Genomic DNA, 121,358 nt, shown 5'->3' with positions numbered 1-121,358 from the left:
AATAAAAACAAATGAGGTAATATTATGGGAAGAAAATTTCCCAGAAAAAGTAAAAAAAAATGTAGAAAAGAGAAAAAAACAGCTGAATTTTTAAAGTCAAAATATTATTGGAATAAAGAAATAATATTACCGGATGAACATTTCCAGGAAGAAAGCTTAAATAACTAAAAAAAAAGAAATATAAATGGGAAATAATTATAACAAATAGCTGTTATAAATAAAAACAATAATGTAAAAATATTATTGGAATAAAGTCATAATATTACGGGAAGACCATGTCCAGAAAGAAAATTAAAATATTTTGAGAAAAAAAATTTAAATGGAAAAAAAGCTGTAATTTTCGAATTCAGTCAAAAAAGAAAAAAATTCTAAAAATCTAACAACAATAGTAGACTTATAAGGATTAAGTCAAAATATTATTGTAATAAAGTTAGAATATTACGGGAAGAAAATAATTCAAATAATTCAAAAATAACAATGCTTTAAATAAAAAATAATACAAATAGTTAAAATTAAAATGACTTTTTAAAAAGTGTAAAAAAAAAAAAAGTAATCCGAAATATAAAGAAATAAAAGTAAAAACTGAATTCCATAAAAGCAAAAACATGCTAGGTTAAATTTGTCTATATGTGCCCTGTGATTGGCTGGCCACCAGTCCAGGGTGTACCCCACCTCTCGCCCGAAGACAGCTGGGATAGGCTCCAGCACCCCCCGTCACCCTCGTGTGGAAAAGCCAAAGAAAATGAATGAATGAATGAATTCAGTGGGACGCTGCAAAGACGTCAGCCTCCCTCTGGACTCTGGGCTCCTCCTCTGGTGGACAGAGGCAGTATCTGTTTCAATGCTGCTTGACTGCCAATGAAAGTACGAGAGAAAATATTTTTAAATGTTTTTTTTTCTGCCTTTTAACCTCATATTGGTACATGTTTGTATATTTCTTAGGTAACCTTTTAAGTGTATTGTGTAAGTTTTTTTGTAAAATACTCCTAATTAATATCAAAGATGTGTCATGCTATATATACAGTATATTCAATTATTCATTGTTACTGTATTACTTTTTTTGAAATCCATAAATTCCATATATTAACTTAAAATTATTAAAATGTATTGATTGTCTCATTATTTTTGCTATTTCGACTTTCATTGCCATTTTTATAAATTATTAACAGTATTTCCGTAGTTTGTTTTGATATGAATTCATAGAAGAAATACAGTAAGAAGATTAATATTGTAATATTTACCACCCTATTATGGCTATAAATTAGCTTTAATGGCTACAAATAATTTGGTGGAAATATGCCAATTTATGCTGCCATTTAGGGGAAGCCATACTGGAATGGTCACATGTCTAAGTGTTTTCTGACCGGGCCACACAAAACATTTGTCTGAGACTCTTCCCCCATCTACTGGTAGGAATTGAGTAAAGCAAATTCAACCCTCTGAGAGGTTTATCATTCGAATTGATGGACTCAACTCCAGCACTTCCTTTATTAGGTAGGTACAACCTCACTATTTGGATTGTTTGAAATATCACATGTGTACCGTCGTGTATCAGTTCTACCACTTTTTTTTACTTCACTGCATTATACTATTTATAATATTTCTGCTACTTTATTTACAGTACAGTGCCTACTTCAAATAAACAGTATCAGCAGTTGGTGTCCAGATCTTTTTTTTTTTTTGATTCTGTATTGCAGCGGTGGAAATTAGGTTTGGAAAAAAGGTATAATATTATCAGAATAAAGTCAAAATATTTTAGGAAATATATTTTTTTGAATAATTCTACAAAAAAAACTGTAGAAATGGGTGCAATTTTAATTGGATATTACAATAAGAAAATTTCGAGGAAGAATAAATAAAAAATACAATAATAAATAATAATAAATATTATTATTATTATTTATTATTGAAATATTTTTAAAAAGTAGAAAAGGAAAATTTAGCTTTAATTTTACAAGAATAAAGTCATAATATTATGGAAGGAACATTCCAATAAAAAAAGTTTAAATAGTTGGAATAAAAACAGTAGAAAAGGGAAAAGGATAAAGTCTAAATATTATTAAATATTTATATACTATTATATAATATATAATATTTTATAATAATATAGTTATAACGTTACGGCAAGAACATTTCCAGGAAGAAAGTTTAAATAAGTTTTAAAAAAAGAAGTAGAAATGGGGGGGAAGCTGTAATTAAAAAAAAAAAAGTAATAATATTATTGGAATAAAGTCATAATATTACAGGAGGAACATTTCCAGTAAGAAGATTTAAATAATTTTTTTAAAAGCAGTAAAAATGGGAAAAAATAGCTGTCATAAAAGAAAAAAAGAAATAAATAGAAATGGGACAAATAGCTGTTAAAATATTATTGGAATAAAGTCATAATATTAGGGGAAGACCATGTACAGGAAGAAAATTAAAATATTCTGAGAAAAAAAACATTGAAATGGAAAAAAAGCTGTAATTTTCAAATTCAGTCAAAAAAAAAAATCTAATAACAATAGTAGACTTATTAGGATTAAGTCAAAATATTATTGTAAAATTTAAAAGAAGATTAAAAAAAAGAAATTTCCAAGAAGAAAATTTTAATAATTTGGAGAAAAAAACAGCTGAAGTCAAAATATATTGTGAAAAACGGACATTTTGCCCATACGAAAATGGTCTGTGTTTATGATTACATGTACCAAAAAACAATTGCTACTTTCGGTTTCCACTTTCGTTGTGTCATCCAGCGATGGTTCTTCTCATCAAAATGCCCCCAAATCCCCCAAAATAATAAATGAATGTTGGTAGCTCATGCTAAACGTGACTGTTTTTGCCTTTCCTACAGCTATTTATATTTATGATGCCAGACTTTGTTTTTTTTTTTTAATCGTTTCCCATTTCTTTCTTTGGAAAGCGGCCAAGGCCATTATTTCATAATCTCAGCGGGTGTTGCAAATTGTGTTGCATAGCAACTAATCATCCTTTTTGTCTAATCGTAGTACTATTTCTGCACTGTTGTCTAGATGTTATATACCTGAGGGAAGGCATTGAGTGTTTTTTATGTGATCTCATACTGGAGTACATTATTATCACACAGGATTTAATCACTGGTATTGTGTAGTACTAGTTACACTATACAAGTACAAGTTTTTCTGGCTTTTGTTGCTGCATATTTTCTTGATAGATGATATGCAGAAGATAAAATATATAGAATATATTTTTTGTTAAAGGTATTACTTAACAACATATCATTCAACAAGTCAGAACGCATCCGGGTCTGGTGGTCTGGTGCAACAACAATAAATATATATATATATATATATATACAAAAGTACAAGATACCAATACAAATGTAAAATATATATATTAAAAATAAAACTATATAAAAATGACAGTGTAGTGGCATGTTGGCCACACAGTCAGGAGATCGAATAGATCAAAATATTCATTGGGGAGCTGCAATGACGTCAGCCTCCCTGTGGGCTGTGGCTTCCTCTGGTGGACGGAGGCAGCATTGCAGCAGCATCCATTTTATATGCATTTGTTTTTATTGTTTTTTATTATTATTTTAAACTCGTATTGCTACACGTTTGGGTATTTCTTAAGTAAACCTTTCAAGGGTTAAAAGTTAAGAGTTTCCAGACAAATATTAATATTACTACTCATAATATCAACATTTCAACTTTTTCTGCTTAAATTACACAGATTTGCTCTTTTTTCACCCAGTTTTTCCATCTTTTTGGTATTGTAGTAGATTTTCTTTTTACAATGTACCGAGGACAACAAAAATTGAGCTGTGGTTTTATTAGTTAGTATTAGTTTTATTAGCATTTATTACCATTTGAAGATGGGTAAACGATATGTGTATTTGATATATGCAATGTGAGGTTTGTCCAGTAGATGGTGCGATTATCCTTTTATAATGGACATTTTTATTGGAAAAAAAGGAAAGTGCTGCGGTACACACAAAATGTATTCAGTGACATATTAGCATTTATGCTAATCATAAGCAGGCTAATTAATAGCGAAATTCCCCTACCTTGAATATGAATTCATTTTTATCCAATATTTATCATACAATTAATATAGAAATGATATAGAAGAAATCACTATCACTATTTAAACTGTCACTTTTAATAACTATCACGTTGAAACTATCACTTTTTAAACTGTATTGGGATAGTCACGTGACTGTCACGTGCCAACCTCTCCAAAATGTTTCGTTTCCGTCACTTCCGGACTTAATGACTTCAAATCAGCACAGCTGTGTAAGGACTACTTTCCGGCATTGAAAGTCTTCGTGACCCAGGTAAGCAGTTGACGTTATTTGAAGTGTTGTAGCTATACTTTTTTGTATTAATGCTGCACTGATTTCAGAAATAGTTCGTACTAATTGTGAGAAATGCTATGGAAAGATGTCTAAGTTGAGTGTTTTTTTTTGCTAGACCGGATGTGCCTTATTGTGAAGGGAACTCAACAGGATGTTATGTGTGTGTGCGTTGTTTAGACCAAACTCAAAACTTTGAGGTTTACGTTTCTGCTGCATTGTGGCGTTCACTTAAAACACTTAAAACTGCATCGAATTAAATATCTTTGTAGTATTTACTATATTATCGTCTATGTGAAAAGGAAAAAATGTGAGAATTTTCTCTCTTGGCCTGACTATAATCTATGTTAGTGATGTAACACACTGTTTACGTAACAACAAAACAACATGGACTCTTCTGTACAGGGTAGCGATGTAAAAAGTGTCTCCTTAGTGGTTTTTTTTGTCCTAATATATTCCCAATGTCCCCCGCCTCTCACCCGAAGACAGCTGGGATAGGCTCCAGCACCTCACGTGACCCTCGTGAGGATAAGCGGTAGAAAATGTATGAATGAATGATAATGTGTCAATGAAAAGAGTGGCTGCTGCATGGTTGTTTCATTGTCTCGCCACCAGATAGCAGCATTCTGCGCTGTAATATCTCATTGCTTCATTTATCCCAACAGTTCAGTTTCATAGCTTCAGTCTTCAGTCGTCTTTCACCAAGTGAAAGGTTCTGCACTACTCTATGTTTTTAAGATGAGTCACCGATCAATACGTAGTGGTCTCAAGCGGCAGTTATCGTCTTCTTCGCTTCTTGCTCCCTGGATGCAAGTCAAACGGAGGCTGACATTGCTGCAGGCACAAACACGTATAGACCGGCGGCCTCTGACACTGAAGTGGCTTTTTGTTTTATTGCTTTTTTTTTTTTAAATGTGTCAATCAACAGGGAAGCATGCACTGAAACATGTGTCTGTCAAGTATAAACAAGACAAAATAACACTGGTCAACCTTTGGGACTCGGTGCAGATAATTATCGAAGGAAAAAAAAGTAAAATAATAAAAAACAAAACATAATGATACTAATCAGGTTTATTGCGGTGTCTCAGCATTTTACAATGTCCAATTTCTTAACTTTTCACTTTCCTTTTCTTTGATGCATTGTCATAGCCAATATTTTTTTACTTTAAAAATTCAGCTGGTTTTTTTTTTTTCCTTTTCTACATTTATTATTCCAACTATTTAAACTCTTTTCTGGGAATTTTTTTTTCCCATAATTTAATGACTTTATTCCAATATTATTCTGACTTTTTTGTTTCTATTACAGCTACTTTTTTTGTACCATTTCTACCATTTTTGGGAGACATCACGATGCTTTCTACATTCAGCCTGAGATGGCAGCAAAGTCAGGATGTCGGCTGAGCGACTCCGTCTTCCGCAGCTTTACTCTGTCAGATCACCTTGATGTAAATGTGCAGATAATCAATAAGCGACATTGGATTTGGTAACAATAGGCTCAGGAAATTGGCCCTTTAAGGCACACCAGGGAATCGTGTTCGCTCACTGGAGCTCGATTGCTGCCAGAGATTCATTTGAAGGTTTTGACCGAGGAAAAAAAAAACATATGTGTTTTTTAGATTCTACTGCGCCATTACGCTAAAGCTCTCTGCCTTTTACGTGGAGGAGGGCGTTGACTTTGACTCACCTTTCTAATTTGACTTGTTTTCATTTGTGAGGCAGTATCAGGGGTGTTTATTCTCAACGCTCATTCTAAAGGGCAAAAAGGACGGCAGTCACTCAGGACCCACTTGGCTAATGAAGACAGATTAGTCAAGGAATGACACACACACATAAACACTGTATTGACTGTGTGTTTTTCTAATATTATTATTATTATTATTATTGAAGGAGAAAAAGTCATCAAGTGTACCAAGAAAGCTGTCAGGCGATGATGCTATTTGTCGTGGGTATGCTGGAGCCTATCCCAGCTGTCTTCGGGTTAGAGCAGGGGTCTCAAACACGTGGCCCGCGGGCCAAATGTGGCCCGCAGGACACTAGTTTGAGGCCCCTGCCTTGATATGAAAGTTTAATGTTAGTTTGATATGGATGCTGTATGGTATCATGTACCCGGAAAAAATTATTACGTTTGATTAATGTTCATGTTAAAGGTTAAATAACTGTTAATAGTTATCCTCCCTATCCGTGTGGAAGTGGTAAGTTTTTGGCTATTTAAGTTTAAAGGAAATAACTTGAAGGCTACTGTTTAGGTCGCTAGCTCTCTAGTTTGCGAGTTAGCATGTGTCTCAAGACCCTGCAGTTGCGCAATATGTTGTAAATCAGGGGTCTCAAACACACGGCCCGTGGGCCAAATGTGGCCCGTAGGACACTAGTTTGAGGCCCCCGCCTTGATATGAAAGTTTAATGTTAGTGCGGCCCGCGCAAGTTTGATATGGATGCTGTATGGTATCATGTACCCAGAAAAAATTATTACGTTTGATTAATGTTCATGTTAAAGGTTAAATAACTGTTAATAGTTATCCTCCCTATCCGTGTGGAAGTGGTAAGTTTTTGGCTATGTAATTTTAAGGGAAACAACTTGAAGGCTACCGTTTAGGTCGCTAGCTCTCTAGTTTGAGAGTTAGCATGTGTCTCAAAAATTCACTTATCATGGTCAGGTTTGGAACCAATTAACCATGATAAATGAGGGATTACGGTATGTACTGTTAAGCGTACTTAAATGTGTTCGCACATTTCAATTCCGGCGTCTTGTACATATGCCGGTTCGGTGGTGGAACCATCCCTATCGGTCTCTTCACCGAGTCAAGAAATATAGTGAAATTTGTCACCGTCAAGGGACGTACTTTCCAAGTGCACTCAATGAAAATGGCTTCCCATGTTAGTTTATTAATGATTTACCAATCACAATGACCCAGAAAATAGGCACCAACGGCCCCTGGGTGTGTGTGTGTGTCTGGGCCATGACACGTATCATTTCTCAAGAATGGCTCTGGCACACGGGTCGATTCGTTTGAAAGATGTGACACATGAGTAAAGCAGTATTATGTGTGTGTATGTGTGTAGTAGAGAGGGATGAGTATTCTATGAACCTACACTCCTTGTGAGATTATAATTATATCGTCATGTATTAGCGAATGTAGTCATGTATGTGTAGTACCAGAAACCCTCTTTAAGGATTAGCCGACGATGACGATATACACAAAATAATAGAAATGCTAATGATGCATTCATTAATGCTACATTTCCCTTCACATCCATTGTTTCATTGTCTTGCTGATGGGTTTTGGATCAGAACCCAAGTTGGTTTCAGGTTCTCCTTCGGGATTTTTTTTTTTTTGGTAGACTTGAAACCCCCGTCCATCACACTACTACCACCACATTTTACTGTTGGTAATGGTTTTATTTCATTTGAACATGCATCAGATTACAATTGAATGCATCCCATAATCAGTTCCCAGTTCCACATGTCCAAAAGGAGTAGGAAGAAGCAAAGCTTGTTAAATCCTACCCCTTCATCTGGTACTTTTACAATCAGTAACTGTTACATTTGTTCACTTCCTGCTTTCCCAATATATATTTTTTTCTTTTTTTTTCTTGTCCCTTACCGAAGTAGGAGGTGATATGAGCATCCAATGACATAATGGGTACCATAGTAAGTGTCAATATAGTGATATATACAGCACATTTGTTCACTTCCTGCTTTCCTAATTTATTTATTTTTTGTTTTTTATTTAATTTAATTTTATTTTATTTTACATTTGTTCATTTCCTGCTTTCCTAATTTAATTTTTTTTGTTTTTTATTTAATTTAATTTTATTTTATTTTACATTTGTTCACTTCCTGCTTTCCTAATTTAAGTTTTTGTTTTTATTTATTATTTATTATTTTTTTAAATAATGTACCTCGTACCGAAGTACAAGGTGATATGACCATCCAATGACATAATGGGTACCATAGTAAGTGTCAATATATATATATATATATATATATATATATATATATATATATATATATATATATATATATATATATAATATAATATATATATAATATAATATATATATATATATATAATATAATATATACATCCTTGTATTTATCAACTGTTACATTTGTTCACTTCCTGCTTTCCTAATTTAAGTTTTTTTATATTTTTTATTTTTTGTAATTTTATTTTATTTCATTTTTGTCCCGTACCAAAGTACTCGGTGATATGAGCATCCAATGCCATAATGGGTACCATAGTACGTGTCAATATAGTGATATATATATAGCACATCATGACTGGTTCAAGACTCTTCATCCTTGTATTTAGCAAACATCAACTACATCAACTGTACTGAGTAATCCTGAGTATTTTCAGCAAAGGGTGCTACTGCTCCTGGTGTCGGGAGTAAAGGTAATGAGAGCTTGTTGTGATATACAGGCCTGTTTTCTGAGTGTAATGATAGATGATTGCCTGCTGTTTCCCTCTCAAGGGAAGAATCTTGGATAATCCCCAAACTGAAGCCCATTGGTTGTTTACTGTCAGTACTCTGACTGTATTTATGGTGTACATTAGTTTTATGTCATACCTGTAACGGATGAGCGTGGCTTTGATGTACCTTTTATCAGACCCAACAGAGCCTTTTAGGGAAATGGAAGTTAGGGGTCGGAGTTGATTGCTGTCAGTGAGGAACTGGCACCCATTCAGTGTTGGCCGAGTCTTTGTCAAAAATTGCAAGGCAAGGCGAGTTTATTTCTAGGCAAGGTAATTTAAAGTGCTTTACAGAAAAAAAGGGTAAAATCACTTCAGGAAATCATTCCATAAAACAAAATAAAGTAAAAACAAATTAGAATCAAAGAGCGCAGATAAAATACTTACTTTCAGTTGTCAAACGCCTGGATTTCAACATCGCCAACGTTGAGAATTGTCGCACATCTTCCGGATGACTTTTCGAGATTTTGGTTGGATAAAACTGAAATACATCCTGACCGTGTGGCTTTAACATGTCAGCGATTACTTTGGCGCAAGACTATGAAAAGAAACCTGACTACTTGCCAAATATGTTCATCTTTCCTGGTTCTAGTCAGGGCTCGAGCAGCAGCATTCTGGATGTACTGCTTATTTAGAGAGCCCGGTGAGAAGGCAGTTTAGCCTGCTATGGAGACAAAGGCACTATTCCAGGGGTCTCAAACTCAATTCACTGGAGCTAGGGTCTATAGTCACATTTATACTCTTTTTATTTACAACATATTGCGCAACTGCAGGGTCTTGAGACACATGCTAACTCGCAAACTAGAGAGCTAGCGACCTAAACGGTAGCCTTCAAGTTATTTCCTTTAAACTTAAATAGCCAAAAACTTACCACTTCCACACGGATAGGGAGAATAACTATTAACAGTTATTTAACCTTTAACATGAACATTAATCAAACGTAATAATTTTTCCTGGGTACATGATACCATACAGCATCCATATCAAACTTGCGCGGGGCGCACTAACATTAAACTTTCATGTCAAGGCGGGGGCCTCAAACTAGTGTCCTGCGGGCCACACTTGGCCCGTGGGCTGCATGTTTGAGAACCATGCACTATTCCCTTGATATTGGCAATGTTTTTTAGGTGGTAAAAACCTGATGTTTTTGATTGATTTCCGCAGAATTTCTAACCTCGTGATTAGGTTTTAGGCTGCACGGCGGTCTAGTAGTTAGCGCGCAGACCTCACAGCTACGAGACCCGAGTTCAATCCCGAGTTTGCATGTTCTCTTCGTTCATGCGTGTGTTTTCTCCGGGTATTCCGGTTTCCTTCCGTTTATTCATCATTTTTTAGTTAACGAGCTGAATAATAATCACAAAATGAATGAATGAATAATGTTGTACTATACCACAAACTATGGTACTTTTTGGGATTGTAGCACATCCACAAAGACCACAATAAGGCTGTAGAGATCCTGAACTACGTACTCTTTGACATGCAAGCCAACTGTTATTTGTATCCCGCCTTTAAATAAAGAAGAATCAAACCACGGTGAGATGCTCGGTGTTATTTTGAACGGAAGCCGCTTGATGGTTTAGTAGGTTTCTAATGGGGCGTTTACATGCGAGCATGTGGGCGCTAGGTCTTTTGTCTCCAGTGTGTGTGAACTGGAGTGTGTGTTCAGTCAGAGTGGGTGGTATGGCTGCTGAAAAATGCATGTTGAATAATTGATTGTGTACTTAAAGCATGAATGTGTGAGGGAAAAAAAGGGCGAGAGGCTGGACCCATGTTAACTAGAAGTGGGCCGTACTTCCAATGCTGGTATTCACACAAGAAAATACATTGATACCGATACTTTATACTGGAAATTCATCATGACCCTTGAAGGATTTTGTCATTTCACCTTTTAACACAAACAGAAAATTTCCACAAAACAGGGCCGCATCAGGTTTTCCAAAAAAAAAAAAAAACAACGCATTTATTAAAAACAGAAAAATATACAAACTTTTTCAGTGCTTTGGTTCCGATTTTCTACAATAAAAGCTCTGATAAAACATTCCACTGTTATCAAATATCTTAATTTTTATTTTTCTGCACAAATTAAGATGAAAAATAAATAAACAAATCAAGAATAAAGAAAATCAATCAGTAATAAATAAATATAATAATAATAATAAAACGGCAAATAATAAAAACTTAAGAAACCACATCTAGTTGGTGGGTAGACAAATTATTTTTTTCAGATTAAAATGAACAAAGCATTATTAGAGCCCTGTAGACATGACAAAACACGACTATAGTCACATTTATACTCTTTTTATTTACAACATATTGCGCAACTGCAGGGTCTTGAGACACATGTTAACTCGCAAACTAGAGAGCTAGCGACCTAAACGGTAGCCTTCGAGTTATTTCCTTTCAACTTAAATAGCCAAAAACTTACCACTTCCACACGGATAGGGAGGATAACTATTAACAGTTATTTAACCTTTAACATGAACATTAATCAAACGTAATAATTTTTTCTGGGTACATGATACCATACAGCATCCATATCAAACTTGCGCGGGCCGCACTAACATTAAACTTTCATATCAAGGCGGGGGCCTCAAACTAGTGTCCTGCGAGCCACATTTGGCCCGCGGGCCACGTGTTTGAGACCCCTGATGAAGAGTCTTGAACCAGTCATGATGTGCTATATATATATATATATATATATCACTATATTAAACTATATTAGGAAAGCAAGAAGTGAACAAATGTAACAGTTAGTGATTGTAAAAGTACCAGATGGAGGGGTAGGATTTAATAAGCTTTGCTTCTTCCTACTCCTTTTGGACATGTGGAACTGGGAACTGATTATGGGATGCATTCAATTGTAATCTGATGCGTGTTCAAATGAAATAAAACCATTATCAAATTTCAAGACTGGACGAAGGAAAAACTGGGAATACGGAGTTATTCCGACAAGTGAAAGAAAAACTCAAGTAAGTCGGTATCACGTGATGTTGGTGTTTACGCTTTACTGGGCATGCCCCATTGACTATTCTGGTTGATTATAGCGGCGCATGTAGACAAGAGATTGGAATATAGACTGTATTCGGAGAACAATTCTTATTTATATGTAATCGCTCGGGAGCACGGTGGTCGAGTGGTTAGCGCGCAGACCTTTCAGCTTCCTTTACATGTATTAGCATTGTTTTCGGAAAGATTCCATTCGGAAAGAGAAAAACTCCAAATGTAAACGTGGCTAGTGAAGCATAAAGTCATAAACATAAAAATTGTGTTTTGGGCAAAAATTTGTGAATTTCCGAACCCGGAATATCGCCGACAGATACCCGGCTTGGTATTGATATTCGTATAGATCCGTTATACCCCTAGAAGTCAGACATATTTTTTGCCAACGTGCACTACATTTTGAGTATCTGATTATAAGATGAATTCAATTTGCGCTACAGGGAGGGCAGAGGTCATTTTTAATACGCTAACAACATCCCTCGAGGAAAAAAAAAAAGATTCCGACAACCTTGCCGCTTTGACCGTTCTTTACGGCAGTAATCCATTAATCAGACCGCTCGCTGGTAACTGCCTTTTGAATAAAGGCTAAATGGCAACCCGCAATGCAAATGATGGCGGCTGCGTCGGGAAACGATGCCTTCTGCTATTATCTCATGTCACCGTCACACGCCCAAGCATCGGTTTGCAAGTCTGCACGCGGTGACAGGAAGTAAAAATAGCTGCGGGAAGATGAAAGAGGACAAAAATGGATCACAAGAGACGTGCCTCAAAAAGCCTGAAATAGAACGAAAAGGAAACTGTAATGATCACAGGCTCCTTGTCATGCCGTTTTTCCGACGGTGACGTTGATACCTTTCAAGAGTAATAACAACACTTCGTCCATCACTAGCAACCGACCGCGGTACACAGTCGTGTTTTTTTTCTCAGAGAACGCCACCTTTTATGAGATTATTACACAAGTAATAATATGTAATATGTGCACCGAATGCTGCATCTGAAATCAAATCTTTGGTGCATCAGCGTCCGTGTCGTTACAACGCGGAGTAAAACAACAAGCTCATTAGCTATTCCCGGCACGGCAGCCACAGGCACTTTTCTGTGTGAAATCATCACCGATTACCAGCTTTGTTTCCACAGCTGTCTGCTTTTTTTTTTTTTTTTTTTAAACATATTCTTTGGTCCTGTTCGGCAAGACATACCGATTCAACTCCGGGATCAACCTTAGAGGTGGTCAGTAGCCCGTGTTCCAATAAAAGTGAAAAATACACAACAATTTTGTGCAAAACAACTCGATTAATCGAGATTAAATGGATTACTTTTCGGATAAAAAGTGATAAATAAACTACTTTTGAGGGCCACACAGCTAGGAGACTCGTGTTCGATTCCACACTCGGCTATTTCTGTGTGGAGTTTGCATGTTCTCCCCGGGTTTTCTCCGGGTACTCCGGGTACTACCTCCTTCCACATTCCAAAAACATGCTAGATTAATTAGCCACTCCAAATTGTCCATAGGAATGAATGTGAGTGTGAATGGTTGTTTGTCTATATGTGCCCTGTGATTGGCTGGCCACCAGTCCAGGGTGTACCCCGCCTCTCGCCCGAAGACAGCCGGTGACGACCCTCGTGAGGATAAGCAGTAGAAAATGAATAAACATTATTCCAACAGTAAAATATGGTGGTGGTAGTGTGATGGTCTGGGACTGTTTTGCTGCATCAGCGCCTGGAAGACTCACTGTGATAAATGGAACCATGAATTATTGTTAATATGCGAATATGGGCTGCATGGCGGACGAGTGGTTAGCGCACAGACCTCACAGCTAGGAGACCAGGGTTCAATTGCACCCTCGGCCATCTCTGTGTGGAGTTTGCATGAATGATTAACGATTAATAACATAAGTTTGAACGCCCAATCCCAAAGTCGCATTTATACGTCCTTTTTTTTTTGTCTGTTTTGGTCAAGTAGTTTATAAAATAACTTACCCGCAAAAAATGCGACTTGCAAATTGTGCGAATCATGTATGTTTTTTTTCTACCTAATGATGCATTTTTAGCCTTGTGCGACTTATACTCCGGGGCGTCTTATAGTCCAGAAAATACGGTAATTACATTACTTTTGGAAATAATTAAGGAATTTTCGGATTAACTAATCGCATGATAATAATAATAATAATAATCACATAATCATTATTATTGTTATTTTTTTTTTAGCATTATACAGTACAGGGTATGCGCAATTCAATAATCAATTAAAAATGCATGTATTTCCTACTTTTATTTGGAGTTATGTGTATTATTTCGTGCATAGCGATTGTGCGATTGTGATTAATCGTGTGAAAGTGAGGATTTACAGATAACTAGTGTTCCTCACCCTCAGATTTTAGAGTGGGTTCTACGGAGGAAACTTAGGAAATTGTAAGGGTTCCCGAAGTCGCATTTATACGTATGTTTTTTTTTGGTCTGTTTTAGTAGTTTATAAAATAAATTACCCACAAAAAATGCGACTTGCGAATTGTGAGAATTATGTATGTTTTTTTTTTCTACCTAATTATGCATTTTTAGCCTTGTGTGACTTATACTCCGGGGCATCTTATAGTCCAGAAAATACGGTAATTACATTACTTTTGGAAATAATGAAGGAATTTTCGGAATAACTAATCGCATGATTAATCACATAATTATTATTATTGTTTTTATAATTATTATTATTTTATTTTTCATTATATTATTATATATATATGTATTATTTTTTATAATAATTATTATTATTATATTATTTTTTAGCATTATACAGTACAGGGTATGTGCAATTCAATTATCAATTAAAAATGCATGTATTTCCTACTTTTATTTGGAGTTATTATGTGTTATTGTGTGTTATTATGTGTTATGTATTATTCCGCGCATTGCGGTGCGATTGTGATTAATCCTGTAAAAGTGACTAGTGTTCCTCACCCTCAGATTTTAGAGTGGGTTCTACAGAGGAAATTACGTAGGGTTGTATTTAAAATCAGTACATTTACGGAACCAAGCACATAAAAAAAATGTCAAGTGGAGTAGTATTTTAGGGGGTAAAAACATCATAAAAGGTATTCTATGTGCTCCACTTGGTCAATGGGTTCTTGTGCGTTAAACTCTTTGGCTATCTGCTCCAATTTACTCATTTTTTTCCCCCACTCCCAATTCTACAGACTAACATCTCACCATCCACTATATTCTCTTCTATTCCACCTCCTACTCGGGCGTTTTATTGGACCTCACAGTATCTGCAGCAAGCACGCTCTCCCTGCAAAGGGGTTTCCCAGCTCAGGCATTCCCTCGCTCTCTTATCTCTCTTTTGCTGCTGATGCAGCGTGACCAGGATTATGCTTTTAACCACGTCCAAGATGGCTGCTCCCTCCCCTTCATTTCTCTGCCTTTTTTCCCCCGTGCTGTGGATGCTAAAAAGGGAGAGTGAAGGAATTTAAAAATAAATGACCCTGGAGGAAGAACAGTGTTCTTTCCCAAGCTGCGTGTGCAAAGAGATGCATCGGATTTTATCATGCGGTTTTATAAAAACATTGGATGGAATCGGTCTGTCATTTTAGTACCGGTGCTTATTGTATCACTGTCACCGTCACCGACCCGTCCCCATTTAAAAGGCAGTGATGCAATGACTATGTCACTAAAAATGTATTGTTTCAGCAGTCACTGCTAAATGGAGGCCCGGCTAAAGCTTGGTAAAAATAAATAATTCACCACAGTCCCAGTACATATAAAATGTCTCTTCATAATTTAGCTTGAACCTGACAGGACTAACCCAGAATCCAAGAATCCCCCCCGTCCCCTCTATGTGGTAGCCATTGTGTGTTCATTTTACAGTATGAGAAGACGCTTTAAACTGAGTTTATTTCACTACTGTAACAACAATAAAATGTGCTTTTGCAAAGCACAACAAAATACATCTTGAATGTTTAAACATTGATGAAAGAACCGGGTTTGAAGCTTTTAGAGAAAGGTTCTGGATGCATGCATCAACAAGTCCTACATAAGAGCTCTTGTTGACTTTTTCTACACACCGCTTTAAAAAGAACAACAAAAAAAAAAACTTAGTGGCCGCACAGTGAACTCACTGTTAAATAATCCAAAGGGCAACGAGGGGATGATAACTCTGAGATGAAAACAAAAGTGAAAGAGACAGAAGGAGCTTTCCCCACGAAATAGTTACACTAAAAGCACAATATGAAAGTAGAATTTTTTTTAATTTATTTACACTCGAGGCCTGAAAAAGAACAGCAAAATCACAATATATACAATGAACCAACAAAATGTCAAAAAACTTAAGCAACAATGGGAAAAATTCCCAGTAATTTTACCAGAATTAAGTTGAAATAGTCATATTTTTTCAAGAAAGTTGAAATATAAAAAAAATTCCTGAAAATGAACAGAAAAATCACAATATATTAGATTCAATGTAAAAGCTCAGTGGATGACGGAACATTCTAAAAATACAATGAACCAATAAAATGCCAAGAAAAAATTAAGCAACAATGGGGAAAATTCCCAGTAATTTTACCAGAATGAAGTTGAAATAGTCATAATTTTTCAAGAAAGTTGAAATATAAAAAAAATTCCTGAAAATGAACAGAAAAATCACAATATATTAGATTCAATGTAAAAGCTCAGTGGATGACGGAACATTCTAAAAATACAATGAACCAATAAAATGCCAAGAAAAAATTAAGCAACAATGGGGAAAATTCCCAGTAATTTTACCAGAATGAAGTTGAAATAGTCATAATTTTTCAAGAAAGTTGAAATATAAAAAAAACTCTTGAAAAAGAACAGAAAAGTCACAATATATTAGATTCAATGTATGATTCAATAATCTGCAGTATTCAAAGTGCAAGGGATTACTGTAACTTGTAACAACAAAAGGGACGGCAACAATCTGGCGCAGGTTTGTTTTTTTTCTTTTGAGCCTCCCTGATTGCACCTGCTCCCCTGACACGGACACGTGAAAAGCTGCTATGCTACACTGACTTCCTCCAATTTCACACAGCATCGTATCTACTGCATCTTCCTTCACCAGGCTTCTGTGTCATGCACTGAATGTTCACTACAGCCGCGCTCAAGATTCATCTCTTTTGAGGGTGCAGCTCTTTCTTTGAAACGAGTAAATAATACATTATTATCCTGCGAGTATCCTCCTGCTATGAGGTAGCGCAAAACCTAATATCTTCCTTTTTATTTCTGCCATCCAAAAGCCTCTGTTGCCTTTCAAAATATTTTCAGACCTTGATCAAGTGGACGGCAAATTGCACACATTATGAATTAAAGGAATGCAGGAGCAATGTTCAAGTCCCTAACCTAGTCCGTTTTGTAAATGATGACCTCCTTTGCAGCCTCTCGTGAGCATTCCGATTAATATTGCTCATGTAATGACTTTTATTGTGTAGGAGACCGCTGGCAGGTAATACTTGGCACAATGAGCTCACCGGTCATTACGGTGACTCCTTAGCAATAAGTCAAAACTATTGCATGAAGAGTTTTTTTCCCTACTTAGTCCCGGCTCTTAGGAGTCTTTTTCACCTCACGGACGTGTAAAAATGCAAGCGCAGCATAAAAGGTGCCGTAGCGTGACGCAGACTCATAACTCAAACTCGAAAAGTGCAGACTTCAATCTGTCATTAAATGTTGAAAATCGGTGGAGTAAAACCACTTTTATGATCAAAGATGTGTCTTCACGTTATTTGCCATTTGTAAGCATGTTGAAAGCAAAAGTAAACACGCAACAGAATATGCATGAACAACCATTTGGTTGCAGAGAATGAGTGCCATGATCATTTCTAATGGAGGGGTATGGGACTTAACTGACTGAGCAGTATTTTTACGCACATTTACGTACATTTTTTGCCTTTCTGGAATAGATTAAATAGATTTACTTTGATTTCATATGGCAACAATTTATTCAGTTAGCATACGTTTTGGTTAGAGTCGAACCTTCTACTCAAACTAATGATGTAAACCAAGGTTCATCAAAACACAAAGGTGGTTTCTGTGCTGTGTCTTTGTCAACAATCATGTTGACATTTTTGCTCCTCTGGAAGAGATTAATTCGATTTACTAGTTGGCATACGTTTTGGTTAGAGTCGAACCTTCTACTCAAACTAATGATGCAAACCAAGGTTCATCAAAACACAAAGGTGGTTTCCGTGTTGCGTCTTTATCAACAATCATGTTGACATTTTTGCTCCTCTGGAAGAGATTAATTCGATTTACTAGTTAGCATACGTTTTGGTTAGAGTCGAAGCTTCTACTCAGACTAATGATGCAATCCAAGGTTAATCAAAACACAAAGGTGGTTTCCGTGTTGTGTCTTTGTAAACAATCACATTGTCATTTTTGCTTTTCTGGAAGAGATTAATTTGATTTACTTTATTTATTATGGACACAATTTATTCAGTTAGCATATGTTTTGGTTAGAGTCGAAGCTTCTAATCAGACTAATGATGCAAACCAAGGTTAATCAAAACACAAAGGTGGTTTCCGTGTTGCGTCTTTGTCAACAATCATGTTGACATTTTTGCCCCTCTGGAAGAGATTAATTCAAATTACTTATTGCAACAATTTATTTAGTTAGCATACGTTTTGGTTAGAGTCGAACCTTCTACTCAGACTAATGGTGCAAACCAAGGTTCATCAAAACACAAAGGTGGTTTCCGTGTTGTTGTCTTTGTCTACAATCATGTTGACTTTTTTGCTCCTCTGGAAGAGATTAATTCGATTTACTAGTTAGCATACGTTTTGGTTAGAGTCAAACCTTCTACTAAGACTAACGATGCAAACCAAGGTTAATCAAAACACAAAGGTGGTTTCCGTGTTGCGTCTTTGTCAACAATCATGTTGACATTTTTGCCCCTCTGGAAGAGATTAATTCAAATTACTTATTGCAACAATTTATTTAGTTAGCATACGTTTTGGTTAGAGTCGAAGCTTCTAATCAGACTAATGATGCAAACCAAGGTCCATCAAAATACAAAGTTGGTTTCTGTGTTGTCTTTGTCAACAATCACGTTGTCATTTTTGCCTTTCTGGAAGAGATTTACTCAAATTATTTTATTTCTTTTTGCAACAATTTATTTAGTTAGCATAAGTTTTGGTTAGAGTCAAAACTTCTATTCGGACTAATGATGCAAACCAAGGTTAATCAAAATACAAAGGTGGTTTCTGTGTTGTGTCTTTGTCAACAATCCCTTTGTCATTTTTGCCTCTCTGAAAGAGATTTACTTTTTTATGTTTTATGGCAACAATTTATTAAGTTAGCATGTTTTTGGAATGTGGGAGGAAACCGGAGTAACTGGAGAAAACCCACATTGAACCCGGGTCTCCTAGCTGTGAGGTCTGCACACTAACCACTCGACCGCCGTGCAGCCTCACTTCATAATAGACACGGAACATTGGTTACAGTATTAATTAATTTTTTTCGCTCGCCTTGGTCAAGATGGTTATCAGCCTACCGTTCATTAAACGACCCATACGTAATTTAGTTCATTTACTGCTTGTGGACAAGGATGACCAATCTTAAGGGTACGGGTGCCTTTTGGAAGCAGCGTTAAATAACGTCACTTTGACCAAGATGAAAGGATAAGCACAACAGAATCCAACAGAGATGGATGACGACTGGAACTGCTGAGCTCCAGCATTCACAGTGAGGCATCATCCACTCCGCTCCAACGAAGCAATCAAAGTCAAGAAGATAAATGAGGGAGAAACTGCCAGGGGAGAGTCAGCCATTGATCCAATGGAGAAACAAATCTGTCTTCCTTTATGTTAGCAGGGATCAGAAAAAAATATCTCAGCAGTCACCTGTGACTGGTTGTCTATTATTGTCAATTCTCAATACCGACTGCCTTTTCATATGGTTACTTTTCCAATTTTTCCTAATCCATGCTTTATATTGGTGATGGTAATGGTTTTATTTCATTTGAACATGCGTCGGATTACAATTGAATGCATCCCATAATCAGTTCCCAGTTCCACATGTCCAAAAGGAGTAGGAAGAAGCAAAGCTTATTAAATCCTACCCCTCCATCTGGTACTTTTACAATCAGTAATTGTTACATTTGTGCACTTCTTGCTTTCATAATATAATTTTTTAATAAAAAAAAAAATATTTTATGAATTTGTATTTCTTTAGTTTTATTTGATTTTTTATTTTTTGTCCCGTACCGAAGTACTCAGTGATATGAGCATCCAATGCCATAATGGGTACCATAGTAAGTGTCAATATAGTGATATATATAGCACATCATGACTGGTTCAAGACTCTTCATCCTTGTATTTAGCAAACATCAACTGCTTGTATTGATTCCACATACTGAAATGCTATGGCTAGCATAACGTAGTCCTAGCATAGAAGTGTTTCAAATGTACTTCTTCCCTGAGATCATATTTCTCCTCTCTTGTAGAGAAGTACTGGATGACATTTTTAGCTAATTGGTTATTTTTTAGCCTTTTGCATTATTTTAGCTGTTTGAAGATGAACTATATCAGCAAGTTGAAGTATTTGTGATTTTAGAAATAAGGAGTTAGTATGTTCTCTGTAGGCTGCATTATGAATTATCCATACTGACCTTTTTTTTGCGAGTGAAGATTGCTTTTATAGTTATTAGCCCATATTTCCACACAATAAGTAAGATATGGTAGAACCAGAGAGCAATAAAGAGTGTGGAGTGATTTCTGATTGAGAACACATTTTTGCTTTGTTCAATATTGAAATATTTCCGGCCACCTTATGTTGTATATTTGTAATATGAGGTTTATAGCTCATATTTTCATCTATTGTGATCCCCAGAAATGAATTTGCGTTCACTTTTTCAATGTCTACACCGTCTATTTGTATTTGCTGGTATGTGTCCTTTCTGCTGTTAGCAAACAGCATGATTTTAGTTTTATTTAGGTTCAAGGACAATCTATTATCATCAAACTATCTTTTTATTGTGACCATTTCTTCTCTGACATTTCTAATGATTTCATCTGTACTCCCTCCAGAACGAAAAGCAGTGGTATCATCCGCAAATAATACCAGCTTTAAGTCTTTTGTAGTTGAACAGTTTTGGCCCCAGTATTGACCCCTGGGGAACTCCGCATGTAACATTCTTTTTCATCATGTGTTATCTGGGAAGAGCGAAAAAGGGGAAAAAAATGAGTATAGATGAAGACTATATTTACCTATAAACAATGAACGACTGTATATTGGATGGCAGTAATACCATATTGAAACACAGTATTTTTCTAGTAGACTCCCTCACACAGTCACACCGTCCATGCAAACATCCTAGCTTCCCTCAGTAAAGTACTCCCTCTCAGTGGCTCTCAGACATAAGTACCTCTTGTTCCCCTGAGCTTATAGCCCTTAAGTGGACACAGTCACTGGTTTCCCCTCACCGCTAAGTCCGTGGGAATCCCTTTTTTTAAAAAAAAAAAAGAAGACATTTGAAGGATTAAGTTGCCTCTTGTTATAATTATGATGAATCTTGAAGAGATTGACTCTTCCTTCGAAAGGTACGTTTTACTGGCGCCCTTGACTGGTGAATGAGTCTGCTCCGAGACAAATGCAACTAAATCTACAATAAGCGGCCGTCGGAATATTTCCGGATAAAGTCGCCGCGGTTAATTGGTTCCAGACATGGACACGATAAAGGAACAATAGTAATACATGCAATATTTTTTATAGTTTGAGCACAGAAACCTGTTTATGACTTTATGAATGTTTTTTTTTACCATTATTAGAGCCCTCTAGGCATGAGATAGCACCCCTATAATTCAATTTACACTCATTCATTTTCTGCTTATCCTCACAAGGGTAAGGGCATGGTGGGGGGGGGGGTGGAGTTTATCCCAGCTGGTGGCCAGCCAATCACAGGACACATATAGACAAACAGCCATTCACACTCACATTCATACCTATGGACAATTTGGTGTGGCTAATTAACCTAGCATGTTTTGGAATGTGGGAGGAAACCGGAGTACCCGGATAAAAAAAACGCATGCACGGGGAGAACATGCAAACTCCACACAGAGATGGCCGAGGGTGGGATTGAACTCGGGTCTCCTAGCTGTGAGGTCTGCGCACTAACCACTCGACCGCTGTGCAGCCTTCAGCCAAATGCATTATGGGAAAATTAAAATAGTTTGTTTTTTTTAACTCGTATATTTCTTAGCTACCCTTAGAGTGTAACGCTGCTGTGTGATGAATATAGTGTTCTTAGTAAGATGACATTGTGAGTCAGACTGTTATACAAATATAGATTTGCTATGCCACTTATCCTCTCTTGGGTCGCGGGGGTGTGCTGGAGGCGGGGTTCACCCTGGACTGGTGGCCAGCCAATCACAGGGCACATATAGACAAACAACCATTCACACTCACATTCATACCTATGGACAATTTGGAGTGGCCAATTAACCTAGCATGTTTTTGGAATGTGGGAGGAAACCGGAGTACCCGGATAAAAAAACCCACGTATGCACGGGGAGAACATGCAAACTCCACACAGAGATGGCAGAGGATGGAATCGAACTCAGGTTGCTGTGTGATGAATATAGTGTTACAGATATAGATTTTCTATGCCACTTATCCTCTCTAGGGTCGCGGGGGTGTGCTGGAGGCGGGGTTCACCCTGGACAGGTTGCCAGCCTGGTCTGCGCGCTAACCACTACCAGCCTAAAACAGTATCATCATCATTCAATCATTATACTATTAATTAATATCAATCATTTACTATTTTAATACAAGAAAGTAGAGCAAGATGTCAAATAGATCCCCAATTTGTTTGAAGCTTGTCAATTTTATGGAATTGACCTTCCTGTAGTTTATGCATCTGAACCCTGGTCTCCTAGCTGTGAGGCCAGCGCGCTAACCACTCGACCGCTGTGCAGCCTTCAGCCAAATGCATTATGGGAAAATTAAAATAGTTTGTTTTTTTTAACTCGTATATTTCTTAGCTACCCTTAGAGTGTAAAGTTGCTGTGTGATGAATATAGTGTTCTTAATAAGATGACATTGTGAGTCAGACTGTTATACAAATCCTCTCTAGGGTCGCGGGGGTGTGTGCTGGAGGCGGGGTTCACCCTGGACTGGTCGCGAGCCTGGTCTACGCGCTAATAATACTATTAATTAATATCAATCATTTACTATTTTAATACAAGAAAGTAGAGCTTGTCAATTTCTGGAATTGACCTTCCTGTACTTTATGCATCATCCTCCACTTCACAACATGTAATAAGTGTGTTTATTTCTGCAATAACTATACTTCTTTAAATGTGTTAAATGTCCTCCAACTTAGAAAAACTGCATCAGTCACAATAGATTATTATACCTACAGCAGGATTTATGAAAGGTGCAAGGTTCACAGATGGGCTTATTAGAGAGTTAATTGCTTTGTCACTTCCCACAGCTGTGTGTTCCATTTTTAAACAACGTGTACGCAAGAATGTTGGAAAAACAAATCATTGCTTTCATTGCACAACCAATTATTATATCTCACTTACAACAAATATAAACATAACATTGGTATTTGTTTTTTTTCACAAAGACGTTGTTAGGTACTGAAGATCAATCTACGTTTATGTGTGTTTATGTGTGTGTGTGTACATTCCACAGTACACACACAGTACTTTATATCACCCTGTCTTTGAATCTGAGGATGGGCTGAGATTTAAAGCTTAGCTGCAGGAACCGTTTGGTTCAAGCTCTTTTGGGGGGGATTTGAGAAGAGAAGGCAGACAGACACTTTGTACACGCAGTATCAGTTCATCAACCTCCAACCCACACATGCAGTTCTACAAAGGGGGGGGGGGGGGTTTCAGAACCACGGAACAGAGAGTTACTCATGCATTGGGAGAATGTGATTTACATATTGGGAGGCTTCGGATGCTGATCCTGTTCAGGATCACAGCTGGAGTCCATCTGTCCGTTCACGTAAACAGATTGACGTCACCTGTCATCTGTAGATTGACACAATGATTCGTCATTTCGCATATATGGAATATTCCAATCTCTTGTCTATACTCTTATACTAAATGCTCTTGTCTAAATAAAATAAAATACAAAATAAAATAAAATACATTTATCAGAAATCCATGAATTTGCTGGGTTGTGAATGCTCTCATTTATCGCCGGTTCCCAAAATAATTTTTGTAAAATAATTTTTATGTTTTTAATTCTGTTAAACCCCTCAAAAAAACTCTTTCAAAATTCACATTTTATTAGAATTTTAATGATCAACTTATTAACAAAGATAGGACACAAGGAATTAACTGACTTGCGCATATTTCATTCATTTCTGATTGTGGCTTATCCTAGCGCAGTTAGGCTGGAGCTTTTTTGTATCCACCAGTAAAATATGCTGGTGGTAGTGTGACTTTCTGGGGCTGTTTTGCTGCTTCAGGACAGTATGTTTTTAGTTGGGAACTGATATTTTCCTGAAACGTACATATGTTCTACTGCTGCTCACTAAAGAATGGAAAAAGGCAGAATTTTTTTTTTCATGACAGAAAATTATGCTTGAAATGTAGCTTTTCCCACAAAAAATGTTTTTAGTTGGGAACTAATATTTTCCTGAAACGTAAGTATGTTCTACTTCTGATTACTAAAGAACGGAGAAAGGCAGAAACAAACTTTTTTTTCTGATGAAAGAAAATTATGCTTGAAATGTATCTTTTCCCACAAAAAAAATGTTTTTAGTTGGGGACTGATATTTTCCTGAAATGAACGTATGTTCTACTTCTGATTACTAAAGAACAGAGAAAGGCGGAAACAAACTTTTTTTTCTGATGAAAGAAAATTATGCTTGAAATGTAGCTTTTCCCACAAAAAAAAAAAAAAAGTTTTTAGTTGGGAACTGATATTTTCCTGAAATGTATGTATGTTCTACTTTTGATTACGAAAGAATGGAGAAAGGCAGAAACAAACTTTTTTTTTTCATGAGAGAAAACTATGCTTGAAATGTAGCTTTTCCCACAAAAAAAATGTTTTTAGTTGGGAACTGATATTTTCCTGAAACGTAAGTATGTTCTACTGCTGATTACTAAAGAACGGAGAAAGGCAGAAACAAACTTTTTTTTTCATGAGAGAAAATTTTCCCACAAAAAAAAATGTTTTTAGTTGGGCACAAGACACAAGATTGGTTGTAGTGTTCAAGACCATACAGATCAAATCTTCATAGGAAATAAATGAATGAATGAATTTTGTATTTATGATAAAAACCTTAATCCTGAACAACAACTTTAAACTAGCTCTTTTAAGACACAAACTATTAGCCTTTGGAGTGTGAATGAGTTTAAATTAGGGTATCAAATATAACTGATGATTATAAAAAATAATTAGCAATCATAGTGAGGGATGATCCAATCGGAAAGTAACAATCTGGCACAAAAGTACTGCGACAATAACTTCATACGCTGTTAGAAGCTAAAACATTGCCAAGAATAAAGGATGACACAATCGCTAGGAGGAATTTGGGTTCGTCCTTGACTTAACGGGAAGGCAGGGGAACTGCAGATTGGACACATTAACATATGTTCTACTTTAATGAGAAGGACAGATGGTGGGTCATTGTTTGGGGTTTTATCTCTTGTGACTTTGCAGCAAATGGGAAATTACTGACCAGGAGGGATGGAGGGAAGAGAAGACTTGAGATGAAAATGCGACACGAGAAAACTTTGGGCCAGTCAAGTAGGAAGCAAGTGCAGAGAAAATGTCAATTGATCCAAGATCCTACTCGGTTAATCTTTTCAGTTAATCTTCTTTCAGTTAATCTACTGTCAATATATGTGTTATACATATCACTATATTGACAGTTACTATGGTACCCATTATGTCATTGGATGCTCATATCACCTCGTACTTCGGTACGTGACAAAACAAAACCAAAAAAAAACTTTAATTATATTTGGAAAGCAGGAAGTGAACAAATATAACAGTTACTGATTGTAAAAGTACCAGATGGAGGGGTAGGATTTAATAAGCTTTGCTTCTTCCTACTCCTTTTGGACATGTGGAACTGGGAACTGATTATGGGATGCACTCAATTGTAATCTGATGCATGTTCAAATGAAATAAAACCATTACCATTACATCTCACACCAACAGTAAAATATGGTGGTAGTAGTGTGATGGACGGGGGTTTCAAGTCTACCCAAAAAAAAATCCCGAAGGAGAACCTGAAACCAACTTGGGTTCTGATCCAAAACCCATCAGCAAGACAACTGAAACAATGGATGTGAAGGGAAATGTAGCATTAATGAACGCATCATTAGCATTAGCATGTTTACATTCGATGATCCAATTCAAGAAACAATACAAGCAGTTGATGTTTGCTAAATACAAGGATGAAGAGTCTTGAACCAGTCATGATGTGCTATATATATATCACTATATTGACTATATTAAACTATATTAGGAAAGCAGGAAGTGAACAAATGTAACAGTTACTGATTGTAAAAGTACCAGATGGAGGGGTAGGATTTAATAAGCTTTGCTTCTTCCTACTCCTTTCGGACATGTGGAACTGGGAACTGATTATGTGATGCGTTCAATTGTAATCTGATGCATGTTCAAATGAAATAAAACCATTTTTATTAAATTAAAAAAATGTAATTAAAAAAATTAAATTATATTAGAAAGCATATGAAATAAAACCATAGAAAAAAAATTAAAATTAATTTTTTTTATTAAATACATTTTTTTTAAAATTATATTAGAAAACAACCGGTTTCCTCCCGACCACCTAAGTCAGCCAATCCAAGGAACGTCGACTTAAACGGCTTCAGCTGTAGCTCGCATTTATAGGATAATCCACCATCGTAATGTTATGCCCGGCTGTGAAATTGAGTGTATGAAATAAGCAATTTACAGTAGTAATGGTCCCATTGTTCCGTCGACAATGATTCCCTTGTCCGCTCGTTCTAATTCCGTTTGGTCACACAACTGCTGTCTTAAATGAGATTGTGTTTCCGTTCTCATCCGATGTCGCTCGCTCATCCCTTGGTGACATACTGAGAACCGTTTGTAAAAGCAGTCAATGTAACTCCAACGGCATCTTTGGTCTCATTATGGGTTGTTGGGTCTCTAAATTTAGATGCTTTGAAGCTGCTTAGGTACGGACTGTTGACTGCGGTCCTGACGGCTAAAAAGGTAACGGTTATTGCTCCCTGACAATGAAGAGCAATTTGGACTCCGCTGACTGTGTTGCTTATTTTTTTTTATTCCTAGCAACATACATAAGCTTCTCTACGCCATGAGGACTAACATGCTGTTTTCATGTGCAAGCACCTGCTGTCGGTTAGCGCTCACATGCGATGCCGGTGACAAGGATTTGGGTAATGGTCCAGCAACAACCCCGCGGACATAAGCTGTCGGAAACCCACAGAGAAAATGAGACTGACAACAGTACCCGGGACTCCTGCAGACATTTAAATGGGAAACGGAGAGGGAGGGGGCTGACCAACAAGACCCAGGCACAGATAACGTACAGCTGGGGTGTCCTATAGTCTATGGAATAATCATTATTACATGTATCAGCATTTAAGCACTGTGGTCTTCTTGTTGTTATGCAGAAAAGACTGAGCGACGACGACAGCTTCAAGGACCCCCCCCCCCCCCCCCCCAATTTCGGAAGTTAATCTCATCAATTATTGTGATGATATTATTATGGCAGGGGTCTCAAACTCAATTTACTTGGGGGGGCCACTGGAGCTAGGGTCTGGGCGAGACTGGGCCGCATCAGGTTTTAAAAAAAAAACACATTTATTAAAAACAGAAAAATGAATAAACTTTGCTTTGGTTTCGATTTTCTACAAGAAAAGCTCTGATAAAACATTCCACTTTTCTCAAATATCTTAATTTTTATTTTTCTGCACAAAATAAGATGAAAAATAAATAAACAAATCAAGAATAAAGAAAATCAATCAGTAATAAATAAATATAATAATAATAATAATAAAACGGCAAATAATAAAAACTTAAGAAACCACATATAGTTGGTGGGTAGACAAATTATTTTTTTTCAGATTTAAAATGAACAAAGCATTATTAGAGCCCTGTAGACATGACAAAACATGACTATAGTCACATTTATACTCTTTTTATTTACAACATATTGCGCAACTGCAGGGTCTTGAGACACATGCTAACTCGCAAACTAGAGCGCTAGCGACCTAAACGGTAGCCTCCAAGTTATTTCCTTTAAACTTAAATAGCCAAAAAATTACCACTTCCACACGGATAGGGAGGTTAACTATTAAGTTATTTAACCTTTAACATGAACATTAATCGAACGTAATAATTTTTTCCGGGTACATGATACCATACAGCATCCATAACAAACTAACATTAAACTTTCATATCAAGGCGGGGGCCTCAAACTGGTGTCCTACATTTGGCCTGCGGGCCGCGTGTTTGAGACCCCTGTATTACGGAGAAAGAAACGCTACAGGTGGAGTTTTACCGCCACAAAACAAATCTGAGGTGGCTTAGCCTGTCGGATTTCGTAAATGTTATCTTTCTTCCGCCATTTTATTTCCAACAGCCATTGGAAGCTCATTGCTCATTATGCACATCATTGCTGGGAGTGCATCGGTGGGGGGGGGGCATTATAGAAAAGCAATTTAGACAATGCACATGTTTATGTGAGTGTGTTTGTGGCACGCTGGTACAGTTTTGTCACCGAGGCGGACGGGGGGACTTCAGAGGTTTCAGGTTTCTGTATGCTTCCTCCAGTGTTAAGTGTCTCCATGAGGGCTTATTTGCGTAAGTGCATCACCCGGAGAGCTGTGATGTCATATAGAGGATATGGATGAAAGTTAGTGGGTGTCATTTTTATTGGCCTTGCAGTGTCAAGGGCAGACGGAATGAATGTTTGCATTTCAGCAACGCTTATCTCTATTGGTAGCTGAAACTCTTGTATCACACATCACCCTATTCAATAGTAAAAAAAAAAACAACAACAATGAGACAAATCACATACAGGCCGTGAACGTTACCTGGTAACTGATCTAATTGTGCTCCATTCTCGCAGCTTGGCCATTGATTGAATGAACACCAATGGTGGAGATTGATTTAATTAGGCATCTCAGGCCTGTGAAGCAGGCTTGCATGTAAATAAGTGTTTTGCATTTCTCCACAGTCAGGAGATAGGTAAGTCCTGGGTTCGAATCTCTGCTCGCAGAACCAGCTGGGATAGGGATAGTCCAAATCAAACAATGCACAACGATGAGCCAATTCAAGAAACAATACAAGCAGTTGATGTTTGCTAAATACAAGGATGAAGAGTCTTGAACCAGTCATGATGTGCTATATATATCACTATATTGACACTTACTATGGTACCCATTATGGCATTGGATGCTCATATCACTGAGTACTTTGGTATGAGGTACATTATTAAAAAAAAAAAAAAACAACAAAAAACCTTAAACTGTATTATGGAAATGTGATGCATTCAATTGTAATCTGATGCATGTTCAAATGAAATAAAACCATTACCATTGCCATTACAATTGAATGCATCCCATAATCAGTTCCCAGTTCCACAAAGGAGTAGGAAGAAGCAAAGCTTATTAAATCCTACCCCTCCATCTGGTACTTTTATGATCAGTAACTGTTACATTTGTTCACTTCCTGCTTTCCATAATACAGTTTAAGGTTTTTTGTTTTGGGGTTTTTTTTTTTTGGGGGGGGGGGGGGGTAATAATGTACCTTGTACCAAAGTACGCAGTGATATGAGCATCCAATGCCATAATGTGTACCATAGTAAGTGTCAATATAGTGATATATATAGCACATCATGACTGGTTCAAGACTCTTCATCCTTGGATTTAGCAAACATCAACTGCTTGTATTGTTTCTTGAATTGGCTCATCGTTGTGCATTGTTTGATTTCCTTACTAAATCCATTCCATAGTTTGATTCCACATACTGAAATGCTATGGCTAGCATAACGTAGTCCTAGCATAGAAGTGTTTCAAATGTACTTCTTCCCTGAGATCATATTTCTCCTCTCTTGTAGAGAAGTATTGGATGACATGTTTAGCTAATTGCTTATTTTTAGCCTTATTCATTATTTTAGCTGTTTGAAAATGAACTATATCAGCAAGTTGAAGTAGTTGTGATTTTAGAAATCACCACCAAGTCATGCTAGTCCTGACTCTCTCGGGCCCCCATCTGCTCCAACAATTCACTTTCTCTGAAAAAGATCTCAGGATCATGTTTTGTCCCAAACCTAGTCAAATACGTCAGCCATGATTAGCGCTAGCAAACACAGAAGGCACTCTCTGTACTGTTGTTGATGTTGTAGTAGTGAGACCAGTGATGTTGTTTGGTCTAGAGACAGTTCCACTGAGGAACGGACAGGAAGCAGAACCGGTGGAAGCAGAGATGAGGATTGGGAGTGACCACGATGGATAGGATCCGGAACAAGTACATCAGAGGGATATTACATGTGTTAGGCCTTGGAGATAAAGTCAGAGAGGCCAGACTGAGATGGTTCAGAGGATGCGGCCAGGTAGGAGGCGTCGAGGAAGACCAAAGACGAGGTTTATACATGTAATGAAGTTGGACATGAGGGTAGTATTTTTTCCGTCTAGGCCCCATGAGGCGGTTATTGCGTTGTGATGATCACAGCTTTATTCAAATCGTCTGCATTCACTACAAGAGAGTGAGAGCGTAGCTGGGTGACGCTGAGGTGAAGGTGCATGAACAGGGCGCCCTCAGAGAGGGCGAGCCAAGCGGCGAAGGACACGTCTCGAAGCTTGCAGCCCTCCTGTCATATTGGCAGACCTTGTGTATGAATATGGACCCAGCCCTGTCAAGATGGAGGAGATAACTCACTAGGGAGTGTGGAAGTGGGGGACAGCTCGGAAGTAAAGGCAAGGCCACATGAAGGAGAAATGTCATTCATATCCATGCTTTGTAATATGCTCTTCCCCATCACGATGTCTCGGCATGGCCGCTCATTAAAGATCTATTGATTTAGCTATTTTGAGGACACTGCTGGTTCTTTTTCCTGGTTGGTGCACATGACGCAGATTGTGTAGTCCTAGCATTGATAGTTGAATTCTAAGAAAATTCCAAGAAAAAATAGAACATGCAAACGCTACACAGAGATAGCAGAGAGTGAAATCGAACACGGGTCTCCTAGCTGAGTGTCCTGCGCGATAACCGTGCAGCACTGACAATTACGTAAATTATGTAAAACAAAAATGTTTGTGTTGTTTATGTTGGGGTATGGCTGCTTAGATATTTGGGCTAAATATATATGTTAAGGGGCTGCATGGTGGTCAAGTGGTTAGCGCACAGACCTCACAGCTAGGAGACCCGAGTTCAATTCCACCCTGGTGGGTTTTCTCCGGGTACTCCGGTTTCCTCCCACATTCCAAAAACATGCTAGGTTAATTAGCCACTCCAAATTGTCCATAGGTATGAATGTGAGTGTGAATGGTTGTTTGTCTATATGTGCCCTGTGATTGGCTGGCCACCAGGCCAGGGTGTACCCCGCCTCTCGCTTGAAGACAGCTGGGATAGGCTCCAGCACCACCGCGACCCTTGTGAGGATAAGCAGTAGAAAATGAATGAATGACACTATTTTTGAATAAACTTTGGAATGATTAATAACTGTCATGATTAATCACGCCATTAGTCTTAATATTTCCAATAATCAATCTATAATCATTTCAAATAGAAGTGAAAAACACAAAATACATGACCTACTGTTATTAATCGTGTTAACTACACCGTTAAGAGAAATATTTGCAAATTGCAATTCCCAATTTGCAAACTCCACACAAAGATGGCCGAGGGTGGAATTGAACCTGAGTCTCCTCCATAATATTATGTGTTTCATTAATATGAATGACAACAAACATCAGTTTGTCAATGAAATCATTGTAGGGGTTAAGTTTGCAAGATGGCTGCACAGCGCATGAGTGGTTAGCACACAGGCCACACATCTAGGAGACCTGAGTTCGATTCCATCCTCTGCCATCTCTGTGTGGAGTTCTCCCCTTGTGCATGCATGGGTTTTCTGTCACATTCCAAAAACATGCTAGGTTAATTGGCGACTCCAAATTGCCCATAGGTATGAATGTGAGTGTGAATGGTTGTTTGTCTATATGTGCCCTGTGATTGGCTGGCCACCAGTTCAGGGTGAACCCCGCCTCCAGCACACCCCCGCGACCCGAGAGAGAATAAGTGGCATAGCAAATCTATATCTTTATAACAGTATGACTCACAATGTCATCTTACTAAGAACACTATATTCATCACACAGCAACTTTACACTCTAAGGGTAGCTAAGAAATATACGAGTTAAGGAAAATAAAACCATTTTAATTTTCCCATAATGCATTTGGCTGAAGGCTGGTTAGTGCGCAAACCTCACAGCAAGGAGAGCTGGGTTCAATTCCACCCTCGCCCATCTCTGTGTGGAGTTTGCATGTTCTCCCCGTGCATGCATGGGTTTTCTCCGGGTACTCCGGTTTCCTCCCACATTCCAAAAACATGCTAGGTTAATTAGCGACTCCAACTAAGGAAAAACTGGCAATACGGAGTTATTCCAACAAGTGAAAGAAAAACTGGAGGAAGTCAGTATCACGTGATGTGGGTGTTTACGTTTTACTGGGCATGCCCCATTGACTATTCTGGTTGATTATAGCGGCGCATGTAGACACGCGATTGGAATATTCCTTTCCATGTATACCATTGCTTTCGGAAAGGTCATTCGGAAAGAGAAAAACTGATCGTGGATCATCTTACATTATCATTAATTCTTGGTGAGTAGCTATGCTAGGCATATTGTTCCATTTTACAGTTCGCCAAGGATCCTCGAAGAAACACATGAACACATCATGAACTCGAAGACAGCTGATACTTGGTCTCACACACACACACACACACACATATAAATACACACTATTGGACAAAGGGCGTGAAAATGGATTCAAGATGAACTCCCCATGCACCCAAGCTGATCTTGTGTCTTGCAGTAATCCATTAATCCTTTTTTTTCAGGTTTTAATTGTGTTGGTGCTTTGGGACATGGGGGCAAGTAGATCATGTCAGACTGGTTTATCATTTGGAAATTTGATTTGCCTAATTAAACGCTGTAGCATTCTTTATTCCTTGTAAATTGCTGATAGAGGACACATTGGCGAGAAACAGAAACATGCTCTATCGTCATTTCACATGGGAACCGGCGACAATGTGGAGTGGGGTGGCTTTCTTGGGTGGGTTTTCTACTGCTTTTCCTCACGGGGGTGCTGGAGCCTATCCCAGCTGTCTTCGGGCCGGCCAGAGGCGGGGCACACCCTGGACTGGTGGCCAGCCAATCACAGGGCACTTATAGACGAACAACCATTCACACTCACATTCATACCTATGGACAATTTGGAGTGGCTAATTAACCTAGCATGTTTTTGGAATGTGGGAGGAAACCGGAGTACCCGGAGAAAACCCACGCATGCACGGGGAGAACATGCCAACGCCACACAGAGATGGCCGAGGGTGGAATCGAACTCAGGTCTCCAAGCTGTGAGGCTCTCGCGCTAATCACTCGCACACCATGCAGCGTAAAAACATCTTATTTTCCCTTATTAAGTCTACTATATTGAGTAATGTGAGTATAAAGTTCACTATAGGGGTGTTACTTCATGTCTAGAGGGCTCTAAAATTCATTAATTCATTCATTTTCTACTGCTTATCCTCACGAGGGTCGCGGGGGTGCTGGAGCCTATCCCAGCTGTCTTGGGGCGAGAGGCAGGGTACACCCTGGACTGGTGGCCGGCCAATCACAGGGCACATATAGACAAACAACCATTCACACTCACATTCATACCTAAGGACAATTTGGAGTGGCTAATTAACCTAGCATGTTTTTGGAATGTGGAAATTGGAATTTGTTGGAATTGTATTTATCTTACTATCTTCTTTGTAGATGAATCATTTGGTGATACAATTTTTTTGTAGTACATAATCAAGTATGTATGTATGCTGTCACTGAATGATGTGCGGTGATGAACGTGTCTTACAAAGTCAGCTTTTAGTCACATGATGTTGGAGCTTTGATCCTTTGTGTCATTAAAAAAAACAAACATTTGAGCTTGTTTACTGACTTAATTCTGCTTGCTACCTTAGATACAGATTAACAGAGGCTGCAAGAGAAGGTAAGCTTGTATTATGTTGATACTAGCAAATACATTCAAGTGTAATGCGGTGATAGGATGGTAGAAAGTATCAAATTTTGTATTTTTCGTCATTATGCAATAATTAATCGCAGTTAATTGCTTCTAAGGTAGACCCTAGTGAATTTCTGTAATTTATAAATGGAATATTTTCATAGTTGGAGCATAGAAATGATCTTGTGAATATGAGTTTTAATATTATTAGAGCCCTCTACACATGAAATAACACCCCTATAGTCACATTTATACTCTTATTACCCAATATAGCAGACAGAAAGTATACCATAGATGCTAGGGGAGTGTACCCCGCCTCTCGTCCAAAGACAGCTGGGATAGGCTCCAGCAACCCGGAAACCCTCGTGAGGATAAGTGGTAGAAAATGAATTAATTGATTAATTAATTTTAGAGCCCTCTAGACACGAAGTAACACTCCTATAGTGAACTTTATACTCATATTACCCAATATAGTAAACATAATAAGAGAAAATAAGATGTTTTTACGCTGCATGGAGGACGAGTGATTAGCGCGAGGGCCTCACAGCTAGGAGACCAGGGTTCAATTCCACCCTCGGGCATTTCTGTGTGGAGTTTGCATGTTCTCCCCGTGCATGCGTGGGTTTTCTCCGGGTATTCCGGTTTCCTCCCACCTTCCAAAAACATGCTAGGTTAATTAGCGACTCCAAATTGTCCATAGGTATGAATGTGAGTGTGAATGGTTGTTTGTCTATATGTGCCCTGTGATTGGCTGCCGACCATTATGATGCTTTAGTCACGGTTGCACTCCATTTTGTTTCGGCACAGGCGTCCCCACCATGGCCAAAGACGCGTTGGCAGAGGCAGGCTGTTATTTCGATGAACTCAACAAGCTACGTGCGCTGGAGCCAGACGTCAGTCAAAAGACGTCGGAGCTCAAAGAAGACTGCAAAGATTTCGTGGACAAAATCGTGCAGTTTCTGAAGATAGTCAGCGGTCTAATGGAGTTGGTGGACAAGCTGGCAAACGAGACGGAGAGAGAAAAACTGAAGGCCCTCGGGACGAGGAACCTGCTGAAGTTTGTGGCGAAGCAAAGGGAAGCCCAACAGCAGCAGTTGCAGGTTCTTATTGTCGAGAAAATGATGCAACTGGAGCGATATCGCGTTGAGTACGAAACCTTGTCCAAAGTGGAATCGGAACAAAACGAGTTCATCAATCAGTACATTCTGCAGAAGTGACGATGAGACCACGAGGACGTGCCAACTGAAGACCCAGATAGGAAAAAGCCAACTCAAGTTCTTCGGAGGTGATCTTGACTGATCTCACCATCCTTCGCATCACCTCCTGAGATTTTTTTGGGCCTTAACTAGGACTCTTCCATGTTCCTCACTAGGTTCCTCAAGAGTGGAACTGCTGAAATCTCTGACCTAGTTTATTGTATCCTGCCCCTAAACCATGATGTTGAATCATCTCCAGACAAAGTTCATGTAGGTCAAGGGTCTGTGATCTTACCAAACAAATTTTGTCTTCAAATAATTAGTGCCCCGAGTTCAATCCCATCCTCGGCCAAATTGCAGTCCATGAACAATCAGCAACATGATTGGCAGACGTGTTAGCACCCAATCGTATTAGCATTGATTGCAGTCCGTCCAAATAAAATCGAAATCCAAAATTTAGAGGTATTGTATTACTTTGCGTACATGTCGTACGTGTACTGTCGTCGCTTGCAATATTGTGGTTCGATTGTAGCTACCTTGCTATATTGTGTTTTTTTTTTAATTACCACTGTTTCATGGTAGACTATGGTATATTATTACTCAGTGATATGTAGTATTATGGTCACAATAATGACACAATAATTGAAATATTACCAGTACATTACATTACCTGATCACTGCATGAAGAGTGAATGAAGTTATCCTCCCGTATCGTGTGGAAGTGGTAAGATTTGGGTTTATACATTTTGAAGAAACTGGTTAGCACACAGGCTGCACGGCAGGCGAGTGGTTAGGCCACACAGCTATGAGACCTGAGTTCCATTCCACCTTCGGCAATCTCTCTGTGTGGAGTTTGCATGTTCTCCCCGTGCATGCGTGGGTTTTCTCCGGGTCCTCTGGTTTCCTTCAAAAACATGCTAGGCTAATTGCTGACTCCAAATTGTCCACAGGTATGAATGTGAGTGTGAATGGTTGTTTGTCTCTATGTGCCCTGTGATTACCTGAACACTGCATGAAGAGTGAATAAAGTTATCCTCCGGTATCGTGTGGAAGTGGTAAGATTTGGGTTCTTAGATTTTGGAGAAACTGGTTAGCACACAGGCTGCACGGTAATTTTCTGATTTCAACAATCTTGAAAATTATCAGGGGTGCCCAACTTTTTCATACCGCTGTTTATCCGGGGGTTGGGAATGTCGCCAGAGCTAGCGATAAAGTTGCCAAGTTGGTCAGTAGGCAGTCAACATTACTGATGCCTAGTAACCACAATACCACATATAAATTATTATTACAATATTTGTTGACTAATAATAGGCCATGGTCAACCACGAAAACAGCCATCGTGTGTATGCATTCATTTTTTAAAAATCGCGATACTTCACTTTTTTTTGTACAGTATTAATAATTCAGGGGAGTGCATAAGTAACCGTGAAACGTCCCACGAGGACGGCCAGTAAATTCAAATTCACCCCTTTCCCAACTTCTCAGTGTCCTCCCCCATCACCCACACACGGCGTCTGTGTACCAGCTACTGTACCTTCTAAGATGATGTTTTTCTCCTCTTTTGCACTTGTGCTTTCTCTCTCAGGAATGAAATCTTTTCATGTGGGTGAGTGTGGTGGAAGAAACCCAGAAGGGCAGTGAGGGGGGTGGGGGGGGGTTGTTATGCACCGCATCTGCAGATTCTTAAAAGATTCTGTGCATAGTGCTGAGGTGTTAGCGCTACTTCTGTGCACAAGCCTCCTACATCAATTATTAACCCCGTGCATGTGCACTTCTGAATGAAAGGCAACACAATCAAAGTCAAACGTAATGGTAATGGTAATGGTAATGGTTTGATTTCATTTGAACATACATCAGATTACAATTGAATGCATCACATAATCAGTTCCCAGTTCCACATGTCCAAAAGGAGTAGGAAGAAGCAAAGCTTATTAAATCCTACCCCTCCATCTGGTACTTTTACAATCGGTAATTGTTACATTTGTTCACTTCCTGCTTTCCTAATTTAATTTAATTTAAACTTTGTAAAAAGTATATTAAAATAAACAGTAAAAATGAAAAATTAACAGTAATTTTACAAGAATAAAGTCAAAATATGAAGAATAAAAATTTGCAATTTAACAAGGAAGGTTACGATAACGTCCTAACATTATGAATAAAAACATTATTTGAGTATCTTGAAATTAAATAGATACGTTTCTGGAAAATGTCAGTTCCCAACTAAAAAGGTATTTCAAGCCTAATTTTCACTTGTGTTTTGCAACTGTGACAGCACAAATAGCTAACTTTAGCACACGTTTTACATCAGAAAAAACATTTATTTACAAATATAACACCATGAACTATGTATAATTTTCACATTTAACCGATGTGTGTGTGTGTGTGTGTGTGTGCATGTGTTAAAATTCAATACAACCTTCTGCATGCTACACTCCTCCACTGTTTCTACCTTTTTCCGTTCTTTACTAATCAGCAGTAGAACATAGGTAAGTTTCGGGAAAATGTCAGTTCCCAACTAAAAATGTATTTCAAGCATAACTTTCACTTATGTTTTGCATTTGTGACAGCGCAAAAAGCTAACTTTAGCACAAGTTTTACATCAGAAAAAGCATTTATTTACAAATATAACACCACGAATATGTACAATTTTCACATTTAACTGAAGTGTGTGTGTGAGCATGTGTTAAAATTCCATAGAACCTTCTACATGCTACACTCCTCCACACTCTAATTTCCCTCTTCCCAGTCATGTGTGCCTCTTCAATTCTTTCATTCATTCTATTCCATCACCTTGTGGCCATTTTTATGGCTTAAAATTGCCCTGAATTGTTGCAACATCACCTCTTTTTGCCTCTCATGCAAAAAAAATGTAAAAATATGGGCGTTTGGGTTTATAAAAATGTATAACTTTGGTATTGAATTTTGTTATAACATAGTACATTCCTGATCAAAATGTAATCAAAGTTAAATATAACTTCCATTATTTCACTGACACACTTTCATCTCCAAAGGTGTCCATCGCTATTTGTGTTGACCCACACAATGTTCTCACCTCAAGGCTCCCGCAGCAGTTGTCATATGACGCTGAGCTTTAGTCCAAATGGAAATTTCGAGCTACTTTTCTAAACGTCTACATGTGCTTTTGTCAGTGTGTCATTGTGTAAAGAATACACCCGAGCGTCCGTCCCGTGTGTGCGCTTGCGTTTGCCGAGGAGCTGATGAATGGCTCTGATTAGCGGTGAGGGTAACTTTGCAGCATCCCACAGGATTACACGGCATCGCCAGCATTAGGGAAACAACCACTGAGGCAGAAAATCACTTTCAGATAGTGACACACACACACACACACACACACACACACATTGTGAATACTGTAATTTACTGCACTACAACCTGCAATGTGTGTGTGTGTAGCATTTTATTATCTTACAGTGCTAGCAAGACAGACATGGGCTAAATATTACTGCTTTCACGCTCCTGGAAAGACTTTCTTCCGAAAAACATTCCGATCATATGCAGTAGATCCCCACCCGTTCTCGGTTTGAAATTTTAGGGAGTGATTTGGTGGCGCTATCTGCAGGGGAGAAAGAGTACTGCAGCAATTGGTGTCACGCAAGTCAATTCACTCAACATTTTATAGCAGGAAGATGTTTGAACAAGACACGATGTTGTTGATACGACCTGTACTTCGGTCTCAATGTGTAAAACCTCATTTCAAATGGTTTTAATAACTGATACCGCATAGTAATATTATAGGGTTTAGAGTAGATATCTTAATTTATAAATCGGTCTGGCGTATAAGTCGTAAGAACGGCCAACCTATGCAAAAAAGTGTGACTTATACTTCGGAAAATACGGTTTATATTTTCATTTATAAGTCGCTCTGGAGTATAAGTCGCAAGAACAGCAACTTATGAAAAAAAGTGCGACTTATAGTCCGGAAAATACGGGAATGTACTTTGCGTACATGTCATACGTGTACTGTCGTCACTTGCAATATTGTGGTTCGATTGTAGCTACCTTGCTATATTGCGTTTTTTTAATTACCACTGTTTCATGGTAGACTATGGTATATTATTACTCAGTGATATGTAGTATTATAGTCACTAGTGAGCAGTAATGACGCAAAACATTGAGACATTACCTTAAATTACATTACCTGAACACTGCATGAAGAGTAAATAAAGTTATCCTCCCGTATCGTGTGGAAGTGGTCAGATTTGGGTTCTTACATTTTGGAGAAACTGGTTAGCACACAGGCTGCACAGCAGGCAAGTGGTTAGGCCACACAGCTATGAGACCTGAGTTCCATTCCACCTTCGGCAATCTCTCTGTGTGGAGTTTGCATGTTCTCCCCATGCATGCGTGGGTTTTCTCCGGGTCCTCTGGTTTCCTTCAAAAACATGCTAGACTAATTGCCGACTCCAAATTGTCCATAGGTATGAATGTGAGTGTGAATGGTTGTTTGTCTATATGTGCCCTGTGATTACCTGAACACTGCATGAAGAGTGAATAAAGTTATCCTCCCGTATCGTGTGGAAGTGGTAAGATTTGAGTTCTTAGATTTTGAAGAAACTGGTTAGCGCGCAGGCCACACAGCTAGGAGACCTGAGTTCGATTCCACCCTCTGCAATCTCTCTGTGTGAAGTTCGCATGTTCTCCCCGTGGGTTTTCTCCGGGTACTCCGGTTTCCTCCCACATTCCAAAATCATGCTAGGTTAATTAGCGACTCCAAATTGTCCATAGGTATGAATGTGAGTGTGAATGGTTGTTTGTCTATATGTGCCCTGTGATTGGCTGGCCACCAGTCCAGGGTGTACCCCACCTCTTGCCCGAAGACAGCTAGGATAGCTCCAGCACCCTCCCAACTGAATGTCCACTGAATGTATCACACCGACCCTGGAGAAAGGTAGCATACGTGTCCTGAAGCGTGGAGCCACTCCCGAGTTACTGTGCACACATGCAAAATATCCATTTATCAGGCATTTGATTAACATAAGTGGTGGGCTGCTGACTGGGGTGTTTCTTGGTCCTGGCATGTTTGTCTGTGTACTGTTCACATGAATACAAGAGGCAAGCATTCAGCAGAGGGTGGAATTGAACTTGGGTCTCCTGGCTGTGAGGAGGATTCCACCCTTGGCCATCTCTGTGTGGAGTTTGCATGTTCTCCCCGTGCATGCGTGGGTTTTCTCCGGGTACTCCGGTTTCCTCCCACATACCAAAAACATGCTAGGTTAATTAGCCACTCCAAATTGTCCATAGGTATGAATGTGAGTGTGAATGGTTGTTTGTCTATATGTGCCCTGTGAGTGGCTGGCCACCAGTCCTGGGTGTACCCCGCCTCTCACCCGAAGACAGCTGGGATAGGCTCCAGCACCCCTCACGACCCTCGTGAGGATAAGTGGTAGAAAATGAATTAATTAATTTTAGAGCCTCTAGACATGAAGTAACACCCCTATAGTAAACTTTATACTCACGTTACCCAATATAGTAGACATAATAAGAGAAAATAAGATGTTTTTACGCTGCATGGCGAACGAGTGATTAGCGCGAGGGCCTCACAGCAAGGAGACCCGAGTTTGATTCCACCCTCGGCCATCTCTGTGTGGAGTTTGCATGTTCTCTCCGGGTTTTCTCCGGGCATTACGGTTTCCTCCCACATTCCAAAAACAAATCGTGAGGATAAGCGGTAGAAAATGAATTAATGAATGAATTAATTAATTAATCTCCAATATTTTTGCACAAAACAAGAAAACATGCATATTTTTGTGAAAATAAACATAGAAGAGAACCGAATACGGACTTTTCCACCAAACGATGCTACATGGGAGCTATATGTGAACGCCATCTGGGGGTTGCTATAATATGCTGTGATGTATCAACCTTGCATTCCAGTGCACAGATATGGAGTATGATGAATTAAACAGTTAAAAAGAAGGTAAAAAAAAAAAAAAAGGGAGGTGTATTTTATTTTCCCCTGACGTTATGTCACATTGCCTGGCATGTGCGGCAAACCCACCCAGCAGGAAGGCTGCACACACAATGATGCTTTTCCACCAGCAGGAGGGATTTTTATTTATTTTTATTTAATTTTATTATTTTTTTTTTTTACCTTCTTTTTAACTGTTTAATTCATCATACTCCATATCTTTGCACTGGAATGCAAGGTTGATACATCACAGCATATTTCGCAACCCCCGGATGGCGTTCACATATACCTCCCATGTAGCATCGTTTGGTGGAAAAGTCCGTATTCGGTTCTCTTCTATGTTTATTTTCACAAAAAATATGCATGTTTTCTTGTTTTGTGCAAAAATATTGGAGATTAATTAATTAATTAATTCATCTTCTACCGCTTATCCTCACGATTTGTTTTTGGAATGTGGGAGGAAACCGGAATACCCAGAGAAATTATTATTTATTATTTTTATTTATTTATTTTTTTTTTTACCTTCTTTTTAACTGTTTAATTCATCATACGCCATATCTTTGCACTGTAATGCAAGGTAGATACATCACAGCATATTATAGCAACCCCCCAGATGGCGTTCACATATACCTCCCATGTAGCATCGTTTGGTGGAAAAGTCCGTATTCGGTTCTCTTCTATGTTTATTTTCACAAAAAATATGCATGTTTTCTTGTTTTGTGCAAAAAATATTGGAGATTAATTAATTAATTAATTAATTCATTCATCTTCTACCGCTTATCCTCACGATTTGTTTTTGGAATGTGGGAGGAAACCGGAATACCAGGAGAAATTATTATTTATTTTTATTTTATTTATTTATATATTTTTTTACAAACGACTGTATTGCCTGTTGCCACCATCACTGACTGGCATCCCCCCCCGCATCCACACGCTTTACAATTAAGCGCCATAAATCAGGCGTCACCGCTGGCGTGAGATGTCTGGAGGCACGCGCACGCACGCACGCGCACGCCATGTCGCCACCACCACCACCGCCGCCGCCGTCGTCGTCCAGCCGCCGCAGCCGAGCGGACGGAATGGCTCGAAAGGAGACAAGACGGATTCTTTCCGGACGGATTAGTCACTGCGCGTCTTGCTGCAGTGCCGTCTTTTCCAGGTGTGTGTGCGTGTGCGTGTGAGTGTGTGTGAGTGCGAATCCTCGGGTAAGTCTTGATGTCACATGTGCTTCACATCGGAAGGAGACGGGGGGGCATCTGCAAGCTGGATTTTTTTTTTTTTTGTGGAGGATGCTGCGGCAAGTGATCCACAGAGGGCTCAAGGCTTCCTTCTACTGGCTGGGCTTGTTCGTTAGCAGACACCCCGTGTTCTTCCTCACCGTGCCCGCCGTCCTCACCATCATCTTCGGCTCCACGGTGCTCAGCCGATTCAAACCGGAGACCGACCTCGAGTTACTGGTGGCCCCGACTCACAGCCTGGCTAAAATAGAACGGAGTCTAGCCAACAGCTTGTTCCACATCGACCAATCCAAACACAAGCTCTACTCGGACCTGCACACCCCGGGAAGATACGGGAGGCTCATCCTGCTCGCCAAGTCCGGCGGGAACATCCTGGAGTTGGCGGATCAGGTGCTGCGAGTTCACAAGCAGGTGTTGGATTTGCGGGTGGGCTACAAAGGATTCAACTACACCTTCGCCCACCTCTGCGTCCTCAGCCACGGGGACAAGCGATGCCGGCTGGATGATATCGTCACCGTCTTCGAGGACATCAGACAGGCGGTGCTGGCTAACAGCACTTTCCACAAGGTGCCCGTCGGATACCCCAACACCACCTTAAAGGTGAGTTGAGGCCCGCCGTTAACCTAACCTAACCACCCCCCCTCAAAAAAAAAAAATATATATATATATACATATAGAACCCCCCTCCATGGCGCAGAATACAATATTCTTATCCATTATTTCTGAATGAATGCAGTATTTCCTCAATGGGGGCTCTTTTTAAACAGATATGGCAACCCTGACATCTGCAATAGTATTTCCAGGTTTCTAAATTGTACCAGTGCAGGTGTTCAGCTACACACACACACACACACACATAGGGATATCCTCCTTTTTTATGCAGTGGTTCCCTCTTGCCATCTCCTGGCAACACATGCAGCATGACATGGCTACAGCTAAAAGCTAACAGATGCTTTTGTTGTCATACATTTGATGCTGCAACACATTATTTATTTGCATGGGAATTTTTTTTTCTCGTAAGAATTTACAATAGGTACCGTGGTAATTGAACATGCATCCGATTACAATTGAATGCATCACATAATCAGTTCCCAGTTCCACATGTCCAAAAAGGAGTAGGAAGAAGCATAAATTCATTCATTTTCTACCGCTTTTTCCTCACAAGGTGTTGGAGCCTATCCCAGCTGTCTTTGGGCGAGAGGCGGGGGAAAACCCTGGACTGGTGGCCAGCCAATCACAGGGCACATATAGACGAACAACCATTCACACTCACATTCATACCTATGGACCTAATGTTATTTTTCCTCATAATATTATGATGTTATTCTAGTTAAATTGCTGCTGTTTTCTTTTTAGAATACAACCATTTTATCTAAATATTTTGAAATTATACTCATTTAAAAATAGCATATTTCTTTAATATTTAAACTTTAATGTTATTTTTCCTCTTATTGTAAAAGTAAGGCCAGATTATAACTTTTTCCATGTAATATTTTGACTTCATTTTTATAATATTTCTGGGTTTTTTTTCAAATTTTTGTTTATATTTTTAGAGTGGAAAAAACAGCCAATGAAAATGAAGCCACAGGCTGGATTTATCTTATTTTTTGTGTTTTTTTTTTCCTCTTCATGGCACATTTTTCTACTGATGCGACTTGTATTCTGGGAAATATGATCATACATTCAGTTTCTGATGTTATTCTAGTAAAATTGCTGCTTTTTTTCTTTTTGAGAATACAACAATTTTATCTAAATATTTTGTAATTATCCTCATTTAAAAATAGAATATTTCTTTAATATTTCAACTTTAATGTTATTTTTCTCTTATTGTAAAATTAAGGCTAGATTATAACTTTTAACCAATTAACTATGTAATATTTTGACTTTATTTTTGTCATATTTCTGTTGTTTTTTTCTAATTTTAGTTTATATTTTTAGAGTGGAAATAACAGCCAATGAAAATTGGATTCATCTTCTTTTTTTGTGTTTTTTTTTTTCCCCTCTTCATGGCACATTTTTCTACTGATGCGACTTATACTCTGGGAAATATGATCATAAATTCAGTTAGCCTGCATGTATCGGCCCCACCGAACCTTTCTCTCTTGACCCAATAGTCGCCCAAAGAGTTGACCCCCGTCTGCTGTGAAACAATAGAAATGAAGTATAGCATTTTGTCTAACAACAGAGAGCTTTTGCCGACATGCTCAATGTAAATATAATCAGGAAACACAATGACGCAACCACAATGAAAGCGCTGGTCTGTGGTTTCATCCCGCTCGCACACCACAAGCAACCATCTTGCCTCGCCGCCCGTCTTTTGGTTAATTAAAGCTCGCTGATTGCTTGCTCAAGTGCCAGAATTGTCACAGCAACGACGTGAACATACGGCAATAATCATATGTGATTATGTGTTGGTAGCCATTGGAGTATTTTCCATTCCCATGTCAGGCAAACATGGCTTCATCAACATGGATTACAGTTGACAAGAAGACTAAAATGATTAGAGCCCTCTAGACGTGATATAACAACCCTATAGTCACCATATCACTCGCATTACCCAATATGGTAGAAATAATAAGAATAAATAAGACTTGTGTTTGTGTGTGTTCCTATAAATGTATGTGAATGGCGGACAGGAAGTGGCGTTGGGGGTTCAGAGTTGAGTTTCATCTTTTTAGTAAAGACTTTTAAGAGGGATTATTGTGCCTGTTCTGAGGTAATAACTGTTATGTTGATCTTTAAATGCGTCTTTCAAATGCCTTAAAACCTTAAAATAAATAAAATAAAAATAAAATAATAATAATAATGTAATAAAATATATAATATAATATATATATTATAATATATAATATATACAATATAATACAAATAATAATAATGCCTTAAAACAACTAAAAACCCACCTCTTTAAATCTGTTTTTAATGTCTAACTTTTTCTGCCTGTTCTGAGGTAATAACTATTACGTTGATCTTCGAATACGTCTTTTAAATGCCTTATAACCTTAAAATAATAATAAAAATAATAATATAATAAAATATATAATATTTATAATACATACATATATATTATAATATATATATTATAATAAATACAATATAATAAAAATAATAATAATGCCTTAAAACAACTAAAAACCCACCTCTTTAAATCTGTTTTTAATGTCAAACTTTTTCTGCCTGCTCTGAGGTAATAACTGTTACGTTGATCTTTAAATGCGTCTTTCAAATGCCTTAAAACCTTAAAATAATAATAATAATAATAATATAATAAAATATATTATAATATATACATATATATAATATAATAAAAATAATAAAAAATAAATAAAATAAATAAAAATAAAATAAAAATGATATAAAAATAAAAATGCCTTATAACCTTAAAATAAATAATAAATAATAAATGATAAATATCTCTTGCAGGATGGCCGGGTGTCCTTCATTGGCCACCAGTTGGGAGGCGTGTCCTTCCTGCCCAATAGCCGGGATCAGCAGGTCAAGTTCGCACGTGCCGTCCAGATTACGTACTACCTCCGCAACAATGGACCAGCGGTACAGGATGCCATCGCAGAGCGCTGGGAGAACGAATTCTGCGCCCTGGTCAATCGACTCTCGACTGCCGAAGCTACCCACGGACCCGACCAACTCCACATCCAGTCCCTCACCTCCTTCAGCCTGTGGCGGGACTTTCATCAGACCGGCGTGCTAGCCAAAGGGGAGGTGTTGGTTAGCCTGGTGTTGGTGCTACTGGCAGCCACCATTTCCAGCTCCATGCGGGACTGTTTGAGGGGGAAACCCTTCCTGGGCCTCCTGGGGGTACTGACCATCTGCATTGCCAACGTGACGGCCGCAGGGATCTTTTTCATATCAGATGGGAAGTTCAATTCCACGCTGCTGGGGATTCCATTCTTCGCCATGGGTGAGTGTTTTTCTTTATCATGCGTGCCAACTGTACTCACCATGAAAGGTTTTTTAATGTACTATTTTCCAATAATATCAGTAGCAACGTTTACATGAGTTTTTCTCTTTCCGAATGACCTTTCCGAAAGCAATGGTATCCATGGAAAGGAATATTCCAATCGCGTGTCTACATGCGCCGCTATAATCAACCAGAATAGTCAATGGGGCATGCCCAGTAAAACGTAAACACCAACATCACGTGATACGGACTTCCTCCAGTTTTTCTTTCCCTTGTTGGAATAACTCCGTATTGCCAGTTTTTCCTTCGTCCAGTCTTTGAATTTAGTTTGAATCAAAAACAAACTTTCCTTAGCAGTCCAGTGCCGATTGCTCGCCTCCATTTTTAAAACCGAAGACCGTCTGGAGCTGCGTGTTACGTCATATCTGAGCATGCGCTGAAAGAACACACCCGGGATAAATTGAAACAGGAAAAGATCAAATTCAGGAACTAGGGAATTAATTCAGGAATTAGTCAGGAACTGATGTTTTCCTGAAACGTACCTATGCTCTATTGCTGATCAATTAAGAACGGAAAAAGGCAGAAACAAACTTTTTTTTTTCCTGATGAAAGAAAATTATGCTTGAAATGTAGCTTTTCCCAGACAAAAAATTTTTTTTAGTTGGGAACTGATATTTTCCTGAAAGAATGCACCCAGGAAAAATTTAAACGGGAAAAGATCAAATTCAGGAATTAGGGAATTAATTCAGGAATTAGTCAGGAACTGATGTTTTCCTGAAACGTACCTATTCTCAATGGGGCATGCCCAGTAAAGCGTAAACACCAACATCACATGATACCGACTTCCTCCAATTTTTCTTTCACTTGTTGGAATAACTCCGTATTGCCAGTTTTTCCTTCGTCCAGCCTTGAAATTCAGTTTGAATCAAAAACAAACTTTCCTTGGCAGTCCAGTGCCGATTGCTCGCCTCCATTTTTAAAACCGAAGACCGTCTGGAGCTGCGTGTTACGTCATATTTGAGCATGCGCTGAAAGAACGCACGCGGGATAAATTTAAACGGGAAAAGTTAAAATCCAGGAACTAGGGAATTAATTCAGGAATTAGTCAGGAACTGATGTTTTCCTGAAACGTACCTATGCTCTACTGCTGATCAATTAAGAACGGAAAAAGGCAGATACAAACTTTTTTTTTCCTGATGAAAGAAAATTATGCTTGAAATGTAGCTTTACCCAGACAAATTTTTTTTTAGTTGGGAACTGATATTTTCCTGAAAAAACATTGAAAAATGTTCTCTGTAGGCGGCATTATGAATTATCCTTACTGGCCTTTTTTGCAGTACATTTAGCGAGTGAAGATTGCTTTTATAGTTATTAAGTAAAAGGCAAATAAAGTAAAGAAACAAAATTGTACATATTTTACTTCACTTTTACTTTTGTTTCTTGTTTTGTTTCTTACTTTTTGTTTTCTATTTTGTTTCTTTACTTTATTTGCCTTTTACTTAATAACTATAAAAGCAATCTTCACTCGCTAAATGTACTGCAAAAAAGGCCAGTAAGGATAATTCATAATTATTAATTATAATAATTCATAATTTTACTTTATTTGCCTTTTATTTCAAATGTGTCAGATCATTTTGCCTGACACAACTAAAAAAATTTTTAGTTGGGAACTGATATTTTCCTGAAAAAACGTTGAAAAATGTTCTCTGTAGAAAAAACAAAACAAAAGAAGAAACAAAATTGTACATATTTTACTTTACTTTTACTTTATTTGCCTTTTACTTAATAACTATAAAAGCAATCTTCACTTGCTAAATGTACTGCAAAAAAGGCCAGTAAGGATAATTCATAATGCCGCCTACAGAGAACATTTTTCAACGTTTTTTCAGGAAAATATCAGTTCCCAACTAAAAAATTTTTTAGTTGTGTCAGGCAAAATGATCTGACACATTTGAAGGTTAAATAAAAGGCAAATAAAAGTTGCCTTTTATTTAACCTTCAAATGTGTCAGATCATTTTGCCTGACCCTCTTTCTCTCTTTTTTTTGTTGAACTGATAATTTGCTGAAACTTACCTATGTTCTACTGATGATTACTGAAGAACAGGAAAATTCGATATATCAATCTAACCTGAGGACACAATATTCTGTGTGTCTTAAAAATCTGTAAAAATCATCCAAAATGGCCGAGGATGAGATGAGAGCGACTGCTTTTGAAAAATGTCTGGGATTGAATGAGTTAAGTGTCTTACGAGGACCGATTACATCCCAGTCATTTCTGTGACTCGACTATGAGTGTGCATGCAGTCGTTCCGTGTCCTGGATCGCCTCTTCCAATCAAAGCCAAAGCATGCTGGGATGCAGCGATTCCAAATGAAAAATCCGATGTGATGTTTAGGGAACAAAAACACGGGAGTTAGAATAAGATACATAAATAAGTAAAAGGTGAGAGGAGGAAACGAAGAGGGAGACGGGCAAAGAGATGGCGAGGGCTTGATTAAGTCTGTAATTTCATGTGACAGAACCTCTGAGACGGCAGATGTCCACCCTCCTCCCTGGAGGCCCTGACTGAGACTCCTATCACTGCATCAATGTCACAACTGAGAACTGAAACGGATACCGACTTTTTTTTTTTTTTTTACTCGAGGACCCCCCCATCCCCCACCCATAATTCCCCCCGCTCCCCACACACACACTTCTAAATGAGCAAACCTCATTATCTGAAACTTTGGCATTGTTTAACATGAAGATACAACAGTACCCCCTCCTCTTGCCACTTATTGAGGATACGCAGCATTGAAAATTCATGGTTGGATGGATGGAATTACAAGAGTTACCTTTATTGCAAATGTTGATATGAAATTGTAGAAGAATGTCAATGTCAAGCTAGCAGGAGGGTTAAAAAATGGGCATTTTTATGGGCAGATCCTAACTCATTCATTCATTCATTTTCTACTGCTTATCCTCATGAGGGTCGTGGGGGTGCTGGAGCCTATCCCAGCTGTTTTCACAGGGAGAACATGCAGACTCCACACAGAAATACCCGAGGGTGGAATTGAACCCTGGTCTCCTAGCTGTGAGGCCCTCGAGCTAATCACTCGTCCGCCATGCAGCGTAAAAACATCTTATTTTCTCTTATTATGTCTACTATATTGGGTAATATGAGTATAAAGTTCTCTATAGGGGTGTTACTTCATGTCGAGAGGGCTCTAAAATTCATTAATTAATTCATTTATTCATTTTCTACCGCTTATCCTCACTAGGGTCACCGGGTTGCTGGAGCCTATCCCAGCTGTCTTTGGACGAGAGGCGGGGTACACCCTGGACTGGTGGCCAGCCAATCACAGGGCACATATAGACAAACAACCATTCACACTCACATTCATACCTATGGACAATTTGGAGTGGCTAATTAACCTAGCATGTTTTTGGAATGCGGGAGGAAACCGGAGTACCCGGAGAAAACTCACGCGCTCACAGGGAGAACATGCAAACTCCACACAGAAATGGCCGAGGGTGGAATTGAACCCTGGTCTCCTAGCTGTGAGGTCTGCGTGCTAACCACTCGACCACCGTGCAACCCAGATTCTACTATTAAATGAAATATTCAAAATAAGAATTACATTTGGGAATCACTTGAGTTCTTAATACTTGCCCGTCCCCATGAAAATATCAGGACAAGGACTCACCCGTCAATACAATGCGGTGTACGGTGACGCTGAGTCATTCAGTCACACTCTGTGACAATTTCTGCTGATGTGGAGAAAAGCCTTGTGGGAATTCCTGCCTGTTTTTATCCCCCAGTTTGGATGACTGATGATCAATCCATGGATGTTATTGCCGTGAGTGGCTGTTTGGTGACAGTCGTATGTCAGCCTCAGGGTCGTTATTCAGGATTGAGAGTTCCAGTCATAAACTAAGCCTGCTCATCAATTAATATGACCCCTTGATATATGGTATACTCCTTGAAGTACTTTGCCTTGCAGATTCCATTATATAACCTCCTAATGCGAACAGCACAAATGATATGAATCTTGGTGGTAGGAAGACACACCACTTTATGCGCTTTTTTGGGTGCTTCTGGGGCCCCTGGTGAGTGTGTGTGAAGTTTCCAATGTTTTTTTTGACCAGAAAAGTGCATTAGAAGCAAGTTGAAAAAATGAAAAAAAAAACCACATACTAACCCCTTACGTTTTTTTTCAAAAATCACTAAATTCAAACTCTGGCATTTTATGCCATTTTTGGGTACTTCTCGGGCCCCTGTTGAGTGTGTGAGAGGTTTCCCCAGTTTCTTTGACCAGAAAAGTGCATTTTCAGCAAGATGAAAAAAAACGACATACTAACCCCTTACGTTTTTTTTCAAAAATCAATGCCCTCAAACACTGGCGTTTTATGCACTTTTTTAGGTGCTTCTGGGCCCCCTGGTGAGTGTGTGTGAGGTTTCTGGTGTTTTTTTGACCAGAAAAGTGCATTTTCAGCAAGTTGAAAAAATGAAAAAAAACGACTTTTTTTTTCAAAAATCAACACGCTCAAATACTGGCGTTTTACGCGCTTTTTGGGTGCCTCTGGGCCCCCTGGTGAGTGTGTGTGTGAGGTTTCCACTGTTTTTTTGACCAGAAAAGTGCATTTTCAGCAAGTTGAAAAAATGAAAAAAACGACATACTAACCCCTTACGTTTTTTTTCAAAAATCAACGCCCTCAAACGCTGCCGTTTTATGCCATTTTTGGGTGCTTCTGGGCCCCCTGGTGAGTGTGTGAGGTTTCTGGTGTTTTTTTGACCAGAAAAGTGCATTTTCAGCAAGTTGAAAAAATGAAAAAAAATGACATACTAACCCCTTACGTTTTTTTTTCAAAAATCAACGCCCTGAAATACTGGCGTTTTATGCGCTTTTTGGGTGCTTCTGGGCCCCCTGGTGAGTGTGTGTGAGGTTTCTGGTGGTTTTTTGACCAGAAAAGTGCATTTTCATAAGTTAAAAAAATGAAAAAAAACGACTTACTAACCCCTTACGTTTTTTTTTTTCAAAAATCAACGCCCTGAAATACTGGCGTTTTATGCGCTTTTTGGGTGCCTCTGGGCCCCCTGGTGAGTGTGTGTGAGGTTTCTGGTGTTTTTTTGACCAGAAAAGTGCATTTTCAGCAAGTTGAAAAAATGAAAAAAAACGACATACGAACCCCTTACGTTTTTTTTCAAAAATCAACGCCCTCAAACACCGGCGTTTTATGCACTTTTTGGGTGCTTCTGTGGCCCCTGGTGAGTGTGTGTGAGGTTTCTGGTGTTTTTTTGACCAGAAAAGTGCATTTTCAGCAAGTTGAAAAAATGAAAAAAAAACGACATACTAACCTCTTCCGTTTTTTGTGTAAAATCAACGCCCTCAAACACTGGCGTTTTATGTGCTTTTTGGGTGCTTCTGGGCTCCCTGGTGAGTGTGTGTGAGGTTTCTGGTTTTTTTGACCAGAAAAGTGCATTTTCAGCAAGTTGAAAAAAAACGACATACTAACCCCTTACGTTTTTTTTTCAAAAATCAACGCCCTCAAACACTGGCGTTTTATGCGCTTTTTGGGTGCTTCTGGGCCCCCTGGTGAGTGTGTGTGAGGTTTCTGGTGTTTTTTTGACCAGAAAAGTGCATTTTCAGCAAGTTGAAAAAATGAAAAAAAACGACATACTAACCCCTTACGTTTTTTGTAAAAAATGACCAAATTCAAACTCTGGCATTTTATGCCATTTTTGGATGCTTCTGTGGCCCCTGGTGAGTGTTTGTGAGGTTTCCGCTGTTTTTTTTTGACCAGAAAAGTGCATTTTCAGCAAGTTGAAAAAATGAAAAAAAAACGACATACTAACCCCTTACGTTTTTTTTTTTAAAAATCAACGCCCTCAAACACCAGCGTTTTATGCACTTTTTGGGTGCTTCTGGGCCCCCTGGTGAGTGTGTGTGAGGTTTCTGGTGTTTTTTTGACCAGAAAAGTGCATTTTCAGCAAGTTGAAAAAATGAAAAAAACGACATACTAACCCCTTACGTTTTTTTCAAAAATCAACGCCCTCAAACGCTGGCGTTTTATGCCATTTTTGGGTGCTTCTGGGCCCCCTGGTGAGTGTGTGTAAGGTTTCTGGTGTATTTTTGACCAGAAAAGTGCATTTTCAGCAAGTTGAAAAAATGAAAAAAACGACATACTAACCCCTTACGTTTTTTTCAAAAATCAACGCCCTCAAACGCTGGCGTTTTATGCCATTTTGGGGGGCTTCTGGGCCCCCTGGTGAGTGTGTGTGAGGTTTCTGGTGTTTTTTTGACCAGAAAAGTGCATTTTCAGCAAGTTGAAAAAATGAAAAGAAACGACATACTAACCCCTGACGTTTTTTGTAAAAAATGACCAAATTCAAACTCTGGCATTTTATGCCATTTTTGGATGCTTCTGTGGCCCCTGTTGAGTGTTTGTGAGGTTTCCTCTGTTTTTTTTTTACCAGAAAAGTGCATTTTCAGCAAGTTGAAAAAATGAAAAAAAACGACATACTAACCCCTTACGTTTTTTGTAAAAAATGACCAAATTCAAACTCTGGCATTTTATGCCATTTTTGGATGCTTCTGTGGCCCCTGGTGAGTGTTTGTGAGGTTTCCGCTGTTTTTTTGACCAGAAAAGTGCATTTTCAGCAAGTTGAAAAAATGAAAAAAACGACATACTAACCCCTTACGTTTTTTTCAAAAATCAACGCCCTCAAACGCTGGCGTTTTATGCCATTTTTGGGTGCTTCTGGGCCTCCTGGTGAGTGTTTGTGAGGTTTCCTCTGTTTTTTTGACCAGAAAAGTGCATTTTCAGCAAGTTGAAAAAATGAAAAAAAACGACATACTAACCCCTTACGTTTTTTTTCAAAAATCAACGCCCCCAAACACCGGCGTTTTATGCGCTTTTTGGGTGCTTCTGGGCCCCCTGGTGAGTGTGTGTGAGGTTTCTGGTGTTTTTTTGACCAAAAAAGTGCATTTTCAGCAAGTTGAAAAAATGAAAAGAAACAACATACTAACCCCTGACGTTTTTTGTAAAAAATGACCAAATTCAAACTCTGGCATTTTATGCCATTTTTGGATGCTTCTGGGCCCCCTGGTGAGTGTGTGTGAGGTTTCTGGTGTTTTTTTGACCAGAAAAGTGCATTTTCAGCAAGTTGAAAAAATGAAAAAAAACGACATACTAACCCCTTACGTTTTTTTTCAAAAATCAACGCCCTGAAACGCTGGCGTTTTATGCCATTTTTGGGTGCTTCTGGGCCCCCTGGTGAGTGTGTGTGAGGTTTCTGGTGTTTTTTTGACCAGAAAAGTGCATTTTCAGCAAGTTGAAAAAATGAAAAAAAACGACATACTAACCCCTTACGTTTTTTTCAAAAATCAACGCCCTCAAACGCTGGCGTTTTATGCCATTTTTGGGTGCTTCTGGGCCCCCTGGTGAGTGTGTGTGAGGTTTCTGGTGTTTTTTTGACCAGAAAAGTGCATTTTCAGCAAGTTGAAAAAAATGAAAAAAAACGACATACTAACCACTTACGTTTTTTTTCAAAAAACAACGCCCTCAAACACCGGCGTTTTATGCGCTTTTTGGGTGCTTCTGGGCCCCCTGGTGAGTGTGTGTGAGGTTTCTGGTGTTTTTTTGACCAGAAAAGTGCATTTTCAGCAAGTTGAAAAAATGAAAAAAACGACATACTAACCCCTGACGTTTTTTGTAAAAAATGACCAAATTCAAACTCTGGCATTTTATGCCATTTTTGGATGCTTCTGTGGCCCCTGGTGAGTGTTTGTGAGGTTTCCGCTGTTTTTTTGACCAGAAAAGTGCATTTTCAGCAAGTTGAAAAAATGAAAAAAAACAACATACTAACCCCTTACGTTTTTTTCAAAAATCAACGCCCTCAAACGCTGGCGTTTTATGCCATTTTTGGGTGCTTCTGGGCCCCCTGGTGAGTGTGTGTGAGGTTTCTGGTGTTTTTTTTGACCAGAAAAGTGCATTTTCAGCAAGTTGAAAAAAATGAAAAAAAACGACATACTAACCACTTACGTTTTTTTTCAAAAAACAACGCTCTCAAACACCGGCGTTTTATGCGCTTTTTGGGTGCTTCTGGGCCCCCTGGTGAGTGTGTGTGAGGTTTCTGGTGTTTTTTTGACCAGAAAAGTGCATTTTCAGCAAGTTGAAAAAATGAAAAAAAACCACATACTAACCCCTCACGTTTTTTGTAAAAAATGACCAAATTCAAACTCTGGCATTTTATGCCATTTTTGGATGCTTCTGTGGCCCCTGGTGAGTGTTTGTGAGGTTTCCGCTGTTTTTTTGACCAGAAAAGTGCATTTTCAGCAAGTTGAAAAAATGAAAAAAACGACATACTAACCCCTTACGTTTTTTTCAAAAATCAACGCCCTCAAACGCTGGCGTTTTATGCCATTTTTGGGTGCTTCTGGGCCTCCTGGTGAGTGTGTGTGAGGTTTCTGGTATTTTTTTGACCAGAAAAGTGCATTTTCAGCAAGTTGAAAAACTGAAAAAAACGACATACTAACCCCTTACGTTTTTTTAAAAAATCAACGCCCTCAAACGCTGGCGTTTTATGCCATTTTTGGGTGCTTCTGGGCCTCCTGGTGAGTGTGTGTGAGGTTTCTGGTGTTTTTTTGACCAGAAAAGTGCATTTTCAGCAAGTTGAAAAAATGAAAAGAAACGACATACTAACCCCTGACGTTTTTTGTAAAAAATGACCAAATTCAAACTCTGGCATTTTATGCCATTTTTGGATGCTTCTGTTGCCCCTGGTGAGTGTTTGTGAGGTTTCCGCTGTTTTTTTGACCAGAAAAGTGCATTTTCAGCAAGTTGAAAAAATGAAAAAAAAAACGACATACTAACCCCTTACGTTTTTTTTTCAAAAAACAACGCCCTCAAACACCGGCGTTTTATGCGCTTTTTGGGTGCTTCTGGGCCCCCTGGTGAGTGTGTGTGAGGTTTCTGGTGTTTTTTTGACCAGAAAAGTGCATTTTCAGCAAGTTGAAAAAATGAAAAAAACGACATACTAACTTCTTATGTTTTTTGTAAAAATGACCAAATGCAAACTCTGGCATTTTATGCCATTTTTGGATGCTTCTGGGCCCCCTGGTGAGTGTGTGTGAGGTTTCTGGTGTTTTTTTGACCAGAAAAGTGCATTTTCAGCAAGTTGAAAAAATGAAAAAAAAACGACATACCCTTACGTTTTTTTTTCAAAAATCCACGCCCTGAAATACTGGCGTTTTACGCGCTTTTTGGGTGCCTCTGGGCCCCCTGGTGAGTGTGTGTGAGGTTTCTGGTGTTTTTTTGACCAGAAAAGTGCATTTTTACTAAGTTGAAAAAATGAAAAAAAACGACATACTAACCCCTTACGTTTTTGTTCAAAAATCAACGCCCTCAAACTGTCAGGTCAAAGCCCTTCAACATTTGTAAACAATGAAACGGAAGAAAGAAGACAACAGTTATCAATTTTACTCACGAGGAGAACGCTCTGAGTACACTCTCCGTTACCTCCCTTTTTATTTTGGTGGGGTGTTCCCTAAGTTACAAAGTCCACAATGCAGCCCTAAAGGACAGGGAAGTGGTAGTTGCAATGTGATGTGATCAAGCTTACACAAGCAAAACAGTTGATTGCATTTAGAATGTATGACAAGAAAACAATTGGTGGACTTTGTCGTCCCTCGCCGTGGTCAGATGTTTTCTGTTTCCTCTTCATAATCTTGAGCGTCTTGTTCCATTGACACTCAGCAGAAGGCCAGCAGGATACAGAGCACATACATATAATATTTAAATGTGTTCACAGTCAAATATATGATAACTTTAATGAACATTAATCTATCACAAACACTGGCATTTATGCGCTTTTTGGGTGCTTCTGAGGTCCCTGGTGAGGTTGCCCATTTTTTTGACCAGAAAAGTGCATTAGAAGCAAGTTGAAAAAATGAAAAAAAAACCGACATACTAACCCCTTACATTTTTTGTCATAAATCAACGCCCACACACACTGGCATTTTATGCGCTTTTTGGGTGCTTCTGGGGCCCCTGGTGAGTGTTTTGTGAGGTTCCCCCTTGTTTTTGTGACCAGAAAAGTGCATTAGAACCAAGTTGAAAAAATGAAAAAAAAACGACATACTAACCCCTTACGTTTTTTTTCAAAAATCACCAAATTCAAACTCTGGCATTTTATGCGGTTTTTGGGTGCTTCTGGGGCCCCTGGTGAGTGTGTGTGAGGTTTCCCCTGTTTTTGTGACCAGAAAAGTGCATTAGAAGCAAGTTGAAAAAATGAAGAAAAAAAAACGACATACTAACCCCTTACGTTTTTTTTCAAAAATCACCAAATTCAAACTCTGGCATTTTATGCGGTTTTTGGGTGCTTCTGGGGCCCCTGGTGAGTGTGTGTGAGGTTTCCCCTGTTTTCTTGACCAGAAAAGTGCATTTTCAGCAAGTTGAAAAAATGAAAAAAACATTTATTATAACAGTATTCATATCTAGTGTATTTCTGGGTATCAGTGTGATAATATTGTGAGAGTAACTCAACTGTAGCCGAGATCTGTGTTATCAATTTAGCAGCATGGTCATCTTTTGGGATTGCGTCCGTTTTAAAATATTTAGTATCTGACCTACTACGTCTTATCAGTACACAAATAAATGTGGTAGAAACCTCTTTGGAGGACCATGCAAACAAAGCTGATGGTGAATATTCACAGGCACAGCTCCTTGCAACACGGAGGACATCAGTCATTGTAAAATCCTGGAGTGAGTGGTGCCGAAAATCGATGCAATCTGTGAAAGTACCTTTTTGTATATGCGGAATTGTGCATTTTTAAGTGGGAAGATTTACACACTTCTGGCTGCTTCTCACAATGTCAGGCGATATTGATGTTCACATTACTCCTTTGGTCAGGATGGAGGAGTGGTGTGCAGTCGACGAAGCCACTGAACGCTATCAAAAAAACACACTGGCCTACGTTTACAACTTAAATTGTAGCGTTTGTTTCATGAAATAGTATTCATTTATTCCCGACAGTTTATTATTATTATTATTGCATTGCTTTGTTTTTTTTGTCCAATCAGATCAGCTTCTCTGTGTTGCCATATCAATATAATCTGCCCAGGGCCTTCAGAATCAGAGGTGCGAGCCAAAGTCATTTCAACACTATTAACAATGGTACTGTTTTTTTTTTTTTAAGGGGACCTTTTGTGCTTTTTCTACATTTCTGACTTATAAATTTAGTTAGAAACGATGTTAAACGATGCCAAAATGTTAGACTGTTAGACGGCAAACATTGATGGTTGATTGGTTGCTATATACAGCAACCTTTATATTGTCTTTTTCACGGTTTATTCCCGCTATGCAGCCTCTCCACCTTCAAATTTCCGCGGGGATATTTGATCATTCGACATTAGCGAAAGGATGCTAACAGATGCTAACAGCTGCTCCCGAGTGTCAAGCTACAAACGTAATAAGATGTACATTAAGGGGATTAAAGGGGCCCTAAAGGGAACATAAAGGGGACCTTATATGCTTTTTCTACTTTTCTGACGTATAAATGTAGTTAGAATGTCGTATTCTCATGTTAAACAATGCCAAAATGTTACACTGTTCTGTTTTTTTATGATGGGGTTAGCGCCGTTAGCGCTTCCATTTCACGTTCCCCATGACAACAGACTGGTAAACATGGTTGATTGGTTGCTATATACAGCAACCTTATTGATGTTTTTTTTTTTTTAAATAGATATATCGCCCAACCCTAATTTTTATATGTTTATATATGTTTATGTAGCTATGTGCCTTGAAGGATCAGTCAAAATCGTCTAAAATGGCCGATACTGAAGGGGTTGTTTTTCTGCAAAATTTGCTAAAAAACAAGGATAATAATGTAGTCGAATGGTTATTATACTAATTATTAACCTCCAAAACCAGGCGAGGCCTCAGGCAGTTCCAATTTCCTAATTACGTATCCAACAAATAAATGTGTCAGGTCTGAATTGGCCTTTTTTGGCCTGTTTACTTTCGCTTTAAATCCGACTCCCATACAAATATGAGTATTAATATGAAATCAGGATCAACATTATTTATCATGTGTTGTGTCACGAGACAACGAAGCGTTAAAATTGCACGGGCGGAGTTTACAACAATTTCGATGACGACGTGTGTACTTGCCGTACACGTTTTGTCGTTCTCGGCCCTAAAGAACAAGCAGCGTGTCATTTTATTTTCCTCCTACATTTAAACATCTCATTTCATTCCATATCAGGATGTGATCCACGTTCACCCGAGGAAGTCAATAAAAAAAAAAAGGTGTACTGAGGATAATCTATTTTTAATGGGACATTCTGCAGGAAGTGGGGTCTCAGAAGGATTAAAGATGGCTGAAAATAGCATCTAGGAATGACAAGGCGGTGCATTTGTAAAGTCTGGGGAATATTCATTGCCAATCAAACGTCTTAGTTGCTATTTTTAATATGTCGGTGTCAACATTTGCTTGTGAAGTCTTGTGGTTTTAAAGACGGTGATTGGCAGAAATATTTTTTTGTGGTTTTTGGGTAGATTAAAAAAAAGGCTTTTGATTGGTTGTTCTGTTTTTAGTGCGTTGGTGTACTTTTCTGTGTACTCAAGTGAAAGCATCCATGTTTCTTCACATTCACATTAAGAGTCAAATACACAGTCCCCGGTAGTGGAGGGCGGATTATAAGAAGTACAAGGCTATTTAAGCTAATTTATCATAACAATCCTGTGAATCCAACAAGCAAGTTATCGACATGTAAATGCACCAAACTCCCGATCTCATTCTCCATGACCAAATCCATTGAATCCTACACAAGCACTGTCATGGTTTTATTACTGTTTATTTATTTTTTTTACTCTTTTTCATCAAAAATATGCATTCTTAATCAAATTGTATGTATTTTTTGTACTAAAGTATGTATTTTCAAACATAAAAATGTCTAAATGAACGGAAATACAAACACTGTATAAGACATTACTGCCTGTAGGGGTGTTATTTAATGTCTAGAGGGCTCTAATAATCTTAAAAAAAAAATTCAAAGGTTATAAACTTGTCATGGCTACTACATTAGGTGATTAGGAGTGTAAAGTTGACTATAGGGGTGCTATTTAATGTATAGAGGGCTTTAATAATCTAAAATAAACAATTCGAAAATTCTAATCTATCTCAGTTAGGTGATAGGAGTGTAAAGTTGACTATAGGGGTGTTTTTTAGGTTATTAGAGCCCTCTAGACATAAAATAACACCCCTATAGTCAACTTTACACTCCTATCAACCAATGTAGTAGCCATGATAAAATTATAATTTTGGAACGTTTTTTTAAAGATTATTAGAGCCCTCTAGACATAAAATAACACCCCATCAACCAATGTAGTAGCCATGATAAAATTATAACTTTGGAATAGGTTTTTTTTTAGATTATTAGAGCCCTCTAGACATAAAATAACACCCCTATAGTCAACTTTACACTCCTCTCAACCAATGTAGTAGCCATGATAAAATTATAATTTTGGAATAGTTTTTTTTAAAGATTATTAGAGCCCTCTAGACATAAAATTAACCTAGCATGTTTTGGGAATGTGGGAGGAAACCGGAGTACCCGGATAAAAAACCCACGCATGCACGGGGAGAACATGCAAACTGAGGGTGGGATTGAACTCGGGTCTCCTAGCAGTGAGTTCTGCGTGCTAACCACTCGACCGCCGTGCAGCCCGTTTGGTAATACAATCAAGAGTTAAACATTAAAATTGAAGACTGGTTCATTGTGACAACGGTCCAGAAGAGTCAGGAAGTATCCCGAATATCGATTTCGATTTAAAGATCGATTTTTTCCTCCCGCATGTTCACATTCCTTCTGTGTTTTTTTTTATTGAGTTTCGATCCGGTCTGCAGTGGAACCTTGCGGTATTGTCCCCTCTGTCATTCCCACTGTCATCCTGATTAGAACAATGTATAGCGTATGGGAAGGAGGAAGGGGGCGGGGGGGCGCCACGTGATGGATGTGTTTTTGGGCCACACGGGTTCCAGTGAAGTGATTTACTTTAATGACTCAGTGGCATTTTGGAGTGGGCCAAGGGAGAACGAGAGGGCAAACGCAGCCAAGGCTTCCATTATTAGAGTGGCGTGATCAGACGGTGGTATTATTGAACACACACACATATACACACACACCTTGTCGCAAGATAAAATAGCCTGCCGGACAGCGGTTGACAAAGTGCCCTCCTATAATCCACTGAGCCCCCGAACCTGCAAGTGGGACAGGCTTGAGATACAATGGCCGATGTCGGTGCGTGCTTTCATGCTGAGCTATAGTCTCTCATCTTTTTCTCTCGCTTTCTCTCGCCTGCTTGCTGACTAACTGCTGCAGCGGCCGCCAGACAGCACAGGCTGTCCTTTACCTTCCACCAGAAGTGGGTAACGGCTGATGGCCGTTTCGCCGCCATGCCGCCATTATTACTCAATGTATCATCATGCGGAAAACAAGAAACAACTAAGTCAGTGCCGACAAATAGCTTAAAAAAAAAAAACATTCAGATACTTCGATTTTGAGGTAGAACTTCAGTTAGGGTGTACTCGGTAGCATAGGAAAAAAACAACATAAACACACAAGATATGTCTCTGAATGTAAACATGCTAATGCTAATGATGCGTTCATTAATGCTATACATTTTCAGTTGTCTTGCTTTATGGGTTTTGGATCAGAACCCAAGTTAGCTTCAGTTTCTTTCGGTAGACTTGAAACCCCCGTCCATCACACTACCACCACCATATTTTACTGTTGGTGTGAGATGTAATGGTAATGGTTTTATTTCATTTGAACATGCATCAGATTACAATTGAATGCATCCCATAATCAGTTCCCAGTTCCACATGTCCAAAAGGAGTAGGAAGAAGCAAAGCTTATTAAATCCTACCCCTCCATCTGGTACTTTTACAATCAGTAACTGTTACATTTGTTCACTTCCTGCTTTCCTAATATAGTTGAAGGTTTTTTTTATTAATTTTAATTTTTGGCCAGTGTCTTTCTTATGGTGGAGTCATGACCACTGACCTTAACTGAGGCCTGCGGTTCTTTGGATGTTGTTGTGGGGTCTTTTGTGACCTCTTGGTTCCCACTCCTGGGAAGGTTCACCATGCCCTTTGTGGATAATGGCTCTCACAGCGGTTTGCTGGAGTCCTAAAGCTTTAGAAATGGCTTTATAACTTTTTATGGACTGAGAGGTCTCAGTTAAGTTATGTTTTAATAGTTTTTTTTTATTATTATCATCATAAAAACTTCAGTTGCGTTCATTGACTAATATCTAAATGTATTTGATGATCTGAAACATTCAAGTGTGACAAACATGCTAACAAATAAGAAATCAGGACTGTATGTGTTATTAGAAGGTACAGCTCGTATACAGTAATTGCTATCACCTTAGCTAACTTCTCCCTGCCCCCCCCCCACAGTAGTCTTTTTTTTCTATTCTGGTTCGTACATCATTCAGCATTCATACATTCACAGAATTTCTGTGAGAGCTGCAAAGCTGATTAGCATTGAGCCGCAGCAACGCTTCCAGGCATCTACGCTACTCCTCTGCTCATTTTGCTTCAGCTTCATCTCTTTACTGGAAAAATCTTTTTCTCCTTCCTCACTGTTTTTTTTTATGTGTACGTGCTATTTAGGATTTTTAACCACCAGCTACAAATGTTTGGGGGGGGGTTGCAAAGTGATGGATTTAACCGTTTTAATTGCGACAATGTAATCGTGAAAATAGTCAAATGTAATGTCATTTATTTGCTCCTTTTGGACATGTGGAACTGGGAACTGATTATGGGATGCATTCAATTGTAATCTGATGCATGTTCAAATGAAATAAAACCATTACCATTACATCTCACACCAACAGTAAAATATGGTGGTGGTAGTGTGATGGACGGGGGTTTTAAGTCTACCAAAAAAGAATCCCAAAGGAGAACCTGAAACCAACTTGGGTTCTGATCCAAAACCCATCAGCAAGACAACTGAAAATGTAGCATTAATGAACGCATCATTAGCATTAGCATGTTTACATTCGATGATCCAATTCAAGAAACAATACAAGCAGTTGATGTTTGCTAAATACAAGGATGAAGAGTCTTGAACCAGTCATGATGTGCTATATATATCACTGTATTGACTATATTAAACTATATTAGGAAAGCAGGAAGTGAACAAATGTAACAGTTACTGATTGTAAAAGTACCAGATGGAGGGGTAGGATTTAATAAGCTTTGCTTCTTCCTACTCCTTTTGGACATGTGGAACTGGGAACTGATTATGTGATGCATTCAATTGTAATCTGATGCATGTTCAAATGAAATAAAACCATTACCATTACTATAAGGAGCGATGGTAGAATATGGGATAAATCACAGAAAAAGTTGAATTATGGAAAATTTGGGAATTTTTAGAAAAGTCCTGATCGATGTCAGGACATTTTGACGTTAAAATGTTTGGAATCGGAAATGCAGGAGAAATGACTAAAAAACTCGACCTCCCGAGCCATAACAGTAGAATGTTCAATGACAGAATCGGTAGTAGAGTAATCAATAGGTGGCTTGGGGGAAAACTCAAGGTACGCCCCAGACCAGGCGTGTGTCCAAAACGATTTACCGTTTCATGTCTTTTACGTTCTGCAGGCCACGGAACCAAAGGCGTGTTCGAGCTTCTGGCAGGATGGAGGAGAACGAGGGAAAATCTGCCTTTCAAGGAGAGGGTGGCTGACGCGTTCGCAGACGTGATGGTGTGCTACACGATGACCAGCTCGCTCTACATCATCACATTCGGCATGGGCGCGAGCCCTTTCACCAACATCGAATCGGTGAAGATTTTCTGCCAGAGCATGTGCGTCGCCATCTTGGTCAACTACTTCTACGTTTTCTCCTTCTACGGTTCCTGCTTGGTGTTTGCCGGACAGCTGGAGCAGAACCGCTACCATAGTGTTTTCTGCTGTAAAATCCCTTCGGTGGAGTACTTGGACCGGCAACCGACGTGGTTTAAAACAATGATGAGCGACGGTCACGATCTTTCGACGCATCACGACAGCGTCCCGTACCAGAACCATTTCATCCAGCACTTCCTGCGTGAACATTACACAGAGTGGATTACCAACACCTACGTCAAACCCTTTGTGGTTATTCTCTATCTCATCTACGCTTCGTTCTCATTTATGGGATGTTTACAAATCAGCGACGGTTCAAATATTGTCAACCTCCTGGCGAGTAATTCCCCGAGTGTCTCCTACGCGCTAACTCAGCAAAAGTACTTCAGCAACTACAGTCCGGTGATCGGTTTTTACATTTACGAACCCATCGAGTATTGGAACTCAACGGTGCAGGACCACCTCAAGATGCTGAGTCACGGCTTCAACAAGATCTCCTGGATGGATAACTTCTTCCATTATCTACGCGTGGTCAATGTGAGCGCCTCCACCAAGAGCGACTTCATCGGAATTCTCAAAGGTTCCTTCCTGCAGAGCCTCGAGTACCGGCACTTCACAGAGGATATCATATTCTCCAAAAACCGTGACACCAGCGAGTATGATATTATCGCCTCGCGTATGTACTTGGTGGCACGGATCACGGAAAAAAAACGCGAGGAGGTGGTGGAGCTTCTGGAGAAACTTCGTCCGTTGATGTTGATCAACAGCATCAAATTCATTGCCTTCAATCCGACGTTTGTGTTCATGGACCGCTACAGTTCTTCGGTCATTTCTCCGATTCTGACCTCAGGCTTCAGCGTCCTCACCATCCTTATCCTGACGCTCTTCCTCGTTATCAACCCCTTAGGGAACTTCTGGCTCATCCTCACCGTGACGTCAGTGGAATTGGGCGTGTTAGGTTTGATGACTCTTTGGAATGTTGGCATGGACAGCATCTCAATCCTGTGCCTTATTTATACCCTGAACTTCGCCATGGATCACTGTGCGCCGCATCTGTACACGTTTGTGCTCGCCACCGAGCACACGAGGACGCAGTGCATCAAGCTGGCGCTCGAGGAGCACGGGGCGGCCATTTTGCAGAACACATCTTGCTTTGTGATTGGGATCATACCTTTAGTGTTCGTGCCTTCCAATCTGACCTACACACTGTTCAAGTGCTCGCTACTCACCGCCGGATGCACCGTCCTCCATTGCTTTGTCATACTCCCGGTCTTCCTCACTTTCTTCCCGCCGTCTAAGAAAAGACACAAGAAAAAGAAGCGAGCCAAGCGGAAAGAGCGGGAGAGGGAACGGGAACGGGAGAGAGAACGGGAACGGGAAGAGATAGAATGCATTGAAGTCAGAGAGAATCCTGATCATGTGACTAATGTCTGAGTTGGGTTAATCGGATGTTAATCGGATGTTAATCGGATGTGATGTAACGACGGTAAGACAAGGTTCCGGGTTGGTGAACCCTGGTCCGCTCCTAGCCAATAGCAGCTAAGCAGTCCGGATTAGAGTCCAGCCCATTCAGCCAATCAGTCTTGACGGAGTGGTTGGTTCAGCTACTACGCATACGTGAAACTAGCTTACCAGAACAGTACAGTAGCTTGCGCTATTAAAAAATATTAGTATCTCCAGCAGCCCTTATCTCCACTAGCGTGAGGAGCAAAGCAGTCTTATTAAGCCAAGAAAGCCCACGTAGGTTAGTGAAAATGGAAGAAGCTACCAATGAAACTGGACTCGTCGTGCGTGGAATTGTGTAATGCCGACCGATGACTTGTCTGCTTTCCATCAACAGAAACAGTAGCCACGTATACATGAGGGGTCTTTCCGAAAACAATGGTATCCATGGAAAGGAATATTCCAATCTCGTGCTTACATGCGCCGCTATAATCAACCAGAATAGTCAATGGGGCATGCCCAGTAAAACGTAAACACCAACAGTTTGTCTTCTTTCCGAATGACTTTTCCGAAAACAGTGGTATCCATGGAAAGGAATATTCCAATCTCATGTCTACATGCGCTGCTATAATCAACCAGAATAGTCAATGGGGCATGCCCAGTAAAACGTAAACACCAACAGTTTTTCTTCTTTCCGAATGGAATCTTTCCGAATGACTTTTCCGAAAACAATGGTATCCATGGAAAGGAATATTCCAATCTCGTGTCTACATGCGCCGCTATAATCAACCAGAATAGTCAATGGGGCATGCCCAGTAAAACGTAAACACCAACAGTTTTTCTTCTTTTCGAATGGAATCTTTCCGAATGACTTTTCCGAAAACAATGGTATCCATGGAAAGGAATATTCCAATCTCGTGTCTATATGCGCCACTATAATCAATGGGGCATGCCCAGTAAAACGTAAACACCAACATCACGTGATACCGACTTCCTCCAGTTTTTCTTTCACTTGTTGGAATAACTCCGTATTGACAGTTTTTAGTTCATCCAGTCTTGGAATTTAGCATGATTAATTTGATTAAAATCTTTAACGCATGTGTACAAGGCCTCAAAATCCCACATTTTGAGGCCTTGGGCTGAAACAGGATGTCAGACATTCACACAAAAGTATGATATGTTTATTTACGCACATTAATTTGCATTTAAAAATAGCAACAACAAAAAAAATCAACACCAAACCCTGAAGTTGTTGAAGGATGTATTATTTAGTTTGCAGCAGCGGCACCGGGTTATAAATCACTAAGGCGAGGTGTCCCAAGTGCAGCCTGAGGGTCTTTTGCGCAGTCCAATAAAAATGACATTAAATTAAACATTAAATATTACAAAGGAAGATTAGGGCCATCATAAAAATAAAAATTGTGAATAAGATACCACATAACTCTAAGCAATTTCAAATATAAGGCATTCAGAAGACGCATTCAAAGACATTGCGATGATATGTAGTATTCTACACCGGTCACTAGGTGTCAACCAACCGCGGGTCTATATTATGTTTTATTCTTTGTTTATGTCTACTATTGGGTAATACGAGTGTAAAGGTGACTATAGGGGTGTTATTTAATGTGTACAGGGCTCTAAATTTGTGTTGCCTTTAAATGTTTAATTTATTTAGAAGTATTTAGAAGGTCGTAAACAACTTTTCCATGTTCTAACCACAAAAATAGTCCCAAAAAGTGACTCTAAATGGTAAACGGTATGTTATAGTGTACTCTTTCATTGATTTAAAACAAACATTTGCTTGCATTAGAATTGAATCAAAGAACAGATAGCATTCAGACAACCAGATAAGGAAGGTTGATTGTTGATTGTGTTTGTACAATTTACATTTTGTCAATCATGAGCTCTGAAAAAAATTAACAACGAGCGTGTTAACCCTCTGGAAACTGCCGGAGGTTGTTACTCAATACAACAGTCTGACTCACGTCATCTTACAAACATTAAACTCATCGCACAGCAACTTAACACTCAAAAGGTACTAGAAATACGAGTTTAAAATAACAAACAGCACCTACCATTTATACATTACTGCCAGAACGGAACTTCTTTGGATGACAAGTAACATACAAAGTGACGGCTGGTGCTGCGATGTTGCCTTTGACCACCAGAAGGAGGCTGATGTCATTGCAGTATCCCAATGAATGCGTTTTTTCAAATCCAATGCTTTATTCGAAAACTCGGTTTAGAGGTTTTTATTTTTCACAGACTGACGATAAAAATCCAAAACCCACAACCTCCTGGTTACTGAAATACTAGAAATGACAAAATAAAGCACATGTTTATGTTAGCTTAAAAAGCAATTTTTGACATTAAAGGGAAATTTCACATGTGGATCATATATTCGGAAAACCTGTCTGAACAGTGAAGTTTTATCACTATGATAATGTAGTAGTATTGCAGTATTGGCAATATTCACTTTTTGGTTGAAACTTGTGCTTAAAATAACTAAAACTGTTCACAGACTATATGAAGGACAAAAACAAAAATATTCAGTACAAGAATTAAAAGACAGAGTCAAATTTAACTATCACTGTCCATTTCATAGGAGCAGATCCTTTCAGATGTTCAAGGATACAAACTTTATCCTACATGACCGGGAATCCAGCCAATGTTGATCGCCGCTTCTCCATTTTCAGAGCTTTTTTTTTTTTTTACGAGGTCTAATTTCACTTTAACCACCAGAAGGTTCGGCTTAACTTTGGAAATGAAAAGTTAATCCCAACACTAAAACCCTAACTCGCTATAATCTCTACTCGAATGAACAAAAGCGACCATTGCATTAGTTGTATTTTGGTTTTTATTATTATTATTACATATTATTATACGTTATTACTTTGTTGCAGGTTTGTCATGAAGAAACCGACAAACTGAATGATTCTCATGCGTCAGTGTGTGTGTGTGTGTGCGTCGGGTAGGATGGATTACGCCGCTCACGAGGGATGAGATTGTGTGAAATATGTGCCGAGGTGCGAGTTTAACAACTATTTGTTCTGGAGTTCCGAATGACAGCGCCGCTATATCGTGAAGTCGGACGAGTCAAGTCAATTTCTAACTGTCAGATCTCCGACCCCTATGTCAATACGAGGCAAACCTTGCCATGCAACGGCGCAACGCCCCATGTATGTATAGCAAGAAGGCATGAAATGTTAGTTTTAAAAAATAATAATAACAACAGGAAAGAAATGCAAATCTGAAATCAATGACTTCCCCAAATTGACTGTGTTTGCATGGCACTGCATTGTATGTATGCATGTATGGCACTTGTTTTTTATATTTTTTTGCAAAAATCTCTTTTTTGGCGTATGTTTGTTGTTTCGATGCATATTCTGTAACATCACAAAGTAAACAACAACATGAATCATGTATGATCCAAATCGAAAGCCGGAGGATGTTTCATGTGTAAAATAACTGTACAATACTTTTTTGTATATTTTCTAAGAAAAATATATATACTAGAGAAAGATTTTTATTGACTGGATTTTCTTAAAAAAAAATAATAATAATAAGTGAATGAAAAAGGGGAAAAAGTAGAGCAGTAATAAACAGTGGAATGTTACCAGTATACTAGATCTTATTCCTTACACAGTGCACTGTCAATGTTTGTTGTTCATTCACATTTAAATGGGAAACAGTGGCCAACGTTTTTCTTTGTTTGTGTGTCTTGACTCCATTTTGTTCTTTATCTGTTAGCTAACGGAACTAGAGTAACGGTTTTGGGGGTTCTAGGAGTAATCCAGACTCTACAGATGAATAGAAAGACACCATAGTCAGTCACCATAGTACCGTACTGTTCTAAATCTCACATTTGGTCCTAGTTTGCTTTAAAAAAAAACAACCCTACTTCGAACCCCCTTAATCCTAAACTTGACCCTAAGCTCCAACTCCTAACCCTTACCCCAAAACCTATACTACCCAAATGTAGAATCAAATGTGCTAATCAATGTACCAGAAGTGTTCACTTAACCCTCTAACCCTAAACCTGACCTAAACCTTACCCTAATCTAACCTTAAACCTATCCTGCGACCCCAAACTTACCCCTACCCCAATCCCAATCTCTTAAAGGCCTGAACTGAGAATCCAAATGTAGCATTACCAGTGCTAACCAATTTACCAGAAGTGTTCACTCAACCCTAAACCTGACCTAAACCTTACCCTACCCTAATCTAACCTTAAACCTATCCTGCAACCCCAAACTTACCCCTACCCCAATCCCGACCCTTAAAGGCCTGAACTGAGAATCCAAATGTAGCATTACCAGTGCTAACCAATTTACCAGAAGTGTTCACTCAACCCTAAACCTGACCCAAACCTTACCCTACCCTAATCTAACCTTAAACCTATCCTACAACCCCAAACCTGCCCCTACCCTAACCCCAACAACTGAAACTGAGAATCCAAATGTAGCATTACCAGTGCTAACCAATTTACCAGAAGTGTTCACCTAACCCTCCAACCTTAAACCTGACCCAAACCTTACCGTACCCTAATCTAACCTTAAACATATCCTACAACCCCAAACCTACCACAAACCCCAACACCGACCCTTAAAAGCCTGAACTGAGAATCCAAATGTAGCATTACCAGTGCTAACCAATTTACCAGAAGTGTTCACCTAACCCTTCAACCCTAAACCTGACCCAAACCTTACCGTACCCTAATCTAACCTTAAACCTATCCTACAACCCCAAACCTACCCCGAACCCAAACACCGAACCTTAAAGGCCTGAACTGAGAAACCAAATGTAGCATTACCAGTACTAACCAATTTACCAGAAGTGTTCACCCAACCCTCCAACCCTAAACCTGACCCAAACCTTACCGTACCCTAATCTAACCTTAAACCTATCCTACAACCCCAAACCTACCCCTACCCTAACCCCAACCCCGAAACCTTAAAGGCCCAAACTGAGAATCCAAATGTAGCATTACCAGTGCTAACCAAATCATCGATACTGTACTGTTCTAAATCGGACATTTGGTCCTAGTTCACTTCACTTAACCCCTTAACCCTAAACCTGACCCTAATCGAACCTTGACCCTAACCTCCAACTCCTAACCCCAAAACCTATCCCAACCCAAACTCCTCGAACCTTAATATGCTGTATGTACTACCCAAATGCACTAGCATCACCTGTGCTAACCAATTTACCAGAAGTGTTCACCCGACACCTAACCCTCTAACCTTAAATCTGACCCCAACCTTACCCTACCCCAACCCGGAACCCTAAAGGTCTGAACTAAGAATCCAAATGTAGCATTACCAGTGCTAACCACGTACATGGGTTGCAAAAACAATATACAATAACCTAAAGCCTCATCTGATTGGACCCAGGTACCTAATTAGTGATACTGAACCCACAACCCAAAATCAGAAACAAAATTAAACGAAAAAAATTGAGCTTTTTTTTGATGAATCTGTTACGATCCACTTCCATCCATCACGGACACTTGGGAATTGGACCCATTCATCAAATACTAGCAACACAAGTGGAACAACCTCAGAATGGAATTTAAGCAAGGTACACCACACAATACCAGAAGGATTCAAAGATTTGATGAATCCTTTTGTGTTCCGTGACTAGAACTGAAAATGTTACTTTTTTTGAAGCTTAGGCAAAAACAGCAACGTGTCAACATCAAGTACAAGACTGGAATGTACACCAATTCAGGTGAGTACCCAATTCATTGGTTCGATTATTACGCAAAGTTAGCTTATTTTTAACACTCTTTTCCATTTAGTCGGTCCAGCTTATGTAAATAATTCATCTATGTCAAATAAATCTGTGATAATACATCATAACATTGACAGCCCATACGTATGTCTAAACCATGTACAGTCAGTGCAAGATGGTGGTGTCCTGTTTGTTTGGTAGCACATTTAGCTTAGCTAGCTTGTTGCTAGTAATAATCAAGTCAACCTTGAAAGCACAGTGTTAAAGTTATATTTTTGCCGAGCATTGTCATTTAGCCTTCAAGGTACATTGCGCTATCATGCTGGGTGTTAGTATGCTAACTTTGGCTTGTTAACATTGCTAGCATGCTTACATTAGCATAGCAGCATTTTTTTTTCATTTTCATGGGTAGACACATATATGAGCACTTAGCACTATCATGCTAGGTGTTAGCATTGCTAGCATGTTTATATTAGCAAGCACAGTGTTAAAGTTATATTTTTGCTGAGCATTGTCATTTAGCCTTCAAGGTACATTGCGCTATGATGCTGGGTGTTAGGATGCTAACTTTAGCATGTTAACATTGCTAGCATGCTTACATTAGTATAGCAGCATTTTTTTCCATTCTCATGGGTAGACACATGTATGAGCACTTAGCACTATCATACTAGCTGTTAGCATGCTTACCATGTTAGCTTTGCTAAAATGAGCATACTAGCATTTTTTGCAATTTTCATGAATAAGCAGATGCACTATTATGATTGGGTTAGTATGCTAACATCAGCATTTTTTGGCTATTTTCATAGGTAGACACTTATATGAACACTTAGCACTATCATGCTAAATGTTAACATGCTTACCATGTTAGCGTTGTTAAAATGAGCATACTAGAATTGTTTATTAGCATAGTAGCATTTTCTGCCATCTTCAGAGGTAGACACTTATATGAACATTTAGCACTATGATGCTAAATGTTAGTATTGTAAAAATGAGTATACTAGCATTTTTGCAATTTTCATGAATAAGCAGACACACTATTATACTTAGGTATTAGCATGCTAACATCGGCATGTTAGCATAACAATTTTAGCACTCTCATTTTTCCTTCCGGGTATATTGTACTATTATGCTCAGTGTTAACATGCTAACATTAGCATTGCTAGCATGCTTATATTAGCATAGTAGCATTTTCTGCCATTTTCATAGGTAGACACTTATATGAACACTTAGCGCTATCATGCTAAATGTTAGCATTGTTAAAATTAGCATACTAGCATTTTTTGCAATTTTCATGAATAAGTAGACACTATTATACTTAGGTGTTAGCATGCTAACATCGGCATGTTAGCATAACAATTTTAGCATTCTCATTTTTCCTTCCTGGTATATTGTACTATTATGCTCAGTGTTAACATGCTAACATTGCTAGCATGCTTATATTAGCATAGTAGCATTTTCTGACATTTTCATGGGTAGACACTTAGGTAGACACTATTATACTTGTGTTATCATGCTAACATCGGCATGTTAGCATAACAATTTTACCATTCTCAAAAGGTAGGCACTTATACAAACATTTAACGCTACTGTGCTAGGTGTTAGCATGCTAACATTGTCAGCATTCCTGTGAAGTCATTGAAACCCTTGTATATGTAGGTAAATATGTAAATATGTAGGTAAAATAAATGCAAGACTATTATTTATGCTGTAAATCACAATATGGGAGCATCTATGGCGCTCTTTTCTAGTAGATACATATTGTAGATATGTTGCAGATATGTCGCTTCATATTGATTTGATCCATCTAGGGCCTAACCAATTACTCTATTAATGGAAACTGCAGGCTTCAGATTAACCGACTAAGAATATAATGGTGAGATGCAGCCCTATTGATACCCTATGGATATTTGGAAAGATTCATCCTCCCCTAGCTGCAAGTGTTAATAATGTAGATGCTGCATTCTGTTGAACTTCCTGTGCAGACACAGACTGTCAGCAGGAGTAGCTGCTGTCATGTTGTTTTTCTGTTGCTTGGTTATTGCGCCAACACATCTTGGCCAGGAAATATTTTTAGCTCCCACCGCTTCTTAATCCTGTCGTGGCGCTCCGATGGATTATCGGTGCTTCCTCCCTCTTTATTGTCTATGCCGCCTCAGCTCAGTCTTTTTCCACGTTTCTTTTATGCCATAGTAACGCAAAGATGTTCCTAATCAGAGCATCTGCCTTCTTCTGCACACATCCTCCGTGTATACAAGTAGAAAAGAACCTAATCACCCTCCAATGTGTTTCCTCGCTGCTCTCGTCCTTTTCTTCTCTTCATTGATTCCCTGCTGGGGGGCTGCTGCGATAATTACTTCCATTGAACTACTTCTTTCACTCTTTCTGCACCTTAAATGAGTTTTGGAGTCTTATGGTAATGAATATACACATGAACAATACAGAAAAAGAAGCTAAACTACTGGAATCTCGATGAGGGGGTGCTAGAATATAAATAAAGTGTCAGTGTCGGATCGATACAAATGTGACGAGATCAACATTTTTCAGTTTATTTTCATAAATAAATCCTTTTTTTTGTTGTAGTAACATGACCTTAAAACCTGCACACATTGGCTTAAACGGGATTCAGTGCAAAAATACCGAAAGAAGAAAAAAATATCTGCACAAATAGAGTAAATGTTAGTAAATTAGGCTTCACAGGTTCCAGTCTACAGTAATCCCTCGTTTATCACGGGTAATTGCTTCCAGTCCGAGCCATGATAGGTGAATTTCCATGAAGTAGGATTCCTTATTTATAAAAGTATAAAAATATTTTCTGCGTTAGGGAATAGAAAACCTGTTTGCAACCTTCTAATTATGTTTTTAACATTATTAGAGCCCTCTATGCATGAAGTAACACCCCTATATCACCTTTACACTGCCATTATACCCAATATAGTAGACATAACTGAAGAAAATAAGACATAAATATAAGTCCAAAATGTGTACATTAGGTACAATAGGTTATAATCAACCATATATTTAGAAAAAACGTGATCGAGACAAGGGGGACAAAACACAAAATCAAGCGTTGTTGTGGAAAAATCAATGCCTCTTTCAAGAAAACGAAGCTCTCGCCGACACGTATGCTATCGCCCTGCCAGACTGCAGCCACGTTGCTGCTGGTGTTATCTTCACCTCCACAGCAGTTAAGCTACCATCATCACCATAGACACAATCCCCACTAGCGGTGCCTACATTGCCCCTTCACACTATTTAGTTAAGGAGCTTGTTGTGCAAAGAGGGTTTTAGTATAAAAGTATAGAGCATGGCCTGCCTTTGAGGAATTACAATCAGTATATAATACATTCACAAGTAAAACATTTAACTAATTAAAAAAAACAGATTAATTTATGTAATTATAATTAATAAATTCACGTCAGAGCTGCATGGTGGTGTCTAAATTTAAAAACGGGGTAATGTCGCCCTCTAGCGGTTAAAAGAAAGCGTTACCTTAGTAAAGCAATGGCTGTTTCAATTCGAGCTCTACACTTCCGGTGTGTCGTCCGTAACATTTCAACAGGTATCCTGTGTAAAGTTAGCGGAAATTATAAATGTAGTTTACGTATTACATCCGTCACCAGTTGCTCCCACAGAACTACATTACGTAGAAAACTAGGTACGTTTTTGTCGCCGCGAGCCCGCCATCGTGTGTAGCACTTACCTTGTTTGTTTGCGACTTTAGACGTTTTTACTGATGGTTTCTGAAATTATGGCCGCGTTAAGGCATTAAAATGCGGCTGTAAACTACATATATATATATATACATATATACATATATACATATATATATATATACATATATACATATATACATATATACATATATATATATATATATATATATATATATATATATATATATATATATATATATATATATATATATATATATATATATATATATATATATATATATATATATATATATATATATATATATATATATATATATATATATATATATACCGAGCTCTGTTTGTGTTGTGTCCCGGTGTTAGCTTACTTGTTTTTATTTCTGTGGTTGCTCCTCAGCCGCCATTATTTCAAGTTAGTCCCTCCTCTTCCGGTACGCTTTCGTCTCCACGTCACAGTACACCCATTTAAGCATTCCAGGCCCAACAAGAGACAGGGAAAAGCAAAACTGTATGCGTGACATTAGGTAGATTACAGTTAAATAGTTGGTCATTCAGTGTATTCAATTAACAATCGGGATTGTGTCTCCAATGGCCCATATTGATTGGCTATATACCCTGATCAATTACTCAGCCGAGCCAGGAATTAAGGTTAACAATAGCTGAGAGGATTTTTAACCTTTTCAATGACTTCTCCCTTTGGTGGGTTTTTTTCCTCTCAGGAGATTTAAGCATTGAATGAAGTCCATCCAGCCATCCGAGGTACCCGGAGAAAACCCACACAAGACAAGATTCCAAACCCAGGTCTTCCCGACAGTGACATTTGGTAAACCTAACCCTGAACCATAATCCTGTACATTAAGATCAACTAGGTAGTATAACAGTGACATTTGGTAATCCTAACCCTGTACCTTAAGATCAACTAGGTCGTTTAACAGTGACATTTGGTAACCCTAAACCTAACCTTAAGATCAACTAGGTAGTATAACAGTGACATTTGGTAATCCTAACCCTGTACCTTAAGATCAACTAGGTAGTATAACAGTGACATTGTAATGGCCACAAAGTCCATCAGCTGAGGTAGTGGGGTCCATAAGTGCGTTGCTACAAGATTCTCAGCTGTAAGGAAAACTACTGTCATGATCTGTGTACGGGGGAACAGGTACAGGACCATATATACAAGCATCATCACCATTATCATGCATCCTCCTCATCTGCGAGAGCGACTGCAGTGAGCAGACTCGCCGGTAGGTGGCGAATATTTAAGGAGGCTCTTCCAGCGCGCCAAGGGGGTTGGAGGAAGAGAAAAAATTGTGACGTCACACACGCAAGGGGATGCTGAGAGCCGGCGTTTTACCCACGAGGACCAACTTTGTCAAGCGACACCTGACGGGATTTCCTTTTCCCTCCTGGCTTGAGCGATTGGACCGTGGGCGAGGTTCCGGACCCAGGGATCGGACGGACAAGCGGATGCGTGGTCGTGAGTGGAACCGCGGCTTTCGCCACTGTTTTGTGAATAAGCACTGACTCTCCGGGGAACTTTTGGACACTTGCGGGGTGGGGGGGGTAAGCTTTCGGGATTAATTTGGGTGTTTCATGATTGTCTTTGTTGGCGGGTGGGATGTTTAGTTAGGTAGTTGGTTAGTTAGTTAGGTTGGTTGGGAGGGGATGACATGCGGGGTTGTTTTTGTGTAAATAAACTGCCGTGGTGTGGCTACCCAACATTTTCGACAGTCCTTCCTTTTCCTTACAGCTGATATCCGCTCCCGCCGTGACCTTCCGTTTTTGCGTTGTAGCCTCGTACCTCTATAGGAGGGCGCGATCGTTACAGAGTGGTGGCTAGTACGGGGGGCCGGGGTTGTTGTATTGATATCAGCGTTTCATAAGTTTTCCAGTGCTTCTTGTATATACATTTGGGGAGGGTAAACTTTACGCGCGCGCTGCGTTCCGACTAGTTGTGGGCTGGAACAAGATCCGCTCGCGCACATTTACGCACGCACGCACACACACGGGCATTAGCGCCCTCATTCACTGGAACGCGCATTTTGTGCAAGAGGAATTTATACAGTAAATAATTTTGGCCTAGGTATTTCCAGTTTTTTTCCATCCAAGCATATTGTCACTCAACTACTTTTACATACAGCCTAACATACAGCACAACACATTTGCGTACATAAACCGGAGTTATGTCAGCTTCCAGCCAGCAGGGGTCAGACGAGGACGACAGAGTGGACGGGGCTGAAGCAGCCCAGGACCTGGCACCGCTCCTTGAGCCCTGCCGACATGTCACCTACAGGCATAGCCACATAGCGGTCACCGAACTATCCAGCCTGTTAGGGTCCATGTATTTGGACCAGCCAGATCGGGACGCTGCACAGGCTGATGATGGCGATGACGAAACAGGGCTGTACATGGAACACTTTCAAGCCCTCCAACAAAAGGTGGACGTGTTGGAGAATAGGCTCAAGGAGGCCGTGGACAGCACACTCAGTCGAGAGGAGGGGCTTAGAGTGGCAATGGAGATGATGACGGCAGAATTAAAGGCATATGTGGACACCAAACTACAACATTTTGATCAAGTTGTCGTAGCCTGCTTGAAACGCCGAGATGCAAGGTGGGACGAAACACTTAAGAAGACCCTGACCAAGAGTCGCCTGCCCTGGAGACCTGCTAGCTTCTCCACCCCTGCACCTCCAGCGTCAGGCAGCAACCTGCCACCCGCCATCGATGCCACCTTTCCCATTCCGCCGGCGGTCACAGCGCGACCCCCTATAAGGATGGAGTTTCCCCAGTTTGGAGAGTCCAGGAGTTCTGCTGATGTAACAGAATTCATTGAGCAATGTGAGAACTTCCTGGCTCTCAGGCCTCTGAGTGATGCCGAACTGGTGGGAACCCTCAATGCAGTCCTAAAAGGACCTGCACGGAGCTGGTGGTTGGCTGCCCGCAGCAAAATAACATGCTGGGCTACCTTCAAGCAGTCCTTTCTTGAGGCTTTTTTACCCACCGACTACCAATCTGAGATCGAAGAGCAGCTCCGTTCCAACGTGCAAACCCCCAATCAGTGTTTGCGTGACTTTGCATACGATTACCGCGCCCTGTGCCTGAAATGGAGACCCGACATGGAGGAAGAGGAAATCGTGCGGCGCATACTCGGTGCCTGTAACCCGAGGCTGGCCAGCGGATTGCGGGGTATCGTATCCACAGTGGACCAGATGGTTAAGGTTGGCTCCCTAATTGAGAGGGACTGGAGCAACACCAAAGAATATTGGAGCCGTGTACAACAAGCCAACCCAGTGAGAAGACCGAGCAAGAAGGCGGAGCCGGGGTCAAGCCGAGGCACAGCAGCTGACCTCGCCTTTGCAGTTGGCGAACAAGCACTTTTGGTCGTGCCTGTAAGCCTGCGAGGTTCGCATGGGGATGCAGTCCTTGACTCGGGGTGCTCCTACTCCCTGATGAGTCACTCCTTGTGGAAGGCGATAAGGAAGGAGGGGGAAATCCTAGAGCCAAGCGGAATTCCAAGGTTCATCATGGCCAATGGGCAAGAGAACAGGGCCCTTGGGAAAGCCACCCTGCTCCTCACCCTGCAGGACTTCCACGGCACCCTGATAGTACATGTGATGCCTGACGATCAGTTGTGTATGCCGCTGCTCCTAGGTCTTGACTTCATGGCCCTGACTGAGATAATATTGAAACCGCATCTCCGCAAATATGCTATGTCAAGCGGGAAGGAGTTCAGATTTCTCAACAAGACCCGAGATAAACTACACTGGAGTCATACTCAGTCGTCTGTGAATTTTTACATGGCTGTTGTCGAGGAGCCCAAAGGCCACCCGTCCAACATTCCGTTCCTTGAGGCTCAGCCCGAAGTTGTGAGGCCGCTGCTGCAGAAGTGGCCAAACGTGTGGACTGAGACCACTGGTGCCACCCGGACCATTACCCACAAAATCAGGACGACCGATGAGGTGCCGGTGAGGCGGAGGGCTTACAGGGTGTCCTGCCAAAAACAGCAAATAATTGAAGAGCAAATCAAGAAAATGTTGGCCGATGGAGTAATTGAGCCGTCAACATCACCGTGGGCATCTCCTGTAGTGCTGACGCCCCGGAAGGATGGGACACCCCGGTTCTGCGTGGATTACAGGGGCCTCAATGCCAAAACACGGCATGATGCGTACCCCATGCCCCTGGTCCACGAGATATTGGAGTCCCTGCTCGGCGCCACCTATTTCAGCTCACTGGACTTGCAGAGCGGATACTGGCAAGTGGCCATGGATGTGGAGTGCAAGCAGAAGACTGCCATGACCACCCACCTAGGCTTGTTCCAGTTCAAGGTTATGCCTTTCGGACTGCGGAACGCCGGGGCTACCTTCCAGCGGTTGATGGAGACCGTCTTGGGTGAGCTGAGAGGGAGGACCTGTTTCGTGTACATTGACGACATCATTGTATTCTCGAAGACAGAGGAACAACATCTCCGCGACCTTGACGCTGTGTTTGCAAAATTACATCAAGCAAACCTAACGCTCAACGTAAAAAAGTGTCACTTGCTCCAACGCCAGCTCACCTTTTTGGGACATCTGGTTTCCGGGAAAGGGGTGGAGGTGGATCCAGCTAAAATCTCTGCCATTACTGCCTACCCGCCTCCAACTGACCTGAAAAGTCTCCAGAGGTTTCTGGGGTTGGTGGGCTGGTACCACAAATTCATCCCCAGGCTGGCTGACTTGGCAGCACCCTTGAACCATCTAAAAAAGAAGGATGTGACTTGGGAATGGAGCCCAAGTTGCCAAGAGGCCTTCAATAACCTTAAAGCCTTGCTGCAGTCACCGCCAGTCCTTGCACAACCCCATCCACACGTCAGTTTCCAGGTCCACTGTGACGCCAGCGATGTAGGCCTGGGAGCTGTCCTGATGCAGGGTGTGGAAGGCGAGGAACGGCCCATTGCTTTTGCCTCCAGAGCCCTGCATGGTGCGGAGGTCCGTTACTCTACTGCGGAAAAGGAATGCCTGGCTGTCGTTTGGGCCGTTGAAAAGTGGAGACACTTTCTTGAGGGGACCACCTTCGACGTATTCACAGATCACAGCGCCCTCTCATGGGCATTCAACTGCCCCAAGACGTCGTCACGGCTTACCCGGTGGACTCTGAGGCTGCAAAGTTTCTCCTTTAGGGTCCATTACAAGAAAGGATGCTGCAATGTGGTGCCCGATGCCCTGTCCCGTGCACCCCAGTTATCAGAAGGGGAAGTATGTCTAGCCGTCCCGAAAAATTACTGGTCGGACCTCCCAGGTACACTCCAAGACATTGCGGAAGCCCAGAAGATGGATCCAACTTGCCTGGAGTGTGGACCCTCGGTTGACCAGCCTAAGCCGGGACGCATCCACTATCAACTTCAACAAGGGGTGTGGTACCGAGGAATACCATCAAAGCACGGTGGCTTCAAGTACCAACTCGTAGTGCCTGGTGCCCTGGTACCGCTGTTCCTGGCCTACTTCCATAACAGCCCCTTCGGTGGTCATCTGGGGAGGACAAAGACCCTCCTAAAAGTTCTGGAAGTGGCTTGGTGGCCAACGGTCCGAGGAGATGTTTGGAGCCACGTCAGGGCATGCAGTACATGCCAACAGTACAAAAGCCCTAACAGCAAGCCTGCCGGACATCTTCAGTCCCCTGAGGTCAAGGCCCCTGGGGAGATGATCGGAGTGGACTTCATGGGGCCATTCCCGCTCAGCAGGGCCCGGAACTCGGTACTGATGGTGGTGGTGGACTACTTCTCGAAGTGGGTGGAGCTTTTTGCACTGAGGGATGCTAAAACCCCCAAGGTATGCCAAATATTGAAGAACGACATCTTCACCCGATGGGGAGTTCCTAAATACGTGGTGTCCGACCGTGGGCCCCAGTTCACTAGTCAGTTGATGTCCCGGTTGTGTGAAGCTTGGGGAGTGTCCCATAAGCTGACCACAGCCTACCACCCCCAAACAAACATGACCGAACGAGTCAATCGGACTTTAAAAACAATGATTGCCTCCTTCGTGGGGAACCATCATCAAGACTGGGATGGATGGTTGCCTGAGTTTCGGCTTGCTCTCAACACAGCAGTCCACGAGACAACAGGCACCACTCCCGCCATGTTGGCCCTTGGTAGAAACTTGATGGGACCGCTGGAACGACTAGTACACAAAGCTCCATCACCACACACATCCGCATACCACACAATACATACACACACACAGTTGCACAATGAAGTGGAGAGACATGTTGGTGCGGCCAAAGCTCGACAAGCCAGATATTATAATGCACGTCGCAGAGATGTACACTTTGCTGTCGGGGATCTGGTCTGGGTTAGGGCACACCCACTATCCAAAGCTTCAGCAAAATTCTCTGCCAAACTTGCTCCCAGATGGGTAGGTCCTGCTCGGGTAGAGAAAAAATTGGGTCCTGTAAACTATTGTGTTCGGTGGATGACAGATAAGTTAAAGGTGGACACTATAAATGTGGTAGACATGAAGCCCTATTACGGCCCCGGTAAGCCGCTGGCTGGGGGGGGGGGGGGGGATGTAATGGCCACAAAGTCCATCAGCTGAGGTAGTGGGGTCCATAAGTGCGTTGCTACAAGATTCTCAGCTGTAAGGAAAACTACTGTCATGATCTGTGTACGGGGGAACAGGTACAGGACCATATATACAAGCATCATCACCATTATCATGCATCCTCCTCATCTGCGAGAGCGACTGCAGTGAGCAGACTCGCCGGTAGGTGGCGAATATTTAAGGAGGCTCTTCCAGCGCGCCAAGGGGGTTGGAGGAAGAGAAAAAATTGTGACGTCACACACGCAAGGGGATGCTGAGAGCCGGCGTTTTACCCACGAGGACCAACTTTGTCAAGCGACACCTGACGGGATTTCCTTTTCCCTCCTGGCTTGAGCGATTGGACCGTGGGCGAGGTTCCGGACCCAGGGATCGGACGGACAAGCGGATGCGTGGTCGTGAGTGGAACCGCGGCTTTCGCCACTGTTTTGTGAATAAGCACTGACTCTCCGGGGAACTTTTGGACACTTGCGGGGTGGGGGGGGTAAGCTTTCGGGATTAATTTGGGTGTTTCATGATTGTCTTTGTTGGCGGGTGGGATGTTTAGTTAGGTAGTTGGTTAGTTAGTTAGGTTGGTTGGGAGGGGATGACATGCGGGGTTGTTTTTGTGTAAATAAACTGCCGTGGTGTGGCTACCCAACATTTTCGACAGTCCTTCCTTTTCCTTACAGCTGATATCCGCTCCCGCCGTGACCTTCCGTTTTTGCGTTGTAGCCTCGTACCTCTATAGGAGGGCGCGATCGTTACAACATATGGTAACCCTAAACCTAACCTTAAGATCAACTAGGTAGTATAACAGTGACATTTGGTAATCCTAACCCTGAACCCTAACCATGTACCTCAATATCAACTTGGTAGTATAACAGTGACATTTGGTAATCCTAACCATGTACCTTAAGATCAACTAGGTAGTATAACAGTGACATTTGGTAACCCTAAACCTAACCTTAAGATCAACTAGGTAGTATAACAGTGACATTTGGTAATCCTAACCCTGAACCCTAACCATGTACCTCAATATCAACTTGGTAGTATAACAGTGACATTTGGTAATCCTAACCATGTACCTTAAGATCAACTAGGTAGTATAACAGTGACATTTGGTAATCCTTACCCTGTACCTTAAGATCAACTAGGTAGTATAACAGTGACATTTGGTAATCCTTACCCTGTACCTTAAGATCAACTAGGTAGTATAACAGTGACATTTGGTAATCCTAACCATGTACCTTAAGATCAACTAGGTAGTATCACAGTGACATTCGGTAATCCTAACCTGAACCTAAACCAGGGTCTCTCATCTCAAATATCGAGAAAAATGTAAAACCATAATGAATAAAATTTCGGACCTATTTGGTACTGGTGTGTGTTACTGGTACATACTGGCATATGTCTATGCATTTGTTTGAAATGAAAGACCTTCCTAGTATAACAGTGACATTTTGCAACCTAAACCCGAATCCATAACTCTCGCCCATAGCCTTTCCCTGAACCCTAACACAAGCCTCACCGTAACAGCACAAAAGCGTATATTGTTCCATACAGACAGTAAACGCATCTTGGGCATGCAAGTTAACAAACCAACAAGGGAGGGAAAACATCTCCAACCTCGTGTATCTTCATCACGAGCATTTTATGATGAGGAAACAAGCAGCCCTGTTAAAGTAACATTTTTATTTACACAGTCAGCATTAAAAGCAGCTACCCTGTTTTATTTAATAAGGTCATCCGTCTTATTTGACACGATAATTCATTTATTATCCAGTTTGTCACAGCAACATGAATCATACTGTATGTCTTGCGGATGACAATGATTTACAAACATTGCAGTCCAGTTATTGCTTACTCAACATAGTAATTCAATTTCGCAGCTTCAAATGTGCCCATACTTTCTATTTCTTTCATAAATATCTACATTAAAATGTTTGGCCTCAATGATTGTCAGTGCATTTAAGTACGGTATAGACAAAAAAAAAAAACGTTTCAATGCAACATACCGGAATGCATCTGTCATATAAAATACCTGTCGATTATCCTTCAGAGTTTGTTTTTTTTCCCTGAAGGTTTGATCATTGCACTTGTGCAACTGTAAGAATAATGCAAATATTACCAACTTCTCAATCCCAATTTTTTTTAGGGATTCCATTTGTTTTGCAGGCTTTAGCCCTAATGCGTAACACACCGACGTTAGGCTAAAAACATCACAAAGAAAAGCAATTAAGCACATACATTGAATAAACATGATACAAACAATCATATGTGATCCACATAGGAAAGTAAAGTGACAATTGTACCCATTCCCGTGAAATGAAACGGGTACTGAAGTGGAAATGTAAACTAAATTAAATATCTGCTATCAAGGTCCCTGTATTTTTATCAGGCACATTCTATTTTACACTCGTATGAACAAGTTTAATTTGACAGTAATTTCTAGCTTATTGCGGTTAATTGGTTCTAGACCCGACAATAGCCACGTTTACATGGACCCAAATATTCCAATTCCATTCGGGTTATTTGCTCAAACGGAAAGAATGTAACCTTTGTATACACCACATTCCGAAAGAAAAGTGCCAATCCGAATGAATATATAATGGGATTCCCAGGGGTGGAATATTCCTTTCCCCAATCCGATTGAGGTATCTTGTACCCGCTCAAATGGAGAGTTGTCAGACTGTGTTCTTCTTCTTCTGTTGTTTATTGGCGGTTGGCAAGCAGCTTTCGATGTGCATTAGCGCCATCTGTGGAACAGAATCTAAACCCTTCTATACGCCATTCACAAGTCCACTTTTATTTAAAAAGAAAATACATATCTATATAAAACATGTGCCGAACTTAATTATAAAATATTAGCAAGATTGAACTTTATCTTTTCCTGTTCCCGGGTGCGTTCTTTCAGCGAATGCTGAGATATGACGTAACACGCAGATCGAGACGTTCTTCGGTTTAAAAAAAAATGGAGGTGAGCAATCGGCACTGGACTGCTAAGGAAAGTTTGTTTTTGATTCAAACTAAATTTCAAGACTGGACAAAGGAAAAACTGGCAATACGGAGTTATTCCAATAAGTGAAAAAAAAAACTTGTGGAAGCCGGTATCACGTGATGTTGATGTTTACGTTTGACTGGGCATGCCCCATTGACTATTCTGGTTGATTATAGCGACGCATGTAGACACGAGATTGGAATATTCCTTTCCATGTATACCATTGTTTTAGGAAAAGTCATTCGGAAAGATTCCATTCGGAAAGAAGAAAAACTGTTGGTGTTTACATTTTACTGGGCATGCCCCATTGACTATTCTGGTTGATTATAGCGGCGCATGTAGACACGAGATTGGAATATTCCTTTCCATGGATACCATTGTTTTCGGAAAAGTCATTCGGAATGAAGAAAAACTGTTGATGTTTACGTTTTACTGGGCATGCCCCGTTGACTATTCTGGTTGATTATAGCGACGCATGTAGACACGCGATTGGAATATTCCTTTCCATGTATACCATTGTTTTAGGAAAAGTCATTCGGAAAGATTCCATTCGGAAAGAAGAAAAACTGTTGGTGTTTACGTTTTACTGGGCATGCCCCATTGACTATTCTGGTTAATTATAGCGGCAAATTAGACATGCGATTGGAATATTCCTTTCCATGTATACCATTGGCGGCCCGGCGATCGAGTGGTTAGCGTGCAGACCTCACAGCTAGGAGACCAGGGTTCAATTCCACCTGTGGAATTCTGTGTGGAGTTTGCATGTTCTCCCTGTGCATGCGTGGGTTTTCTCCGGGTACTCCGGTTTCCTCCCACATTCCAAAAACATGCTAGGTTAATTGGCCATGAATGTGAATGTTTGTCTATATGTGCCCTGCGATTGGCTGGCAACCCTGCCTCTCGCCCAAAGACAGCTGGGATAGGCTCCAGCACCCCCCGCGACTCTCGTGAGGAAAAGCGGTAGAAAATGAATGAATGTATACCATTGCTTTCGGAAAGATTCCATTCGGAAAGAGAAAAATTCCTCATGTAAACGTGGCTAATGATTAGCGGAGACGGGGAAGGTTCTGTAGTCCTGAATCTTGTCTTAATAATTCCGACAGTCGCTTCTATTGCAAACGTTGATGCGGAAGCTTGAAGGTTGGCATAACAATTACCATTTGCTATAAAATCGATCAACTACTATACATTACACATTACCTTACCTTGCTTTGATTTCAGATATCCAATCTTGTTTAGATTTCCACTTTTTGTAGCGTGCCGTCGTCGAGTTGTTTTGTCAGTCACTGTGACAATCCACAACATCTACGGGTGAAACCAGACAGTTTCCAATGCATACTAAGTGGTTTTGCAAATAAAGTGCACTCACATGTTGGTTTCCCGGTGAAGGCCGTTTACCGGTACTGTCGCGCTCTCTCAGTCTCATCAGTGCTGCATTGGGACAATAACCCCCGGTACCCCCTCAAGTCGTGAAGTCTCGGTTTCACCGATTGGACTCACATTTCATCTGCTGGCATGCAGTGGCGTTTTAAATATACGCTCGTACAGAAGCCACATAAAGACAATAGCCTGTACAAACCATTTAAAGTACAGTTTTGGTGTAACAACGGGAAACCATATATTTATATACACTTACTTTCATTTGAATTCACACTTTAGGTGAAACGTTCTGATATTTGCTAAACTTTTTCCAACCTGAGTCATGATTTGTTCAAGAACAATAATTTAAGGACTCAACACGCCTACAAAAAAAAAAAAAAAACGGAGTCAAACATTGTACAACACTGAAACCACTTCGGAAGTTTGATGTTTTTCCAAGGATTAAGGTGAGGAGTTGCAGGAAGAGATTGAGTATAGGTTGTGAAGCAGGAACAAAGATAAGCGGTCGTTCGTGTCAACGTAGATGGCGAGGCAGCGTGTGATCGGGCAAGGGGAGAAGGCAAACTGTCCAAGTCAAAGAGGCAAGCAGGAAACAGTCTTGTCTCACATCTCCATGCGAGTTTCTTTGGTTGCTGGTGTGTCCTTTAACGTGCCAGAGATTGCGTACAACCTGCAGGAACAATAAACAGTCAAACTCTAAAAATAGTTTCAAACTGAGCGTATTGATTGATAAGTAATATGATGGCCAAAAAAAAAAAAACACACCTTCCAGTAATTTCACTCCTAATTTAAAAGTGTGGCTTTAAATTACTTATTCAATTATTATTTCATTAAATTACTCTGCCATTAAATTATTATTATTTATTTAAATTATTTTTGCAATTTATGCTGTACATGGTTCATATTTAATGCCATCTATTTATTCTCCACATTATTATTATTATTATTATTATACAGGATCCATCTAGTATCTATCGAGTATCTATCCATCTAGTATCCATCTAGTATCAATCTAGTATCCATGTAGTATCCATGTAGTATCCATGTAGTATCCATGTAGTATCCATGTAGTATCCATGTAGTATCCATCTATCTAATCTAGTATGTAGTATCTATGTAGTATCTAGTATGTAGTATCTAGTATCAATCTATCTAGCATCTATCTATCAATCTATCTAGTACCTATCTAGTACTGATCTAGTATCGACATAATGTGTACCATAGTAAGTGTCAATATAGTGATATATATAGCACATCATGACTGGTTCAAGACTCTTCATCCTTGTATTTAGCAAACATCAACTGCTACATTTGTTCACTTCCTGCTTTCCTAATATAATTTAAGTTTTTTGTTTGTTTTTTTAATTTAATTTAATTTATGTCACGTACCGAAGTAGGAGGTGATATGAGCATCCAATGCCATAATGGGTACCATAGTAAGTGTCAATATAGTGATATACAGTGAAGAAAATAAGTATTTGAACACCCTGCTATTTTGCTATTTCTCCCACTTAGAAATCATGGAGGGGTCTGAAATTTTCATCGTAGGTGCATGTCCACTGTGAGAGAGATAAACTAAAAAGAAAAATCCAGAAATCACAATGCATGATTTTTTAACAATTTATTTGTGTGATACAGCTGCAAATAAGTATTTGAACACCTGAGAAAATGAATGTTAATATTTGGTACAGTAGCCTTTGTTTGCTATTACAGAGGTCAAACGTTTCCTGTAGTTTTTCACCAGGTTTGCACACACTGCAGGAGGGATCTTGGCCCACTCCTCCACACAGATCTTCTCTAGATCAGTCAGGTTTCTGGGCTGTCGCTGAGAAACACGGAGTTTGAGCTCCCTCCAAAGATTTTCGATTGGGTTCAGGTCTGGAGACTGGCTGGGCCATGCTAGAACCTTGATATGCTTCTTACGGAGCCACTCCTTGGTTTTCCTGGCTGTGTGCTTCGGGTCGTTGTCGTGTTGGAAGACCCAGCCACGACCCATCTTCAATGCTCTGACAGAGGGAAGGAGGTTGTTCCCCAAAATCTCACAATACACGGCCCCAGTCATCCTCTCTTTAATGCAGTGCACTCGTCCTGTCCCATGTGCAGAAAAACACCCCCAAAGCATGATGCTACCACCCCCATGCTTCACAGTAGGGATGGTGTTCTTCGGATTGTACTCTTCATTCTTCTTCCTCCAAACACGCTTATTGGAATTATGACCAAAAAGTTCTATTTTGGTCTCATCTGACCATAAAACTTTCTCCCATGACTCCTCTGTATCATCCAAATGGTCATATGCAAACTTAAGACGGGCCTTGACATGTGCTGGTTTAAGCAGGGGAACCTTTCGTGCCATGCATGATTTCACATCAAGACGTCTTAGTGTATTACCTACAGTAACCTTGGAAACGGTGGTCCCAGCTCTTTTCAGGTCATTGACCAAGTCCTGTCGTGTAGTTCTGGGCTGATTCCTCACCTTTCTTAGAATCATTGAGACCCCACGAGGTGATATCTTGCATGGGGCTCCACTCCGATTGAGATTGACCGTCATGTTTAGCTTCTTCCATTTTCTAATGATAGCTCCAACAGTGGACCTTTTTTCACCAAGCTGCTTGGTAATTGCTCCGTAGCCCTTTCCAGCCTTGTGGAGGTGTACAATTTTGTCTCTGGTGTCTTTGGACAGCTTTTTGGTCTTCGCCATGTTACAAGTTAAAGTCTTACTGATTGTCTGGGGTGGACAGGTGTCTTTATGCAGCTAACGACCTCAAACAGGTGCATCTGATTCAGGATGATACATGGAGTGCAGGTGGACTTCTAATGGGCAGACTAACAGGTCTTTCAGGGTCAGAATTCTAGATGATACACAGGTGTTCAAATACTTATTTGCAGCTGTATCACACAAATAAATTGTTAAAAAATCATGCATTGTGATTTCTGGATTTTTCTTTTTAGTTTATCTCTCTCACAGTGGACATGCACCTACGATGAAAATTTCAGACCCCTCCATGATTTCTAAGTGGGAGAAATAGCAAAATAGCAGGGTGTTCAAATACTTATTTTCTTCACTGTATATAGCACATCATGACTGGTTCAAGACTCTTCATTCTTGTATTTAGCAAACATCAACAACAGCAACTCCCCTTTCCAGCATCCAAAACAACCACAGGGATAAAAGTAAGGACTTGTAAGGACACCCATCGCCTGTCTTGTTTTTGACATAAAAAAAAAGAAAACAGAATAAAGTTCATTTGTATTTCTCAACACATTTGTTTTGCTTTTCATGTTTTCTGCTCACTTGTCTCCGACAGCGTTCGTAAAAATGACATGCAAATGACATGCTTACATAATGTACCCACAATCTACAAATAGATTGCAATCCAGTGGCAAAGGATGGACATGCTTGACATTTTATGACAAGTGGAATTAATTTCTCAAACACAAGTGCTTATTGGCATGTCATTTTTCCATTTAACGGCTGTGATTGCAGAAAGGCCAGGTTCTGTTTGAACGTTTTACTTTGGTGGGAGCGACATGACCGTTTTTGTCAAGATAAAATCACACAAAAAGCAAAATATAATTCATGACTTCAATAATAGCAGTTTGAATTTTTGAAATTACTTGCTGAACTGATATATTTTTATGTCTTTGCCAAAGTTATCATCTGGATAAAAATCCTATTTAGTGTATGGAATTCCACAGAGTTCCGTACTGGAACCCATTTAATTTCTGTCATATGTGGAATCTAAGTAGCAGTACCTTTCTTAGCAGCATAAAACGTCTTTATGCTTTTTTTTCCAACAAGCACTGATATTTCACACATGGGTCAGTGGTCCTTGAATGCACCATGTTGCTACCTGAACCATCTGTTCTATCGATTATCATTATCACTCGATAGTGGCGAGTATCCATATATTTTCTAATTTAAAGGATTTTAAAGGTCTTAAACACGGATTGTCCATTGAGCATTTAGCTTGTCAGCTTCCGTAGCAAACAAACAATGGCAATTGAAAAGAGAAGAATAAGGTTATGGAGTTAAATTTTAAGTCAGCGAGGCATCGTTTAACTCTTTTGGGGAAATTAATTTTAGATATTATAAAACCGTCCAGCCTTCAAATCAAATTTGAAGATGAACTATATCAGCAAGTTGAAGTATTTGTGATTTTAGAAATAAGGAGTTAGTATGTTCTCTGTAGGCGGCATTATGAATTATCCTTACTGACCTTTTTTGCAGTACATTTAGCGAGTGAAGATTGCTTTTATAGTTATTACCCCGAAAGAACTTCTGCCAAAAGCACAACAAAACCAAAAATAACTCATAATCATTTAAATGTACTATTAAAACTCACTGAATCGTCATACCCTTTCAAGTGAGGTCCAGGGTTTGTCTTCATTTCTAGGGTTTTGTACCCCCAAGCTAAGGGGTAAAACTGCCTTCAAATCCATCAATCATAGCCACCATACCTGGACTTCCGAAAATGCTTGCGTTTCCCCATGACCTTCAAACAGGCAGACGAACAGGAGTTCTTCAGGTCTGCCACCTGGTAGATGATTGGGTTGTACATTGCTGAGGACTTGGCAAGCAGGGTAGGAATAACAGACACAGGAATGGGAACCGAATCCGGCTCCCCGAATGCGGATATCACCGACACGACCGCATACGGGATCCAGGCTATCAAGAAGCCTGCACAGATCAGCATTGCCACCTAAATGTGAACAAATACAACTTTCTCAGCCTTAATGTGAAATAAAAGAAAATACATAATGATATTTTACGATTTCTCTTACGCACCTTTGTGAGTTTCATCTCCAGGTTTTGGTTGTTATTGATTCGGGCATCAAAGTGCGAGATTTCTTTTGCAGAAGACTTGACTTTATAGATGATCATCACATAGGAAAAGACTATGATGCCAGTCGGTAGCACAAGACAGAAGAAGAGAATAGCCATGACAAAGGTCTGGCCCGATACAGAAGCTTGTGCCAACCACCAGTCCAGCGTGCAGGAGGTCCCAAATGGTTCTGGGGCGTAGCTTCCCCAACCTACCAGGGGCATGGTGGCCCAGAAGGCTGCATACATCCACACAAAGCATAAGCACAAGAAGGCGTGATGCCGTTTTAACCACGTTCCTAAGAATGAAAGAAAGAAGAACGTGTCAAGGGACAATACCAAAAATACTGTATTACCGATATTGGTACTAGTTAACCTTGTAAAACCGCTGGACTGTGGTACTGACTGGTTGCATTTGTGTTGCTGTGGTAATACACACATGCTGTACATCCACGTAATGGTAATGGTAGTATTTCATTTGAACATACATCAGATTACAATTGAATGCATCCCATAATCAGTTCACAGTTCCACATGTCCAAAAGGAGTAGGAAGAAGCAAAGCTTATTAAATCCTACCCCTCCATCTGGTACTTTTACAATCAGTAACTGTTACATTTGTTCACTTCCTGCTTTCCTAATATATTTTTTTAATTAAAAAATATTTTATGAATTTTTGTTTTTTTAGTTTTATTTAATTTTTTATTTTTTGTCACGTACCGAAGTACTCAGTGATATGAGCATCCAATGCCATAATGGGTACCATAGTAAGTGTCAATATAGTGATATATATAGCACATCATGACTGGTTCAAGGCTCTTCATCCTTGGATTTAGCAAACATCAACTGCTTGTATTGTTTCTTGAATTGGCTCATCGTTGTGCATTGTTTGATTTCCTTACTCAATCCATTCCATAGTTTGATTCCACATACTGAAATGCTATGGCTAGCATAACGTAGTCCTAGCATAGAAGTGTTTCAAATGTACTTGAGATCATATTTCTCCTCTCTTGTAGAGAAGTATTGGATGACATTTTAACTAATTGGTTATTTTTAGCCTTATGCATTATTTTAGCTGTTTGAAGCAAGTTGAAGTATTTGTGATTTTAGAAATAAGGAGTTAGTATGTTCTCTGTAGGCGGCATTATGAATTATCCTTACTGACCTTTTTTTGCAGTACATTTAGCGAGTGAAGATTGCTTTTATAGTTATTAGCCCGAAAGAACTTCAGCCAAAAGCCCAACAAAACCAAAAATAACTCATAATCATTTAAATGTACTATTAAAACTCACTGAATCGTCATACCCTTTCAAGGGAGGTCCAGGGTTTGTCTTCATTTCTAGGGCTTTGTACCCCCAAGCTAAGGGGTAAAACAACGGCTGGGTGAGTTCATTGCGATTGACTCATACTGTTAAAGATTTTTGTACACTGTCTGAGTCATCATTCAGCCAAAAAGTGTCCAAACAAACTGTCTACATGTTGGTGACTGAATCGATAGTGGTTCTTTGAGAATTGGGACACTATAGACAGATTCCAGATACTTTAAATTATCTTCATTTTGTGTGTGTGCACGTTGAATAAGTCCAAACCTGTACCAAAGGTTTAAGAGGCTGTGACATAAAACTTTACGTACCATATCTCAGATGACATATTTTGAGGTATCTGTCCAGGCTGACCACAGTCATCGTGGTGAGGCTCCCGCATCCAAAGAAGAAGCCTGCCCATCCGTAGAACTGACAGCCCTCCCAACCAAACAACCAGCGATGGGAAAAGCTAGAAACAACAAAAAAGGGCTTTCCCGTCACTAAGGACAGGGGGGTAGCGGAATAAGGGATGCAGCAGAATAACAGAAGACCACAAACAAACACAAAAGAGGTAATGGGGAGAAAGGATAGAAAGGTGTTTTGATGAGGATAATGGCGGTATAATGCAAGAGGACAAAAGGGGAGTGGGGTGGGACAGAATAAAAAATGTGGGAAATAAGATTAGTTTCCTGTTTTTTATAATATGAATGAGAACAACATGAGTGTTTTTTTCCCTGGGTTTAGAGCCTTAGAGGGGGAAAGGGGGCTCAAACATTAGCTACTCCGCTATGCATTTGAGGAGTTTACAGAAGCTCACTGCGGTCATCGCAAAGCGACAACACAGAAAGTAAACAAATAAAAGGAAGTAAATGTTCACATTTTGCAACTTAGCTTTGTTTTTCAAAAATGTAAAGTTTGTAGCACAATCTGTTATTTCTAAATTTAAAAAAATGCATATTGAAGCAAATTTTACATATTTTTTCCATAAAAGTGACTTAATAAACTAAAATACCAACATAAGCACACACAAGCACCAGACTTGATCGCCGAAACAACAGTTTTTTATTGCAGGTTTGAAATATCTCACACCGGAAACAATAATCCCTAATGAAAATACATGCTACAGTTGCTACACTAACCCACGCCAAGCTAAACACAACCCCTGATGTCACTTTCTGTCCGACCGTCACTGATCTCCCCCATCGAAAAGACTTTTATTTCAACACACGTCAGCACTATTATGGCTTGTTTACTCTTATTATGTCTATTATATTGGGTAATACGAGTGTAAAGGAGACTATAGGGGTGTTAGTTGATGTCTGGAGGGCTCTAAAAGTCCTTAATTCATTTATCATGGTTGGGTGTGAAACCATTCATTCATTTTCCTACCGTATTTTCCGGATTATAAGTCACACTTTTTTTCATAGGTTGGCTGTTCCTACAACTTATACTCCAGTGCGACTTATGTACGTTTTTTTTTCTACGTAATTACCGTATTTTCCAGACTCTAACTCACATTTTTTTCATGGGTTGGCTGTTTCTGCGACTTATACTCCAGAGTGACTTATAAATGAAAAAACTGTTGTGTTACCATAAAAAAAAAAACATTGTGTTAGCATATCTTACACCTATTCAGCCTGTTCTCTTATTTTTTTATTGTTAGTACTTGCCTTCCAAGAGGATGTAATGTCTGTTTTGGTCAAGTAGTTAAAATAAATTACCTGCAAAAAATGCGACTTATACTCCAGTGCGACTTATGTACGTTTTTTTTTCTACGTAATTACTGTATTTTCCATATATACTATAACTCACATTTTTTTCATAGGTTGGCTGTTTCTGCGACTTGTACTCCAGAGTGACTTATAAATGAAAAAACTGTTTATGTTAGCATAAAAAAACATTGTGTTAGCATATCTTACACTTATTCAGCCTAATCTCTATTTTTTATTGTTAGTACTTGCCTTCCAAGAGGACGTAATGTCTGTTTTGGTCAAGTAGTTAAAACAAATTACCTGCAAAAAATGCGACTTATACTGCAGTACGACTAATGTATGTTTTTTTCTACCTAATTATGCATTTTTGGCCTTGATTTTACAGACAACAAACAATTATGATTTCTTCTGTCATTAAGTCACAAGGTAAAACGTTTGAAAGGCGTTCATTGTCAGCAGGAAGTACTAGGAAAGTATCCGTGGGGCAAACTGGTGGTCGGAAACAGTATCTTTCTTTATTTGTGCGTCTGGGTCACATCACAATCTTATCAACCAGACAAGCCACAGGCCACAATTTTATTTTTTTTAAAGTACATAGGAACGCACTTTTAGAGAACACTAAAGCTATAAAAAACAATGCGGGCACACAGACGATTGACATGTCGACATTTGGCTTGGTCACCTGTCATAGGCAGCATGAAACTCGAGTCTTCATCGAGCCAATCGGTGACAGTGATTGCCTGACTGATACCATCTCAGGCTGTAGCTGTGGGGAAATATGCTGCAGCCCATGTCTGGATAGGATGTGGTCAATTTTCTTCCCTCAGCTTATATTGATGATGAGATTGGGGAGAACTCGTCAATAGATGGAGACATGGTACGACACTAAATCCCTTATGTTTTTATAACTGGTTCTTCTGTTAATGGTTATTATTATTGTTATTTTGGCTAAACTGACATTAAAATTCAGTCACATGGAATGACAGGAGAACTGTTAACTGCTTAAACTAATTTCTGCGAAAACAACTCCAGGGCACACACATGGGCGCTTGTTTTCTGATGAAATGTGATGAATATTATTATTATTCTACTGAACGCCACGTGTGCTACTGCCTGACTGTCATCAGACCAGGAAGTCGGGTCATCCCTAAGCAGGGAAGCCCAGACATTCCTCTCCAAAGCTACTTTGTCCGGCTCCTCCCGCCTGGTCCTGAGGTGTTCCCAGGCCATTTGAGACATTAACTGTGTTCGAAACCGCATACTTACTACTACATACTGCATACCCAATCCATCAGACAGTATGCAAAGCGTTTACACAACAGCGTACTACGTGATAATCCACAATGCATTGCGCTCTGACCCAACCCGAAATCGACAGGCTGAAGCTGATTTCAATTTAGCTCTAAACTCTTTAAATACATCACTTTATTGGGATTTTTTTTTTAAAATCAGGCAAGAAAAGCCACGTTTACATGGACCCAAAGTCCCTGTATTTTTACCAGGCATTTTCTATTTTACACTCATATGAACAAGATTAATTTGAATTTTTTTAAGTAATGGACAGTAATTTCTAGCTTGTTGCGGTTAATTGGTTCTAGACCCGACAATAGCCACGTTTACATGGACCCAAATATTCCAATTCCATTTGGGTTATTTGCTCAAACGGAAAGAATGTAACCTTTGTATACACCTCATTCCCAAAGAAAAGTGCCAATCTGAATGAATATATAACGGGATTCCCAGGGGTGGAATATTCCTTTCCCCAATCCGATTGAGGTGTCTTGTACCCGCTCAAACAGAAAGTTGCCAGACTGCGTTCTTCTTTGTGGTGTTTTTCTTCTTCTGTTGTTTATTGGCGGTTGGCAAGCAGCTTTGGTGTGCATTAGCGCCATCTGTGGAACAGAATCTAAACCCTTCTATACGCCATTCACAAGTCCACTTTTATTAAAAAGAAAATACATATCTATATAAAACATGTGCCGAGCTTAATTATAAAATATTAGCAAGATTGAACTTTTATCTTTTCCTGTTCCCGGGTGCGTTCTTTCAGCGAATGCTGAGATATGACGTAACACGCAGCTCCAGACGTTCTTCGATTAAAAAAAAAAATGGAGGTGAGCAATCGGCACTGGACTGCTAAGGAAAGTTTGTTTTTGATTCAAACTAAATTCCAAGACTGGACAAAGGAAAAACTGGCAATACGGAGTTATTCCAACAAGTGAAAGAAAAATTGGAGGAAGTCGGTATCACGTGATGTTGGTGTTTACGTTTTACTGGGCATGCCCTATTGACTATTCTGGTTGATTATAGCGGCGCATGTAGACACGAGATTGGAATATTCCTTTCCATGTATACCATTGCTTTCGGAAAGATTCCATTCGGAAAGAGAAAAACTCCTCATGTAAACGTGGCTAAAGTGGCCATTTACTAGATTAGATTATATTAGATTCAACTTTATTGTTATTGCTCATGTCACTGGTACAGGGCAACAAAATGCAGTTAGCATCCAACCAGAAGTGCAATTTTATAAGTACATTAGTAGTAAGTATGGACAGATCTATGTACTAGGTCGCGAGTGTGCCATTTATTTGTCCAAATAGCAACCGTTTACAATTTCGTTCGGCGAATTCTGCAAAATTTAAGCTAGCCAAAGTGAGCAACGCACGTATTGGTTATTTTCACAAAATAAAACACCCCCTTACTTTTCTCATACAAAAACACATAGTGATAAATGACTGCTTTTACTTTGAAAACAAGAAGCAAACCAACTCGCAATATATCCGACTTGACACTGTTGTTTTTTGTTTTTTTTCGGCGGTGATGTCCTGTCACGTTGCATCCTGGGTAATTTGAGCATGAGTAGTAAGCTGATGAACATTTCTGGTGAATACAGTACGCATCCGGCAACTTCTCGCATACTCAAAAATCGCATACTGCCAGTGCAGACACACTGCATACTCAAAGAGTTAGTATGCAAGTACGTGGTTTCGAACACAGCCATAGTCTCTCCAACATATTCTGGGTCGTCTATCAGTCGGACGTTCCCTGAACACCTCACTCAGGGAAGCATCCTGACCAGATGCCAGAGCCACACTATGGAGAAAACCAATTTCAGCCTTGTACCCGCGACCTTGTCCTTTCAGTCACAACCCAAAGTTCACGACTATAGGTAAGGGACCGATGCAGACACTGCAACAATCCGCCCGTTTATCTTGAATTCCAGGCTTCGCTCACTCGTGAACAAAACCAAGAGGTACTCCTCTCAAGGCCAAGCCAACAGTAGAAAAATATCAAAATAAAACAATATTTAATGGGTATCCCAATTTTGCCATTCAGTAGTGACCCCTGGACTCTAACCCCCTTTGGGAATTTCAGCACCATTTCTCTGTAGCGTTCTACGGCCATACGGTGGCCAAGTGGTTAGCATATTTACAACAAGGTCATGCAAACATTGTCCTCATAAGTGAGTACTACAAACTCATGACGCTAGTCCACGTTTAATCGAAGCGGATGCTCATCAGTAAAACACGGACGTGCTTGTAGGGAATGAATAAATGAGTCAAAGTACGATAGGTAAAACGGAAAAGCAAAGGACAATTAATACAAAGCTCATTATTTGAGTGTCAACGCCTGCGGGAATGTAATTGTTATTAGCTTTTCAATATTTCTCTCACTGATTCAGGGCACATGAACAAAATCGTAAATGAAAATATGGCTTTGAGGCATTCCGAGCCAGTTTGTTTATAAAAATAAGTTATACATTATATAATTTTTAATGCCCCACAAAAATGTACAGTAGATTGATATGTTTGTATTCTAAACATTATTTGTTTTTAATTGCAGAAGTTGCATTAGATAACCCTTACCAAAATTTTAAGGCCAGTTGAAAAAGTCTTTGGTGAGCTAATTGAAGTAGCTAAGTGTTTAGGAGCTACTGGATGGAGACCCCTGACTTCCTGTGTATGAACTCAAGAGTGGTGACGTAGCGCCAATGTTGCGGTGGAGCTCAGGAGAAGACAAACATCTGCCCAAGATTGTCAGCACTCATTGTCGGACACACTTTGTCAAAGGCACCGTTTGTTCCGTGTAGCTCAGATGCCGGATGTGATGGCGCCGCATTAATACAACTTTTCCGGCGAGAGTACGCCACTTCTGGCTTCAGCAAGGATTTCCCATGCCTTCTCAAACAGAGTATTTCGAGCTAATTAGTTTTAAATAATAATTAGTAATTTTTATGTTGTATTTATCGATGATATACGGTACTGCAATTTTTGGTGTGAAGTAGAGCTTGTTTATCTGTACCTATACTTTCTCGAATCTCGCATCTACTGTAATATAATCTACCAGCGTTTTATCATGAACAATTGGTGGAGTTGGAAATATTTCTCAGTGTTTTTTTTTCATAAAACTGTGTTTTATTAACCGTCCAGTTTTGACAGAAAATATATTTCACTTGCCTGAGCTTGCCGAGTAAACAGAGAAGCAGAGCTTTGGGGGAAAGTGGCCTACAGCCACGCCCAGTCCGCTCCTCTGTGACATCACAAAGGACCAGTTTTACCACACCTTCTCAAACTGAGCATTTTGAGCTAATTAGTTTTCTATATTTTTTTTACAGATTTTGACAGATTTTCTTATCTAAAGTAGAGTTAAAATTTTTTCCAGAAAACCCACCTTATTCACTCATAAAGTTAACTCAAAATAATTAATAATACAGCGTAAAATTGACAGTAAACTAATGCAGCATTCGGTACTGTACATGATTGTTATAGTAAATGCTACCAAACGTGTTACCAGTAGATGGTAATCTAACATCAACAGATATCGGTAATTTTGACGTTGTATTTATCGATGAAAATTTTTTGTGTGACGTTTATTTGTACTTATACTTTCTCGAGTCTCGCATCTACTGTAATATAATGTACCAGTGTTTTATCATGAACAATTGGTGGAGTTGGAAATATTTCTCATTGGGTTTTTTTTTTAAATAAAACTGTGTGTTTTGATGAAAGTTGTAAAAGGTACCTGATATGCCGAAGTCAAAGATGGCTAAGTTGACAGTCATGAGCTCCGGAGGCTTCAGTTTGGTTTTGCGTTTGATGGTCATGTACAAAACGTATCCGTTCCCTGTTGCAGACAAAATACCTATAAAAGAGAAAGAGTGATAAATGTTGCATAAGCATCACTTAAATCAACATTATGATAAATATCTTGTCAATACAGTATCGTGGAACAAAGTAACACGATATATATCGCCGAAACGATATTTTCTTACACCCCTATATCATACTATACCATAAATGCAGGACATACATAATTTTATTTTTTAATCAAACACTTTGCTAACATTTTATGTGCCATAATAACAGCACTGACCTATGATGCAGATGTAAAAAGCTGCAACAATGTCTGCCTCCTTAGAGAGTCTTGAAGCAAACGGATCGCCACGGAGGAGATAATGGGGCACGTAGGAGGAATATGGCCACGTCGCATTCACCATCACTGCCAGCTGTGGGGACTTTTCTGTGGAAAACAAAGGAAAGGATGATACAGATGACTGGGTGGTTAGCGCGCAGACCTCACAGCGAGGAGACCAGGGTTCAATTCCACCCTCGGCCAGCTCTGTGTGGAGTTTGCATGTTCTCCCCGTGGGTTTTCTCCGGGTACTCCGGTTTCCTCCCACATTCCAAAAACATGCTAGGTTAATTAGCCACTCCAAATTGTCCATAGGTATGAATGTGAGTGTGAATGGTTGTTTGTCTATATGTGCCCTGTGATTGGCTGGCCACCAGTCCAGGGTGTACCCCGCCTCTCACCCGAAGACAGCTGGGATAGGCTCCAGCACCCCCCACGACCCTTGTGAGGTTAAGCAGTAGAAAATGACTGAATGAATAATAATAATAATAATAATAATAATACATTTTATTTGTATAGCGCTTTTCAGAGTACTCAAAGATGCTTTACAGTGAAGAAAAAAGAAATAAAAAAATAGAGTAAAAAACGATGTAAACGATGCATTCAAATAATAATAATGGTACAAGTCTTATGTGACTATATGGGTGTTATTTCATGTCTCGACGGCTCCAATAATAAAAAAAAAAAACATAATTAAAAGGTTGTAAACAGATTTTCAATGTTGTCACTCCAAAAAATATTCAATTTCTAATTAAGCAATCACAGAAATTCACATGAATGGGACTAGAACCAATTAACCGTGACAGCACCTCCTCCACAAACCACAGACCATCACACTACCACCACCAACATACATAATTGGCCACAGGTATGAATGTGAGTGTGAATGGTTGTTTGTCTATATGTGCCCTGTGATTGGATGGCCACCAGTCCAGGGTGTACTCTCGCCCGAAGACAGCTGGGATAGGCTCCAGCACCCCCCCCCCCCATGACCCTTGTGAGGAAAAGCGGTAGAAAATGAATGAATGAAAGCATAGCTTGTATAAGGATATACTAGCATCATTAACCAAGTGTCCGATCTATTTTTATGATTTTTATGCTATATATAGCACCATGTACTAGAACAAATGGTCAGTGAGAATACTTCACCCTGAGAGAACAACGACTAGACTGTTTGCGATCATTCCCCTTTAGGTCATTATCGCACCACTCCAAAGGGAAAACCATTTCCCGGAAAATTACTTGTTGACAGATAATTACAACTTATGCCCTTTAAGTCTAGCGTTCTAATCATACTGTATCCCCCCCCCCGCCATGATGCAAAGGATCAATGTCAGTAAAGGCTACAGTACTCTACCCACATGTGTTTTCCACATTAAAACACATTCACAGACTCTAATGCCCATTTTGGACAATCAGAAACCTGAAAAAAGGCAACCTGCTGATTAGCTGGACAAACTGATTATAACGCGTCGGTGCTGTTACGTCATACATAGCGTTCAAATCAGTGCACACATATTTGGCGTTCCTTCACTGTAAAACTCTGACCTGCCAACCTGTGCAAGAAAGTACCCACCCCCCGTCATTTTTATATTTTAATTTATATTGTTTTAATTTTAATCTAATATATTAGTCAATAAATCATGCTGTTTTGTGGTTGAATACGGACTATTAATTGTACATATTATTTTAATTAATTAAATTAATTATAATACATACATCTTCAAGCAGTCCGAAGACTGAAGACTTGAATTTATATTGTTTTAATTTTAATCTAATATATTAGTCAATAAATTGTGCTGTTTTGTGGTTGAATACGGACTATAAATTGTACATATTTTTAAAATTAATTAAATTAATTATATTACGTACATCTTCAAGCAGTCCGAAGACTGAAGACTTGAATTTATATTGTTTTAATTTTTATCTAATATATTACTCAATAAATCGTGCTGTTTTGTGGTTGAATACGGACTATTAATTGTACATATTTTTTAAATTAATTTAATTAATTATATTGCATACATCTTCAAGCAGTCCGAAGACTTGAATTTCTATTGTATTAATTTTAATCTAATATATTAGTCAATAAATCGTGCTGTTTTGTGGTTGAATACGGACTATTAATTTTTTAATTAATTAAATTAAAAGATATATTAATTATCTTCAAGCATAAAAATAGTTAATAATAAATTAACTAGAATGTAAATATAAGACATTCAGAAGATGCTTTCAGGAACTTTGTGATAACATGTAGTGTTCACTAGGTAATGCTCAGTAATGCTACCTTAAAGTTCAGCGAAACACACAAGCACCAGATAACAGGCATTTATTATGGGTTTGAATAATCTCACAAAAGGAACAGCAACTAACACGGGCTACTTGAATATATTTACAACAATACACACAAGTTTTTAGTATAAAAGTGACTATAGGGGTGTTATTTCATGTGTAGAGAGCTCTAATAATGTACTTAGATGGTCCTAAACAGGTTTTATTCTATACACCTGATTTTGACTTAGAATTCGCAAGCATTCTTCATCTTTGCTTTTCAACTGATCAACTAAACAAAAATGTTACCCCATGAAATCCAAAGGGACACAGTCATAAACACTTCTTATAGTTTCAGGTAGAATGGCAAGGAATTCTTCCATCTACTGCCGTGCGTGCCTTTTGCCTAAAATGGAAGATTTCCCTCCCAGCTGGGGATCAAGTCACAGTATGAATGAATCTGCACAGGAATCTTATGAGTGTCATTTGTGACGTTTTATGTAACAAACAAATACCTTCACCAAAGGCATTCCAAGTGTTCAAATTGAGAGCTAGGTATCAATGAACGAGGTTAGCGAGTTGTCGTGTTAGTTAATTAGTAGTGAGCATCCGACCCCATTTTGAAATAAAATGTTTTCGTCCGGAATAAAGAATGAAATCGGAAGAACTACCAGGGAAAACGTGGCATAAAATTAATGAATTCTGTCCGAAATCAAACACGTTTAATCTTAATTGTTGTCCAATATGTCAAGACGGATAGGTAGACGGACGGATAGACGGACGGATAGACGGACGGATAGACGGACGAATAGACGGACGGATAGACGGACGGATAGACGGACGGATAGACGGACGGATAGACGGATAGACAGACTGATAGATAGACGGATAGACGGATAGACGGATAGACGTCATTGCCTGGCTCCAGCATAATAATAATAAATAATAATAATAATAACATGGAGAATAAACAGATGACATCAAATATGAACAACGTACATCATAAACAGTAATTTGTACAAATAATTTAAATAATAATAATTGAATAAATAATAATAATTTCAAGTTTACCTCTCGGGGAAAACATGCGGCGTTCAGAAATGCAGAGATATGAAAATTAAGCTAGCTAATTGTAAACAGGATGAGCTACTGACATGTGAAATGAAGAGGCTTGTTAGAACAACAATGCCATCACGTCATTACACACAAGAAACACGACTACGGTGAATCTATTATCCCTCAGCGTGCACTGATAGATCATTACATTGCAAATGGTAGATAATTGTTGATGGTGTGAATAAGTTATTATTGCTATGATGGTGCAGTTGGGAGCACAACAAATGCAAATAAGAGGAAAGAAAATTGAGATCTGTTGAATAAAAAAAGCCACGTGAATGCAATCAATCACAATATATTAATAATAGAAATGCAAAATTATGTTTTTTTTGAGTTTTTAACATATAAATGAATACATATTGTGGTTCTGGCTTTTGTAGTTTTGCGGAGATTCGGTAATTACAATTTATAGAGACTTAACAAATGGCAACAAATGCTACATTTCACAAATGAACACAAATACAGTGACTGATAAGTATTTCAAATACTACGCGAGTATAACTGCATGGGTATTTTCATGCCAAATAATGATTTTAGTTTATGTTGTGTCACCATTGTGTAGATTTTTGGCAAAACATACATATACATAGCTAAATTGTATTTTTTGTTGGGAACTGATATTTCCCCGAAACTTACCTGCTGATTACTAAAGAACAGAAAAAGGGAGAAAAAAATATTCTGTGTGCTTTGAAAAATTCAGCAAAAATCGTCAAAAATAGCTGTTGCAGAGAGCGATGTATTTTGAATAAGCTAACCGAGTTAGCCGGTTCCACCATAGCATAGGTAGTGGTTGGGTCCATAATGTACTGTATCAGAAAAGAGGCAAAGATTCCCATCAATATTTTCCAATATCAAAGCTAATATGTGTGAATATCATCTTTTGGCTAAAACATGAAGTCATGGATGACTAAATAAAAAAATATTCACAATTGAGACGCATATTTAAATGTTAAAAAAATGATAATTTGATTACCAAAATAGTTTAAAATTAACTGGGTAATGGATTAATCGATTAATTGTTGCAGCTCAAGTTGCAAATGAAAGAAGTAAACAAAAATGAACATTTACAAATCAGTCAGTGATCAATCAGTTTTTTTGTGTTTCTGTGTTTCCTTGATCAACTATTAATATCTTCATAATTTTCATACTTTACATCATAGATTGTGCTTCCGAGTGAAGTAATCACTGTGCAATGTTTGAATTTGTGAAACCCGAAAACAAAGACAAGATCTTGGATAAGTTAAACATGATTCCTAGAACATGCCTCTGGTCTTTGGACTCCGAATGTGACTGTTTACCACAAAACAAACAAACAATGCGGTTAGTTCTGAGCTCGTTTTTGTCCCACGAGTAAGCTACAAGTAAATAAACTGAGGCATGCACAGTTGTGTATCCATTTGATGGGAATTGGCCGACCTGATGTCATCTTCCTGTGACTTTTTTTTTTTTTTAATCTTATTGGCCATTTTGAAATTTGTAGGCAGAGGATCGTTTCTACGAACTGTTCATAGTACACGTAAAAGTATCTATTGTTGTTGTTCTTGTCCCTTTTCTTTTTTCTTCTTTTCTAGCCCCTCCTGCTCCGGCCCAGCCTCTCCAAATTTGCATAACAACCAAACATCAAATAAAGCCAAATAATACTCCATATAACAGGGAAGGTGTAGCATACAATCTGATTAGCATGTAAGGGTATTTAGCTCAATTATACTATCTGCTCCAAACAAAAATATCACTATTGTCATAATAAATATGGTATTTTGTTTACTATGTTTTTGCCAGGATGTCTTAACATGTCACTCACCAAAACCAAAGCATTTATATATCTATATATAAATACACACACATATATACATAAACATACAAATATTACACACATATATACAGTATATTCCAAATATTATTATGAAAAATGTATATTCCTGAAAGATATATCTTAGAAAGTCTGATCAAATGTCTTTTTTATGTAATTTATTCCTAACTTAGCAAAACAAACAAACAATGCGGTTAGTTCTGAGCTCGTTTTTGTCCCACAAGTAAGCTCCAAGTGGAAATTACGTAAATAAAGCGAGGCATGCACAGTTGTGTATCCATGTGATGGGAATTGGCCGACCTGATGATGGCATCTTCCTATTACTTTTTTTTATTTTATTTTATTGGCTATTTTGAAATTTGTCGGCGGAGGATCGTTTCTACGAGCTGTTAGCTTTCAGGACACAGCCAGTTACATAGTACACGTAAAAGTATCTATTGTTGTTGTTCTTGTCCCTTTTCTTTTTTTCTTCTTTTCTATCCCCTCCTGCTCCGGTCCAGCCTCTCCAAATTTGCATAACAACCAAACATCAAATAAAGCCAAATAATACTCCATATATTACAATCTGTTTAGCATATAAGGGTATTTAGCTCAATGATACTATCTGCCCCAAACAAAAATATCACTATTGCCATAATAAATATGATATTTTGTTTACTATGTTTTTTGCCAGGATGTCTTTAACTGTGGTTTTAAACCAATACAACAACAATATGTTTACATTCATACCAAAACATAGCATTATTACCATCGCATAGGCTGCCATTCAATACCATAGTACCAGAGTGTCATTAGATTCAGATTAAAATTGAGAATCTATTTAACTAAAACAAAAACTAAAATGTAAATTATCACTAAAAAAATAACAATAGTGGCTATTACCCTTTAAAAAAAAATACACACACATGAATTACGCTTCAAAAGAAAGTGACTTCGAACACTCGACATCATAACAAAAGTGACGATTCCAGATTCCTTACCTTTTTGAACATCAGTCACTCCGGAGTTAAATCCCTGTCTGGTTTTTACGGAACTACAATTAAGAGAAAGTTGGAAAGTTCTAGAAGAAAAAGGGGCAGCGGTGTTGCGGATAAAAGTCAAATAGTCCCGTGACGTTCCTATCCCCTCGTCTCAAGTCTGCTCTGAATCACCGCAGCGGATCAGCAGCTTCTTCTTCCAGCTGTTAAGTCAGCGTGTGGGGGGAGGGCGACGCAACTACTTCCGGTTGGTACTTTCAAAGTAAATCATATTCCGGTGCGTGTAAGTACTTTTTTTTACTTCTCAGTTATATTGATTGTTTATTTTCACAGTCTGTGTTTTTATGCTGGTTTATTACAGTGTTGGTATTATTAATTATATCTTCATGTTGTTTACAATAATAATAATTTTTTTATTTTAATTTTTTATTTTAATAATTTTAATTATTGGACACACGTTGATATCTTTACATTGTATTAATCTATTTATTTATTGTATATAATTGTTATATAATATTAGATAATATTAGTATAATATTAATGAATCTGTAAATTAAAAAAAATAAAAAATAACATAAAATTATAAATATTATATTATTATAATTATATAATATTTATCCATATATAAATACACACACATATATACATAAACATACAAACATTACACATATATATACAATATTAGATTATATTACAAATATCAGATTTCACAGTCTGTGTTTTTATGCTGGTTTATTAGTGTTGGTATTATTAATTATATCTTCATGTTGTTTACAAAATCTTTTTTCAATTTATTTTATTTCATTTTAATAATTTTAATTATTGGACACAGGATGATTTGAATTCAATTAATAATTTAATAAAATTTAATAAAATATTATAAATTATATTATCATTATATTATATTATATATTTATCTATGTATAAATACACACACATATATACATAAACATACAAACATTACACACATATATACAATATTAGATTAGATTAGATTCAATGTTATTGTTATTGCTCATGTCACTGGTACAGGGCAACAAAATGCAGTTAGCATCCAACCAGAAGTGCAAATTTATAAATACCTTATTAGTAAGTAAATGTAGAAATAGAATAGAGCTGTAAATGGACAGATATATGTACAAACTATAACAGGCTATGATTATGATACAGTGTGGATATATACAGGAATATAAATGACTATAATATGGCTATTGCAGATTATAAACAGTATGCACAGTATGAATGTGACAAGATATAATAACAGTAATATATTACAAATATTATGGAAAAAATGTATATTCCTGAAGGATGTCATTTTTATGTCATTTATTCTTAACTCAGCTCAAGAAGAGAAAATCTATGTCGAGGTGGTGGTGGTGGAGGTGGTGGTGGTGGTTCGTCCCCGGGGGGTGAGGGGGTGTTTGTGTTATAAAACTGCATTCTGCGTCACACACCAAACCAGCACAGCAACAACGCTTTCATTCATGTCGGCTACTAAAGATACTAATTTGTGGTTAGAAAACTGTTGGAAATATTTACAGAGCTGTAAAAACGAATGTGGAACAAATAAGGACACTCCACAATAAATACACGGAAAGTGATAGTGGATGGCTGAAAAATGTTTTTTTTCCCGTACAGGAAATATATAAATCTCTTAAAGCCAGCAATGACACACTGATTAGAGGCTGTGAAGTATTTAAGCCTAAGGCTGAGCTATATATGTGTGTGTGTGCTGGACACAACAGAGAGCAAGGGTTTACTACCATTAAGTAAGTACTATTAGTTTACTACTGCATAAAAAATAAAAAAAATACTGTACATATTTTGCAGCCCACATTTCCCACAAAGTACAAACAAAACAATCAGACATAAACATAAAACCTGTTAAAAATCTATTGTTATGAAAAAGCTATTTCTAAAGCTTTGGGACTCCAGCCAACTACAGTGAGAGCCATTATCCACAAATGCTGAAAACATAGAAAAGTGGTGAAACTTTCCAAGAGTGGCCGGCCAACCAAAATGACCCCAATAACGGGTCACAAAAGACCCCACAACAACATGTCAAAGAACTGCAGGCCTCAGTGTTCATGACAATGGGCAAAAATGGCCTGCATGGCATGGTTCCAAGACCAAAACCACTGCTGAACAAAAAAAAAAAAACATTAAGGTTCGATTCCATTTTGCCAGAAAACATCTTGATGATCCCCAAGCCCCGTTACATTAAAATATGTAATACAGTAAAATATAGTGGTGGTAGTGTGATGATCTGTGGCTTTTCTGGAAGACTTGCTGTTATAAATTAATTCAATCATTTTCTACCACTTATCCTCACGAGGGTGGTGGGTGTGTGAGAATTATTTAAATTTTTTGAATATTTTATTTTGTATTTTTTTGAATTTTTGATTAAACTTACAGATTCAATTGCGTTTTTTTCAAATATACGAACCCGATCACCTAGCCCTACATTTTTCCTCACCAACTTATTAAATATTCACGAGGGTCTGGAGGGTGCTGGAGCCTATCCCAGCTGTCTTCAGGAGAGAGGCGGGGTACACCCTGGACTGGTGGCCAGCCAATCACAGGGCACATATAGACAAACAACCATTCACACTCACATTCATACCTATGGACAATTTGGAGTGGCTAATTAACTTAGCATGTTGGTGGTGGTAGTGTGATGGTCTGTGGCTTTTCTGGAAGAAAATCCTCATGAGGGTGGCGGGCATGTGAGAATTATTTAATTTTTATGAATTTTTAATTTTTTTGAATTTTTAATTCTTAGTTTTTGAATTTTTTTATAGAATTTACAGATTAAATTGTGTTTTTTTCGAGTATACTAACCCGATCACCGAGTCCTAAATTTTCCTCAACCACTTATTAAACATTCACTAGGGTCGTGGGGGGTGCTGGAGCCTATCCCAGCTGTCTTCGGGCGAGAGGCGGGGTACACCCTGGACTGGTGGCCAGCCAATCACAGGGCACATATAGACAAACAACCATTCACACTCACATTCATACCTATGGACAATTTGGAGTGGCTAATTAACCTAGCATGTTTTTGGAATGTGGAAGGAAACCGGAGTACCCGGAGAAAACCCACGCATGCACGGGGAGAACATGCAAACTCCACACAGAGATAGCCGAGGGTGTAATTGAACCCTGGTCTCCTAGCTGTGAGGTCTGCGCACTAACCACTTGACCGCCCGCATATGTATCTCCATGCCCAAGTTGAGAATCAAACCCAGGTCTTCCAAACCAACACTGTAATAGTTGTTCTTTACTGTGACTTTAAATTGGGAGCTCCACAGAGACCATCTCCACAAAGCAACTTGAATCAGTATAATTGCCAATTAAAGCGCCGCTGAAATGTATTGAAAGCAGATTCTTCAAAGGTCACTTCAATCAGGAACAAAGTGTAAGGCCAGCGTTGCCAAATCTAATCAAGATGATGTACCTGAGAGAAGCACAAGTGGGCAACGACTAGATGACTCATTCTCCACTATAAACCGGATAAACCTCAAGACATGCTAGGTAGCCTCCTGTTGGGGAAGCGTGTGTGCATGGTGTTGGGGGTTAGAAATGCTAGTATTGTTTAGCATATGTATTGGTCTGAAAAAATTATTTTGAACTGAAAAATATGCTCCAGCCTGTGATTGGCTGGCCACCAGTCCATGGTGTACCCCGCCTCTCGCCCGAAGACAGCTGGGATAAGCTCCAGCATCCCCCCCCCACGACCCTAGTGAATGTTTAATAAGTGGGTGAGGAAAATTTAGGGCTAGGTGATCGGGTTCGTATGTTCGAAAAAACACAATTGAATCTGTAAATTCAATAAAAAAAATTAAAAAATAAATAAAAAATATTAAAAATAAAAAAATTAACCACCACCAACATGCTAGGTTCAAATTCAATAAGATTCAGATTCAAGAAAAAATTCTAAAATTCAAAATGAAAAAAATTAACAATTAAATATTCAAAAACTGCCCTGTGATTGGCTGGCGACCAGTCCAGGGTGTACCCCGCCTCTCGCCCGAAGACAGCTGGGATAGGCTCCAGCACCCCCCGCGACCCTCGTGAGGAAAAAGCGGTAGAAAATGATTGAATTTTCAAAAACTTTAAATAATTCAAAAAAACACAATTGAATCTGTAAATTCAATAAAAAAATAAATAAATAAATAAATTCAAAAAAATTAAATATTCAAAAAATTTAAATAATTCTCACATGTCCGCCACCCTCGTGTGGATTTTCTTCCAGAAAAGCCACAGACCATCACACTACCACCACCAACATGCTAGGTTAATTAGCCACAGGTATGAATGTGAGTGTGAATGGTTGTTTGTCTATATGTGCCCTGTGATTGGCTGGCCACCAGTCCAGGGTGTACCCCGCCTCTCGCCCGAAGACAGCTGGGATACCTGGCACCCCCCGCGACCCTCATGAGGACAAGCGGTAGAAAATGAATGAAAAAAAATATGCTGAACTTTATCCCAACTTCAAATATGACCGTGGCTTCTTCTTCTTCTTCTACACGCAAGGAGCTCGATGTTCCTTCACATCCAATTAATGGCTACTGCTGACTCTGTGTACTCCCAGCTCTCCTACGTCGCCTCTTAACTTGTGCCCTCAACGAGCGTGCATCACTGAACGCAACACCCACAGCGACATGATGAATATGTCATGTCGAGCTGAGAAAAGGTTATCCAAGGTTCTCCCAACGCCACATCGCATCTGACGCCGAACACAAGTTGTAGGGATGCGATGAGACACCAAGGCTGAAGAACATTCTGTGATGTCAACATTAAAAAATAATAATAATAATACCACTTGGCAGAGTAACTACTCAATAAGTTAATATTTCATATTAATAAATATTTCATTTGCTGCACTTAAATGTTTCAAATCATGGAACAAATGTTAATATTAGTCAATGAAAACATTTATTGAAACATTTTATTATTACGGGAGGAAAAAAAATAGTTTTTCCTCAGCCATTCAGACAGCAGCATTCATGGTTCTATTAATTACAGCAAGTCTTCCAGGTCCTGAAGCAGCAAAACAACACCGGACCATCGCACTACCACCACTATATTTTACTCTGAAATACGCCCTTCCAAAAAAATGCAACAAGTGCAAAAATGCAAGTATTTTCTCAAAGGTCTCGGTATCCTCAAGATGTTCATTCATTCATTTTCTACCGCTTATTCTCACAAAGGTCGCGGGGGTGCTGGAGCCTATCCCAGCTCCTATCCACAAGTGAATATTAAGGTTTGACTCCATTTTGCTAGAAAACATCTTGATGATCCCCAATACCCATTACATCAAAATATGCAATACAGTAAATATGGTGGTGGTAGTGTGATGGTCTGTGGCTTTTCTGGAAGACTTACGCTCCAGCAGACCTTACAGCAAGGAGACCCAAACTCAAGACAGCTATGATAGGCTCCAGCAGCCCCCCCCCCCAACCCTCATGAGGATAAGCGGTAGAAAATGAATGAATGAATGATTTTTCCAAGGCTGCACGGTGGAAAAAGTGTTTCGCACGCAGGCCTTACAGCTAGGAGACCCAAGCTCAATACACCTGGGATAGGCTCCAGCACCCCCTCGACCCTCGTGAGGGTAAGCGGTAGAAAATTAATAAATGAATGATTTTTCTAGGGCTGCACGGTAGAAGAGTGTTTAGCACGCAGGTCTTACACCTAAGAGACCCAAGTTCAAGACAGCTGGGATAGGCTCTAGCACCCCCGCGACCCTTGTGAGGATAAGCGGTAGAAAATGAATGAATGAATTCTTTTTCCAGGGCTGCACGGGAGAAAGGTGTTTAGCACGCAGGTCTTACACAGCTAAGAGACCCAAGCTCAAGACAGCTGGGATAGGCTCCAGCACCACTGCAACCCTCATGAGGATAAGCGGTAGAAAATGAATGAATGAATGATTTTTTCCAGGGCTGCACGGCAGAAAAGTGTTTAGCACGCAGGCCTTACAGCTAGGAGACCCAAGCTCAAGACAGCTGCGATAGGCTCCAGCACCCCCGCGACCCTTGTGAGGATAAGCGGTAGAAAATGAATGAATTCTTTTTCTAGGGCTGCACAACGGAAAAAGTGTTTAGCACGCAGGCCTTACAGCTAGGAGACCCAAGCTCAATGCAGCTGGGATAGGCTCCAGCAACCCTGCGGCACTGGTGAGGATAAGCGGTAGAAAATGAATGAATTCTTTTTCTAGGGCTGCACAACGGAAAAAGTGTTTAGCACGCAGGCCTTACAGCTAGGAGACCCAAGTTCAAGACAGCTGGGATAGGCTCCAGCACCCCCTCCTCCGACCCTCATGAGGATAAGTGGTAGAAAATGAATGAATGAATTATTTTTTCAGGGCTGCACTTCGGCAAAGTGTTTAGCACGCAGGCCTTACAGCTAGGAGACCCAAACTCAAGACAGCTGGGATAGGCTCCAGCACCCCCGCGATCCTGGTGAGGATAAGCGGTAGAAAATGAATGAATGTGTTTTATTCTCCCTCCATTCATCCATCTCCTTTCACTGCTCCCAAATACTGTCCCCGTTGTTCTGATGGTCTTCTCATGGTTGTTCCATCAACATCCATCCCAAGCATCTCCATTTACTAGAAGGTTTTGTCTGAAACACCTTCGGTTCCTCTGTGCCTTGAACAAATAATGTCTTGGCAATTGCTTTGCTTGGCTAACTCCTTTATTTTCAACCAATGGCTCCTTGACAGGAGACGATATTCCGAGGGTATCAGCAAGCAATCCTGTAATTGTGGTCAAGATCTGTGTTCACAGGAAAAAGTGCCAAAGGGGCGTCCATTCGCTTTAAGAGGAATTCAATCCAATAAAAGGGTTCAGTGTGGGGGTGTTGGGGGCTCCCTTACACGGAATCAATGGCTAACTCATTCAATACTAAAGTCGTATTTCCACATACGGACGATTCCAACAAAGTAGTATGTTTTTTTTTTTGTGCAACAGGCTAAAAAAGAGAGATGATGCAACTCCCCACTAATGGATATATTTACAGAGCAATTTTAAAACATAAAAATAGAAAATATAAATTTGAATGCACACAATTAAGTCCCAAATGTGAAAATTGTAAATAATATGTTGGTAAATGAATGATTATTTTTGATGTAAAGCAACCCATTTTTTGTTGTTTATGTTGGTATACTTCTTTACATTCTACACCTGTGACAAAAGCAACAGATAGACAGAGAGATGGATAGAGAGATAGAGAGAGAGATGGATAGATGGATAGAGAGAGATAGCTAGAGATAGCTAGAGAGAGATGATAGATGGATAGAGAGAGATAGAGAGAGAGATGGATAGAGAGAGATAGAGAGAAAGATGGATAGAGAGAGAGATAGAGAGAAAGATGGATAGAGAGAGAGATAGAGAGAGCGATGGATAGAGAGAAAGAGAGCGATGGATAGAGAGAGATAGAGAGAGAGAGAGCGATGGATAGAGAGAGAAAGAGAGCAATAGATAGAGAGAGAGAAAGAGAGAGAGATAGAGAGATGATAGAGAGAGATAGAGAGACGATAGAGAGAGATAGAGAGAGAGATAGAGAGATGGATAGATTTTATAGAGAGAGATGGTAGAGAGAGAGAGAGACAGAAAGAGATGGATAGAGAGATGATAGCGAGAGATAGAGAGAGAGATGGATAGAGAGAGAGAGAGCGATGATAGAAAGAGAGCAATGGATAGAGAGAGATAGAGAGAGATTGATAGAGAGAGAAAGAGAGTGATGGATGGAGAGAGAGATGGATAGAGAGAGAAAAAGAGAATGATGGATATAGAGAGAGATAGAGAGAGCGAGAGAGCTGGATAGAGAGAGAGATGGATAGAGAGAGCGAGAGAGAGAGAGCTGGATAGAGAGAGAGATGGATAGAGAGAGCGAGAGCAAGATGGATAGAGAGAGAGATGGATAGAGAGAGAGAGAAAGAGAGTGATGAATAGAGAGAGAGATAGAGAGAGAGAAAGAGAGTGATGGATAGAGAGAGAGATAGAGAGAGATGGATAGAGAGAGAGATAGAGAGAGATGGATAGAGAGAGCGAGAGAGAGAGAGATAGAGAGAGCTGAATAGAGAGAGAGATGGATAGAGAGAGAGATTGAGCAAGATGGATAGAGAGAGAGATGCATAGATGGATAGAGAGAATAAAAGACTTCCTTTATTGTGATTGCACAATAACACAGCAGTGAAATTGCCAATGAAATATTGAATATTTGTCTCCAGATGAACGTTATACTTAAAAAGTATCTTCACAAAAAGTTGTAGTTTCTAGTTGGGAACTGATTTTTCCCTGAAACTTACCTATGTTAAACTGCTTTTTTTTTTTTACTAAAGAACTGAAAAAGGTAGAAACTATTGAGTTGTTTCTGATGAAATGGTCGTGAATGAGTTAAATGTGACAGTTTTGTTGAGTGTTGACACGTTGCAGGGTTCGATGCCACCATAGCAAAGTGTTACATCACCCAGCCATTTCCTTCACAAGATGCTTAGCGCTGGAAGCAACTCATAGCATTTGTTGCCGTCACCTCATGTGTGTGAAAGCTTTAACGCCTTTAATGGCGGTCTACAGAGGTACAGTCAAGGGTCAGCTGGATGGATTTTCAGGTCCAAATCCTCTTCCTAGCTTCATATTGACGTTTTCTCACAGATTCCCGAGCCGGATTGTTGTAATTATGAGATTAGATTCTTTGCCAGACCTCTTCATTTGTCATAGTTCACTCGCGACACCTTTTAAAGTACTGGCTTCACGCTTCGCATCTCACAGCAACTGTGGTGCGTTCAAGGACCGTACAATGCAAATGGAAGAATTTCTTGATAAAAAATATTATCAGTGATGCAGACATAATTATTCATTTTCTACCGCTTATCCTCACGAGGGGGGCTGGAGCCAAACAACCATTCACACTCATATTCATACTTTTAACAATTAACCTCGCGTCTTTTTGGAATTTTAATTTTAATTTTAATTTTCCCGTGCAGGGGAAACAGCTAAATAATAAAAAAAAGATTGAAAATTTTAAAATTGAAAATTTTAAAATTAAAATTAAAATGATTAATTTGTTAGTATTTAAATTAGTATCTAAAAATGTATTAAGATTACAATTAAAATTACAATTAAAATTTTTAATTTATTAGTATTTAAATTAGTATTTAAAATTAAAATTAAAATTAAAATTAAAATTAAAATTAAAATTAAAATTAAAATTAAAATTAAAATTAAAATTAAAATTAAAATTAAAATTAAAATTAAAATTAAAATTAAAATTAAAATTAAAATTAAAATTAAAATTAAAATTAAAATTAAAATTAAAATTAAAATTAAAATCAACTAGTATGTGAGTTAGTATTTGCATGACCCAGCATACCTTGCGGGCGCTTAGAAATCCAGCAAAGTTGACACGTTTGGTGTTAGCGCTTACCTGCTCACACGACGTACCTGTTACATGTCGTTGCTGTTTATTTTTACTTGGTAGTCGAGTTGCCGACGACTTCTATTCAACGTGACGTCAACAAAGCACCTAAAAAAGGGAAGCACAGATGTTGCGTTCACTTAGCATACCAAACATATGGCCTGCCGTTAGCGGGCGACTCTATGTGGTACCTTTATGTGTAAACATGTTTCACACCGTTTCTATTCTAAAATTGGTATCATTAGCTTAGAAGCGTCGGTACTGAGTCATACACGTGTTAGGATCAGTCGGATTTTGGCTGAATACAACAAAAAAAATAGTAATGTAGTAATGTACTTCCATAAATATTAGTATTAGAGAAGAGACTGGATTCATTTTAGGAGGCAACGTGAGGGGGGGAAAGTGCAACGAAGCCCACTGAGGTGAGGGATGACTTTTCTATCATCACGAGTGAAGCGGCTCATCATGATGAAGGCCGATACAGTCACAAGATGGAGGCAATCCCCGTCTAAGCTTCCCAGCATGATGCCCCCTCATTTACAGCATCAGCCATGCACATGAAGGAAGGTGACCTGGATGAAAATCCACTTTAGTCCTAATAAGAATGTCTGCAGCCTCTGATGTTTAACACAAGAAAAATGTTTGGCCGCTTATTCATTCACTGTGAAGAAATATGTTGAAAAAATACACTAAAAAGGTATTGCAGTAATCGAGGCGAGAAGTTACCTTAACTTGAGAAACAATTGGTACTAATAATCCATCAATTTTGATTGTAAAGGAGGATTATGGCTTAGAGCAGTGGTCTCAAACACGCGGCCCGCGGGCCAAATGTGGCCCGCAGGACACTAGTTTGAGGCCCCCGCCTTGCTTGATATGAAAGTTTAATGTTAGTGCGGCCCCGCGCAAGTTTGATATGGATGCTGTATGGTATCATGTACCCAGAGAAAATTATTACCTTTGATTAATGTTCATGTTAAAGGTTAAATAACTGTTAATAGTTATCCTCCCTATCCGTGTGGAAGCGGTAAGTTTTTGGCGATTTAAGTTGAAAGGAAATAACTCAAAGGCTACCGTTTAGGTCACTAGCTCTCTAGTTTGCGAGTTAGCATGTGTCTCAAGACCCTGCAGTTGCGCAATATGTTGTAAATAAAAAGAGTATAAATGTGACTATAGTCGTGTTTTGTCATGTCTACAGGGCTCTAATAATGCTTTGTTCATTTTAACCTGAAAAAAAAAAATTGTCTACCCGCCAACTATATGTATGTGGTTTCTTAAGTTTTTATTATTTGCCTTTTTATTATTATTATTATTATTATATTTATTTATTTATTACTGATTGATTGATTTTCTTTATTCTTGATTTGTTTATTTATTTTTCATAGTAGAATTTTAATTTTAATTTTAATTTTAATTTTAATTTTAATTTTAATTTTAATTTTAATTTTAATTTTAATTTTAATTTTAATTTTAATTTTAATTTTAATTTTAATTTTAATTTTAATTTTAATTTTAATTTTAATTTTAATTTTAATTTTAATTATTTCTGTGCGTAATTTTCCAACTCCTAGCAGCATGATAGTATTCAACCTTTTTGACAGGAGGATAATAAAAACCAACATTTTCTCAACATCTCTATTTTTTCCTAGGTTTTCAACACTTGTAACCAACCTTGGATTGAAACCATTGAATTCCGTGTTGGAATCCTGTGACAACAAGAAGGCGGATTAAAAGGAAAACAAATATCAATCCCAAACACTTTGCTTGGAATTGCCTTTGTTTACATTTCCTGTGTTTCCAACCACTTTTATTTGTATTGACAAAACGGCGCTTTGCGGCAACAGATTTGCGGCTTCGGTTCTATCAGATCCAGATTAGCTTTCGCCTTGAGACCAATGAGTTTGCGCTGAGATTTATTGGCTGACTAAAAACATCACAGGCGGACTTAAGGGATGAATGTTTTTTTTTTTTTTTTCCCCAAGATGGCAAAGAGGAGCCGTCATGTCCTCCAGTTATCCCTTGTTGTCCTTCCTTGCGGGGAAATGTTCTCTAATGCAGTTTCCTGCTTCTTACAGATGTTTTGCTTTCCTTGCGGCAGAACAAGCTATTAATTAAAGAACGGAGATTATTTCATGTATGAACGCACATGACAGAAACGATTCTTCATGACCAGGATGACGTGAAGTCCCAGTGGAGCCACAGGCTAAGACATGGGAACTGGGACCGGGACTAAGACGTGGCGCTAGACATTGTGAGTCACAACCGATCACCGTTACATAAATAAAGAAAAAAAGTCTTAAAAATAGATCACCATACAATTACCTTCATTAATAGGGTCACAGGGGGTGCTGGAGCCTATCCCAGCTGTCTTCGGGCGAGAGGCGGGGTACACCCTGGACTGGTGGCCAGCCAATCACAGGGCACATATAGACAAACAACCATTCACACTCACATTCATACCTATATTCAAACAATATGGAGTCGCTAATTAACCTAGCATGTTTTTGGAATGTGTGAGGAAACCGGAGTACCTGGAGAAAACCCACGCATGCACGGGGAGAACATGCAAACTCCACACAGAGATGGCCGAGGGTGGAATTGAACTCGGGTCTCCTAGCTGTGAGGCTCTCGCGCTAATCACTCGCACACCATGCAGCGTAAAAACATATATTTTCTCTTATTATGTCTACTATATTGGGTAATGTGAGTATAAACTTCACTATAGGGGTGTTACTTCATGTCTAGAGGGCTCTAAAATTCATTCATTCATTTTCTACTGCTTATCCTCACAAGGGTCGCGGGGGTGCTGGAGCCTATCCCAGCTGTCTTAGAGGCAAGAGGCGGGGTACACCCTGGACTGGTGGCCAGCCAATCACAGGGCACATATAGACAAACAACCATTCACACTCATATTCATACCTATGGACAATTTGGAGTCGCCTTGGTTAATATGTTCCAGAAATGTACTCAATTTACTAACCCAGAGGGAGGCTGATGTCATTGCAGCGGACCAATGAATACATTGCTCAGACGCAATGCATTATTGGAAAATATTTAAATACTATATTATTTTTATAATATAATATTTTTTTTATGTTTATGTATTTGTAATGTCTACCTTTTGGGTGTTAGGTTGCTGTGTGATGATTTCAAACGATTCCAAAAACATGCTAGGTTAATTAGCGACTCCAAATTGTCCATAGGTATGAATGTGAGTGTGAATGGTTGTTTGTCTATATGTGCCCTGTGATTGGCTGGCCACCAGTCCAGGGTGTACCCCGCCTCTCGACAGAAGACAGTCTTTAGCGTCTGACACGTAGGAAACAAGTGGAACAAAATGTAAATGTAAGAGAACAGACTGCCTGTGACAAAGTGTTGCTTGCCGATTAACACAATAACACCGTGACTTTAAAAACTAGTAAGTGGGAAAGTGTGAAGCCTGATTATTGTTTACAGAAATAGATGCCTAATTATAGCAGCAAATGTTTGTATCAACGATGTTCCCATACAAAATAACACTATTTGACACATTGTCCACAAATAAGTTTTTAGTTGGGAACTGATATTTTCCTGAAACGTATGCATGTTCTACTGCTGATTACTAAAGAACGAAGAAAGGCAGAAAAAAAAATTTGATGAGGGAAAAATTATGCTTGAAATGTAGTTTTCCCCACAAATAAGTTTTTAGTTGGGAACTGATATTTTCCTGAAACATACGTATGTTCTACTGATGATTACTAAAGAACGAAGAAAGGCAGAAAAAAACTTTTTTATGAGAAAAAAATGATGCTTGAAATGTAGTTTTTCCCACAAAAAAAATTGTTTTTAGTTGGGAACCGATATTTTCCTGAAAGAACAGGAAAAGATCAAATTCAATCTTAAACTAATTAAATAAACTAGGGAGATGTTTTATATAAATATATATTTTATTTTGAAAGAAAAACTGGACTTGTGAATGGCGTATAGAAGGGTTTAGATTCTGTTCCACAGATGGTGCTAATGCACTCGAAAGCTGCTTGCCAACCGCCAATAAACAACAGAAGAAGAAAAACACCACGAAGAAGAACGCAGTCTGACAACTTTCCGTTTGAGCGGGTACAAGATACCTCAATCGGATTGGGGAAAGGAATATTCCACCCCTGGGAATCCCATTATATATTCATTCGGATTGGCACTTTTCTTTGGGAATGAGGTGTATACAAAGGTTACATTCTTTCCGATTGAGCAAATAACCCGAATGGAATTGGAATATTTGGGTCCATGTATACGTGTGTAACATCCTATCCTATTTAGTGTATACGAGACCCTTTTTGATTGACTTTGTGAACTGTCCAGTGTGCATGACATGCCTGTTGATAGAACAGGTTAGATCCATTTCATTCTCAAAGAAACCCTGTTCCCTTGCTGGAACGGAAAATGAAGATAAATAAGAAAAGAAAATGTAATTACTTTTGAATCTGACACGGTTTGAAAGAAGTCCTTTTCATCCATGTAAGCCCTGAAGCAACTTTCATGCCAGTCTAATCAGAGATTTCCAGTAGAGAGACTTTCACATATTATCCAAAATGTCTTGGCTAGAGTGGAGTGTCTGTCATAAAATAAAAAAAGATGATTGGTTTGAGAACCTATGGAAAGTGCTACTGGGTTGACAATGGCAATTGCCTGAACATTAACGTAAAGTAAATGACGACTTTTACCACTCCATTTCCTGTACTCCTAATCTGCCTAGTTCACTTCCAACAGAAAATGGAATTTTTGCAGGTGGCGTCGAAAAAATACGACAAATTGGACAATTGGCCGAAAGGACCATTGGAAAAACCCAAGTATCAATTTTGTCAATTCCTACGCTCCCTCAAAGTACCATCATAGGGTCAGGTGTTAAGATGTGTCATGATTCCACACCCCACTTAGTATTTTGTGCACTTATTTTTATTTCCAATAAGCTGATATATTTTCCGAATTCAACATCCCAACTTTTCAGAATTTATAGTAATGGTTTTATTTCATTTGAACATGCATCAGATTACAATTGAATGCATCCCATAATCAGTTCCCAGTTCCACATGTCCGAAAGGAGTAGGAAGAAGCAAAGCTTATTAAATCCTACCCCTCCATCTGGTACTTTTACAATCAGTAACTGTTACATTTGTTCACTTCCTGCTTTCCTAATATCATTTTTATTTAAAAAATATATATATTTTATGATTTTTTATTTTTTTACTTTTATTTAATTTTTTATTTTTGGTCACGTACCAAAGTAGGAGGTGATATGACCATCCATGGAATTGAACTTGGGTCACCTAATCACTCGTCCGCCGTGTAGCCCACTTATTAAACAAATTCAAAATATTAAAATGTATAGGTACTCACCAGTTAGCACGCAGGACTCACAGCTAGGAGACCCGAGTTCGATTCCACCCTCGGCCATCTCTGTGTGGAGTTTGCATGTTCTCCCCGTGCATGCATGGGTTTTCTCCGGGTACTCCGGTTTCCTCCCACATTCCAAAAACATGCTAGGTTAATTGGTGACTCCAAATTGTCCATAGGTATGAATGTGAGTGTGAATGGTTGTTTGTCTATATGTGCCCTGTGATTGGCTGGCCACCAGTCCAGGGTGTACCCCGCCTCTCGCCCGAAGACAGCTGGGATAGGCTCCAGCATACCCGGCAACCCTATATAGTCTATATGTGCACCCCTGCGACCCTGGTGAGGATAAGCGGTAGAAAATGAATGAATGAATGTACTCACCAGAGATGTTGATCCAGTTCCTTTTAGCAAACACGAAGACACGAAGGCAACACTCCTCGGGATGTTCTGAGATTCTGGGAATGAAAGTGAGTGTGCTGTGGCCTGAAATATACCCGAGGTTACGTTAGCAACGGTTGCTTGGATTCTCATCTGCGAGACCCTGATCTTTGTCATCAATACCTGAGACTCATTATTCCTCGGGTGTCACCCCTGATGTGAAGCACGGTAGGCTGGGACACGTGTGTATTGACACGGAAGTCTGGGTGACACGAGATGGAAGAGGATGTACACACACGGTGTGAATACTAACAAACAATCGCTTACAGTACAACGGTTGATTAGAAACATTGGAATTGTGTGATGACTAAGACAGCTGATAACAACTAATAACTAATAACAACTTGTTTTTCCATAGGAGAGGATTGTCTCCCCACTAGCAGGGTCGTCTCTCTGAAGGTGATCAGGCCCCAGTTCTCCATAGCTCCAGCCAAAAAGTCTGGATTCACCGATTCTGTTCACAATTTTCATGGACAGAATTTCTAGGCGCAGCCAAGGTGTTGAGGGAGTCCAGTTCGGGGGCCTTAGAATCTCATCTCTGCTATTTGCAGATGATGTGGTTCTTATGGCTTCTTCGGGCTGCGACCTTCAGCGTTTACTGGGACGGTTTGCATCTGAGTGTGAAGCGGCTGGGATGAGACTCAGTACCTCCAAATCAGAGGCCATGGTTCTCAGTCGGAAAAGGGTGGAGTGCTCTCTCCGGGTTGGGAATGAGATCCTGCCCCAGGTGGAGGAGTTTAAGTATCTCGGGGTCTTGTTCACGAGTGAGGGAAAGTGGGAGCGTGAGGTCGACAGACGGATCGGTGCAGCCTCGGCAGTAATGCGGTCGCTGTACCGGACCGTCGTGGTGAAAAGAGAGCTGAGCCGGAGGGCTAAGCTCTCAATTTTCCGGTCGATCTATGTTCCCACCCTCACCTATGGTCATGAACTTTGGGTCATGACCGAAAGAATGAGATCGCGGATACAGGCGGCTGAAATGAGTTTCCTCCGTAGGGTAGCTGGACTCACCCTAAGAGATAGGGTGAGGAGCTCAGCCATCCGGGAGGGGCTCAGAGTAGAGCCGCTTCTCCTTCACATCGAGAGGAGTCAGTTGAGGTGGCTCGGGCATCTAGTCCGGATGCCTCCCGGACGCCTCCCTGGGGAGGTGTTCCGGGCATGCCCAGCCGGGAAAAGGCCCCGGGGCAGACCTAGGACACGCTGGAGGGACTATGTCTCACAGCTGGCCTGGGAACGCCTTGGTGTCCTCCCGGTGGAGCTGGAGGAGGTGGCCGGGGACCGGGAAGTCTGGGCTTCCCTTCTAAGACTGCTGCCCCCGCGACCCGGACCCGGATAAGCGGAGGAAAATGGATGGATGGATGGACTAAGACAGCTGATGCATTGGTAAGCGTAACCAACGCTGACCAAAGTTTTCGAGAAAAAAATTGTACATTTTTGCTTCTAACGTCAGTAATTTATGAGGAAATTTGTTTTTAATTTATAATAATCATCGATTTACGGGGAATTTTTTTTTGTCTATTCTTGACTATTCTATTTTCTTGTGAATGTATACGTTTTCTCACAAACTCGACTAAAGTCATAACATTACAACAAAGTTATAAAAACTTTTTTTTTTCTCATAAATTTCCTTTCTTCCTGTAAATGTTCAACTAAAGTCATAATATAACAGGAATAAAGTTGTAAATTTACAAGAATCAAGTTTCCGAGAAAAAAAATATGACAATAAAGTCATACATTTTTGCCTGTAAAGTC

General features: G+C 39.4%; 3 protein-coding genes across 4 annotated transcripts; 2 read left to right on the top strand and 1 right to left on the bottom strand.

Moving 5' to 3' along the window:
* Positions 1-4,223: 4,223 nt before the first annotated feature.
* LOC131134308 (intraflagellar transport protein 20 homolog) lies at positions 4,224-36,199 on the top strand. 2 transcript variants are annotated; one of them, XM_058079439.1, is made up of 3 exons: positions 4,224-4,297; positions 33,959-33,987; positions 34,807-36,199. In XM_058079439.1, the coding sequence occupies exon 3, from the start codon at positions 34,818-34,820 to the stop codon at positions 35,214-35,216; it is 399 nt and encodes a 132-aa protein (XP_057935422.1). In that variant the 5' UTR covers positions 4,224-4,297; positions 33,959-33,987; positions 34,807-34,817; the 3' UTR covers positions 35,217-36,199. The 2 variants fall into 2 exon arrangements, with proteins under 2 accessions (XP_057935422.1, XP_057935429.1); XM_058079446.1 differs by lacking the exon at positions 33,959-33,987 and having other exon boundaries at positions 4,234-4,297.
* Positions 36,200-42,057: 5,858 nt separating this feature from the next.
* Positions 42,058-68,331, top strand: ptchd4 (patched domain containing 4). The gene is made up of 3 exons (XM_058088445.1): positions 42,058-42,962; positions 45,786-46,281; positions 62,944-68,331. Exons 1-3 carry the CDS (start codon positions 42,414-42,416, stop codon positions 64,617-64,619), a joined length of 2,721 nt encoding a protein of 906 aa, XP_057944428.1. The 5' UTR covers positions 42,058-42,413; the 3' UTR covers positions 64,620-68,331.
* A 14,233-nt stretch (positions 68,332-82,564) lies between these two features.
* Positions 82,565-104,557, bottom strand: opn5 (opsin 5). The gene is made up of 7 exons (XM_058088529.1): positions 104,391-104,557; positions 98,175-98,321; positions 97,824-97,943; positions 91,419-91,589; positions 89,751-90,085; positions 89,423-89,664; positions 82,565-85,634 (listed from the first exon to the last, which is right to left on the bottom strand). Exons 2-7 carry the CDS (start codon positions 98,296-98,298, stop codon positions 85,568-85,570), a joined length of 1,059 nt encoding a protein of 352 aa, XP_057944512.1. The 5' UTR covers positions 98,299-98,321; positions 104,391-104,557; the 3' UTR covers positions 82,565-85,567.
* Between the last annotated feature and the right edge of the window lie 16,801 nt (positions 104,558-121,358).

Source organism: Doryrhamphus excisus, chromosome 1 (genome assembly GCF_030265055.1).
Source record: "Doryrhamphus excisus isolate RoL2022-K1 chromosome 1, RoL_Dexc_1.0, whole genome shotgun sequence".
In the NCBI taxonomy this organism is placed as follows: Eukaryota; Metazoa; Chordata; class Actinopteri; order Syngnathiformes; family Syngnathidae; genus Doryrhamphus; species Doryrhamphus excisus.
The sequence above is the reverse complement of the archived record's forward strand: the minus strand, read 5'-3'. Positions and strand labels throughout refer to the sequence as shown.

Excerpts from the sequence above, each read along its gene's own strand:
- LOC131134308 (XM_058079439.1), top strand. The coding sequence starts at position 34,818 with ATGGCCAAAGACGCGTTGGCAGAGGCAGGCTGTTATTTCGATGAACTC.
- ptchd4 (XM_058088445.1), top strand. The coding sequence starts at position 42,414 with ATGCTGCGGCAAGTGATCCACAGAGGGCTCAAGGCTTCCTTCTACTGG. Across the intron at positions 42,963-45,785 it reads ACCCCAACACCACCTTAAAG|GATGGCCGGGTGTCCTTCAT; the intron begins GTGAGTTGAGGC and ends TATCTCTTGCAG. Across the intron at positions 46,282-62,943 it reads GATTCCATTCTTCGCCATGG|GCCACGGAACCAAAGGCGTG; the intron begins GTGAGTGTTTTT and ends TACGTTCTGCAG.
- opn5 (XM_058088529.1), bottom strand. The coding sequence starts at position 98,298 with ATGGTGAATGCGACGTGGCCATATTCCTCCTACGTGCCCCATTATCTC. Across the intron at positions 91,590-97,823 it reads CTTTGACTTCGGCATATCAG|TGACGGGAAAGCCCTTTTTT; the intron begins GTACCTTTTACA and ends CCCTGTCCTTAG. Across the intron at positions 89,665-89,750 it reads TGGAGATGAAACTCACAAAG|GTGGCAATGCTGATCTGTGC; the intron begins GTGCGTAAGAGA and ends GTTCACATTTAG.